The 144,179-nt window shown below is 41.3% G+C and overlaps 5 protein-coding genes and 2 non-coding genes across 10 annotated transcripts; 2 read left to right on the top strand and 5 right to left on the bottom strand.

Annotated features, from left to right (window-relative positions):
• The first annotated feature begins 29,335 nt into the window (after positions 1–29,335).
• On the top strand, positions 29,336–31,262 carry NANOS1 (nanos C2HC-type zinc finger 1). Its single transcript, XM_074960034.1, has one exon. The coding sequence runs from the start codon at positions 29,503–29,505 to the stop codon at positions 30,274–30,276; it is 774 nt and encodes a 257-aa protein (XP_074816135.1). The 5' UTR covers positions 29,336–29,502; the 3' UTR covers positions 30,277–31,262.
• A 5,553-nt stretch (positions 31,263–36,815) lies between these two features.
• On the bottom strand, positions 36,816–83,341 carry EIF3A (eukaryotic translation initiation factor 3 subunit A). 2 transcript variants are annotated; one of them, XM_074959254.1, is made up of 23 exons: positions 83,191–83,341; positions 71,702–71,892; positions 71,168–71,304; positions 69,351–69,514; positions 67,716–67,915; positions 66,140–66,348; positions 64,814–64,985; positions 63,251–63,355; positions 62,363–62,461; positions 61,440–61,556; positions 58,762–58,947; positions 55,089–55,436; positions 54,185–54,289; positions 53,671–53,784; positions 53,211–53,333; positions 51,014–51,167; positions 49,724–49,908; positions 47,795–47,883; positions 42,277–42,893; positions 42,055–42,246; positions 40,233–40,407; positions 39,651–39,811; positions 36,816–38,034 (listed from the first exon to the last, which is right to left on the bottom strand). In XM_074959254.1, exons 1-23 carry the CDS (start codon positions 83,237–83,239, stop codon positions 37,793–37,795), a joined length of 4,134 nt encoding a protein of 1,377 aa, XP_074815355.1. In that variant the 5' UTR covers positions 83,240–83,341; the 3' UTR covers positions 36,816–37,792. The 2 variants fall into 2 exon arrangements, with proteins under 2 accessions (XP_074815355.1, XP_074815354.1); XM_074959253.1 differs by having other exon boundaries at positions 42,055–42,893.
• Positions 58,510–58,641, bottom strand: LOC141991780 (small nucleolar RNA SNORA19). Its single transcript, XR_012640467.1, has one exon. It is a non-coding gene; the product is annotated as a small nucleolar RNA SNORA19 (small nucleolar RNA).
• Positions 61,780–61,910, bottom strand: LOC141991781 (small nucleolar RNA SNORA19). Its single transcript, XR_012640468.1, has one exon. It is a non-coding gene; the product is annotated as a small nucleolar RNA SNORA19 (small nucleolar RNA).
• DENND10 (DENN domain containing 10) lies at positions 82,727–103,977 on the top strand. 3 transcript variants are annotated; one of them, XM_074959255.1, is made up of 11 exons: positions 82,727–82,850; positions 85,501–85,531; positions 87,032–87,078; positions 91,547–91,743; positions 94,367–94,446; positions 95,650–95,798; positions 96,044–96,155; positions 96,549–96,649; positions 99,584–99,691; positions 100,852–100,946; positions 101,707–103,977. In XM_074959255.1, exons 1-11 carry the CDS (start codon positions 82,742–82,744, stop codon positions 101,881–101,883), a joined length of 1,206 nt encoding a protein of 401 aa, XP_074815356.1. In that variant the 5' UTR covers positions 82,727–82,741; the 3' UTR covers positions 101,884–103,977. The 3 variants fall into 3 exon arrangements, with proteins under 3 accessions (XP_074815356.1, XP_074815357.1, XP_074815358.1); XM_074959256.1 differs by lacking the exons at positions 82,727–82,850; positions 85,501–85,531; positions 87,032–87,078 and adding an exon at positions 88,902–89,031; XM_074959257.1 differs by lacking the exons at positions 82,727–82,850; positions 85,501–85,531; positions 87,032–87,078 and adding an exon at positions 88,906–89,031 and having other exon boundaries at positions 91,527–91,743.
• A 6,802-nt stretch (positions 103,978–110,779) lies between these two features.
• On the bottom strand, positions 110,780–132,744 carry SFXN4 (sideroflexin 4). Its single transcript, XM_074959252.1, has 14 exons — positions 132,410–132,744; positions 131,378–131,443; positions 125,147–125,221; positions 123,091–123,117; positions 122,946–123,000; positions 121,459–121,484; positions 120,097–120,150; positions 119,949–120,014; positions 119,762–119,842; positions 118,556–118,646; positions 116,883–116,998; positions 116,052–116,137; positions 114,185–114,302; positions 110,780–111,212 (listed from the first exon to the last, which is right to left on the bottom strand). The coding sequence occupies exons 1-14, from the start codon at positions 132,446–132,448 to the stop codon at positions 111,135–111,137; spliced, it is 978 nt and encodes a 325-aa protein (XP_074815353.1). The 5' UTR covers positions 132,449–132,744; the 3' UTR covers positions 110,780–111,134.
• Positions 132,745–135,388: 2,644 nt separating this feature from the next.
• On the bottom strand, positions 135,389–143,902 carry PRDX3 (peroxiredoxin 3). The gene is made up of 7 exons (XM_074960033.1): positions 143,800–143,902; positions 143,382–143,523; positions 142,227–142,368; positions 141,191–141,326; positions 138,827–138,930; positions 137,412–137,577; positions 135,389–136,003 (listed from the first exon to the last, which is right to left on the bottom strand). Exons 1-7 carry the CDS (start codon positions 143,833–143,835, stop codon positions 135,950–135,952), a joined length of 780 nt encoding a protein of 259 aa, XP_074816134.1. The 5' UTR covers positions 143,836–143,902; the 3' UTR covers positions 135,389–135,949.
• Between the last annotated feature and the right edge of the window lie 277 nt (positions 143,903–144,179).

The following is a 144,179-nucleotide window of genomic DNA, read 5'->3' as shown; positions in this document are numbered from 1 at the left end:
ACGCAGCAGCTCAGAGGAGAATGCTCCCCTGGAGACCTGTTATCAGCACAGGTGAAAACCTGCTGTAATAACTCATTCAAATTTAGAGGGGAATCTTACAGTCACAGTGAGTTTTTTTTCCAACTGAAATAACATTTTCTGACATTGCAGGCTATGCAATTGCTGGGGGATATAGTGGGGGAGTCAGGTACCTTCACATACACTCAAATTGCTGATGTAATTGTAGGCATTCAGAAATCATTCCAAGATTAGAAGGTAAGCTCACTTAAGGAAATAAAGATTCAAGATAATCTCTTTCCATACACCCAGCACAAATATCTTTATGTTGCGCTGCATTCCTATTTTTTAACTCAAAGCCATTTTCTGCCCCCGCTAAGAGATTGTTCCTTATTTTGTAGTTCATGAAGGGATCTGAATGGTTCCAATTCTGACAGCGTCTTCCCCATTGATGTAAAAACTCCTCGGAAAACGGTATTGGCTTTGACTAAAAAAAAAAGTACTTTATGGATGAACTGGTTGAAAAAGGAAAGATTCACTAAAAAATGAATGGTTTCAGAGTAACAGCCGTGTTAGTCTGTATTCGCAAAAAGAAAAGGAGTACTTGTGGCACCTTAGAGACTAACCAATTTATTTGAGCATAAGCTTTCGTGAGCTACAGCTCACTTCATCGGAAAGCTTATGCTCAAATAAATTGGTTAGTCTCTAAGGTGCCACAAGTACTCCTTTTTTTAAAAAAAAAAATGAATGCATACCCAGAACAAGAGGAGAAATAAAGTTACCCTTGTAACACAGAGTAAAGCCCTAAGAAACACATTAATCTATTTCAGTAAACAAAATGTGCAGGTCTGACTGTTTCCCTGTACATATATTTTTTCCCCCATAGGGATATGAAGTTGTGGTGTTTTTTCACATGGCACATTATTCCATTTAAGTGCTTGGGCATATTTATTAATAGGGGAAAAAATGAGTGAACAACGAGCTACTCCAGGGTGGCTGAAAGCTTGCGCAATATCAGTGAATCAGAGGAACAAAATCAATTTAGCAAAATGTTCATTTTTAAGAAGGGTTCTTTTCACACTTGAGCTGTCTTTCCCCTGCACCCCAAACTTAATTACAACCCTGCACCTCAGGCATTGAATGATCTATCTGATCTATTCTTCTCCACCACTTACTGATCAACTCCATGTATATTGACATATATCAAACAAACAGAACCTCCAAGACACACCGCCAGATATTAGCATCGGGTAGGCAGAGTGTGACTAAATACTGTTTAGGTGATGTGTCTGATAACCACTAACAGTCTGATCCAAAGCCCGCTGAAGTGAACAGAAAGACTCATATTGACTTCAATGGAACTGGACTGATTTTAAATGAATTGGGCCTAATTCTGCCCTCAGAGACATGGATACAACTCCAAGTTAACGAGTGCTGCAGCTATGTACCTGAGAACACAGTTAGACCCATTATGCCCTGGGGCCGATTCTCCACTGCTTTACAGCTTGTGTCGTTATTTACACTTGGGCAAATGGAGTGGGTGAAGAGAACAGTACTACCAAATCAGACTGCTAGAATCATACATCCTCCTTGCACCTACTTTATGCAGGTGTAAATGATGATCGTTGATTGTTATTTGTGTCGGGGCCGGTCTGTCAGGGATCAGGCCCCACTGTGCTCGGTGCTATACACACACCTAATGGGAAGATGCTCCCTGTTCCCCAGAGGCAAATGACCACACAAGATTCAAGGCACTGAAAAACTGGGCGCAATATAGTCTACCACTATGGGTCTTGAAAAGTGAGTCAGAAAAATGCAAAAGAAAGAAACAGTGATGCTCTAATGCAAGGAATGACAGATGGAGATTAAAACATGGGTATTGCTTACCTGCTATTGAACAAACACAATGGAGAACATTTCCCAAGGGCTATTTCACCCTCATCTCACCATTACACTTCTAACCCTGTTGAGAGCATCTGAACCCCAGCCCCAGCAAGTACCATGTGCCTGCATTAAAGATGCCTAGAGTTATTCATTTCACATTTCCAGAGGGGTTTGTTATCCATGAGCTGATAATGGTTGCTTATTTATCCATCTCAGTTCTCTGGTGGACTTGCTTGCCCAAGCTCTCCAAGCTTTCAGCCTGATCCTGCATCATTGCAGTGCATGGGAGCTTTGCCATCGACTTCAACAAGTGCAGGATCAGGCTTTGCTGTACAAAAGACATAAGGCATATGTCCTATCAAAACATCTCTCTCTAGCACCAGATTTTGGCTGCTTACACGAGAACAGTTTCTGTATTCATCCCAATGAGATTATCTGATTTCAGACAGCTCCCAATGAAAGCTGAGTTTTTCTAAGCCAACATTCCACTTTCCAGTGAACAAACACAACTCTTGAAAATTGGATTGGCATTTAAATTGGATTGTGTGATTATTTTATGCAGGAGGCCTGTGAACTAGAAGACCAATGCAATGAGTTACAAACAGTTATCTGATGGGATTTCAAATAATTTTTTCTTTAAAGAGGTAGGACAGTCTTGTGATTAAGGCACAAGACAGGGAATCCAATCTGGGCTGTATTCTTGACTCTGCCACAGTCTTACTACCTGATCATTGGCAAATCACTGACTCATGACTCTGTGCTCAGTTTCCCCATTTGTAAAATGGAGATAATACTCTTCTGCCTCACGTGGGTACGATGAGGTGTTCAGATAGTACGGAGGTGAATATCATACCGATGCCTATAAAACAAATAAATACCCTAGACTGGGGAGACCTGCTGCTCTAGATTTCAATGCCTGGGAGCAACAGTTGGGATTTAGAGTTATGGTGGGAAATATATTACAGCACATCATACTGTAAATAGGAATTAGCTGATGAGTTTATTTCAATACCCTCCACCATTCCGACAAACAGCACTTGTTTGCCTGACGCAACTGGAGAGGAACAAGCCGTCTCTACGACAAATACAGCAGCTGTATTAGGGAAACGTGTAGGGCTGGTTTGTGACATGGATTTCCTCCCCATGCAGGGCCATAAGAGACAGTAAGCCCTGCACAGGCTAGCTGGGCTTTAGCCCTAGGTGAAGAGGAGCAAAAGGTGCTTCATGATCACTACTCCATGTGGAACAGGTGGGTGGGATAGGGAATGGGGGCAGCCTTGGCTCCACACAGCCCCAGGCATGCTGGCCAGCACAGCTGAGTTAGCCCAGAGCAGCAAACCACCATCCTTTGGGAGCATTGGGCAGCATGGGGGGCATTGTATACCAGAGGGGGTCTCTGAGGCATGGTTAGGCTCCTTCCTTGCTCAGAGCTGTGCCTACCAGCACTGTCCCGCCCTATCTAGTTTGTGAAGTAAGTCTATCACCTGAAAAAGTGCCATGTCACCCAGCACTGACTACTAGTCTTACGAGCGTTTCATGTTGACCTGAGTATTTCCCTAAAGGACAGCCTGACGGTGAGTGAATTGGACAGGCACAGCCTGTATTACACCTTCACATTCGCTAGCAGTGTCGTGTCAGCAGGGAAACTGAGAAATACCAAAAAGAAAGGGAGTACTTGTGGCACCTTAGAAACTAACAAATTTATTTGAGCATAAGCTTTCGTGAGCTACAGCTCCCTTCATCAGATGCATGCAGTGGAAAATACAGTGGGGAGATTTATGTCATATACAGCGGGGAGATTTATATCATATCATCTAAATCTCCCCACTGTATTTTCCACTGCATGCATCCGATGAAGTGAGCTGTAGCTCACGAAAGCTTATGCTCAAATAAATGTGTTAGTCTCTAAGGTGCCACAAGTCCTCCTTTTCTTTTTGCGAATACAGACTAATGCGGCTGCTACTCTGAAACCTGAGAAATACCAGGGGTTCCAAAAGGGTGAACTGACCTCCTCAGAGAGATTTTTCGACAGACACTTTCAAACTCCAGCTCCTTATTTTCTTGTATACCCAGGGGCTTCACCCTGTGAATTGTGTGTACATGCCAGTGCACTGAAAGTATCTGAGCTATTTCCACTGCGTTTGGCCAGAGATTAAGTGGTGAGGTCCAATTTGTTTGGTGTGGGAGGGGTTTGTTTGTTCGTAATGCATTTTAACCTTACATTTGGTAGAAACAATTGATCCAGCATGGTTTTGTATTACATCAGTAGGGAATTGAACCTGCTGAGCCCTGACACTCAACAGACAATTACTTAAGCAAGTGCTTAACTTTAAGTCTCTCAGTAGTCCATTGCCTTCAATGGCTTCAACGTGTGCCTAGGGGCTTTGCCAGATCAAGCCAAAACATGCAGTATGTTGTAGGATCAAACTCCATAGTGAGTGCTTTCCAAGCTAAGGATCTGAACCAAAGCCCACGTGGGAAGTCTGAGGGAGTCTTTCCGTTAATTTCAGTGGACTTTGGATCAGGCTCTAACAGCTCTATGGCCCATGGAATTTACCAAAATGGCCTGCAATAGCCACCAAAGAGAGGCCAATCCAGTACTCCTTGCACAAGACCATCTCTCCCTAAAGTCAGTGGTCAGCCACTCCATACCCCTTTGGGCAAGAAAATCAAAGGAATCACCTAATTCTTTCATCAGACACCAAAATGTCTCCAGTTACTGAATTTTAGCCCCTCTGGTCTTCAGCAGATGCTCTTGGATTCCTCCCCAGTCTGCTGATTACTGTCTGCAGGCTATTGTGTTTTTTTTATAATCACCCATCTTAATGCCAATTTTCCCCAGACTGTTCCAATCTCTCGCTCTCCTCCCCTCCTTCTAGCCTTTCCTTAAAACAGAGACCTTAGTACTAAGAAAGATCACACATTTAGACCTAAATCCATTGCCTTGCCTGTCATTTTCAATAACGTACATCAGCACTTTTGCTGTGTCCTTTTAAAACATATCTGGGTTTCATTAAGAATTTGTTAAAGCACAGTCCATTCTCTGCTTCTATTCAGTCCTCCAATGCGGTTTATAATCCTAATCTTGAGATGTCTCAGTCTTCTCTGCACAACAGACTTGGACATCACCCTACAAATGAAATTAGAGCTTCAGCGTAGATCCAAGAAAAGGAAGGATGGCCCAGTGTGTAGGGTGCTTCCCTCAAACTCAGGAGAGCTGGGTTGAAGTCCCTGCTCTGCCACAGACTTCCTGTGGGACCTTGGGCAAGTCATTTAGGGTTTGTCTACATGAACACTTCGTTCACAGCAAGCTGAGGTGTAAGTCCACCCGCACTAGCCTGCTATACACTAAGGATACATCTATACTGCACACACAAAAAGGCGACAGCGAGTTCCGAGCTCAGGTCAACCGACTTGGGTTCGAGCTACGTATATACTGCTAAATATAGCAGTGTAGGCATTTGGGCTTGGGCTGGAGCCCGGGCTCTGAGGCCCATCCTTCTCACTGGGTTTCAGAGTCTCTGTTTGAGACTGAGTCCAAACGTCTACACTGACATTTTAACCCCATAGCGTGAGCCCTGCAAACCCTACTCAGTTGACCCAGGCTCTGAGACTTGCTGCTGCATGTATTTTTGTGTTTTTTTTCCAGTGTAGACATACCCTAAGTTCTGTGTGGACCCTGCTGCCATGCACTAAAGTTTCCCTAACATGCTTCATCTACTCCTGTTTCAAAGCAGGGTAGATCAAAGCATACTACAGAACTTCACTTAGGGTATGCTGCAGTGTAATCCCAGGCTCAACCTCAAGCCTAACCCTCCCCCCTTTCCATCTACACACAAATCATACTAATCCATGGCTTGGTCCCAGGACCATGCAGGAAGGTTGGAGCCTGAGTCAAGCCACGACACAGGGTTCAAGCCCTATTGCTCTGCGGTGTAGATGCAGCTCCAGTTGACTTAGGTCCTGGAAGGCTGCCAAAAGTATCCCACAATCCCATAGGCCAAATAGTTCTCTCTATTCCCAAGAATCTCCAATGGACTTCAATGAAAACAATATTGAACCCCCTCAGCATACAGCAGCCTCTCAGTGAGTCCACGTTAACCCTGCCATTGTCTTCTGCAAACACACCATCAGTGTGCCTTCTGTGCTTGCAATGGCGACTGACCCGAACAAGCCTTTTGCAAAGCCCGCTGCTTCACGGTCATGGGAGCCCAGCCAGATTTTGGTGAATCTCTTGTGTGAGGCCAGCAAAACTGTGGACTTCAGAAAGAGTACTAGGCATGACCATGCATCCCAGCAAAGAAACTGACAACACTCCCAATTTACCAGACCGGTAACCAGTGCAGGATGTGGATTAAGTTGCTCAAGACCTAGTACCGGAAAAACTGGGAACCAGAAAACAGACTTCCGGCAAGTCACCCACATTGTGCCCATTTTATGAGGCGTTTTACGGGATGTTGGGCGCTGTGCCCAGCACGGAGCCAACGGAGGTGCATGATGACCTGGACAGCCAGGATGGTGCCCTGTTGGCTTCAGAATCCAGCATGGGCACTGATGGGAGCCAGCAGCGAGGGAGGACCATGAAATCACTAGGTTGCTGCAACTGTTTTCAGAGCAGGCTTTGGAACAGGGGCAGCAGCAGCACGTTCTGGGTCCACACTCAGAGAAGCTGTTTGATGCCCCGCTGGAAGAACAGCCCCCTGCAGAGCCTGCAGCAGACACAGAAGCCGCCCCTGAGCCCAGTAAGTTTATGGATCCATTATAAACTTTGATAATACTGTAATGGCGGTGATTTCCACTCTACAAACCAATGCAAAAGTGGTGGGACGCTCCAGCTAGCAGTATGTATCTGCTGATGGTGGATTGTATCCTAGCGCCTTGGTGTCCCTCCTTCCCACCCACCATATGTCGTTCAAAATGGGGACTGGCAAATACAAACAGTAAATAAGCTCTTTAAAGTGAATTTTTACTGGAAAGATGCAGATTTTTGCTAGAGCCATTCCTGTTTCTTAGAAATAACAACCTTCCATTGCCATTCCTTTAAGTTTGCTGTTCTACAACCACTCCACGGTCTGTCAACAACCTGGAAACAGTGAACTCGAGGGGTGGGGTGGGGAGAGAAATGTGTTCCATTTACAAATCTAGTCCATTTCGGCAGTCCATAGGTGACAAGATCATTTGTCCCAAGTATGATGGGTATTTTGAGTTTTTAATCCAGAAACGTGCCGGCTGTTAAGTTTTGCGTGATTGCATGCAGCCAGGACAAGGTAAGCCATGTAGAAGCTAATGCAGCATCCTGTTGATTCCCTCATAAATTCTGACCCAATCCCAGCTGCTGATAACTGTAAACTTTTTCTGAAACAGGAACTCCAGATAGGTAGTCACATTTTGGGGAAGGACGTATTTTCCAGGTCCACCTCGTTAGCTCACCAGCCCCCCTCAACTCATAGATGTGCTACTCAGTCACTAAACATTTTAATAATTGGGCTGTATATCCTGCAGGTTGCCCACCATCAGTCCGAAACAACATCTCCCTTTGCCAGTTGGATGCCACAAGAACAGTTATGCTGTGCAAAAGGTGAAAGGCCTGAAATGATAGAAAAAGCTTTGATAAAAGGCTACTGATTGCTTTTTTTTTTTTTGCCCCCCCCCAAAGTATTTCTGAAAATTTTTAGAAAACTAAAAAAGGAGCCTTGAATTTATAATTTACAACTGTCTCTGCACTTATTTCAGTGCAATTAACCAGGCTGTGTCCAGGGAACTTCTGTGGACTGAAGCCTCCCTGTCACAATATACTGAAGTTCAGTTTTGTAAAACAACTTTTTAAGTCCTTGACGTTCCACAATAATAATTTTTGTGCTCCTGCACTGAGCTGTGTAAGACAATAACCTTGTGTGTCACATCCTGTTCCTGGCCCCTCGACCACTACTGGATGCTGTACCTCCACAACTTGTCCATAGTAGTACAAGCCTGGGCCAATGGACCTTCATGGACTGTGTCAAGAGGAAGTGTTTCCATGATGAACCTTGTGGTTGAAGTTCTGGATAGGGACACCAAGTGAGTCCAGTACCCAAAACAGAGGGACTTGTGGCTGGAGCAAAGGCATGCCAACAGGCAAGAGGAAAGGCAAGCCTGGCTGCACAGTTTGAGGACAGGGTTTCAGTGCGGGAGCAGGTCCTGGCTTTGCAGTTCCTGAACAGGACGGAGCTCAGCAGAGAGAATTGAGTGGCTCATCTCAACCAGGGCTGCAAAAGTACTGGCTCCTGCTGCCTCTCCCCCATCACAGCCTGTGTCTCCTGCAATGTACCCTCAGTCCAGAAACAGTTTCTGGGTGGCCCATGCAATCGGGGCCCAGGAGGGGCTAGGCAGGACACCAGAGTCTCATGCACTCCTCCATCTTGACCCTCCCCCCCCCTCCTTCCCTGTGGTTGCCTCCATCCTCCTCCATTGGCACCATGTGCCCAGAAAACAGGGAAAGGGAGCTAGGGGACATGCAACGGTAGGGACTCTGTCGTGTACTGGGTTTCACGGTTTACACTTGTTCCTGCGTTTTTGTTTTGGAAAGGTTCTGTTGTAAGTGGTGTTTTGGTGTGGTAATGGCAGCAGGCCTGTCTGGCAACGGGTGAGTATTGTGCTGTTTATAAATAAAGCTTTGTATGTCAAAGATCAGTGCCATCACTGCATCTCATCATACAATCTGTATTTGAAATAATAAAGGCAAATGCATCATCAGGAACAACTAGAAATTAGTAAGCAAACACTATTCCTCTATGCAGTTAGGTACAGCAGTCCACACTTCAGTCACTTCCTTATCTGAATCCACACTGTTAAACATCCCTACCCCAAGTTTCATAATTCAGCATGTCATTCACACGTAAACTGCATGGCAATCAAGCCCCCTATCCCCAAACACATTCATAAAAGGTATTATTCCCCCCTCTTCCATGGGGCTGTGCAAGTCCACATTGTGAGAGCACAACGCATCTCTGACTTTTGTTGTCCAGGTGCATCCATCTCCAGCAGTAGTAGGATGGCTGAGCGTACCAATTCAGGGCCCCTGGAGTGTCATAGGTCTATTCAGGGGGAAAATGGCTCACCTCTGGCTTCACAAAGACTGTGAAGAGCACAGCAAGTCACAGTCACGCAGACAGCACTGATGACACTGGCATCCAAATGATTCTGAAATCCTGCTGATGTTTACAAAAATCGGCCAAATGCACATTCAGCCACCATCCTACAGCTGCTCAGAGGGTAATTAAATAATCTTTTGCAAGGGCTGCTGAGATCAGGATATAGTTTCATAAGCCAAGGCAAAAGGGGATAGGTGGGGTCCCCCAGAATAATAGTGGGGACAGTAACCCCATTTATGACTGTCAGTTGGTGGGAATAGTCTCCCAGCACCTCCATGAATGTAGACTCCTGCTCGGTGGAAAACCCTGGCAACGTGAACTTTCCCAATGCAACCGACATTGACATTCATAAATCTACCTCTGTGACCCACAAGGGCCTGCATAACAATGGAGTAGCACCCTTTGTGGTTTATGTACTCAGGTTCCTTGAGGAGAGCAAACCTGGGCATGAGTCCCATGAGACCTATGGCTCCGGTGCAGTTTGGAAACCCCATTCTCTCACAGCTAACATTTACCTTGTGAATATCTGTTATGCCTGCCACCTTAGGGGTAAGCTACATGCCTGATTGGTGGTAGAGGTTTCTGAGGCACTTTACCCATGGTCAACTTCACTACACCAAACTGGTTGGCAACAGACCTATAGCACTTCGGGGTAGACAGCTTCTAGGCAGCTACAGCAACCTGCTTGTGGGCCAGCAGGGGTGCCCTCATGCATGTGTCTTTACACTGGAGGATCAGGGCAAGCTGCTCACAAAGCTCCAGGAATGTACCTTTCTTCATTCAAAGGTTCTGGACCCACTGCTGAACATTCCAGGTTTGTAGGATGATGTGATCCCACCTATCTATGCTTGTGGCCCTGTGGCCGAAGCCTTGGTCTATGTAGGGTGCATTACATCTTCTAACTCAAGTCAGCGGGGCCTGATGCTTTTCACCCCAAGGTGCTGAAGGAATCTCAGAGCCACTGGCAATAATATTTGCCATCTGATAGATGATAGGAGAAGTCCCAGAAGACTGGAGATGGGATAATGTAGTGGCCATTTTTAAAAAGGAGAAGAAGGTGGAGCTGGGGAACTATAGACCAGTCAGCCTGGGAAGCTTCTAGAGCAGTGTATGAAACATTCAATTTGTGAATACCTGGAGGATACAGGGGTAATCACTAGCAGCGAGCATGGATTTACCAAGAACAAATCATGCCAAACCAGCTTCATTTTCTTCTTTGACAGGGTAACTGGTTTGGTGGATAGGGGGAAATGCAGTCGACATAGTATACCTGGACTTTAGCAAGGCTTTTGACATAGTCCCACATGATATTTGACAAGTAAGATGGAGAAACGCAGGCTCAGCAGAACTACTGTTCGGTGGATACATAAGTGGTTAAACAACCGCAAACAAAGAGTAACTATTAATGGAATGATGTCACAGTGGAAGGTGGTGTTGAGTGGGAGTCCACGGGGATCGGTTCTGGGTCCAGTGTTATTTAGCATCTTTATTAGTGACCTGTAGAAATAGAGAGCATACTGATTAAGTTTGCAGATGACACAAAGAGGGGTGATGGGGGGTTGCAAACACTTTGGATAGAGCCAAAATTCAAAGTGATCTTAATAAATTGGAGAAGTGGCCTATAGACAACAAAATGAAATTCAACGAAAACCAAAAGCACAAATACAGAATGGGGATAGCTGTTTGGCATCAACACTGCTCAGAAGGACTGGAGAGTTGTGGTGGATCACAACCTTAACATGAGTCAGTGTGATGCTGTTGCAACCGAAAACTATATTTGGGGTTTTTTGTGTGTGTACATTAAATAGGCATAGCATTCAAGTCACGGGAGGTAATGGACTGCTCTATTCAGCACTGGTTAGGCATCAGCTGAAGTACTAGCTCCAATTTTGGCCACCCATGTATAGAAAAGATGTAGAGAAACTGGAAAGGATCGAGGTGAGTGACAAAGATGATCAAAGGGATAGAATGCAAGCCATATGAACAAAGGCTGCAGGAACTGGGTATGTTTAGTTGGAAAAAAAGAGGAGATTAAGCGGGGAGGGGGGACATAACAGTCTTCAAATACTAGTAAGGCTGCCATAAAGATGGAGAAAAATTTGTTCTCTCTTGCCACAGAGGGCAAGACGAGAGGCAATGGGTTCAAACTACAGCATAGATTTAGATTATATCTCAGGAAAAAACTTCCTAACTGAAAGAACAGCAGGACAACTGAATGGACTGTCAAGATCATGGAAGCTCCTTCCCTGGAGGTTTTCAGTAGGAGGTTGGATAGCCATCTATCTTGCTTTAGACACAATAAATCCTGCGTCTTGGCAGATGGCTTAGACTAGATGACTCTTGTGGTCTCTTCTAACCCCATAGTTCTAGCATTCTAGGATTTCAGGTTGAACAAAACATTTTATTTGACCACACGAGGTTTTTGGTTATCTTTTCATTTTGCTGAACCTGCTCCCCTTCCCCCCTCCCCCAAATATTGGGTTCTAGTTGATCCAAAACAGTTTAATATATTTTTCATAATTGCCAGCAAAACAAAAACAAACAGTCAGTTATTCACACAAGCTCAACAACACATTAGAAAAGATGCACTAGTTTAAAGGGACCAATTTAAGATCTATTTAGCTCAACCCATGCAACTTTATTAACACTGTCAAGCAGTGCAGTTTAAAAAAAAAAAAAGTTTTCAATTCTCTGTCCTCCCTGCTAACACACCCACTTTGAAGCTGGAAAATAATTTTATTGACTATCACTTCTACCATCTCGAATTTAGCAAATTTTATCCTTCTGTTTTTCCCATAGGGTAAAAGCCAACCTGGATTTTCTTATTTTACTTTCTTGTTTTCATAAGAAGCTTCAAGATGGTGCCAGTCCTGGGATTAGGTTTGTTAGCTAGCTTGTGCTTTCTTTGCAGGCTGTCTCCACAGTAAGAGAACAAAAAAACTTATTGTCATGCATTAAAATTGAGCTTTCAGTTGTACAGGAGTTGTTGGGAGTGAGCGGTTTCTGGGTATTTTAATGACAGATGTGCATTTAAAACAGGATATGTAGACCAACAATGATATTCAATAGATGGATTATAGATATAATCCATCTCATCCATCATTTTAATCCAGATGTGTGTGTGAGTAATAGATACACAAATTTTACATTTACTGTATATAGCACCTTCCTTCTGAGCTCTGCTGACAGCATAATGAATTCAGCCTCACAACCCTCCCTGTGAGAAAGGTACTGTATTATTATGCCCATTTTACAGATGTGGAATCTGAATCAGATTTCTCATCCATTACTGCCTTTGTATAGTCATTTGCCCCTGTACAAAGGGTATATCGAGCACTGTCTCAAGTCCAAATGGGTGGCGATTTCCCATTTAACAGTGTCACTCCTACTTTGAGAAGGTGATTGACCACACAAGGTGCAAGGCAGTGGAGAATCAAACCTAGAGGCTAATCTTTTCAAGAGTGCCCTCTGATATCAAGTGGATCCCCACATGGGGTCACAATTTGCTACACCATGTGGGGACCCCAAAAAATGATGCATCTGAACAAAAATTAGTGCACACATGAAAATTGTGGCTGAAGTGACTTGCCTAAACAAATTGAAGAAGTTTGTCACACAGCTGCAAAGGATGCCAAGTTTCCCCAACTCCTACTTCTGGGTCTCTTCCCATTTCTAAATGTAGGTCAATTTTTGAGCATGGTTTGCAGCATCCCTGGGGTATCTGTAGTGCTTTCCATAGAACTTTATTTATAAACTTCTTTATAAGAAGATAAAAATGTGCCTGCACTGATATGAGTTTGAGCATCCTAGCAAGCAGGATATATCCAGGGAAAATCTTTACACTTGCATGCTGCTTTGCATAGGCATCCAAATTAGAAAGATAAATGCATATGTAACCAATACAGTAGGACAGTTCAAACCCAGGGGCCAGACAGTGCAAGGTACTATTCACTAAGAATAGCACCTTTCACAAATCAGTAATCCTGTTCAAGTCAATGGGACTACTTGTGGAGTAAAGTGCTACTCAGCTTGAGCAAGGGTATAACAATCTGGCCCTACATGAATGAACATGTTTCACTTACAAGACTGAGTTTCAGGTAGCTTTTAATACAATTCCAAAGATTTCAGTAGCATTTGACACAATATGTACTATTTACAGGCAACAGTCTCCCAAACGACTTATTGGACAGGAGTTGAATTTTTAACCAAGTATGTCTTACCAAACAACCACACAGGGAGTTACATTTTGTGTGTGTGATTCCAGGAGGAGAATGAACAAACTGAAGTGGGACCATAGGGCAGGGTTTCAGAAAACATGTGGTTGTGTGCTCTAATAAAAAATTAAATCAAAAAGACAAAAAACATCCCCACGCACAAAACGTCGGATTGATCACATGGCCAAAAGATGAAACTCATGCAGATCTCTTGTACAATAAAATATTAACAGCAGTGTTTCTGTAGCACTCCCAAAACAGTAAGAAAATTCCAGCCAAGTTACACCCAAAGACTTCCTAACCGCAAGACACTGAGTTCCATTCACTGGGCTAGATTTAAAGAGAGTTAATGAAATTCTTATTTGTTTCGTTCCACAGAAACTAACCCTCAGATATTATTGTATTTCCAATTATAAAATCATGCTGTAAAGCATGCTGAATAATCTCACATCTTCAAATTCCTGTGCTATGATGGTTTGTGACATTTCCCAGGCCTTCAGCAGCAATGCAAACAGCTAGTTTAATCTACTGTCTGAAACAGCAGTAGTGAAAAGCAGGTAACTATTAAAATCACCATAACCAGTTGTGAGACATCCTTGTTCCATAATGGATTTTCAGCTTCCCTTTCATTATCAGCTGAATGAAATCTGTCATCACAGCCATTCTTTGCCATCCTCAGCATTTCCCCAAGATTCATCTGCATCTAGATGATGTTTAAGCCTTAGCATTCAGACACAGTGTAAGTATCTGAATGATATTATATTATTCTGCATTGATGAACTCATAAAAGTTTACATTAAACCCATATTCTCCTCTCAACTGCAATGTATTAACTGGTGACAACACAAAATTCCTGCTCAAAACTCAATTTCCATTTTTCAGGAAATTCTGAAATTCCTTTCATCCCATACTAGAAGAAAGTCAAAATTCCCACAAAATAAAATATTTGGTTTTGAAATATTGAGGCAAGCTTACTGAAGTGCTTCATTTCAGTAAGGTCAAACCCTGTTGGTTTGACTTTATTGTTTGAATGCTTTTAATATACATACATTGAAACGAAGTTGAAGTGAAGGGCTTTAACCTTTTCAAAACAAAACATTGATAATGTTTGTCAAACGTTTCAATGAAATAGTTATGTTCCCAGGAAATGTTTTCAATTTCACATTATGCATTTGATTATTTTTCAAGGGACACTGAGCTTAAATATCACATATATTAAAATTTCTTTACCTATGGTACCAATACCACCACAGATCATTAGAAAAGGGAAATTTTTAAAAACTTACTATTTACTCACTTCTTTTTTGTTTACTTCTTACATTCTTCTGATCTTGGGCAAATGAAAATCAGTTACTTCAGCTTTATTTTTACTGATCACCAGTTTCACTTTCAAGCTCTTCGTGCTGTAACATTTGGGCTTCAGGAGCTGTTCGTTTAAAAACCAAACTGTGTTTGAGGTTTTTGTTTTTTGTTTTTTAAAAAGGGGGTGTGTGGCATATTTCTATTCGTCTTATAAAAGCTATAAACTTTTATTTACAAAATGTAATGTTGGGGCCAAATTTAAGTGGACTCGCCAGACACTTTAATGTGTGTAAGTAACCATCTTTGCTTTCCACAAACATTTCTGTAAACCAAAAATTTGCCAATACAGATTCTCCACAGAAAGTGAAATTCTGCAATGCATGGGCCACGTGAATTTTATCCAAAGCAACTAAAAGGAGGCCATTAAACACTAGCAAAATTAAGTCAGTGTCTGTTCATAAGTACACCTCTACACAGATATAACATGGTCCTCGGGAGCCAAAAACAAAAAAACAAAACAAAACACCTTACCCTGTTATAGGTGAAACTGCATTATATCGATCTTGCTTTGGCCTCAAACATTTCCATTATTAATAGTCTTCCCACCCCCTGACTGACCCCTCAGAACCCCCAATCCATCCAACCCCCCCCCACTCCCTATCCCCTGACTGCCCCGACCCCATCCACACCCCTGCCCCCTGACAGGCCCCCCAGGACTCCCACGCCCTATCCAACGCCCCCGTTCCCCGACTGCCCTGCCCTCAGAACCTCCAAACCATCCAACCCCCCGTCCCCTGACCACCCCCACCCCCCAAGAGACCCTCTGCCCCTTATCCAACCCCTCGGCCCCGGCCCAGCACCCTTAACATGCTGCTCAGAGCAGTGTGTCGGAGCCAGACACGCTGATCCACCGGAGCACGCAGCGCTGCCCCCGAGAGCGCTGCTTTACCACGTTCCATCCGAATTTGTGTTATATTGGGTCGCGTTATATCAGGATAGAGGTGTATATTCATGAAAGCGTCTTTGCCACATTCACCCACATAAGAACAGTATGCATGAAAGCGAATAGCCACTGCCAGCACATGCCTGAGAGCGTGAGTCAGAAGAGCCTATTGTGAAAGACCTCAAGCTTGTCACATAAGACTTTGGGTACATCTGCACTGGAATCAGAGGTGTAATTGCAGCTAGGGTAGGATACCCATACCAGCTTTATGCTAGCTAGCACAGCCTCAAATAGCAATGAAGATGCAGTGGCATGGAGTTGAACGAGGACTAGCAACGTGAATGCATACCAAGGGTCCTGGGTGGGCTTGTGCAGCCTGCACCGAAGCCCATGCTGCTGCGTCTTTGTGGCTATATGTAGCTATGCTAGCTAGGTTAGTGCTAGTGCATGTACACCCACCTGAGCAGCAATCACACCTCTGATGGCTATGTAGTCACACCATTTGAGAAAACAGCCTGTAAATGCTGATACAAAGCTCTGTGGCTGATTTTCTGCTTCATTATAAGTTTTCAACTGATTCTTCCTCTCGCATGGATCATAACTCAGCACAAAGCCTATGTCCCCCTTTATCTTCCCTCTCTAATGCCCCTGTTGTCAATTTCTTCAGAACAATGAAAATCCCGTTCTGACACCTCAGGAGGAGCATAGACTTCCTTCCCCTATTACCAGGCCGTGGGTGTTTAGTGGTGCTAATCCTTCTGTAGCATCTGGCAATTATTGCTCTGGTTAGGTCCAGTTCTCCCTTTGCACGTGTAACAAGACAAAGAGAGTGAAGTGTTTTGGCAGGATGGCCATAATTTGCCTTGTCTTGTCTTAATTACATCGATGGCCTGATAAAAAGCATAAGGTGACATGTGGGCTCCACTGAAGTCAATGGCAAAACTCCCATGGACTTCAGTAGAGCCAGCATTTCACCCAGCTTGCTTTTTCTAAGTGTTGGTGCTCCACAGGATCCTTTGGCAGGTGGTAAATCAAATGTTATGTTTGTACACTTTTTTTTTATTATCTGCATTTGCTGTGCGGGTAGCACATGACGTCAAACTTCCTGCCTCTGAAGAAAAAACGGTCTAATATTGTATACAAACAATGCTTCCATATTTCTCACCTGTACATTCTTGCTGGCTTCATACAGCACCAGTCTTATCTTCGCATCCTTAAAGCAACCGTTACTTGTTCCTATAGCAGTGGGATCCATTTCCCCATCCTTGTTCACTACATAGCATTGCTATCTTAAGCCAATTATGCACGAAGTCGAGCCACAATCTTAACATTTTTATTTCAGTATTCACCCAAAGGACATCGGTCCATTCCTTTTTTCTCTAGCACTTAATGCATCTTTTGGGTCTTGTTCCCCGCCCCCCCCCCCATGAATTCCAGGGGAGCTTCTATAATCCAACATTCTGGAACACAGTCATCCACATCTGTACTTTTGCTATGCTGCTGCTTGAACTGTATAAAATATCTGTCCTTCTATCTTTCTAGCAACCCATTAGTTACAGTGAAATCAGGAATGCCTAACTTACAAGCTAAGCTCTCAATTTTCTCCATCAGTTGCCTGCCAGTGAGATCTTGCCCTACTATGTTAGTTTATCCAGGCAGAAAGTTGGCATCTTCCACATCCCCTCCCCTTCAAACATACCTTCCCCCTTCCTCCCCATTCATTCCATCAAGAGTTCTGGAGATTTGGCTCTAATTTGTTCCAATCTCTTTGGAACTTGTTTGGGCAGAATCTGGTTTCAGACCTGGTCTATGCATTTGTAAAGCAACAGGCACATCTGTGACCCTATATATTAGAGTCTGCTCCCCCTGCATGTGCATATACACACTGAATCAGTGTCAAGAGGCAGTCCAGAATCTCAAAATCTATCATGCATGTTTGAGAGCAGAGTTTGCCCGTTTTTTTTAAACATCCCATCTACTTTCTCAGCCACACAACATTTTGCATGTTCTTATTACCACAATACTGACAGTTTCTAGAAATAAGGAGATTCTACTATAAAAACATTCCAAGAAATCACAATCTAGGTTGTACTAACTACGTTTAACCAAAAATGCTGGTTAATGGCTGAAAGGTGCAATCATGCATGTAATCTTAACAGTCACTTCTTAACAATATAATTGCTACTGAGAACAAAATTTGAAATACAGTTTTGGTATTTAATTAGTGGTTTGTGTCTTTAGGAGGTAATTTTCAAAAGCACCTGAGAGATTTAGGAGCACAATTATTATTGAAAAAAAATCAAAGGGACTTGTGCTTCAAATTCCTTAGGCACTTTTGAAAATCTCCCCATAAATCAAAATGCATTTAACCTTAGTAGAAAAATATATAATTAGAGAGACTGGGATATATCGGTCTTTCAAATGAGGCAAAACTGAAGCTCTGAGAAGCTGTGGTCATTAAGATCCAGTCTCACTTTTCACAAGAGTGGGAGATGCCAGACCTGGTCCGCTGGTCTCTTTTTGCTAAAGGGCCTATTAGGGCATGTCTATACAGCAAAGAAAAAACCCCATCTGGACCATACCAGCTGATTTGGGCTTGCAGGGCTCAGGCTGCAGGCTAGTTTCATTGCTGCGTAGACTTCAGGCTCGGGCTGGAGCCCAAGCCCTGGGACCTTCCCACCTTGCAGAGTCCTAGAGCCTGGGCTCCAGCCTGAGCCCAGACATCTACACAGCAATGATACAGCCCCACAGCCCAAGCCCTGTGAGCCTGAGTTGGCTGGCAGAGGCCAACTTCAGGTGCCTAGTTCCTGTGTAGACATACCCTTAGATGTCCCAGATAGAATATGTTTACTGTGAACTCTCAGGGTTGCAGTGTTCAATCATTAATAAAGGCTTCCTTTATCCAAAATGTTAATCTTTGAAGTTTAATGGGCGTTTAAAACAAACACCAGGAGAAACAAAGAAAATAAATGCAAATCATAGTCTGGTTAAAAATTCCTTCCCCTCGCAGTTGCATAACTTGAACTCTCTTGACCTCTGTGATGTATTCATTTCACTAACTTTTCCATCAGGCTTCCACAACAGACAAGATCTGAATTTGTAATGTAAAACAAACAAAGCAACCCTATATGACTTTCTTTTTACAGTCTAAGGAAGCAAAAAGAGAGGCACAAATTTATTTCCTTTGCAGGTTACCTTTATCTGGGATTTCCAGTGTGTTTGAGGGGTTGGTTTTTTGTTTTGTTTTTTTAATTTCAATGTTTTCCACTCTTAATAATATGTTTACCTTTAGCTAGTGATTTAACAAAGCTATGTGGGAATTTTCTTAGGATTTTAAGGAAGTTGTCAAGAGAAACTATCAATATAAATTGTAAGTTAGATTGCTTCTCTACAGGACAGCTCGGTTAATTAACATATATTGGTCATCTGCTAGCTAGATTTGCACCAAAAATTCTTCAAAGCTAAATATGCAGACTTCCTGAAGTCTTTTAACCTGGCCGGTTCTTCTTAGGGACTCTGCAGGAGTACCCTCTTCACTTAAGCAGCCATGCAGTTCTCAGAAGAATTACAGGAGTCCTTACAGTCATTACAAATATGCATTAGTATTCAATGAGGTTCAGAAACTAACAGTGATAAATCCAAACATATGTATCAGACCTTCCCACAAATTCTCCAGGGCACTAATTTTCAGAGAGGACAGATGAATAAAAAGGAACGTGGCGTTTCTAGGCTAAACTTTGTTTGAAATATTCCTTTCAAACAAGATAGCCAAAGACTTCAAAAACTGAACCCCCTCTCTTTGTTTCTAACTCCCTTAACAAAAAAAGCACATCAGGCCTGATTTGCCATTTCCTTGAACTTTGTATCATCATTAAGGCCCCTATTCAACAAAGCATAAGCATATGCTTAAGTCCCTTTAAAGTAAATAGATGAAATCCTGGCCCCCATTGGAATCAATGGGAATTTTTCCATTTACTTCAATGGAGCCAAGATTTCACCCAGTGTCACAAGTCAACATTGTTTCCCTCTAGGCCTGAGAAACTCTGCAGACTTCTGAAACCAAACAGCTTTATGAATCTGCCAAACTTCTCCCCAATTCAGCAAAGCACTTAAGAGCGTGCTTAGAATGATTTGCTGAATTGGGGTCCTCCCTTCTTATCCCAGAGTTAACAGCAGAAGTGAAGCACCCATTACATGCTGATAAATCATACTGACATTCCTAGTTCAGAAGTGTGAAACTTCCAAAATACGGCGACCTCTCCTCAAAATTCCAAAAGGCACTAACATTGCTAAAATTTAACAAGCAAAGCTTCCTAGGCCTCCCTAGGAAGCTAACAGAATGTTGAGAATCATTAAGAAAGGGATAGATAATAAGACAAAATATATTGCCTCTATATAAATCCATGGTACACCCACATCTTGAATACTGCGTGCAGATGTGGTCGCCTCATCTCAAAAAAAAAAAAAATTAGAATTGGAAAAGGTTCAGAAAAGGGCAACAAAAAATGATTAGGGGTATGGAACAGCTGGCTTCTGAATGAGGAGAGATTAATGAGACTGGGACTGTTCAGCTTGGAAAAGGGATGATTGGGGGGGGGATATGACAGAGGTCTATAAAATTATGACTGGTTTGGATAAAATAAATAAGGAAGTGTTATTTATTCCTTCTCATAACACAAGAACTAGAGGGTCACCAAAAGAAATTAATAGGCAGCAGGTTTAAAAACAAACAAAAGGAAGTGCTATTTCACACAACGCACAATCAATCTATGGAACTCCTTGCCAGAGGATGTTGTGAAGGCCAAGACTAGAACAGGGTTAAAAAAAGAATGAGATAAGTTCATGGAGGATTGGTCCATCAACGGCTATTAGTTGGGATGGGCAGGGAAGGTGTCCCTAGCCTCCCTTTGCCAGAAGCTGGGAATAGGCAACAGGAGATGGATCACTTAATGATTCCCTGTTCTGTTCATTCCCTCTGGGGTATCTGGTATTGGCCACTGTCGGAAGATAGGATACTAGGCTAGATGGACCTTTGGTCTGATCCAGTATGGCCGTTCTTATGTTGCAAAATTCAGTCTGACAGCTGATCATCATAATCATTCAGCCCTGATAAACTGTGAAGATAAAATCCTGGTCTCACTGAAGTCAATGGCAAAACTCCCACTTGAATGAGAGCCAGGATTTCACCTGGATATTTTTATATTCTCATGAGCCACATCATGTCAGTTGGCATAGTTACATGGTCTTCTGTGAAGTTATACTGACCCACACCAGCTGAGGATCTGGCCCTTGTATCTCCACACTGGCCTAGCCAATTCACCCAAAATATCCCTTCTGGACCCCAACTTGCATACCAATTTGCAGGATAAAAGGACTGTCCCTAAGTGTTAGAGGGGTAACAACTTGCGTCTTTAGAATGGAAAGGTTGTTGTATGCTTACAGCCCAGATAAATATAAATACCTTTTGCAAACCAGAGCTATATATAAAAAATAAAATGAAAAAACCTTGCTATATCATTCAGTTATATCATACAGAAATAGGTCATTGTAGTACTATATGGTTTTATGCCTCTGATTTTAAACTTGCAAAATGTACAATTGTATTATGCTGTTTCTCATTAATGGGACATCTACAAAGGAGTGTTTTTTTAAATTTCAAACTGAACTCATTCTCTTTAAAAGTAAAATCATATTCTACATTTAAGAACTGACATACTTATAGAATTTGTCGTGTTTTGCTCCTCTGACACATTTGCAAAATGCTCAAGCACAAATTGCTCTAAAATAAGAGATCCTTTTCAGTTTCCATAAAAACTGTTTGATTTTCATTAAATCAGGATATATGAATTTCTTTGCCTTCATATTCCCCACCCCCAAGCTATCAATGTGAGTTATAATAACCTCAGGAAAATATACTTCTGATGATAAACATTAGCTTGCTTGGTTGCATTTATGTTGTGCTGTAGCTCAGGTGGATAAATCTGAAATTGTTAGTTTTAATAACCTAGGTTTTCTTCTTTATATTAAATATATATGAAGGCAGGAAAAAATGTATAGTGTGTGTGTGTGTGTGTGTGTTATAGGGGGACCTGGTAATAGCCCCTACATTTAGTCTGGCTAATATTTTCCATTATAAAATATTCTTGTGACCCTTTATTTGACTAATGCTACCATCTCCATTGTTTGCAGAAGGCCTTTGACTTTTGGCAGGGAGAAAGCCCCAGGTGCAGAGAAGTGCCTTTTCTTTGTCCCAGGAAATTCCATTCCAGTTTAGCTGAGCAATAAACTTGTTTTTTTTGGGGGGGGGGGTCACAATTTCCCTCTGTTGTGTTGCCCAGAATATTTAGCATCATGGCAAAATAATAAGTGGAGGTGAACATTCTAATCTAAGGTCATACCCATGCCATCATTAAAATAGCGACAGCAGAAGCACACACTGTACTGGGAAGCCCCGACGTAGACAGGCTCTCCAGAAGTTCAGAGAAAGCCAGCCCAAGCTCCTCCATCAATGCCCACTATGGGGGCACCAAGTGGGGAAGGTTGCTCCCCCAGCCTCCTGAAAGAAAGAAAGATAGATAGATAGATAGATTCCTCCTGGGCCCACCATGTAGCCTCAGAAACCCAATTCCTGCCATCCCCATGGTGATAGCCTTCTGCTGCCAGCTAATGCTATTACTCCCATAGGTCAGGCTGGACTGCACTGCTAGAGGCTCAGGTTCGAATCCTGTGGATGATGTGAACAACCTAAATTCTGGCATTTACTCACTGTCAAGTGCTTGACTTAGCAACCTAAACAACAATTCATACACAGATGCAATTTTCAAGTTGAAGGTGTCACTTTTCCAAACAATTACCTATATTCAGAAGCATCATTTTTATCTGATCTTTTTTTCTGTTTTGCTGTGTTTGCAGGGTGTAGAGCAAAGGTGCTCAGATTGTGCTCTGCAGAGAGCTGGCTGGTCAGATGGCACTGTGTGCTGCTCCATGTTTCCAGCTGCTAAATAAAATTAAAAGGCAGCTAAAAATACATTTAATTTCTGACTGCTGTCGCTTGTGCACATTAGCGATTGCTGCAGGTGCCACAGAGTTGTTAAGCAGTTGCAAGAGGGAGTGTGGGTGGATTCAAATGATTGAGTGAGACAGGTATGGTCCACACTACAAAATTTAGATTGAGAATCCCTGGTGTTGATAGCTCAGCGTCTGACATCTTCCATCATCTTCCTTGCCTATAAAGAAATTACAGTGTTGCTCAACAGTGTGTCAGAAAAAGCCTAAGAGTATTGTCAATACCTCTGTTCCAACAGACTGATTTTATGGGAAAATGACTCAAGGCATTTTAAAATTTAACATGCCAGTCCCCTGGGGCAGGGGCTGTCTTTTTGTTCTGAGTTTGTACTGCACCTAGCACAATGGGATTCTGGTCTATAACTGGAGCTCGCAGGCACTACCATAAGACAATCAATTAAAAAAAAATCCACAAAGAAATTTTGGTCAAGAATGACAATTGTTTTTGCAGTTAGCTTTTAAACATTAATTTTCTCTTTCTCTACAGAGAAAGCAAAAATTAAATAGGGTCTATACTTTACCCAAATATTTAACAGGAGAACTGGAGCACTTGAAAACATTCCAATCATTGAGTCCTTGCTTTCGTTACTCTTCTATTTATGTCTTTTATAATAAATCTAACCTACCTATTTTTGTCCCACCAGCTGTTTCCAATCTCTTAACCAGAAGGGTAACACTGTACTATAAACTTTATTTCAAAACAATACATGATCTGTTAAACCAAAGGCTTGGACAAGGTCATCAGCAATCCTATCAACACAAAGTATCTTTCTTATGCGGGCACCTAATGTATTTTTCATTGCTGACAGAATCAAACAGCTCCTTGATCCTTAGGGCGTGGGGAGAGGGGTGGAATCATCAAAAAGCGTCAGTGAAGCTAATAGTTTAAAAGATCCTTTCAAGAGATCTCCAGTCTTTTGGGCGTGCTTGTCAGCATCTCCCACGTTAAATAAAAAGCAGCTTCATCGTCCATGGAGGTTTCAAAGAAAAGCTTGAACATAATTCAAAGTTGCCAGGACTGCAAGCTTCATAAGATACACCATACATCACCATGCACGGACACTAAATCCTCCCAAGCCAAAAAGGAGCAAACAATCCCTTGGAGTAAGATCTCTCTCCCAACTCAATCTCCCAACTTGACCACTCTCCTGTATGGTGCTCCCAATGTATGTATCTCTCTCCTTCAGTCATTCCAATTAAAAGAATGAGATCATTTTTGCTTTTGGATAGAAAGATTTCACTGACCAGTTATGCAGGTGTGCAGCATGCCAATGGCAGGGATACTGCAGCCTGTGCCTTTGCAGGGTGGAAAGAGCTCATGGACAGCCAACGGTGCAACAGGGAGTCTTCTCTCACTGCATGCTGGGAAACACTGGTCCAAGAGGATTCTCCCCCAGGCAGAGCAAAGAGTGACTTGGTGCTTGGATATGTCCAGGGGATCTAAAAAACAGTTGAGCCACCCCGTAGTGGGGTATTTAGCAGGTTCTGGTTATTACTACAGGCCAGGCACAGTTAATGTACTTGCCTACTATGTTACTGCATCACATGGTAAAAGATCACCATTCAAATCCCAGCCATGCCAGATGAGAGTATGCCAGGATGGGGCTTAAAGGTGAAAGGACGTATTTATGTGCATATGCTCCCAAACCCAGCAATGGCTTCTCTGCACACCTTCCTGTGCAGATTACTCATGCTCCTAGCAGAAATAATCCACTCTCTGTGCATGGAGCCAGAACATGAGATCTCACTTCTTTTAGGGGATGATTAAACCACCTTTCTCGGCACTGGGTAGAATTTGGCCCATTGTGTAACATTCACAATGACAAGGACCATTTCCTCTGCATTCTCCAGTGTTTCTATACACTCAGCCACCATAAATCGTGTGAGGCTGAAACAAGGCACCCAAAAAAAATGCTCTTCCTCCTATTGTCTTTCCAGAACTGTTAAAGGGGCATTTTGGGGTGGATTCAGATATAGGCTTCAACTTAAATTTAAAGGGGTGAGTGTGTGAATGAGGGTTCATTTTAAAAATGGAGTTTTGAAGGACCCTTTGTCCTTAGTGTCTATTAACATTGCTTGATAAAAATGAAAATCTGGCACTTTGGTTTCATGTTATTTCAAGCTGTCGCGCCTCATCCAGCAGCTACTCTTCATAGCATTTTTTGTTTACAGCATGAAAATGGCCAATAAAACCGTTCGTTCCACTGACGCACTAATCCTGCCAACGTCAATAGAGAGGTTTCCTACATTTAGGGTGACCAGACATCCAGATATTATCGGTTCCATCCCAATATTAGGGGCTTTGTCTTATATAGGCAACTATACCCCACCCCGAAAAAAAAAAAGTCTCAATGTTTCACATTTGCTATCTGGTCATCCTACCAACTTGCAAAGTAATATGGCACCCAACAAGCCAACCCAAGGTCTATAGGAAGAGTGAATTCTAACGGTTCTGAAGTTATATCTCCATGAAAATAGCACACTCAGTGAAGGGGTCTCATTCCACATATGAAACATGATAGGTTATTAAAAGAAAACATGGACAGGCAAGGCAATAGAATAGTGCTTTCAACATGCCTCATGCACAGTAGCTGCGTTGCATTGTCATCACACATTAGCTCTACCAGAGTTGTCAGTGGACATGATGTCAATGCTACTGCGGGGCTAACAATAGACCTATCCTTTTACAATATTTTCATGGCGTAGATATTTTTCACACTATTCCCGACAATAGAATGGAAAAACTGACAGAACAAACCAATATGTCTTTTCCCTCTCTGACTTCTGTGATACTTAGCCATAAGTATCACAGCACAAATGTTAGGAGATTATTCACTTTCAGACCCAAGGCCATCAATGCCTAGACAAAAAGAGGGTGAGCAGTGTCAGCTGCATAAGGACCGGATTTTCAAGAGTGCAAGTACTGTGGAGAGGAACTCATTGGTTACTTTTGGACTCTTCAAGCGTTCAGACCCTCTGAACAAAATCAGGCCATTCGCTTGTGTTCAGCGAGGCAGCATCTGTGTAGCAACACTGGTTGGCTATCCCCTTAAGGGTCCTCCTGCTTCACAAAAAGTTTTCCAGAAAGTTCACAAAGTTTTCCAGTGTCAAACCCCACATTGAGGCCAACGGTGCAGCACCTGTCTGTGTGTGATTATACCAACACTTAAGCATGAGCGTCATTATTAGAGCTACTCAAAAATGGGCTAAAGTTTTCATTGAGAAATTTCAATTTATTCCAACTATTTCTAGTAACTATAGTCCTGTGAATACTCCTTTATAGTCAATACATGCACGTCTGTCTCTTAGGTACTTATGTGGCCCCCCCCCATCGCTGTAGTATTGGAGTGCCTCTTTTAAAAATCTTTTAACATTTATTGTCACAACACCCCTGTTGTCTCCATTTTATAGACAGAGAGCTGAGGGACAGCAAGGCTAAGGAAGGGACTTAGGTATTGCAATGTTTAGAATCATGTCTAACTTTTAACACGTAGAAAAAAAAACCTCATAGGAACAACACTGTGATTCACAAAGCCTGAGTTAGGGGCCTAGGCTCCCTAGAGAGAGGCACTTTAGAATGTGAGCCTCAAAAGCTAGCCCATTAGGTGGCGAGCTGCCTAAGCCAGGCAAGGGGAGACGCCGAGGAGAGCGGAGTGCTGTAAGCCCTGCCCCTCTCACAAAGGTAGTTATCGAAGTCCAAGCTGCAGGGAGGCGCCAAGCTCTGCCAGCGATTCATAAATGGGAACCCCTCTCCTGGAGTCTTAGGCACCCCAGGTGTTTCTTGTGAGAATGACTTAGGCACCTGCCTCCCCCCACACAAAGCAGCTGGAGGAGAAGATGGTGCCACCTGCCTTATAACTTTTAGCCCAATGGTTAAAGTATCCCATTTAAATCCTCTCCCCCACTAAGACAGCAGCGAGAATTGAACCTAGGTCTCCCACCTCCCTGGAGAGTGCTCTCACCACCTGGGTAAAAGTTACATTCTGGCTGGTGTCAACATGTCTGGCTCTGAGCAGGCCTACTGGACTGGGCCTGCACATGAGTTAGGCAGGCAAACGCTTATCTTCCCTAAGTTCATGGATCACTCTGGGGCCTAGGTGGGAGACAGAACTGCACGTGTCCAGAGACAGAGGAAACTTCCACCTTGAAAGCTTAGGTGCTGAGTTTAGGTACCTAAAGCATTCACTGGGAGGTTGTTTTTTTTTGTTGCATCACCGTGAAGCCTAAAACCGGAATGACTCGCTTGCCAAACATCACACAGGAAGTCTGCATCAAAGCAGGGAATGGAAGACAGTCCTCCAAGTGCAAGGCTAGTACTGCTCTAACCTCTGAGCCAGCCTTCCTCACCAAGGCTCCTTTACACTACCAGAGTGGCACAGAGCAGCCTTAGCATAAAGGAGAATCAGACACTTGAGTTATTGATATTTAATTTAGTTAATCCCAAGTATTTAAATAGCAAACAAATTCCATTCTAATCCTTATTTAATTACCAGGGAAACATCTGTCAGCTAGGAACCAAGGTGTTGGAGGCAGCTGAGAAGAGAGATTTACCACTAAAAAGAAAACAGAACCTGCTTTGCTAAACCCAGCAGTTCTTACTATGAGCTTGAAATTAACAATATTTTTAGTTGCAGCTGCATTTCTGACCCCTCTTGCATCCATTACTTGTGTGACCCTAGCGGTATGAGAAGTTAACTTCTGTGGGCCAGATTCACCACCACCCCCCCTGCCCAGCACTATTAGAACACTCCCTATATAAGGGCCTGATCCAAAGTCTGTTATATTATTAATTCAGTATTTATTTGTCTTGTAACAGCACCAGTCAAGGACCAGGACCCCCTCATACTAGACACTTTACAGACACAGAACAAAAAAGTCTTTAAGATCTTACTTACCACCATCACTGGGGGGAAAAAACCTATTGATCTCAAGTGGTTCTATGCCAGACCCTAACTCCTGGCTCTCTTAGGCTTTTTTAATAGCACCCCTACACCAACCTGATGCAGCTGGAGATTGTAAAGTAGATGCTCTGAATCTGCATATACCTTTTTTCCAGACCAGGCAGTCCCACACACTTTCAGAGCTGCACTGATTTTAGGTTCCTTAATGCACAGAAAATCACAGCTGTTTTCTGCAGATCCCATAATCTCTTCCCCCTGCAGACTTTCTTCTGCTTCAGCATATTCTGCCAGGGTCCAGGCTGGCACAAATTAAGCTCAAAGTACATAGATAGATAGATAAAAGTCCTAGGCTGCTTACAAAGAACTTTATTGTTCTATATTTTAACCAACTGTTATTTTTAACATGAGCTTTTTTCTTTGTTACGCTAATATTAAGAAAGGTTGGAAACTAACTAGAGCTCAGTGTTGCAAGCGATGTCTCTTCTGCAAGATGGCTATCAGCAGCAGGCAGCCAGCAAAAGGCCATTTGTAATTAAACACTTTATTTTCAAAACCATTCCAGTTTCTTCATGGCCAGATGGGCTCCTGACCATTCTGAATTTGCAGAAAGCTATACTGCATAATCTGGGAGGATGAGTTTCTCAGTTCTACAAACTTCTTGTTGCCTTTGCCTGTCTTCCTTATAGTTTATATAACACAGACACAGGCTCTAGCACTGTTTATAGGTTTTGTTTAAAAAATAGGAATGTACCTTTCAGCTGCTCAGAGACAGTGGGCCCAAGAAAGGGGGGGACAAAACCAGTGATCTTGAATTAAAACCAGTGTGATACTGTTGAGTTCAGGGGAATTGATCCTAGTTTGCACAAGTGTAAGTGAAGTCAGATGCTAGCTAGCTTAGGGTTTTATACTGCCACCCATCACCATAGTATCTGACTGTCTTCCATGTAAAATCAGTAGCCATAGTGGAGCCCAGCAGGTTTCATGGAGTCTCTGGCACTTCTCCTTTTCTGGGGTAATATCTCCGTTTGTGACAGAATCAGACCCTGTATTTTTCTACACTTGGAAAGCTCAGTTCGCCCTGCCAAGTACTCAGTGGGGGCTGATGTTGTGTTGCTGCTCGTATCAGTCTATGGGCTAGGACAATTCTGTTTGGGGGTCCTTGCGAGATGGCTTTTTGGGATGCTTTTTGTTTTGTTTTGTTTGGGAAGGTTTGTATATAGTGATACTTAGCATTTCACTACAAGGCTTTTTTATATCTGAAAACCAGCAAGCACTTTGCAAATGTTCATTATGGCCCAGCTCCTGCGAAGGTTTCTGTGCAAGAGGAGCCCTTAGAACCCCACTGAGATCAAGGGGCTCAGCATGGGTGCAAGAGTCCCCCCACGGGCAGCACAGTTCTGCAGGATCAGGGCCTCATTAAGCCTCACAACACCCCTTTGAGATGGATGCAGTGATACCGGCCTATCTTACATGTAATGCAGGGGAAGTGAACGACAGAAAAACACCCCAGCCACCGCTATGTAGGAAGAGCCATGCCTAGTGCAGCGTCCTGGCTCCGAGCTCCAGGCAGCCGCAACTTGCCATGGGGATGCTGATTTGTGCACAACATAAGGCTCTGCTGCCAGTGGCGGAGAAGGGTTGGGCTGGGTTGGGCCCCTCTCTGGCTACCCCATGTGACGCTGTGTGTGTGCACGCATTCTCCAAGACACGGTAGCGGGGGGCGGGAGGCCTCTCACCTGCTCCGAATCAAAGGCGAGGGGCGGCCCCGCCCGTGCACACACAGCCGCAGGAGAGGGAACGCCGCTCAGCGCATCAGCCAATCGGCGGCCAGAGCGGTGGAGCCGGGCGGGCTGCTTTGGCCGGTGGCCAATTGCCGCGGCCCCTGGGCTGAGCCTCCTCCTCTCTCCCCTCCCCCGAATGTAGCTAGAGCCGCCGCGGCCAGCGAGCGAAGCGGCCGCCACGCAGAGCTGCGTTGGGTGCGGGCAGGTCCGGAGCGAGTCGCGGCTGCAGCGCGCAGGAGGCGGCGGCTGGGACTCGGGTTCCCCCCCTGCGGCGTGAAGCCTGCGATGGAGACGTTCCCCCCCGGCAAGCTGGAGCAGCACCAGCCCGTGGAGTTTTTGCAGGGCGCCCGCTACGGCGCCAAGAGCCACCCCGCGTACGGGAACGCGTTCAACTCCTGGAACGACTATCTGGGGCTGGCCACGCTGATCACCAAGGCCGTGGACGGGGAGAAGGGCTTCGGGACCGAGCCCCGCTCCGTGGTGGTGGCCGCCGCCGTGCAGCCGGCTCTGGAGGAGGAGGACGAGGAGGAGGAAGAGGACGACGACGAGGAGGAGGACGACGCGGGCCCCCCCTATTTCGAGGGCGCCTTGCACTTGCACGACTTGGACCTGTGCAGCCACCACCACGGCGAGCGCTTCCTGGAGGAGCGGTTCGCCGACTTCAGCCCCTTCTCCGGCCGCGCCAGCCCCGCCGCGCTGGTGTTCAACTGCTCCCCGGCTCACCTGCCGCGGGACCGCTCCCCGCACGCGTGGGGCGGCGGCGGGCGGCTCCCGGCGCCCCAGAAGCCCGGCTCCCGGCTGCTCAAGCCGGAGCTGCAGGTCTGCGTCTTCTGCCGGAATAACAAAGAAGCCGTCGCCCTCTACACCACTCACATCCTCAAGGGACCCGACGGCCGGGTCTTGTGCCCGGTGCTGCGGAGATACACGTGCCCCCTCTGCGGGGCCAGTGGGGACAATGCCCACACCATCAAGTACTGCCCCCTCTCCAAAATGCAGGCCAGTGCAGCCAAGCAGCAGCTCAGAAACGCCCGGACCGCCCTGGGCAAGAAACTCCGCTAGGGGGCTGCAGCCTCCTGGCCTCGGGACTGTTCGGTTTGCTGGCGATGGATTTGTTGGGTTGGTGGCTTTTTTTTGGTTTGTTTGTTTTTGTTTTCCCCCTTTCGACTGAGGCCGCTTCAGTAGAAAGTGACCCGACAGCAGTTTTCTGTGTGGCCCACAAAAAAAGACCCTTTCCTTTTTTTTTTTTAAAAGTGTCTTAAAGCGGATTGCATTTTGTTCTCTTTAACACATTAATATATTCAACGTGGGGGACTAGAATGTAAAAAGCTCCTTGGCTTATGTACTATAATGATAGTTTCTAGTTTGTATACTCAGCATCCAGGGAAGCTGGGCTCTGAAGTTAATTCTATATCATTAATTATAAATATGCAGTTTAGATGCACTGTATTTGTTTATTGTATAATATATATATCTCTAATTTTTAAAAGGGGGGTAAGATGAAATTGAATGGTAGAGAGCTCCCATGGGGGCGTTTATGTTGGTTTATTGGAGAGGAGGCATTTTTAAAAAAATTTTTACAGAATCTCTGAAGAAAAGGCCTCTGTACTGCTAAGCAAATGAATTTCTGTTTTTGCAGTATCCTAGCCAAACGAAGCATTGATGTTTTTAAATTTTATGTTTTAAGAATGAGCTCGACCGGGTAGGGAGGGGAATTCTGCTGTATTTGGCTGCTCGTGGTTGTGTTTGCACTGTCCTCTAACAAAACAACGTTGTCTGTAAGTAGGTAGTACGAATTGTTAGTTACTAATGTTTGTGGGGATTTTGAGATCAGGAATGATCATATGACACTTTTCCGTGTTGGGGGAGCTCCCCTTTGTGTTCACAAGTTCTTTTGTATTAATCTAGGGTTCTTGTTTTTCTTTTCCCCTTCCCTTAGTCTAGAAATTAACTTTTTATTCCTCTAAATTTCCTTTCCCTCCCTCCCACCCCCCAGCCAAAAATAAACACTGTCGAGATTGTAAAGCCCCATACTGGCCACAGGTGGCAATGGTGCTGTTTAAATTTGAATTTTTGTTTTCTAGAGTGAAGTAAAGGCGTCACAAATTTGACTTAAGCCTGTTCTCTCTTCTCTTCTCTTCTCTCCTCTCCCCCCCCCCCCCATATGTGCTGTTTGACCTACTATAAGGTGGTAATGTAGAGGAAGCGGCAAGGTATCTTAATGACAACCATGTTTTTGCTACCCTGTAGCTATTTATAGATTATCACTCAACACCCTTGGGTTTGTTGGACCATTTTATAGTAGCCACAATGCATTGCATCCCTGTCTAATGCATAATTAGTGGGAAGAACTTCTTGTTGCCTTCCTTTGACTTGTAGTGTGGATTCTAATAGCTACCATGCTCTTCTACTGCGAAGAACAGAAAGCGTGGATGTAGGAAAGAGCCCTAGTTTGGTTGTTTTTTAATGCAAAAGCTGCTTGAGGGCTCTTGCAAGAAATCATTTATAAACAAATGAGAATACGCCCCCTGCTGCTTTCTCTGTGCAAGACTTCTTTGAAACTACCTCAGGACTGTGCTGAGGTACTGTTTACAATGGGGGTCATAGCTAGAAAATAGTTGTTCTCTACTACAGAACAAGGCCAAACTATATTTTGACTCATGTACTGTAGTCTTAGATTGGGCAATGTGATCCAAAAGGTTAAAGTTAAAATCTGCTCGGGATGGGAGTTTAATCTCAGTAGAGCAAATTTAGATTCTACCAAGCAAAGCATTTTCCCTTTCACTACTTACAAGCTAAAACTAGGGGAAAGACTTACTAATGTTCCATGCAGTGAATCCCTCTCTTCTTTTAGTAATATACTTTGCACACTTCATTTCTCTTACATAGGTAGAGAGTTGATGAAGCTCTAGAGTATTGCAGAGCATAACTGCATGTATGTGGCTTATACTGAGGCTAATTTTCCACTTGCAGCTGGATGGCATATAAGATTTTAAGGCTGCATGCCATCTTGTATGACAGAATGCTATCAGGACAGTTATGTAAAAATATTTACATTCTGAAATACTCAGTACATATGAACAACTTTCTAAAATTCTTAAAAGCTAGGAAGCTCTAAAAGTGATCAAGCTACTACTTGTTTCTACTAGTAGTGTAGTCTAATTCTTCACTTAACTCCAAAGCTAGTGTTGGGTTTGTTTTTATTAAAGGGAGGCTCTCATTAAGTATAAAGGTAAAATCAATACAACTTATTTAATGATATGCTGTTTATACTTTTCTCACTCTGGATATCCATTCATATACTGTTTTGGCTCATAGATACATCCCTATTTACCTATCTCAAAGCTGTACTTACAGACCCTCCAAACTGTTTGTTTGCTGTGGGATTTCACAGATCTTTGTAAGAGCACCTCCCCTGTAGAACTTACACTGGCCTATGAGAATTTGCATTCATATGTAGGTGAGAATTTAATAAACTGAGTTGTAATGCGAAAACTTTGCTTACAATAGCAGATATGACCAGGGCCTGTACCTTCTATGGGGCTACACACTAGTCTAAATTGATAGACCAGTTCAGGGTACAAACTTGTCCATGGCAATTTTACTGGAATATCAGGATTACCTACTCTTCAATGTCCATTTAAATTTGGGTATTACTTAGCATGCATTTCATGTAGAAATTATGAGAAGTCTAGATACACTACATCCAATGCTAGAATCTAAGCTACAGTCATTATCCTATAGGAAGAATGAATTCTCATATCTGAGAACTGGGTGTCTCCTTACTACCTATGTGCCCAGTGAATGTAACTTATCAGTATTTCCTTCAATGTTTTATCCATCAAGGTTAGGGCAGGTTACCCACTACACTGGTGTAAACATTAAAGGGAGCAAAAAGACCATATGAAAAGTGTTCTTGGTTTTACCCATCCCACATATAGGGAATGTAGGGCAATACTGTCAAACGTATAGGCAGAGGTGCCTACAGGGTGCTAGCATGACATAGTGTGGTATCTAGAACAAGCTGCTTTATGCCAACAATTGTTAGCATGACTGGAATCTTTCAAGGAATTAAAATAAGCTCCCTCTTAGTGGAGCCATTGCTTTGCAAATTCCTCCTCCCTGAAGAGAAAAATCAGGTGACTGTGAACTAACCACTTCTACAGGTACATGCCAGTTCTTGACACTTTACTCATCCTGCAGCACACACAAGCCTGGTAGTTGAAGGGGCCAGAATTGCTTGAAGAACCCACCACATGTAGAAACAACAGGAGTACTTGTGGCACCTTAGAGACTAACAAATGCATGTACTAGCTTGCCATAGTAATTAGAGAGCTGCCAGGTAAAATTAAACTATACTTTAATAAATTGACCCAGAAGAGTTAAGCTCCAACAAACCAACACCAGAAAGAGATGTTAGGGTCAACAGTTTAAGATTAGGATATTTCCTCTTATGAGCATGAATATTACTTTTTATAAAAAGGTCTGTTTCATGTAAAATAACTTCCTTTGAAACTAATTTTATTTTAAAAAAAAGTGTGGTTTAAACTTAAGACTAAACTTCTAAAATCTAACTTGTCTTTTCAAAAAGGTATTTTTTTCACCTTGGCCACTCATAGTATTTCCATGCTCCAAGCACCATCCTCAGGTCACTAATGAGGCTGGGAAACTTTTTTTTTTTAAAAAACAAATTATCCAGTGAAAAAGCTTATTCCACTAGATTAAGTCTAGATACACTACAGCCAATGCTAGAATCTAAGATAGTCTTTATTCTATATGAGAATTCATTCTTCCTGTCTGAGAACTGGGTGTCTCCTTACTGTTCTTACTATCTTCATGCCCAGTGAATGATGTTGTAACTTATCAGTTTCCCTCAGCAAGTGGCTTTATTTAGATTTATTAAATTACCTATAAATACCTGAATAAATGGTAACCTAAACCCTAGGAATCACAGGAGGGTTAAGCAAAGAGCTAGTCTTAAGAATTGCTTCCTTTATCTTATAGAAGTAGTGTGGGGGGGCGGGGGGGTACAGAAGCAATTTTGGCGCACAAATGGAAATGCCTTTAAAATGACAATCTTAAGATGGCTCATGTCACAGAGGGATTTATACAAGATGACTAGTAAGCTAGCCTGACAGCTGTATCACAGTAACATTTTACAGGGATGCTTGTACAGCCAAGCATCTGTGAAGCGTATTGCAACAGCAGGATGATGTAGTCCTGTAGTAGCCGTGCATTACTGAAGTGTAAGATTCAAATTAAGCTTAAATTTTAGCTTTTGTTTTAAAAAGTTCACATAATTTAGCCCTATCTTTTTAAATGCACTGGTAAATCTTGTCTAGAGGTAGGGGAATGTTTTACATTATCTGCAACCCAAGCATTCCACTACTACAAAAGTAGCCTACTTTCCAATTTAAGTGAAAAGCGGAGTAAACAAAGTGAGAGCATTCTCCCTGCTGGCTAGATGTTCCACCACAGCCTCAGAAGATATGTGTACCCAGTACTTCACTATCAAGCAATCCATAAATGTTCCTCTAAGACATGCCTTCTTCGGTGATATATATTAAACCTATGTAACTTGCAAATCCAAGATGACTCACAGTACACAGGGAATTAATAGACACACAGCTAGCAGTGCATGTATTGATACTTATAGGCAACAGAAGTGTGGGAAATCAGATTTAAAAAAAAAATTCTGATAACATCTCACCTCACTCTCCTCTCACACAAATTAAGATGGAGGAATTTAAGAGTGACCTGCAACTGTAGAACAAATTTTATACACCCCTAAAAATGAGCAAGCTGAACCTACGTTCTGTAGCAGTTCAACTGATAATTTACAAAAATGAGGGTTAATTATGAAAGTGAATCAGTACAGTAGCTTTTAATTTGCATTAAACAACTGGATGGTCACAGTTAGGTTTTTTTAAATGTCCAATTATGTAATAATGCATAGTCACATCATCAGAAGCTGTTGGGGAGGTTTCAGCAATTGGAGCTGGTCATTTGTAGCTTTTTGCACCTGGAGAGGTATGGCAGATACATCAGAGGATATTTCTACTAAAATGATCAGTAAACTTTAACATTTACAGTTGCCACCTTTAAGTTTCAGAGTTAACAGGCCACTGAGATGAGTGGCATCAGTTCACATCTGTGACTCCTTTAGGTTGTGCACAGACCTGAAGACATTGTGTCTGTGAGTACTTGATGTTCTCAAAGTTGTGTCAAGGACGCAAATTTTTTTTAAATGTAAACTTCAGATTCTGGAATTGAGTTCTGCTGCAAGGGAAGGATTCCATGGTGGCAGAATCTTAGAAAAGAGTGTCATGACTATACATATCATGTACCCCAAACAAGTATAGTTTTACTCAGAAAAAGGGAAAAATAATTGATTTGTATAGTCCTTTTTCAGACTAGGAGTGCACTTCAGGGACAACTGCAAGTATCAAGAGACTGTCCAATGAGTACTTGTGGGTAGTATACTATGTTATCACTGAGACTTGGGTCCTATTGTCTAGTTCAGAGGTGGGTAAACTGCGGGCCACATGCAGCCCCTGGCCCCTCCCCTGCTGTTCCCCCTCCCCCACAGCACAATGCTCTGGGCAGCAGGGCTGTGAGCTCCTGGGGCAGCGCAGCTGCAGAGCCCGGCCTGACCCGGTGTTCGACTGCCTATCCTGGTGCAGCCGTGCCGCCAGCCACCGGTGCTCCAGGCAGTGTGGTAAGGAGGCAGGGGAGTTTGGTGGGTGGTCAGGGCAGTCAGAGGGTGGGGAACAGGGGGGTTGAATGGGGGCAGGAGTCCCAGGGGGGCTATCAGGAACGAGAGGAGGGGTTGCATGGGGGTTTTGGGGATGGTCAGGGGACAGGGAGAAAGGGTGGTTGGATGGGGCAGGGATCCTTGGGGGGGGGGGGGTCAGAATGGAGTTGGGGGGGGTCTGGGGGCAGTCAGGGAGAAGGGGTGGTTGGATGGGGCAGGAGTACCAGGGGGACGTCAGGGGACGAGAAGTAGGGGCGGTTCAGATAGGGGGCAGGGGCCAGGCCATGCCTGGCTGTTTGGGGAGGCACAGCCTCCCCTAACCAGCCCTCCATATAATTTCGGAAACACGATGCGTCCGAGGCCAAAAAGTTTGCCCGCCCCAGTCTAGTTCCATCTCTCACAGAATAAGAGGATACAGAGGTAGTCCAGAGTATGGCTTTGCTAAGCAGCATACAATGTTGCTTTAAAGCGATTGCTATGGCCAAGCAAGGAGCAGAGCTGATGGACTCCAAAGACACTCCCATCCAACCCTCAAAGGAAGATGGCTGTGGAGGTGAAGGTTTTTCATGGAGGATGCAGGAGAAGGGACAAGAGAAGGAGCATAATAACTTAAGTTCATGTTTGCCATAAATGAATCATCACATTTCCCAGTCAGAAAACCATACAAGAGGCAAGTTACTTTCTCTTTCATTTGGGACAGAAAAGGGTAGATATGGAGGAAGGGAATAAGTTAAGCAGCTTGCCTTTTTCATATAAAAATACATCAGTAATGTTAATTAAAAAGTCAATACACAATAGAAGCTAATTCTATAAGTTTATTTTTCATTGAAGAGAAACACAGCAGCAAGTTCTGTGTTGGGTTCAATAAGACCAGATAGTTAATGATTAACATTGTTACTGCACCCCAAAATTGAAGTCAGTCAACACAGCCATTACTACAAAGCACTTGTTGAAAAGGAAAGCATTTACCCTGAAGACAAAGTTGGGGAAAAAAATCTGAATTCCTCCAAAACCACACATTTTAAATCTGACAATATTTATAAATGCTTGAAAGGCATGAATTATCCAGTAATGGAAAAAGCAGTTATGCTATTGGCAAAACAAAATACTCAGCAGTATGTTGACCATAACGCTTGAGTTTTAAAAGTCTAATGATGTTTTGTTTCACACTGCAGCAATATTCCTTATTAGAATGACTGCAAAATGGTTTCATATGCATTCAAGTAAAATCATAGAAAATATCCCAGTGTAGCTAATGTTCAGAATGTTTATTGTAATTTAAATTTAAACTACTTACTGAATTCAGATGATGCTAAAATACCTCACAAAAACCTCTTGCCCTCAAAAATACCTCAGTAGGGGAGGGTTTTTTTATAGTTCATCTTGGCCAATTATGGAAATTAATCCAGCTCCATCTTTTCAATAATGTGACCATTTTATGTGAGATTTTTCAACTGCATGTTCTGTGATAAATCATACCCCATTCCAAATTAAGAATTTTTTAAAAAGGTCAGTTTTAGTTTGAGATATAAGTGTTGCTCAAGATAGCTATAAAGTTCACATTTCTATTTTAGCAACAAGTGATCTGTGAAATATGCAACATTTGTAATTTCAGAAACCGGCATTCAATTTCCAACCTTCTGCTGCTAGTTTTGTGCATGATCAATCTATATATGAGTAAGTAATACAGGCTCATGCTTTCATGTTCTCAAAACATTTGTCAAAGAATACCAATTCCGAATGTTTATAAGCACAAATATAATAATCTGTGGATTTGATCAAATCAACTCTAAAACACCTGTTAAACTGTGTTTAGGTTTTGACTTAACGTCGTACAGTGGTCCATCCATCTTCATCTGTTTCATTTTTAGTGCGACGAAGAGATTCTCGTTCTTTTTCAGTTCTCCAGGACCCCTTCTCGCTCTCTGCATCTCTCTCCCTATCTTTTGAAATAGGAGGAGCAGCAGCAGCAGGAACAGGAGTAGGAGCTGGAGCAGCTCGCCGGGTAGTTTCATGTTCTTCCCCACGTTCTTCTTTTCTCTCATCACCACGCCGCCATGAACTCGCTAAAAATGTGCAAGATCATTAGAAACCACTTTTTTTGTATTACTGCAGTCCCTTACAAAACTTTAAATCAACAAGCCCAGCTATAATAGTATAATTCAGTGGTTCTCAAACTTTGCCATATTGGAACCACTGCTCCCATGTAGCAATACAGCAAAATGGTGGTGACACCCAGGGTCAGAGCCCATGGTTTAATTTTACAGTATTGTAATGAAAGCTTGTCAAGTGACCTATTTTTTCAGTTGCTCAGAACTAGCCTTAATCTGGCTAGAGCTCTGTTTAATGTACATAATAAACTCACTGTTTATGTAGCTAAAAAACAACAAAATAAAAAATTATTAGGCCATAAGTACCAAATCTTGAGACAACTTAAAGTATCTGGCTAGAAAACAGTTGGGTTTCATAACAAAATGAATCCTAAAAACTGAAACCCCCCAAATTTTATGTAAATAGGGAGAAGGTTTTAGGTATGCCTGGTCTTAAAAAAAAAATGCTGCAAATTCTATCTGCTTGTAGGCAAAGTTAAAATTAGCAGAAGTTTCACTGGGTTAACACCACCTCATCCTGCACATAAGAGTGCTCTGGAATGCTAAACTGTATAGGAAACTACTTATTTCACAGTAAAGATAAGAAGTTGAAGAAAATAATCAGTTTTGCAATAATGCGGAAGCTAAATGGAAGACACTTTCAAATACCAAGCTTAACAGTATAAAAAAGAATCTCAGAGCTGAAAACCAGTTCCCCCTCCATTCACTTGTCAGGAGGTCTTGCATTGCATTTTCTGCTCCATTTTATCAATGAGGACCAGATTCAGGGCAGCATCCCTATTCTGGATTGAAACAAAGGGGACATAAGCACATACACTATGGCTGTAATGACGACATGTACTCACGTGGTGAGTCAGTTGTGGATTCAAATCCCGCCTCTGAATCCACATCTCCAACTCTCTCTTTGGCTCAATTAATATTTAAGTATTTCTACAAAACGGAATTGCTTCACTAGGACAGATTAAGAGCAACTCATGCCACAACAGCTTGTAATCCAGTGATTAGGATGCTCACATGGGTGAAGACATGACTTCAAATCTCTGCTCCTGAATGGGGATTTAAACCTGGGTCTCCAGCATCCCAGGCAAATACCCTAACCACTGGGCTAAAGAGTGTAAAGGGGGATGGACAGACAGTGTGTGGCCCTGAAAACTTTTCCCTAGCCAACACGATCGGGTCAAATTCATGAATAGCTTCAGGTCAGCCAATGGTGCCTGTTTTGGTGAATAAACTATTTGCCCCAAACATTTCACCCAGCACTCCAAGTGACAATCTTAATAGTCTCATTCTTTCATTTCTGATCTATATCTCAAATGCCAAGAATCTACTGGAATAATTTTTTTTTTTTTTTTAAATAAGATTCAGGGCTAGATTCACATTTACACCAAGGCTCCTTTCCTTTCTACCACACTGACAGGGGGGACTGACAGTAAAAGGGACCTTAACTGGGTATATATGTAATTTACTCCACTTCAAGGCCCTTTTACACTGGCCAGAGCGATGTAAAGGGGCCACAGTGTAAATGATCCCCGGTGATAAATATTTCAACTGATAAGGGGAAACAAACATACTTTCTTCACGGTCTGTTCGGATCGGAAGTCCTCTTCTATCTCTATCATCACCACGCCGATCTCTCATGTCACGACCACCTCTGTCCCATTCATCTCGACGACTTGAATCTCTCCAGCTGGAAGCTTCCTCAGCTGGTCCTCTTCTCCAGGCAGCCTCATCCCTTTTGCCATTTAAAAATAAGACTAAGCCTTTATCTGGCTTCTGCTGCAGTGAACCCAGCAGTGTTAAAAAGGGCAAGTTATTTAAAACAGACAGTTTCAATGTGACGATGTACCAGGCACACAGGGCACCATTTATGAGAAAAATTTATTGGCGTGTTTAAAGTTAAGATCTTTCATTTTAGTGAAACCTAAGATCAATGCTCAATCTTGACTAAGAAAAGGAATGCAATAATATTTAAAAGTGAGCAGTAAAACATTTTGTGGCTGCTTCTGGGGACAATTAGGGTTTTCTTCACAATATGAAAAATCATTATAATTTGTTTATTGCTTTAAAGATGTGACTAATTTCATGAAAGAGGAAAAAAGCTGATGGCTTTTACAAAACTCCTATCAATATTGTTACCAACAGAAAAATCAAACCTTGGACGTCTGAAGCGATCATCCCGATCAAGGTCACGTTCTTTGTCAATCTCACGATCCTTTTCGTTCTCATCACAATCTTTATCTCTATCCAACTCACGGTCTTCTGAAGGTCTGGAGTCTCGCGGGGGTCCCCAGCTGTCTTCACGAGCTTTCTCTCGTTCTCTCCATCCGCCTGTTAGTAACAAACGGAATCAAATTATTTTCTGACTAAACTCGTAGTAGTCAAGAGAGAAGGGTTTACTTGCCTTTACAGTAACTGTGATTCTGCTTCAAGTTTTTGTCCATTTGGCTCCCACCTCGAGTGGGATCCACAAAGACTTGAAGAACCACCTATGTTTAATGTAAGTCAGGTGCCTCATTCACGTGAAGAAACCCATACTCCCCATAGTAGTTCAGCAAAGGGCTGAACAAAATCTGTATTTTTTAGGGCATGTCTTCACTGGCAGCACTTTAATGTGGCTGTGGAAAAAAACACCTCTATGAGGGGAATAGCTCCCAGCGCTGGTGCACTGTCTATACTGGCACTTTACATCACTGAAACTTGCAGCGCTCGGGGGGGGGGGGGGGTTCACACCCCTGAGCGAGAAAGTTGCAGTGCTGTAAAGTGCCAGTGTAGACAAGCCCCTCGTCAATTCACACACTTTATGGAATGCCAAACATCTCAGAGGGCTCATTGATATGTCAAAATAAACACTAAATAACAGGGCATTACTATAACCTCAAACAGCCAAGGCTTCCTCAGCCCTGTCTACAAGGAAAAAAGATTTTAAACACGCTGAACTTCAGAAATCATCATTAATTTGGGGATCATTTAGCCTACTTTTAAAATTTGAATTACTATTTCAAATAAGATCAATTTGCCCAATGCCTCTGGCGATACCACTCAGTGATCTATGATTCTCAGTTGCATGTATTCGTAGTACTCCTCTATTACACATTGTTCATCCTGTCTTTCTTCTGGGGGGAGAAAGGAAAAGCTTTTGGAGGGTGGCACTGGGGTTTATTCACTTATGATCATGTTCGAATTGGATTTCAAAATTATTACATTACTTGTTTAAATGTTTCCATTTAACATCTGTGCTTTTTCTTAATTACAACTTTTAAAAAGTGACCAGAAGATAATAAAAGTATTGGCAATACAGTCAACAGTTCAGACCTAGCTAAGCACTACAGGAAATCAGAAAACAACTGTTATAGCCATTATCAGTTAAGACTTCAAATAACTGACTGGAAATATTTCTTGCATGCTATAAATAAAAAGATGCACAAAACCACAGAGGTACTGAAGTCCAACTTCTCGGCAGATTAATTCCAAATTCTCTTTAAAAGAGGCTGATCTCTGCGACAGTTTAAAAAGGAAAGGGAGCCAAAGCTGCATTAGCCCAGTAAAAAGCTGATTCTGCCCCATGAGGCCATTAAGTTTTTAGTTCACAAGACAAGTGAATTCCCAGCATTAATATTTGACCTTTAAATATTTGTTACAGAAGCAATAAATATTCATTTATTTTTTAAAAAAATCAAAAAAATGAAAATGATCATTTAAAATGAGAGGAGCATACAAATTAGCCAGATTGATCCAGCCATTTGCAACAGAAAATTAATAGACTCATACTAATTCCTCGTTTGAACTAGAGCATACCTTTCAGAAACACACCTAATCTTGATTTAAAAACAACACACATAACTGGATCCAGTTATTTCTGCTATCTCAAGTATCTGATACTAAATATACATCTTACTAAACTCAGCAAATTTCATTTTTGGAAGAGGGATAGAATTATGAAAAAATCCATATAGTTTAATTACAAAATTATGTTACCTGGTTTACCAAATGGTCTCCAAGGACCAGGTCTTGAATCATCCCCACGCCTGGGCCCTCTGTCATCATCCCCACCACGCCATGGACCCCTGTCATCATCACGTCTTGAGAGTCGATCCTCATCTGCACTACGCCAGGGGCCTCTGTCCTCATCTCGTCTGGAAATTCTGTCGTCATCCAGGCCCCGCCTAGGTCCCCTGTCGTCATCCAGGCCCCGCCTAGGTCCCCTGTCGTCATCTGCAATGCGCCAACTCCCCCTGTCGTCATCCAGGCCCCGCCTGGGTCCCCTGTCCTCATCCAGCCCGCGCCTGGGCCCCCTGTTGTCATCTGCAGTGCGCCAACTTCCCCTGTCCTCATCCAGCCCGCGCCTGGGCCCCCTGTCCTCATCCAGCCCGCGCCTGGGCCCCCTGTCCTCATCCAGCCCGCGCCTGGGCCCCCTGTCCTCATCTGCAGTGCGCCAACTCCCCCTGTCCTCATCCAGCCCGCGCCTGGGCCCCCTGTCCTCATCCAGCCCGCGCCTGGGCCCCCTGTCCGCATCTGCAGTGCGCCAACTCCCTCTGTCCTGATCCACACCCTGCCTGGGTTCCCTGTCCTCCTCCTGCCTGGGTTCCCCGTCCTCGTCCACACCCCGTCTGGGTTCCCCGTTCATGCCCCGCCTGGGTTCCCCGTCCTCGTCCCGCCTAGGTTCCCCGTCCTTGTCCACATCCCGCTTGGGGGCTCTGTCTTCATTTGCTTCCCGGGAAGAAGGCTCTTTCTCTTCAGCACCACCACGTCTAAGTAGATCATCTCCTCTTCGGAAAGGTCTTTCATCATCACGCCCTTCTCCACGGCGCCATTCCCTATTCAACCACATGACAAGAGTGAAAAGTGAAGAAAGGTTTATGTATTAGAGCAGTGGGTCCACCTGTGGCCTTTGAAGATGCACGTTACGAAGAAAGCATGCAACTGATTGCAAGTTGAAAATACGTTCCCCAACCAGTCCCCTTGCTATTTCTAACGGGAAGTGTCTGAATCAGCCTCATCACTGTCATAAGGAGGTAGGAGGTATCACTTCCCCTGTTGCCCCAGGAAATGCTCTGAGTAGCTTCCAGGCTTCAGCTGCTCCCCTGCTGAACTGCAAACGGAATAAGTCTGGCTGCTTCACTGCCTCTTCCCTGCTGATTTGTGGGAATCCAAGAAGAGCAGGAAAGGAATCTGAGGGGCTCTGCCAGAGTCTAAGACAAACATCCCAAATCTGTGGGGCACACCCCCCTAGGGGAGTGCCAAAGAATGTTGGGGGGGGGAGGGGCAGCTCCCTTACCCCATGCCGCATCCCCCGCCCCAATCCCAGAGCCGTGGCCCCGCTCCAGGCCCCAGCTCTGGGGTGGGGGCACGAGGTAAAAAGTTTGGGGACCACTAGTTTAAGGGAATGACTGTTAAAGGATGGCTCCCATCTCTTCCTCCCTGCCTCACAGTGCAGTCCAGAAGTTGGTAACCAACAATCAGGTACAGGTCCATCGCAGCAGCCTTTGGATGCTTTAACTGTCAACAGTCCCGTAGGAATCATAATCCAACTCGGAATGGTCAGAGGACAATGCGCTCCTGCCTCTCATCCTCCTCACCCTCTGTGCTAGGTGGCTGCAAGTAGGGAGGTACAGGATATTGACAGACAGACTATGCCCTCTGGGGACTCCCCCATTCTGAAGTGAGGCAAAGGGAGTACAGCAATGGCAGAATCTGCCCCATAATACTGATTGTGGATCCCTGATCTTTTCAAATATGTTTCGTCCACAAAAGCTGAGAAGTTTGGATACCGCCTGGATACGAGTGTGAGCTTTCTACCTCATCATTACTCAAGACATATTGTTTATTTTAATGCTTCACCAAGTGCTCTATATACATTTGGCCTGTGTACTACACCTCTTCATTCACAACAGCACTGACTACAGAAAGGATGGCATCTATTTTACATATTTACACAAGTCACAAGCCATGGTTCTGTCAAGAGGTGAAGGTTTCCTCCCCATTTTAGGAAATTAATTACCATAAAACATCTTCACTATTTGTGGGGAATGTGGGACAGTTTATTATGAAGATGGAGGGTGGTGTCTCCTTTTTTAGGAATTACGAATCAAGGTGTTAACCTGGATTTGAATTTCTCATGAATTTGAAAAGAAATGAAACAGTAGAAATGTACATTATTGGACCGCTTAGAGGTAAACTACAAAGATTTAGTTAAAAAAAATTAATGTAGGATTCCAACAAGAAGGGAAGAGTATGTAGCTGTTAATTTGACACAACCCGTACCTCAACAATCTTGACAAATCTGAGCTACAGCTTCCTGTTTCTTCTTCCAGAATGAGGGAGAGTATAATTACCTTTAACTCACAATGAGACAGCAATTCTATTCTAGACTCCTATGTGCACTCAAATTGGAGAATTCTCTTTCAAGCTAAAGTTTTTCCTACTCAGTCTCTGGTGAAAGTCTATGATTCTATGAAAGGTGACTGTTTAGGAACACAAACAAAATTAGCTGTATGGGTGCTCTAAGAAGTGTTTAAATTGACAGAAGTTGTGACATCTATAACCACAGCAAAATAAAGTCTACAACTCAGATTCCTCAAGATCTTAAGAAGGTAATTGTAAAATACTGTGCCAGTTACTTCTGCTAATCTTTGTACCTTCATGATTGTGAAATAATTTTTCAGATGGAAAGAAAAGTCAGGTGATAGGTACTGATTAGGGGAAACTGGGAGCTCATTCAACTCTGAATGTGGCTCTCTACTAAAATTCCCTTTAGAAATTAAATATGTTTATTGAAGTTAGAAAATGAACTGTAATCTCAGTCAAACATACTACCATAGAGGGAATGACATGCACACTTGTGTGAGACTAATATGCAGAATGTTCTATAGGGGGATAATTTTTTGCAACAAAAACGAATGATCAGAAAAGATTATTATTCAGTTCAATACAGAATGGCAGTAGCCACTCCACACTCAAGACTGCAACCCAATTTCCATGATAAGGTTTATGCGGCTTAAAGTATGATGCCTTTGCAATTCAGGTAGAATTTTTCTACCAAGTTCATGCTAATCAAAAGGGGGGAGATCTGGTATTAGGATCTCTTAACTCTTCCCCAATCCTGGTGGATGATAATAGTTTGAGAATTCTTATGCTCACTCATAACTCAAAAAGTACATAAGATACACTCAAAAAAGTACATAAGATACACTCATAACTCAAAAAGTACATAAGATAAGGTCTTTTTTTGCATTATCAGAAGCATGTGAAACAAACTATTTGTGGCTCCTCCGGGGAGCAATATGAGTCATGCAAAAACAATGGATCACCATCACTGATGTTTTTTAAGAACAAGTTAGACAAACATCTATCAAGGATGGTCTAGATATACTTATTCCTGCTTTGGCACAGGGGGAATACACTAGAGGACCTATTGAGGTCCTGTCCAGACCTACATTTCTATGGTATTATTTCAGCTATCACCCCCTCTGATGAATTCCAGGGTCTTCCTCTGGTCCCCCTCAGGAATTAGACGTGCTTGTTGTGAACAATCTCTATGGATTTTTCCCTAAAATGGGTGATGTGGAAACAGACACTCCTATTGAGGATGCATTCTAGTGCAACTGCCATCCTTCTAAGACCAATCTACGTTTTTGATGGACAGGTAATATTTTATATAACGTTTTTAGGGGTGATAAGTTCCTCACTTTGACACACACTGCACAGCCTCTATTCAGGAATAAACTTATTTTCCTTGGCTGTTTTTGGCACATTGCAGATATTATCTGGAAGATTACTAATTTTGTTGCCCGGATTCTAAGAGATTTATGCTTTCTTTTGTTTCTTATGTTCACCATCTTCCTTGTACTGGTGAAGGTTGCCTCTCCATTGACTAGACCACAGGTTCTCAACCTGGGATTTGCAAACACATCCAGCATGTGTTAGGACTACCCTCTCTTTCTTTATGGCTAGGGAGGGGGAATCTGCAATTTTTTCCTGTTGTAACACAGGGTCATGGTCCAGAAAAAGTTGAGGACAACTGGAACAAATTGACAGCTAAGATGACCACCCTGAAGTCCTGGGTAATCAGTGGGAGGCCTGCCTGCACTCTACAAGTAGTTCCACGATTACGGACTCTCATATGGCTCTCGGCATTTGAGTGATTAACGACATGGCGTCAAGTGAAAAGTCTACGTTTGCAAGACAGTCTCTGAATTTCTTTACCTTTACTAGTGTCCATGGGATGATTCCAACATGACACCATTTGTGCAAGGAGCTGTAGGCATAAACTAAATGTGTGTTCCTGCTGCTGCTATGTGTTCTGCCCTCTATATCACTGCCTCTGCCACTTAATTCACAAATAGATTTCTGAACATTTTATTCAGTTGCAGTCAAATCTACATTACCATTACCACACTAGAGTCCAATATAAATTAACACACTCCTTGTACACCCAGACTACCACTAAAACCAATGAGACTTTTGGGTGTACAAAGAATACAGGACCCCTACCCTTCATTTCAAGCTATGTCAAAAAGTATTATGGCTAGATTTGATTTTAGTTACTCTCTTGGGACAAATTAAAAGAACTGATCAAGAGAATGTTCACTACCCTTGCATATTGGCCTGTACTGATTTTGATTCCTCTCTCAACATTTTAACTGCATGGAAGGGAAAGAGAAAAGTTCTAACAGATGCATAGAGCTCCCGAAGACCTATATTTCTCCTTCTATGCAGTCAGTCATTCTCAAAATCCTAAAATATTCAGACCCAGGATAAGCATTTTAGCCAGGGGTTCTCAAACTGGGTGGTCGGGACCCCTCAGGGGGTCGCAAGGTTATTACACAGGGGGTCGTGAGCTGTCAGTCTCCACCCCAAACCCCGCTTTGCCTCCAGCACTTATAATGGTGTTAAAATATAAAAAGTTTGTTTTTAATTTATAAGGGGGGGGGGTCGCACTCAGAGGCTTCCTATGTGAAAGGAGTCACCAGTACAAAAGTTTGAGAACTACTGATTTTAGCAAAAGAACAGCCTCCAAATACTGAGTCCTTAAACTCTCCCTTTTCAGTTCGTTTCCCTTCTCAATTCATGACATTTCTTTAGATCTTAGTTTCAGCTTGCAGCATACATTTTCAGCTTCTGTAAATTATCCTCGAGTCTGAATTTCTTGCAAGGCTTTGGGAATTTGTGTTACACAGTTCTTTGGTATCTTTCTCAATTCCTTAATGGAAAATTCCTAATATGATAGGTCATCACAAAGCCTATAACTAGTCACTCTCTTTCCCTCATTTTGAACTCTGCACCAAATCATTTAAGTAGGGATTACGGTTGATTAGGCTGCAGATTTAGCAAAGGAAAAACCATGTAAGCAGCTGCTGGTTTATGAGATGTTTGGTGGCATCAGCTGGATTTAATGTAAAGGTTTAAATAAACCAGGAAGTTTAATTGTATTCAATGTTCTAGATAAAAGGATGCGTGGATAAAAGTATGATAGAGTCTGGATGGGTGTTTATCTTACCACAAGTCCCCTCTTCCCCATTTGCATTTTTAAATAGCTATACTCCTTCTGTCTTACTTTGGAATACTTACAAAGGAGTTTAAAAAAATCCTTGAGGATAACTTTCAAAGATACAAATGCTGGACATAATAGAGGCAAAGGCTACTCAAACTGACAACAGGGAGAGTGCCCACAAATTGTGGATCCAACAACCAAGATGCTTGATTTCCCTCTACTTACCTCTCTGGTGGTGCTCGTCTCCATTCTGATTCTGGTTCAGCGGTTCGTCTCCAGGTGCTGTCAGAATCTCTATCACCCCAACGAGATTCCTATATTCACCACAGGTAAACAATAGCATCAGCTTTGGGAGCACAAAAATACAGAACTTCTAATATTTGCAATCCATTCACTTAACACCATGCTCTGGCACCAATTAATCTGATGTTCTCTACAATGTAACACTTGAATAACTGTAAATTGGCTGAGCTAAGGAACAGACCTATCAGATAATACAAGTAATATTTCTTTAAAGTTTAAATTCTATATTAATACAACAAAAAGTTTACTAGAGTTAATTAAGTATATGAGCAATGTTGCAGTGTGACTTTAAGCAGCAGCCAGGTTTTATAGCTAAGAAATATATTAGTACTCAATCTACAAAGACATGTTAAAGGAATGTACTACCATAAACAGCAGCAGACATCCAATCACTTCAATCCAACTTCTTAAAAAGTGTTCTTCATTTATTACATGATATGATCCACTATAACCAAGTAAAACCTTATACAATAATGACAAGTTTCAGAGTAGCAGCCGTGTTAGTCTGTATCCGCAAAAAGAAAAGGAGGACTTGTGGCACCTTAGAGACTAACAAATTTGAGCATAAGCTTTCGTGAGCTACAGCTTGAATAAAGACTGGGAGTGGATGGGTCATTACACAAAGTAAAAACTATTTCCTCATGTTTATTCCCCCCGCCCCCGTTCCTCAGACATTCTTGTCAGCTGCTGGAAATGGCCCACCTTGATCATCACTACAAAAGGTCCCCCCCGACCCCCATGCTGGTAATAGCTCACCTTACCTGATCACTCTTGTTACAGTGTGTATGGTAACACCCATTGTTTCATGTTCTCTGTGTATATAAAATCTCCCCACTGCATGCATCCGATGAAGTGAGCTGTAGCTCACGAAAGCTTACCCTCAAATACATTTGTTAGTCTCTAAGGTGCCACAAGTCCTCCTTTTCTTTTTGCTTATACAATAAGTGTTTTCAGGTACTCTGGATACAGAGTACCTTTACACATTTATGTGTCTGTGAAGTCTATCTAGATGTCTACATATCAAGCACAAGCTCAAGATGGATAAAACAGAGCTCCTAATCCTCCCACCTCACCTCCTTTTTCAGTCACTGTGATCACCACCACCATCCTGCCTGTCACTCAGACCTGTAACATGTGTGTCATCTTTGACTTGGATCTCTCTCCAGGTTCCTACATTCAGGCTACGTCTAAATCTTGCAAAGTCTTTCTTATCCATCCACACAGCTAAAACTCTCATCCAACCTCATCTCATATCTCAAATACAACTTCCTTTTCTCTGGCCTTGACAAATGCAGTTGTGCCCCATTCATATCACAGATGCAAAGATCATTCTCCTAGCCCTAGTGCATTATTTCAGTCCTATTTTATATTATATTTTCAAAATAACAACATCTGATTTTTTAAAGATATTTTTTAGTCTTTCACTCTTCTAATCTGATATAGCGAGTAGGTTTATTTTTATGTTTAGACTGGAGTTTCCCTTTAATAGCTATTCTGATTCACAACTTTAGCAAAAGCCATTACAATTTTGTTCCTCATTGGTCCCTCCCAATTCATCTGCGCTTACCACAATTAAATCTATTCTCTATCCGTTTAAACATATTGGTTCAATTTGATGACAACGAATTTTCTGTGGCCAATGAATAAAATCATCAATAGCTGACACCCAAATATTAACTTCTGAACTAGATAAACAACTAAGCACATAGAATTTAACGAAACTTTTCCTTATGGGTTGTACACCTCTACACGGCTTTCATTAGCACACCTAAACTGCATTTTCAAACTCCTGACCAAATATAGAGAGGAAGAAAAACCAGCCCATTACAAAAAACAAACAAATCAGAATACCCTTCTTGAAAGCGAGTCATCAAGACCCCTCCTCTCCTCTTCTCTGCGTCGCTCCCTCTCTTCAATTTCCAGCTCTCTTTGACGTTTTTTCCTCTCTACTTCTTCTAGTTTTCTGACACGCTCCTGGTATTCCCGCTGTTCCTGCTCACGTTTTTCACGCTCAATACGTTCCTTCTCTTCGAGCTCTGCAACAAGAATTTGTATTCTTTTGAAATAAATAAACTAAACTACCAATATAGCAAATCCTCTCAGAGCAGTTTATAACCGGAAGAAAAAAGAGAAAGGGTACACAGTAGTCCTCCTCACACCCACAAACATCTAAGTAACCATTGTAGTATTTGTGAACAGCGGCATTCTTCTTTTGAAAGTAATTAACGTCTAAGTGACAGAAAAAACAAAAAATAATTGATCAACTTGATATCTGGCACAACAGCTGTTGGATATTTAATAAAGAAACCATGCAGATACCTATATATCTCTGCACAGATCCAATTTATTAACACTAAAGGTGTGAAATACTAGTTAACACAGTAACAACCTTGATGTACTTCAAGTATGGGCAAGAAGCTCTTCAAGTATGCGTCAAAAAAAGCAACTAATTATTTCATAAACCAGATACAAAAATCCTGAATGAAGATAAGATTTTAAGATGTTTTATAAAGGATACAGACCTGACACTTCAGGGCTTCAGCCATCCACTAACAGGGGGTTGGGAAAATATTTGCCTTATGGAAAGTTATTTGTCCAATCTAAGGATTTCCAAGCACCATCTTCTGAAGTCTCAGGTACTGGCCACCACAGACAGAAGATACTGGACTACAGAGAAAACTGCAATGATCCGATATGGTAATTCTCGTGTTCTCAGCATGGCAACAATGTTCCCTCTGTTTTTAATCCTCATGTACAAAAAGAAAGACCGCGAGAACTCTAATCTGAAACCTTTGAGTAGAGACTCTCCAACTCCTATTCTTACTCTATCCTCTACCTCAATCATTATTGCCTCTTCATTTTCTCTCTTCAGCCCACACACCTCTGCCCCAAGTGTGTTGTGTGTACACAGAGAGAGACTGCCAGCAGGCTGGGTGGCTGCACAAGCATGAATCTCACAAGATGGACTGTCTGGTTGCAATGAATATAGAACTTTCCTCCGAATGGAAAGGAACAGAAAAACTTCCTACTATCTGATGGAACACAGTGACCTATACTTGACTCAAAGATTTTGGGATGGTTCAAGAAGGAATGAAATACAATATCAATCTGTTTACTCAGTGCATGTCCCTTAATTTTTACCTTTAAGCATTTTTTCTTCTTGCAATCTCTGCTCTTCCTCCTCCTTTTCTCTGTAATAAGAAATACGCCTCTCCTCTTTGCGTTGTCTCTTGCGTTCCTCCAAACGATTATGTCTTTCTTCTGCTAACCTTTCTTCGAACTGTTTGAGTTTTTCCTGAAAAATAGCAAGAGTACAAGTAAAACCTTCAGCACTCAATCCAACAACTGGAGAGTTATTTAGGTCACTGAACAAAGATGCGAAGAACCACAAAATAGTAATGTCAACAAATTTTCCAGTAGTCATCTTCCCATCCACTGGCCATTTTATGGGGTGATGGTTAAACTTTCCTCCTACCAACCCCCTTCTGGGAAGTTAAGAATAAAGGGATGCAATGTCTACCTCTGTGAAATGGAATCAGCATCCACAATGCTAGTGCTTTGTTTCCTCAGAAACCCCAGTAAGATAAACGGATGCCCAATCTCTCAGAAATCACATGTAGTGCCACAAAGAGTCGGACATAGCTACCAGAAAGCTGTTAAAACAGGGGTGGGCAAACTTTTTTGCCCCAAGGGCCACATCTGGGTGGGGAAATTTTATGCAGGGCCGGGGCAGGGGGTTGGAGTGCGGTAGGAAGTACGGGGTGTGCGAGGGGGTGCAGTGTGCAGAAACGGACTCGGAGCAAGGGATTGGGGCAGAGGAGGGGTGCAGACTGTGGGAGGGAGCTCACGGCGGGGGTTGAGGTGCAGGAGGGGTGCGATGGGGGCTCAGAACAGGGAGTTGGGGTGCACAGGAGTGCAGCAGGGGGCTCAGGGCAGGGAGTTGGGGTGCAGGAGGGGTGCGAGGTGCAGGCAGAGAGTTGGGGGGCTGGGGTGCAGGAGGGGTTTGGGCTCCGGCCCGGCACCATTTACCTAAAGTGGCTCCAGGGTGGCAGCAGCACGCACTGGGGCCAGGGCAGGCCAGAACCACATCCCTGCGCGGCTCCTGCGGGAGGGGAGGGGCCACTCCCAGGGCTTCACATGCTGCCCTTGCCATGCCTCCAGGTACACCTCTTCCCCCTCCCCCAAGGACGTGGTGCCGGCCACTTCTGAGAGTGGCACGGAGCCTGCGGCACTACGGGGGGCAATCCCGTGGGCTGCATCCGGCCCGCGGGCCATAGTTTGCCCACCCCTGTGCTAAAACCTCTTCCCTCTTTAATAGTTATAACAACAAGATAATTTAAATTCCTACTTTTGCGGAATATTGAGTTTAACAGTTTCTCATATCCCTAAAAATCTCAGGAAAAAACTCTGTAGCGGTAACCTCTAAAGACAATACATTTTTGACACAATTTTCCCTTCTAAATTCCATATTTATGGGAGGAAAACTGCTAAATCTCTAATACACCACAGAGAAATTCAGTGAAGTTTTCAAAGTGCTAGAACAGGAAACTCAGTCACACAATTTCTATTGTATCTCTTCTCCCCTTTCATTTATCTAATTTAGGTATTACCTGTTCAGGTCACGAACCTAGTCTCACATCTAAAATACCAGAGATACCTCTGTAACATATAAGTGATCTGCTGAATCAACTAACAAGACAGAACTGAACCACAAGAATTTTGTTAATTTAAGTCTGTTCTTTAGATTAGAAACATTTTCAAGATTACTCTAACCAGATGAGCAACTCCAAATTGTGGTCCAGAAGAGCTGACTGGTCACGTGCTGCTGGCTTGCCCTCATTTCCAGACACTAATCTACATTAAAATGCAGCTAAAATACATCGAATGTTTTAATAATACTTTTCCATGTAAGCAACTGTGGTAGATGCCACAGCAATTTTAAAATGACAGTGCCTGGGAAGCGACAGGATCTGCCAGATCATCTTGTGGACATCTCCACCCCATGCACACTTCATTAATGTAACTCTCAATGAAAGAACGATGGCTCTCTTTCGAATTACAAAATTGTTTTGTGGCTCAATGTCACATTGTGGCCATCACCATTTGTCTTTTAAAGGGTCAACTATATAAATTTGAATTCTTCTAGATTGTCAGAAAGGTTTATTCCCCTAGAGTTTCAGAAAAATAGCAGGGCAACATCTTTGTAATTTAAACAGACATTATCTTGTCTAGCTCCATTTGTTAATTCATTTGTATTTTTCAAGTGGAACACTGAACTCACAAATTAAGTCCTGTACGTTATAGAAATGCTTTTCCAACAAGAACACATGATGTTTACCTGATAAACTGACTGTCGTGCTGCCATGAGCCTAGATACAAATAAGTCTTTATCTTCCAACATCCTTGACATCCTGTTCTTATGCTCCAACGCTTTTTCGCGTTCCAGCTGCATTGTGGTGATCTACAAATATGCAAAAGTAAAAATATTAAAAATTTTAGACATTACGTATTTGTCTTTATAACACACAACAAATCCCCTGAGGTTGTTTAACCCTCAGAACCCATAACCAGAGGCAGCTTATCAGACAGCTGCCTCTTTCTCTATCTGGACTGACAAAAGACACTGCTATCCATGAGTGTGAAGAAAATAATGAGAAACTGAAAGAATCCCCTATGAACTAAATCACATCTCCCCTTCTTGGACTGAGCTGGACAAGGGAAAGCATACATATGGCACAGACCTAGTTTTTATATCGAGCACCAAATGATGCTGCTATATGAAATCAAAATATGCTTACCCTTTCTTCTTCTTGCTGTTCCCACAGGTCCATGTCTCGGATTCTTTGTTCCTCATAAGCAGTCTTTATCAGAGGAATTTCTTCCAAGCGCTTTGCTCTTTCAAAATAGTCAATCTAAATATAGAAAACCAAACATATTATACCTATTACTGTATAAAATAAAGACCAAATCTGGTATGCTAAAAAAATATTTCTACTTCACCCAATATATTTGCTACCTCAGCATTCCCAGCATATTCATCCTTGAAACATGCAAAGTTGCACCAGTTTAATCCAAGGTGTGATTTTAAACCAATTTAGTTAAATTGGTGCAGATTTGTGTGTAGAGACTCAAATCAATTAAAACCTGGCTTATATGAATTCAGCTTGCTACCGTATCTCTACAGCAGCAAGGTAAACTGATATTGTTTTAGAATCAATATAAAAGTACATCCACACAGGGGTTCACAATAGTTTAACTAAACCTGTGTAAATTTCTATAGAGCCACGCCCATACTCTTATTGCTTTATATACCTTCTTTTCCTGATTCTTCAGACGTTCTTGGAGTTCCTTCTTTTCTTTCTCCAGCTGTTCAACCTGTTTAGCCATGATGAAGTCAGGGTCCAATTCTTCAAGATCCTACAATCAGATTAAAGTTAATAAACAGCACAGAAAGCAAATAGTTGTTTCCTGGCATGAATGCAGTTTCCTATGTTTACTTTAACTTTTTTGCAATTTCTGATTTAAACTTTCAAACTAGTTGACTTTCTGAACATTTTTAGGCTCCTGTTAATGTCTGTTGTGTAACCTGCATTCTACTCTGAAGACATCTCATGGATTTTTATCTGAATTCTAACTAAGATATAGTCCAGTTGTCACTGGTACAATTTGGATGTCTACTTCATGTTTTATTACTAGGTAGGTATCTAGATCAGTGGTCGCCAAATTTTTTTGGATCGCGCACCCCCAGGGCCAGCTCTAGGGAAGCAAAAAAAAAAAAAAAAAAAGAGCTGCCACCAGCGTGCCCCTGAAGACAGAGCGGGGAGAGCCAAGCTGCCGCCCGTGTGCCGCCGAAGAATCAAAGGTCCAGGAGCGCTGCTGCCACCGTGCTGGCGGTGCTCCTTCGGCGGCACTCCTCCTGCCGCGCACCCCCAGGGATGGTCTGGTGCACGCACCCCACGTTGGAGACCACTGATCGAGATGATAGAAATCTTCAGTCCCCTCTCAAATGGCTGGACTTTTTTCCTACATGTAAATAGCTCCTATCCCAATGATTGAACAAATCAAATATTTAAATTGCCCAAACTGGTAGTCTCATAGTTTTAGGAATGTCTTACTGACATAAAAACAAAACAAGTGGAGAATATGAAATTTAGGCAGCTGAGTAACAGTACAGGAATCTAGAATAAATTCAATATTCCAGCAATAAGTTGCTTACCTCAATATCAATATCTTTGAATGCCTTGGCTCCCAGTTCAGTCTTCTTAATCTGCTCCAAACGTTCACGAACAGTTTTTTTTTTGATTTGCTCATGTTCTTGCAGAATACGCTCCTTCTCTCTCTCTTTTGCCTCCTGGCGCAGTCTCTCTTCTTCAGCTTTACGAACTTTTTGAAGTTCAGCTTCACGCTGTTCCAACTCTTCTTTCTCACGCTGAATGTTTAGACTTTCAAGACGCTCCTTTCTCTCCTCTATTGTTTGACGACGAGCAAGGATACGCTGATGCTCTTTCCTTGAATTTTTTAAGTAAGCAGTGACAGCCAACTGATGTTGTTCTTCCTTCTCTTGCTGAATGCAAATAAAGAACAGGACAGCAAATTGATTGGCATCCCTTTAAAATTTCCAAGTCATGGGAAAGTGAAACATTATAAAACAGACAACTCAAAATCATCTTATTTCCTACATTTGGGAACTGCATGAAAAACTTTACTGAAACTGAAAGCATGGTTCCCAATCGTATAAACACATACAAGTAGTAGTCTCAAAGCGATTACTCACATGCACAAAAGCTAAACATGTTAAGCATTCCATAGTATCAGATCAACACTTTATGAAGTGTGTCCTAGGTGTGAAATTTTTGAACTTCCTTAAAAATATTTTACATACGCTTGTAACAACAACAGTTATGATTCTACAACTGAGAGATGAAAAAAGAACACTCTTTTCAGTTTGTTTTTATGTACTAAATAGCACTTTATATATAGCCAGTTTCACTTGTACAATCATTTAATCGTTTTTCCATATTTCTATGGATCTTCTATACAGCAACAGGGGAGAGAAAGTTATAAGATCACAAAAATTGACAGGATGACTCAGAAGCAAGCACAGTATCTGAGACTATTTTAAATTCATTTATAAAAAATAACTAGGGTTCACATTGATTGTGTCCTTTTAAGTATCTTCTGCCACTTTTTCTTTACTCACCATCCGTTCCCCATCACACCTTAGCTAATCAGCCACTGCAAAGCTTTACAAAGAGATCAAAGAGAAGCAGCACGTACATTTATTTGAAAACAAGGAGGAGTCCGGTAGCACCTTAAGGACTAACAGATTTCTCTGAAGGCACTTATATGTGCTGCTAAAGGGGGAGAAGGCAACAGGAGTAAGTGGAAGAAAGTGGGAAGGGAGGAAAGGCTTAAGGAGAATTTTAAAAATGTCACCCATATGCACAGCAGTGAATTTGACACAGTTACAGAGTGTGTTGATATAGTAGCGAAGTTCTGGAGGTAACATTAAAAAAAAAAGTCTACTTGGTTTACAGCTTCCCAAGTTTGCAACTGTAACCACAAAGGGGGCTTGATTTTAAAATCAGAACTCTGCGTTTCTCAATTTCTGCAGGTACAATAGCAGGCATTTACATGTCTAGTTAGCTAACTGCACCCGCAAGTCAAGCAAAAGTCTAAACTGTGGGCCAGATTAGGCCCGTCCATAATAACTGGTCCACAGCCTGTTGTCCAACATCATAACAAAACTATATTACTTGGAAAACATTATTTAAAGGATTATAAAGAAATGGTTTAAGTACAACATTTCAGGATTTGTTCAGCCAACTGGGTAACTTGCATTACACAATATGCACTCATAAGACTGTTGAGCATATACCCTGGAATACTGTGTTATTGCTTACATTATACTTATATAGATGGAAATTCTTGATAAATCATGGTTGAAATATTAAGACTACTCTACAAAAGGGAGTAATACTGTAACTTGTACACATTGTTAAAGGACTTCTGTCCCTATGGAGAAAACATTTATTATTTGATAAAGATTGGCAACCTTTTGAGACTGCTAAAAATAAAAGTACACATTAAACACTATTATAATTGAAAAGTTATTTTAAACTTCCACTACATAAACATGGGTCTAGCTAGTGGGTCATAATACTTGGGTCTCTTTAAAAATACTGACTGTGTAATGTGCCTATATCTGGGTCAAACACGGTGAATAATTATATATAAAAATATACATAAGCATGGCCTCAAAGTATTGTGTACAACCATAATATCTACTAGACACTGTTATATGTTGATCAAGTTGTCTCTAACAAAGAACAGCACTCCAACATGGAATCCCCTTCACTGAAGGTTTTTAAGAACAGGCTGGACAAATACCTTTCGGGGCTAGTCTAGGTATACTTGGTCCTGCCTCAGTTCAGAGGGCTGGACTATATGACCTCTTGAGGTCCCTTCCATCCCTATATTTTTATGATTTTAAATATCCACTCTCAAAATGCATCTGCAAAACAAAAAAAAGTTTTCCCTTTTTGTTCCTTTATGATAGGTAAAGATTAACTCAAAGATCTCGCTCCATCAAAAAAAAGTATTTGAGAGATCAGGCTCTGAAACACCACTTTTTCCTGGAGAACCTGAAGAGTGACATCACAGATGGAGGTTGAAATCCAACATGCAACTATCAGCCCCAACTGAGGGGGAGTTGGTTCCAAAGCAGGGAAACTTTTATGTCAGGTTTCTAGCTTCAGCTATGAGGTGACATTCCAGGTCCTTTACACTGACAAAGTCCTCCAGGAAGAGGAGATAAATCAGATCCTATATCTTTAATTATATGCCAAAAAAAAAGTAAAAGAATGTTAAGGTTGTAAAATCAAGCACTCAGAAGCAAGTATATGCCACAGAATAAAGGCTGCCCAGACAATCTTAATTCTACCCTCTCATATGTATACATGGTGATACAGTCTTTAATTACATGGCCACATACTAACTGGTTGGATGCATCATGGAATTTTTGGCTTCCCTCAGAAGCATCAATAACTTACTACTGCCAAATGAAGACATTACCAAACGGACCAATAACATAATTCAATCTGACAAACTATCTATTCCTTAAATTCTAAAATTTAAGAAATATAAAGTTGACAAAATATCACTTTATTAGCTTATATTTTTACTTAATTCAAAAGTATACAAATACAGCTCATCATTACAACTTGAGGGTATTAAAAACAACAATAGGCACAATGCTCTAGAACAGTAATAATATCAATAAAAAAGAGAAAGATGGAGCAAAGTATTACTGTAAAAAAAAAAAAAATGCAACGACCAAGCTTTGGGCCACTCAAACCCTAGAGGTGCCCATTAATTTATTTAACTATCTATAGACAGTCAAATGGTTTTCCTGTGCCACAGAAAAGTAAATCAAACAAACTATTAATATTTACAAAGACACCAACAGCTTCAAAACAAGTGTATCTGACTAATCCAAAAAAGCTAGTGGAATTAGAAGGGTGGGGTTCATGTAACTGAGAGGACAAAAGGATGCTAAGACACATTTAGCCATCTGCCACTAATAATCATTTTACTACTACATTAAATTTGTACACACTGACCTTCCTGATCAGTTGTTTTGTCTGAAGGGGACTGGCAACAGTAACTACATATAGTCATGCTGCTAATTAACCTTCACCTGTTTGTTTAGCACATCAGAAATAACACTGCTCAGCAATGCAATGAGAGCAGGTCAATGAAATGTGCATTTGACTAGGCAAGAAAAAGTTGAACAGAAGAAATTCAAGAGACAGACAATTCCCTTCACGGAACGTTGAGATTTTTTTTTTTTCTCCCAACAAAAATTTCAAAAACTTAAAAATACTTACCACTATGTTTGGTGGTTTAATCACTTCAAGAGCCTTAGCGAGAGCAGAGGACATAGCAGTCAGCTGATTTCTAATTTGCTCAGAAGGCATACTTTGCAGCTGAGGGCCAAGCGGTGCATCTTCCCGAGTTGAATAATTTAAATCTGATCCGAAGCTCAGCGTTCGAGAAGTATGATCAAGGCGAACCTTTACAAAATACATTGAAAAAAGATTCAGAAGATCAGAATTAGGGCACCACTGAATACTTAAAATGAGACATCAATTTGAAATATAGTCAGTTTCAAAAAGTGAGTTAAAAGTAGTGACCAGTATCTGAAGCCAGCTTCCTCATTGTGGTTTTAAAAAAATCTTTTTTTTTCTTTTTTAATTATTACATTTAAATAAAAGAAAAGGAGAACTTGTGGCACCTTAGAGACTAACCAATTTATTTGAACATAAGCTTTCGTGAGCTACAGCTCACTTCATCGGATGCATACTGTGGAAACTGCACAAGACATTATATACACAGAGACCATGATACAATACCTCCTCCCATCCCACTCTCCTGCTGGTAATAGCTTATCCAAAGTGACCACTCTCTTTACAATGTGTATGATAATCAAGGTGGGCCATTTCCAGCACAAATCCAGGTTCTCACACCCCCCCACCCCCATACACACACAAACTCACTCTCCTGCTGGTAATAGCTCATCCAAACTGACCACTCTCCTTACAATGTGTATGATAATCAAATGGCCCACCTTGATCATCATACACATTGTAAGGAGAGTGGTCAGTTTGGATGAGCTATTACCAGCAGGAGAGCGAGTTTGTGTGTGTGTGTGGGGGGGGAGGGTGAGAAAACCTGGATTTGTGCTGGAAATGGCCCAACTTGATTATCATACACATTGTAAGGAGAGTGATCACTTTAGATAAGCTATTACCAGCGGGAGAGTGGGATGGGAGGAGGTATTGTTTCATGGTCTCTGTGTATATAATGTCTTCTGCAGTTTCCACAGTATGCATCCGATGAAGTGAGCTGTAGCTCACAAAAGCTTATGCTCAAATAAATTGGTTAGTCTCTAAGGTGCCACAAGTACTCCTTTTCTTTTTGCGAATACAGACTAACACGGCTGTTACTCTGAAACCTACATTTAAATAATGTCTCTCTCTTCATTGTTGTGCCAGTGACCCATAGCTGGGCAAATGACAATACACAGGAAACCGTAAAATTGACTACACACAAAGTACTATCAAATATACAAAAACTGAAAAAATAATTATTTCTTTCAGCTATAGTAACTTAGGTGGTACTCGTAACAGGTAAATACAATTCTACTGCCATAAATAGCCACACAAAGATGCACCAATTTAACTGGTCATGTGATTTTAAACTTATTGAGTTACTGTGGTGCAAATGCATGTGATCCTTCTTAAACAGGTTTAAATTTGGCTTAGATTTACAGATGCAAGGTGAAACAATGCAATCAATTTTAAAACAGAAGTTTGTCCACAAAGGCGTTTGCACAAGTTTAACTAAATTTGTTTTAAATCAAGTTAAAAAATGGTGCAACTTCAGCATGCAGACAAGCTCTAAGCGTAAGTTACTTTTTAAAAAAACAACTGCCCTAGACATTAGAAATGATGTTTGAAGAATTAAGGAACAAAACTGTTGCTACATCTGGCCTATATTCAACAGAACAAAATGGCTTGTAAAAAAGCTCACCCCCGTAAAAAAGGGACTCTACAAAGTCTGAATAAAGATAAGTACAGAAGCATGGCTATAAGCCAGAGTCATTCAATGATTCAATATAAGGAACACTGCATGAGGTGAAAACCAACTACATGAATAGTTCTTGCTACTGCCCCTTCATTACAGACAGATAACTTGCCCTACTTCACTGCACTTAAACTTGTCAGTAGACACCTAGAGTGAAAGCCTGATCCCAATGTAGCCACTAGAAGCTTTGCCAGTGACTTCAATGAGGCCTTCAATTGCAAGTGTTTTATTTTAGGTACTAACTAGACTCAATGTCTTCCCTAAATCAAATGAACAGATGTGAAGTGCTCTGAAATAAGAACAGGTTTGTTTCTTCATGATCATATGCAAAAATATGGTAGTGCAGGCTACAGCTCAGGTTAATGTTTATTAATAAGTATATACTTGACTTCCACTGCCAATACATCTGTTATCTACAGCAGAAGTTAAAATGTCTCAAGCTATTTGCTGCTTTATATCATACCTACAGGTGGACAAAGTGTGTACCAAGTATAGCTTTTTGGAAGTGGTCCTAAGTGATTACTTTGGAGCGTTACCAAAGTTTTCAATACTTTTTGTTAAGACTTTTGGTGAAGGACTTTCTGTATTAGACAACCTGTTTTTGCTGATCCCTTGGACAGCCACTTAAACAAGTTTCGCTGAAATTTATTTATTGTATTTACATACTGAATTCCTCTTCACTACTGCAAGTGGGCTACACAATTTAAGAACATAAAAACAGCAACAAATTAACATATCAAAAAGAGATCACATCCTCAATTTGCTCCTTCCCTGTTCATCAGCATCAACTCTCTATTATCTGCGTTGAGTGTCAACCTGCTACTTTTTACCTGACCCCTGAGCTTGGCCAGATATCAGGAAGCTATAAATACACACACACACACACACACTTTTACAGTAGTCTTTTTATGGCACTTACTTGCAAGTCACAATGTCTGGCTGCATCGACAATAGCACGCTCTAATTGGAAAGCATCAACAAAAGGAACCAAGGTAGTTAAACGAGAAAAGTCGATGGTCTGATAAATCTGCGCCACCTGCACAATATATGAATATTCAGTTTTCGTCCCATTAAAAATCAGGTTAACAGAAGCTAAAACTATCGCACATGCTGTAAAGTTAGCCTGATTAATTGACAGTTGGGCAACAGGTTAACGAAGATGTGTTTAATTATTATTCATATTTTACCAACACTTCAACATTTTCTTCCAACATTTTATTTAATCTTAATCTAGGATCAGTGACTTTCCTGACTACGTTCTTTGTCTGAAGGAGACTGGCAGCAGTAACTATATACAGCAACGCTGCTAATTAACCTTCAGCTGTTGTCTGGCACATCAGAAATAACACTGCTCACCACTGAAATGGGTTCAGGTCAATGAAATGTGCATTTGACAAAATAAGCTTTTTTCAAATTAACTACAAGGAAACAAAGGATTGAACAGATATAAGGCAAGACTGAAAACCTAAACAAAGGAACAAATAAGTCTAGATAAAATCCTACACCAGTGTATACAGCTATTATTTAAAATAGTTAGCAGCTAGAGTTGTGTTTAACAAAGCAGTATAAGACAGGAAGGATGGGTTATATGGATGGGGAAAAAAAGACTGTCTCAAAGTCATAGTAAGAGCATTACATTCAATGGCAAATTTTTACTTAGGCCATGAAATAAAATGTTACGTTTTGGGCTTCAGAATCTTCCAAAACATTCTCAAACTCAGTCATCTCTGTGCACATTCAATTACTTTATATATATAAATTACTTTATAAATAATAATAAATAATTACTTATATATATATATATATATATATATATATATATAATTATATATAAAATCATACCTGCTGCAGAAGACGAAGGATGGTGTTGTTTTGCAGATGTGGGACATACAGCTGCAATTCAGGTTCCTTTTCAACTTGATCTCTCACCCAGTTTAGAACCTGTCACAATGACCAGAAAGTTACAATATCTATTTCATCTGAGAGCCCCAAAATACTCTTCAAATTTCACGTTAAACTCACTCTCCAAAATAACGCCACTTTAGAATTCATGAAGCAAAGCATTGCCTAATTATAAATTTATTACTGATGCAAATCTTTTGATAAACACACTACTGTTTTTTTACACAATGGAGATCTAGATTTTGTTGGAATGTGACTGACAGCACTGGCCATATTAACCACATTGTGAATTTACCTTCACTGTTTAGTACATTAAATATTCCTGTTCTTACAGGCACAAAGGCAATATAATGTGCTTCACCATTTGTGGAATTTAGAAAAATTCAGTGGACCAAATTTACAGTGCTTACTTTACTCTCACTGTGGCTTAAAAGTACATGCAGATGGCTTTTGCAGTTTTTCCCTATCCCATACAACCATTTCAGTAGCTTTCCAGAAGAGGGTGAGACTAAGACTGTGTCAACCACCACTCCAATATCACCTTCACCAGTCTAGAGAACAAGAATTTCAAGGTTGCTCCCAAAACTATCTCCTTGTATGAGCACTTTAAGTGGTGCCAACGGATATGGCAGGTCGAAAATGCTTTTGAAAACAATGTTATATGCTATTTATATAGCAACGTACACAGCAGTGTATAATGTAAACACAACAATAATGAAAATGGGCCAAATGAAGTCCCTGACCCAAAAAACTGACAATCCAACCTCACTAACTGCTAATATCATCTGCCCAGACTCATGTGTCTCTATATACTCCTACAGGACTTACCTTGGTTACACGATCACATAGCTTTAGTGGGTGGAAATCTACTTCAAGCCAATTGTAAAGTTCCTTTACCTCCGGAACAACATGCTGCACTACATTAAACCTCACCTAGAGTCAACATAATGGAAGAAAAAAATACTTGCTTAAGATAACAATAATTACACTCTACAACTTTGTAACTAAGAAATTAAACAAAGCCAATGAAATGCTTAATTCATTATGCTTTAATTAAAACCATTTTGATTAATCAAAAATATGATAATTTATTTAAATTAGAGCACAGAATTTATGGAATGTCGTTTTCAGTTGCAAATGTCAGAACAGAGAAAAACAAAAAAATCTAGTCTATGAAAAGTATTTTGATTGGGTTAGAGTGCACGGCATGTTAGGCACTTCCCAGACACAAATGAAAACAGTCCCTGCATGAGTATATTCATGAGTGGATCTGAACTACAGATGCACATATTACAGCCCATTGGTAAATTCCCAAAGTTCTAAAATTAAAAGTGGCAAAAAAAACTGCTAGACACAAACAAAAATGCTTAAATTGCGAGAGGTAATAAGAAGTAATACTTTTTAATGCATGTAACTGATTTCAAGGAAAGCTATTTTTTTCATGAAGACTTGGAAGGTATCACCAGAAGACAATTTATATCTCACTAACCTTCTCTCAAATCAAACAAGGGCAAGTTTTCCTAATTGCCTAGGTCAGGGATGGGCAAAATTTTTGGCCTGAGGACCACATCTGGGTATGGAAATTGTATGGCGGGCCATGAATGCTCATAAAATTGGGGGTTGGGGAGAGGGTGCGGGCTCTGGGGTGATGCTGCGAGCTGCGGGGGAGGCACCTGGGGCGGGAGCAGCATGCAGAGCCCCCTGGATGCCCCTACGCGTAAGAGCAGGAGGCAGGCATGCTGCTGCTCCCTGGCGGGAGCACTCAAACACTGGATTAAAACGTCAAGAGGGCCGGATGCGGCCCCCGAGCCGTAGTTTGCCCACCCCTGGCCTAGGTCCTTGTAAACCTTCATTCAGCTTAATGTACTAATCTTACCTTGATACACATTGAAAATATAATATTAAAACATCTAATCTAATTAAATTATCCTCCAATTTCAATATGGTAAATCAAAAGGAAAAAAAATGAAAGTTCCTGGTCTCCACCCCCTCCAAAGCCATTGCAGGATCATTCACAGCAGGCTTCTGGTTTGCTTTTGTCACAAAATGGATAATATTTATCACTATATTGGAACATTACTTTTCACTGGATACAAAGACACAGAGTTAGGATTTTAGTCTATCCAAGTTGTTTTTCAAATGGAGAAAGAAATACAGACCAAGGAGAGGGACTACTTTAGCCTGACTTTCTAGCACATCAGAAGAAAGTGTATTACTGCACAGTTAAATTATAAACATCTTCACAGTTGATCATGTTGAATTCTTTTACTTTAATGGACTTTTTAAATTTACTGGAATATTTTGAATTGCAGCACCATATCTAACTATAACAGCTTTTGAGTGAAACTACAGATTAAATATAAAACCTTTCACTCAAACACAATTATTTACCATGTCATTAATAAGACTGATACGTGTAGGTGGGGCCTGGAGGCCCAGCAGCGTGGCCAGACGTCGCTGCTTTTCAACGATGATACCATCCATATCTAGAAGACGAGCAATATCAGTTCGCTCAGGAGTTATAGGAATTGACAGAGTAGCCAAAAGGACTCGGGTTGACATCCTGTTGTTAAAGTACAATCACAAAAGATGAATTATAAAATAGAAATCTTTGTGTGTGTGTTTTGTTGGGTTTTTTTGCACACATTTCAGTTGTAAAACAGAAGCATCCAATCAGTGTAAAAGCTAAGGGGTGAATGATTTATTCTTTCAATAACTACGCCATATCAAAATGCAAGCAACACCAGAAAACAAGATATCTTAGTATTTCAGTGTTCAGATTAATTCTGAGTGCTTCTTAATTTCTAGAGGGGATAACTTAGTTGATATCAGCCCTTTATTACTCAGTTTCCTTTAAAAAAAAATCCTCTTCTCCAAATAAAATAAAATAGAATAAAAAAAATTAAAGAATATCCAGTAAAGGGCTGGTAGCCAGAGCCATCTTAGTCCTGCTTCCAGACAATCACAAAACCCCCAAGCTATGGAATAGCTACTGACAGCTCCATAAGATTGATTAATTTGATGCGATAATTTAAAAAAAATTCAAAATAAGTCTAACTTGAATATGTTACTGTAGACGGTGATATTAAATAAAATTTGAAATATGTGCTAAATTCCCAGATAAGTACATTTAAGTGGAACGTAAACATCTTCCTTAAATTGTACCTTCCCACCATTTTTGAATTGACAAGGGTTTATAGGTGAACGTTGCAGGTTTACAAACTCCAGAGATCAGCCATGGATAGCTAACTGCTGCTCACTGAATGCACCAGCATGCCTCAAAAGCCTTTTCAAGGTCACACTCAGCACCAAGGTGAATGGATTCTATTGTATGCCTTAATAATGTACATTTACATAGTATCTTTCATTCAAAACTTTACTAACAATAATTAAGTCACGTGAAGTAAGTATTTCACCATTTCACAAACGGAGGCAAGACAGAGGTTTGGTGACTTGCTCAGGGTCTCAGTCTGTGGCTAATATGGTAATAACACACAGGAGGTCCCAATGCTCACCTTCATTACAAGATTTGTTGAATGTCCTTCTTGCCCTTATTATTGGGACATTCTTTACTTATCCCTTTAAGCAAAGCTGTTCAGTATCTGATGCCACCCTCTCAAATACACATTCCATCTGCTTCTTATTACAGGCTAAATTGAATTAATTTGTACATAAGTGATTAAAACCAGAAGCTAAGTGAAAAGCATCTCTCCCCACCTCTGCATCTCCTCTTGTGTGAGATTCTTTCGCATTTCTCTTGACAGGTGGTACAGTCGGTGAAGTGTGGATGCATGGAAAAGAGCATTTCCTGATTTCCAGAAGACAGTGGAAACTTTGTGATAGTAATTTGCCATCAGCTGGGGTTTGGGTGGTTTCTTAGACAAGGAGAATAGCCCATGAATATCCTCCACTGCTTTGAAAGCTTCCTAAAATAATGAACAAAAGAATTACTTTCAGTATATTACTTGCAAGAAAATTAGAAAACTAAAAGCTAAAGCTTTTAGAAGCATGTTTAATATACAAAGCTTTATCATTTGAATATATATCTTTAGCTGTAATTTTCAACTTGATCAGTTACCCAGAAATAAATACATTCCTTTCTAACAAAGAAATGATTTACATATATTGCAAATACTTTAAAGCTATTTGCCAGAGCTGGGCAGCAAAGGGAATTCTGTTTCATGGAAAATTTTGGTTTCATTCCAATTTGGCACAAAGCGAGAAGATTTCCAAATTCTCTATAAAAGGGAATAAACACCAGATCTGGAGCAGTCTGCCTGGTGGGCTGCTTTGGAGCCACAGACTCTGGAAGCCCAAGGCTACAAAAGATCAGCGAGCCTGGACTCCCAGCGAGGCTCTCAGCTCTCTCTGTCAGCCCACCAGGTAGGATACAAAGGAGCCAGGTGGATGAGCTGAGAAGAAATCAAGCACACAAGGCTGTCAGAAGTCTGCCTGGTTTCCATCAGAACTTCATCAAAATTGAAAGATCTTGGCAAAACATTTTGATTTTGACAAACTGGCAAATTCCAATGATAAAATGTCTCAGAATTTTTTTAACGAGCTCTATTTGCCCTTCTCTCCATCTCCCATCTAATCAATAGTGACCAGAACGGCCTTAGATTTATTATATTAGAAGCATGACAAATCTACACCTGATAAAGGAACATAATGGAAATCATATTTTTCAGATTAATGTAAAACAAATTAACAGAACTTGCATTAATAACTGTAATTTTGACTTTGGTATTTCTCTAAAGGAAAAAGACTGAGCAGAAATAACAAAATAAATTAGTATCTAAATCATGGATGGTCGCATTCCACAATTTTGCGACCTTGAAAATAGTTAGAGAATGGGGACCCCCATCACAGATTTACGTCCCTGCTGACTGCCTCCAGAAAACCTGATCTCCCTCTTGAGAAAGCAAATTTTCAGAGATGAGGAGGGTCAACTAACTGATTTCCTCACCCATTCACCTATACTCCAAGCAGTCTCTGGCAACTACATCAACGCCCATAAAAATTCATTTTCCATTGCAAGTAGTGGCTTATCTTGAAGTCCTGCTTCTAGACAGCACCAGGTTCATCAGATGTTTGATATTTAATACACATACAACTATAAATTCAACACATTAAAATTTCACTCTATACCTTTGCATCCCTGTATGTATTTTAGATCTTGGAGTACACACCATGAAATTCAAAATCTGATGCCGGTTTGGGACGGAGGGTCTATGGATCTTGGTGCAGTAAAGTATTGTGGGTCCTGTTAATAAGTACAAAGTTTAACACATACCTGCCACAATTCCATGCTAATAGCACTGTCCAGCTGTACAAGCCTCGTCTCCAAGTGCATAGACTGGCTCTCAGGATTACTGAGGTTAATTGCTGTACTTTGGTTATGGTGGCGTTGGATCTGCCCTAAATGCATCCTCAGGTTATCGCAGAGTTTACGGAACTCAGCCTTACGAGTGTACTGCAAGCAGAACTTAAAAGCTGTGAAATTGAATGATGTTCATGTTAGAAATATTAACTATTAAATGTTAACTATTAAATAACTACAAAATTAGCTATAGCTTCAAACTGCATGATATGAAAATCAAGTTGCCTAAAGATTCTTGATTTGGAAAAGTCCACTGAAAGCCTCTCAAGAGACAAACCAGAGACTATGCTGGATAATACTATCTTGCGTGTTTTTGCAGAATTACTCAATTACAAACCTGACAAGATCACTTTATTAGACTGTTTTTAAAATGTTTAACAGGAAACACGGTTTCTTGCTTTTATGTTGTACCAGCCTTTCACAAAGTGTCCAAATTAATTCTGAATAAAACTGTCTGGGTGGTAGACTCTAAAAGTTTTTGGTTCTGTGAAAAGCAGAAAGAGATTCTCATCAAGCCCTTACTGCTGAAATTCAGATTATTCCACTGTGGCAAGTTACTTCAACATTCACAAAAAGGAGGTAAATTCTAGTTTACTTCACCCTCTTTTTAATTCTCTTTTTAAAATAAGAGTGCCTGCATTGGGACACTTCTACTCTAACTTACTACAGATGAAATATCCCTTTCTCCCCCAGTGATAGACAGGAAAGCGATTCTGGATGAGAAAAATCACCATGGCAGGGAATACTGCATTCATGACAGGAAGACCCCTCAAAGGAACCCACCCACAATATGCACAACTTTGGGACACAGAAAAAAAAAATCTAGTAACTTGGAGTTGTTTCTTTCAACAGAAGATACAAATATCCATGTTGTTATGAAAATGGAGGAAGATAAATCTAGATTATTTCTTCCACAATCCCACTCAAAAAAACCCAGGAGATTCTTTATATGCCCACTTCTCTTCTTTCAAAACTCAGATATTAAGGCCACCTTGACTTTCTCATCTTTCCTTCTCCTCAGCACAGCCCAAAACAGTTCATCCAGGTATTTCTGCATGAAGTCCAATAATTTGTGATTGAAAGAACAACTATTTCAGCTAGTCAGCTATTCCACCTAAAATTGGTTATGTCATATCTACTTGGGGGGGGTGGGGGGGACGACAACATTTGCCAAAATGGATAACAAGAGGGAAATGTGCCTCCTACTTGTGATTGAGAAAATAGGTTAGAGATTAATACAGGTACAACACTCCTAAACACTCTTAGTAGAGGAAACTCCTGGAAAAAATAAAACTGCCCTTGGAAGATCTGTTATAAGAAACTACTTGCATCAAGTAAGGTATTAACTACAGATCCAGCCATCCTGGAGTCAAGGGGCCTCAGGAATTTCTAAAATATTGCGTGAACACACAGAAGCCTGAGAGATTAATGTGTTTTCCACCAATAGCTTTATTCAAGCAAAAGTAACCTGTAATTTTTCAGCTGAGGGTGTGCACACACAGATATTCCTAAATCACACTGTAATTTACAGTTCATGCTTGATTTTACCTTGCTGTGCAATATCATGGTAGAGGCGTTCCACCCTAGAATTGTTTCGAAGAAGGTCCAAACACTGTCTGTATGACTCCCATAGAAATTTAACCCAGGGAGTTAAAAGCAGCCGATCTGTGCGATCTTGAGTGTCTTCCCCACTTACAGCACTTAAGAGAACACTATAATTGAGAAAGTGACAGTTAGTCCCCACAATTCCCACCCTCATCACTCACCAACCTCTTTCTTATTAGGACCCTACGAAACAGCCCAGTCAAACTTGAACGGCTAAGGTTTACTGTATATTTTTACACATTCCCAAGACTTTGGCTGTTATGAAGAATTTAAAAAGAAGTCACATGCTTGTCAGTGAAATTCAAAACTTGTTCCAGCTCAAGCTGCATCCTAATTAGATGGCTGATGGTACTGGGTGGCAGCCCTGAAAGGCCCAGGTTTCCTTGCTTCTGGTATTCCTCACAACACCAGAAAAAAAGACTGTTTTAGGAACACCTCATCTACAAAGTCTTTCCCTCTTCCACCAAGAGAGCAGTAGACTCCTCTACCAGATTCAGACATCTGGAATTTTGTGATCTGCTCTCCTACCCGCCCAGACTTCCTCCCCAACTCCCCTGAGGGACCAGCAACTGATTCAGATGCTTTCTTGTATTTATTGACATGTGACAAAGCAGATCTGAAAACAGTTTAAGGTCATAGTCACTGATTTCTATAACCTTCACAACAGACCGCGAGCCTTAAAGCGATATGCCTAAGCAATATGAAAGGATACATTTTCTAAAAGTCCAGAAGATATGCAGATAGTGACAGCTTCCATGTGTACTTGCTCAACATCCTACTTATTTAAAATGTCTGTTTTTCTACTTCTAACTAAATCCACCCTTTTCTTAAAGTCTGCAAGATATCAAGTTGTCTACAAATACAAAGTAAATTTACACTTTCAGGAATATCCCAACAAATTTTAAATTTGTGAATTTACATGCCTATGCACTCGACCAATAATTATTGATTTGCCCAGACCTGACCAACTACATATTCCATGGTACTAAACAGGATGATGCTTGACTAAATAATCATTTTTGTTAAGGTTACGTTTGTCACAGGCTGTTAAAATCATTTCTTCCCCACCACCCAGCCAACAGACAAATCCCTTCAATCACCAGGTAGTTTGTTTTCCTAAAGATGGTTTTAATTGATACTTCAAACACAAACACACCCCAGAAACATTCCTTCTTAAAATGGTGATTTTTGGAGAACTGCCTAACTAGATTTAAAATGATGTCAAGGAGATAAGATTTGACACCATGGTCAAGCATTTTAATGTTTAGATGGCTTGAACTGGGTTCCAACAACTCCCAGACACTCACACAACCATTTATATTATTAAATACATAATCTGCCTTAATAAAGTCACATCATAAAAAAATCTGGATATTAATTGAGCAAAATTTACCACATTTACTCTACAAGTCAGATATGTCATTTATACAATAAAGACACTTTTTCTAATACTGATGGTTTAATTTTAAGATAAATAAGATAAACCTCTTATCTCAAAAAACCTAATCACAAATCCAAAACCAGGACCTGTAAGTTAAATAGAAAATCTATTTTTAAAATGTACAACTGGTAAGAGCTACATTAAGTCTTATCTAAAAAGACAGCAGAAGCATAGCCTTCAGCAGTAGTAGAAAGTATTTATATTATGATAGCACCCAGAGGCTCCATAGGGGATTAAGATACCCTTGTGCTAGGTGCTGTAAAAACACCAAAGAGACAAACCATTACAAGGGCTTACAATTGAAAAAAAGACCTCCTACCTCTCTGGAGTTTGAATATTATCCAAGTCTTCTATGTCTAGCACCATCTGCTGGGACTCTTCTTTGGCAGCTTCAGTTTTTTCTTCAGCTAGTTTCAAATAGGCTCGAACAACATCCTCCAAGGATTTGATGTTCACCTAGATCAAGAGCAGAACATCTGAAGTGGCTTTCTCCGCACAGTGGGAAACAAATATTGTAAGCATATATTCTAATTAGGGTGGTAATATCTAAAGTAGGCTTATATAGAATAAGACCATAAATCTAAGATCAAGTTATTATTTATTACTTGGATTAAATTTATAATAGTGCCTAGATATACCGATCAGACCTGGAAACCTATTATATTGGATGCTCTGCAATCTAGACTCCAACTCTGCAAGCCGTTCGGCAGACCTCAGCGACTTGCAGGACTGGGGCCCTGGATACAAAACAATTCTATGTTTTAGAAGTAATATATAAGTTTTAAATATACAACTCTAACGTACATCATGCTGCAGGTCGTAAAAAAAAAAATGAACATTTCCCAATTCCTACCTGCTGGCAAATGTTCTTGTACTGATACAATCCTTCTTTTGCCAGGTGGCTCTTGCGGAGGTCCACGCAGAGCTCCAGATACTTCAGCATAATTGGCTCGTGGATTTTTTGCCATGTTCGATGTTTTTTGCTTTTCATAACATCATAAAGAACATCGAGGGCAGGTTGTTTCTTGCCAACCTCAAGAAATTCTGAAAATAAACTCTTCATTAGACCAATTACATATGCAAACCAAAAGTTCTTCCACTTAAGATACACATTCTATACTTCACACTGTAATTTAGAATTAATAATTGTAACAAAGTAAACCAGTGGTCACATTTTATTGGCTGATCTTATTTTACTGACCAGAGTGAAAATATCAGTTGATGTAATCATGTCTACACTACAACACAGGCCTGGGCTCAGACTCAGGTTCAAACCCAAACCTGCCTTTTGTCCACACACAAATCTGCCTGACTCGGGCCAGTACGCCTTCAGGACCCAGGCCCTAAAGCCCAGCAGTGGGGTGGGGTCAGTGCCGAAGTCCTACTGGGACTCAAGTCCAAACTATCATTTTGCAGTGTGGACACAAGTCAGGACAGGACCAGGTTCTCAGCATTGTGTCCTGAGAGTCTGCCCATGCTATCCCACAATCCTATGGCCCAGTGATTCCTGGCCTTTCTATCCCAAGTCTCGCAAAGTGACCACAGGAAATTGACGCAACCCTCCTGATTCAAGTATATTCTGTGTTTAATCCTTCCATTTTATTCTGACTGCTGAACTGAAAACAGATTGAACTACCTTCTGTGTTAGCTGTGGCCAGCAACAGGAAGTCCTTTGCCAAGCATGCTGGCACACCTGGTCACAGGACCATAGTCAGATTCTGGTACATCTTTGGTGTGAGGTGAACAAGACAGTTGACTCCAGTAAGAATAGTAGAAATGACCACATGTACCAAGAAATAACAGAAAAGCTGGCAGTGCTGGGGATTCAATGGATAGGTGATCAATGCAGAGAGCAGATCCAGACAGACTATCAGAAAGCCAGGGATGAGAACAGCACCTCTGGGAACTCATCCTGCCTCTTTTGTGAGGACTTTGACCAGGTGCTGGGAACTGCGCCAAGCACTGAGCCAACCAATCAGCCAGGATGGTGACCTTCTGACCCCCTGAATCTACTACAGCAGTGTTACTCAAAGTGGTGGTCCGCGGACCGTTGCCGGTCTGCGCACACATTGGAAAAAAAAATGCCGGTCCCCCACATCAGATAGCTTGAGAAGCACTGTATTACAGCACCAGAAGGAGGGCAGCAGCCACCGGATCACTATTACAAAGTGACTCAGGTGCTCATGCCAGTCCCTGTGGACACTTTGCCTCCAGAGCAGCTACAGCACATCTGGGGCCATGCTCACAGGAGCTGTTTGATGACTTCCCAGAGGAGCAGCCTGCCACAGAACCAGCAGCAGAAACAGAAAAGGCAGAAGCAGCCTGAGGCCTGGTAAGTTTCTGTATCCATGTCTGTTATTAATATACAAATGAGAGATTTCTGGTTTATGACTAAGGTTAAGATTTTGTCACAGGTATTTTTAGCAAAAGACACAGACAGGTCACAGGCAACAAACAAAAATTCATGGGAGCCTGTGACTTTTACTAAATATCCTAAGGGGAGGGAGGGGAACTAACAATGGGAGCCCAGCCAGTGGGAGCCCTGTTCATTTCCCTATGAATTTTGATCCAATCCCGGGTGCTGCAAACTTTTCCCATAGTATAAACACCAGAAGGGTAGTCACATTTCAGAGCAGGGTGATTTTTCTAGGCCCTCTTCTGCAGGTCACCAGCCCCTTCCACTCATAGATGTGTTGCTCACTCACTGCAAATTGAAAACCTCCTTAGCATAAATGGCTGGCTTGCCACCAGTAGTCTGGAACAGAATATACCTTTAATATTCAGAAATTTCCAGAATACTGAGTGCTTGAAAGGATTGTGAAACTATAGGCAGTAAACCACAGCAAGTTTACTTCCATGGTTTATACCCCTGCCCCCCAACCCCAAGCTGAAGTGGTCAGCAATTTTTAAAGATATATCATTTGTAAATTTCACCTTTCTGTTGTGCGTGAAGGTTTTACATATACTAGCTCTTAGTGTTCACAGAGCATCTGGGAACTAAAATTTAAGCTCTCCAAATACTCTGAAGGAGTTTTACAAAGTATCATTTTTTTGTCCTGGAGATTCCAAAGCCACTTCTGCGATGATATAGACTTCTGTAATACTGAAACAACCCTGTTTCATTTCTGTTTTCAAGCTGATATTTTCTACTTCTGCATGCCAGACACAGACCAGCAGGAACCTGGGGTGTCACACTGCCCAAATGCAGTCAAAGAGGATGTTTGTCTGAGATGACCTCTTGGCAGACATCCTGGACAGGGGCAACCACCAGTACAAGAGGGAGAAGAATTCACGACAGAGTGAAAGGCAAAGAGATGCAAAGAATGCGAGGAGATACTTGCAGTGCAGTTCTTTGAGCAGGAATGTCACTTGAGAGAAAGACCTATTTGAGAGGCTGCTTGCTAACAGCGAAGAGAGTGCATGCTCCTGGCTTCACCCGCACCTGCTAAGCCAGCACCATGTCCTAAGTCCCCTTCATGCCACCATATCCTGCAAACCAGGAACTCTTTGGACAATTCTACGGTTCTGTGGCCCATGCAATCAGCACTGAACGCTAGCTAGACTGGGAAAACGTACCCAGTGCAGTCCTCCACCCCATGCAGCTCCAAGTGCACACAACATGCCCTAGAAGGGCAAAGAATGGGGAGGTAGGGGACACTCATAAGTCGGAGAGTTTCAATTTATTTATTTTTTTGCACTGGTTTCATGGTTTTGCACTGTTCACTCTTTGTGTATGCACTTGATTTTATTTAATTTCCCTTTTGGTCATTTCATGGCAGCTGGCCTACCCATAAGGCTTTTAATATTGTTAACAGGATTGTATTGCAGAATGACAAATAAAGCCTTTGTATTCAATAACGAAGTTTATTACTATCACTACAGATGAACTGCATAAAATATATATTTAAAAGAATAAAGATAAAAAACATGAGGAGGCATAACTGGGAAGTCGTATACAACAAAACATCTCAATACATCTTTTCAAATCCATAAGTAAAAACCACACTTCATCTTATCCATAAGTAAAAATGCATAAAAACCACCATCCCCACTACCACACTGTAAGCAATTATCTCGTCCTCAATTAAAAATTCATAACAATCACTATCCCTCCCGCAGTGATAGTACTTAGTTTATTGTTGATATTGCTATTCAGATGCATTCAGAAGCATATTATTCTCCTTCATCCATTGGTCCATGCAAGTTCATAATGTGAGTGCACAAAGCATCCCTGATTTCTGTTGCACGAGTGAATCCTGCACCAGTTGTGACAGGTGCTCTTTCTGGTGGAGTGTATTGGTCCAGCAATCCATCACTATCATACATCCACTTCAGATTAAATGGCTTGCCTGTGGCTTCACAACCTTTGTGAAGAGCACAGCAAGCCACAATAATGCAGAGGATTCCAAACGATTCTGTAAACAGCACCAAATGCACATTCAACCACCATTCTACACCTACTGAGCATGTAATTAAACCTTCTTTTGCCAGCGTCTCTGTGATCAGAGTACTCTTTCATAACTCCAGGCAAAAGAGAACACACACGAGTCTCCTAGAACAACAGTGAGGAGAGTTACTGCATTATGACAATGTCATCTGGTAGGTTCCAGTCTGCCCATGAAGGTAAACTCCCAATCGGCAGAAAACCCTATTATCATGCACTTTTCCATGGATCAGTCTCTGTGGTCGAAAAGAGCCTGAACAAGAATGGAGTAATACGCTTCTGCAGTTTACGTACTCTTGTGCTCCTTGAGGAGGGTAAACTATGGGAACATTAGTCCCATCAATGGTCCTGGGGCAGTTTGAAAACACTATTCTCTCAAAACCAGCAATTATTTCAGGGACATTGTTTATGCCCACTACCTTTGGATAATTCACATGCAATACTGCCTCAGATACTTCTGCTACTATAGTCAACTTGCCAAACCAAACTGATTAGCAACAGACCTGCAGCATCAGGAGTAGCTAACTTCCAGATGGTTATAGCAAACCACTTCTACCAGCATGGCCTCCCTCATGTGTGTGTCTTGATACTGGAGGGTCAGTGCAAACTGTTCACAACGCTCTGGAAATGTTACTTTCTTCATGCACAACTTCTGGACAAACTGCTGGTCATCCCAGGTCCGTAAGATAAGATCCCACCAGTTTCTGCTTATGGCCCTGCTCCAGAGGCGCCAGTCCTGAGAGGGAGTATCAGCAGCTATACCAAGAGCCACAAGCAAACATCAGCCAGTTGGACTCTGCCATGTCTGTACTGTTCTCCTCCTCTAGATGTGCTTCGGTAGGACAGAAAACACTGCCCAAATGTCCACCAGTATCTCATGGATGCTCTGCCTGTTTCCCAAAGTGAAAGTGCAAGCAGTACAAGTTCTTTAAATGATACCTCCAGACTGGCTCCAGACGCTGGTACAGACCCAAAGACAGCTCAGCTGGATGTGTTGATGGGCAGAGGCAACTTCCGGTAAAGTGCTGCTGGATGGAGAGTGAAGTTTTCCCACAGTGCACTATGAACCAAGAGCTACAGCTGGGGAGGGTACTAGGAAGCCTGGGATAGGCTGGTTTGACTCAGGTTTGTGCAGTACGGTGTGGACACATGAGTGCTGGTGTGAGACCCAAGACCAGAAATTCTAAACCCATGATTACTAATAAGCGTGGAAAGTTAAGCATGGGCTTTGAAACACCTAGTCTGTGAATTTGAGTCCCACAGACACAGGCTTACACTGCAGTGTAGACATACCCTATGGCTCTGTCCTTCAGTGACATCAGAGTTCCATACAGGCACAAAGCAAAGGTCTACCTCTGTGGCTATAAATGCAGGATCAGGGTCTATGTAAGTATTATTAATAATATACAGGGAAATATATACACCCAGGTTTAAGGATCATGCCATCAAGGGGGACTGCTAACCCCTTACCAGCCCTCAAGTGCAGAGATGGAGTGGTTGCAGTTATTAAAAGGACCTCACATTGTAAAGTGGAGCATGAAATGCACCAAGCCATTCAGGAGCAAACTACTTTGGAGCAGCACACAAAACTCCCAAGATACACACACGCACTAACAAAAGGCATTTTTAAACTGTGCAACAGCAATAAAAAAAATTGGAAAAGGGAGGCAAAAGAGATGAGAGGATGAAGAGGACAGAAAAAATGATGACAGAAAAGAGGAGGAAGAAATACAGATCAGTTAAAAGGTAGAGGGAAACAAGTGTGTAAAGGGGTCAGTATTTTCCTAAATCCTTAAAAACTGGTGGTATCCCCCACAATAAGTGAGGAAAGAGGCAATGGAGGAGGGGATCAGAGAAACAAAGAAATGACAAAGTGGTAACGCAAAAGAAAATCCAAGCTGCCAGAGCAGCACATCACCTGCTGTATCAGTCTAACAGTCAGAGTTACCTTCAAAAAGCATCTAGTTGTCAGAAAGTGGTGAAAGATGGGAAAGTTACATGTGTATTCAGTATTTATCTTTTAAGAGATCAGAACTTTAAAAATGGAAATAAAGTTATAATACGGCTAATGGTTTCCACAATATAAATCAAGAACAAAAGGGGCATTTCAGTTCTGGAACCACTCTACTAAATGCTAGGAGGCTAGCTTATGTGAGCAGTCATTTCGCGCAAGAGGAACTGACTGCTCCCGCTGTAGGTAAAACAGTATATAAATTACAGTGTTACAAAATCTGGATATCCCATGACATTCAGCATAATTTTAAATTCACCATGATGTTTTTAAATAAAACTACAGACAGTTTACAATTTAGGTTGTTCTTATTGCTGAACACAGCACATGGGTCAATTACTGCTCAACTGGAGGTTTTTAACCTATGAGAATAAACATGACAGACTAGTTCAGTCCTGCAGTGAGAATGCTAGTCTGTCCAGTCATGATTCTCAGTGCTGACTACAGCACACAATTAAAAATTAAAAGCCCAAAATCATAGGCATTAAGCTCACGCAGGACAAGTTCTTACAGTAGATCAGGTAATTAATGGTAATTTAACAAAAGCAAGAGCACCCAAAGAGTTCCTGAAGGGCCAAATTGCAGTACAGCCCTTCTACGTCACTATAGCTGAGATGCGGAAGATTAATCATTCTAAATGTAGCCAAATTTAAATTATTCATCCTTCAATGGCTATGCAAAACACCCTACTTTGTGTTATTGTTTTCTGTCCCATCGTCCTTGAATCCTATTTTTTTCTTTTCAACTATATCACCTATCAGCTGTCCAATACAAAGGCTGAACTATTTCCTCTCATAGGATATGACCCAGCTGGTAGACTGGAACAAATGATCCAGTTTCTATGAGAGTCTGGGAGTTGGTTGAGGCTCGATCCTGACAAGACAGAGATAATGTTAGAAAACTAGCAAAAGACTCAAGAACTAACAGCAACATTTTTTTTAGGTACATCAGAAAGAGGAAGCCTGCCACACAAATTAGTGGAGCCACTGGACGATCAAGGTGCTAAAGGAGCACTTAAGGAAGGTAAGATAATTGCGGAGAAGCTAAATGAATTCTTTGCATCAATCTTCACTGCACAGGATGTGAAGAAGATTCCCATACCTAAGCCATCCCTTTTAGATTACAAATCTGAGGAACTGTACCAGATTGAGGTGTCAGAGGAGGTTTTAGAACAAGCTGATAAATTAAACAGTAATAAGTCACTAGTATTCACCCAAGCGTCCTGAAGGAACTCAAATATGTTGCAGAACTACTAAGTACATAGCCATATCAGCTTCTGTACCAGATGACTGGAGGATAGCTAATGTGATACCAATGTTTAAAAAAGCCTCCAGAGGCAATCCTGGCACTCATAGACCAGTAAGCCTAACTTCAATACCAGGCAAACTGGTTGAAAAGTAGTAAAGATCAGAATTATCAGACATAAATGAACCTGATTTGTTGTGGAACTGTCAACACAGATTTTGTAAAGGAGCATCAAGTCTCAACAATCTATAAGAATTCTTTCAGAGTGTCAACACACACATGGATAAGGATAATCCAGTGGATATAGTATACTTGGACTTTCAGAAAGCCTTTGACAAAGTCCCTCACCAAAGGCTCTTAAGCAAAGTATACAATCATAGGGTAAGAGGGAAGGGCCTCTCACGGATCAGTAACTGATTAAAAGATAGGAAACAAAGGGTAGGAATAAATGGTCAGTTTTCACAATGGAGAGAGGTAAACAGCAGCGTCCCCCAGAGATCTATACTGGGACCAGTGCTGTTCAACATATTCATAAATGATCTGGAAAAAGAGGTAAACATTGAGGTGGCAAAATCTGTAGATGAATCAAAATTACTCAAGATAGTAAAGTTCAAAGCTGACCGCAAAGAGTTACAGAGGCATCTCAGAAAATTTGGTGACTGGGCAACAAAATGGCAGATGGAATTCAATGTTGACAAAGGCAAAGTAATGCACATTGGAAAACATAATCCCAACTATGCATATAAAATGACAGGGTCTAAATTAGCTTTTACCACTCAAGAAAGGGATCTTGGAGTCACTGTGGATAGTTCTTCGAAAACATCCACTCAATGTGCAGCAGCAGTCAAAAAAGCTAAAAGAATGTTAGGAACATTTGAAAGGGATAGATAATAAGACCAAAAATATCATAATGCCACTATATAAATCCATCCCACATTCACACCTTAAATTCTGCAGTTTGGTCACCCAATCCCAAAAAAGATATATTAAAAGTGGAAAAGGTATAGAGACAGACAACAAAAACGATTAAGGGTATGGAACAGCTTGCATATGAGAAGGAATTAAAGACGGATTTTTTTTAGCTTGGAAAAGACATGACTAAGGGGGGATATGATAGAGGTCTATAAAATTATGAATGGTGTGGAAAAAATGAGTGTTATTTACTCTTTTACATAAAACAAGAACCAGGGGTCACGCAATGAAATTAATAGGCAGCAAGTTTAAAACAAACATAAGGAAGTATTTCTTCACACACCGCCCAGTCAACCTGTGGAACTCATTGCCAGGGATGTTGTGAAGGCCAAAAGTATAATTGGGTTAAAAAAAAGAATTAGGAAAATTTATGGGGGATAGGTCCATCAATGGCTATTAAGCAAGATGAGCAGATCCGATAAATGTTGATGCAACCCCATGCTCTGAGTGCCAGAAGGTTGGAGTGCACAATAGAGGATGGATCACTTGATGACTTCCTGCTGTTCATTCCCTCTGAAGCATCTGGCATTGGCCATTATCAGAACAGAAGATACTGGGCTTGGTTTGGCCCTGTTTGGCCATCCTTATGTTCTTAAAATCTGGGTAACACCCTTGCCTGAGGGAGCATGTCCACTATTTGCAATACAAGTTCTCACTAGAAACCATATTAAATTCTCTACCATTTCTCAATTCTCAGGTTTTATTATTAAATATTTGTATTACCATAGTCACTAGAAAGAAAAGGAGTACTTGTGGCACCTTAGAGCCTAACACATTTATTAGAGCACAAGCTTTCGTGAGCTACAGCTCACTTCATCGGCTTATGCTCTAATAAATGTGTTAGGCTCTAAGGTGCCACAAGTACTCCTTTTCTTTTTATGGATACAGACTAACATGGCTGCTACTCTGAAACCTGTCATTATGCATAGTCACTAGGGCTCCCAGACATGGACCAGGAGTCCATTGTGCTAGGCACTGTATAAACAGAACAAAAAGACAATCCCTGCCAAAAAGAATTTACAGTCTAAATGTACGACAAAAGGTGGACAGACAAGGGAGTACAAGGATAGTATTAGCGTGATTGGTGGTAGTCTTGACACACCAGTGGCAAGTTTTTTGTCGGCACTATGGCAGAGGAGAGTTTTAAGTAGAGAGCTGAAGGAGGAAAATGGGATAGCTTTGAGGATGTGTACAGAAAGCTGTTCCAAAGCATAAGGGGCAGCATGGGAGAAAGTACAAAGGTGACCGTTGACTATAACATGTGGGTGATGGAGCCTGGCATAATCAGAAGTGGGAGTTGTCATTTTGCTAGTGAATACAATAGGTAGGACCGGCATAGGTTGTGAAGAGCCTTGAAAAAGAAGACAAGCAGCTTACGTTTGATAAAGGGGTGCCATATTTGTTAAGACGAGAGAAGGATGATGCCATAACTGAGATGTGATATGATGAGAGCCTGAATGAGAGTTTTAGTTGTGTGGGTGGATAGGAAAACTGTATCAGTGGCAGTGGCCAACTGCGATTTTTACCCCATCTGTGATTAGACAGAAAAAATATCCTTTTTTGACATAGAGCTTGCTACAATTATCTATGCCTTTGTTTACGATAAGATTACTGGAACATGCTTTACATATGGCTATATGTACAGCCCATTCACAAACTGAAGCAAATGCGAAATACAACCACCCACTTTTCAATATATCACATACAAAATACAAACACCAGATCTTCCTTTCCCCCATATCCCAGAGTTATGAAGATCATTTTGGGGGATTATTTCACCATGGCAGTCCTATAAGTGTTGATTTAAATCTTCATGTTAAGTATTATTTAATTTGTGTAAAATACCATAAAAATCAAAATAATGAAATTGTGAAGTTTAATTAATATTTGTGAAGTGCTTTCAAAATCATGGCAGATGCCTATGCACTTTGCGATTAGATGAATAACTAAAGACTGACCTGCATCGTGAGGGCAGGAAATACAGAACCTGGTTAGTTTGTCTGTCATTCAGACAGATGTAATTTAAAGATTACTATAGTCATTGTTTTGGAGGGCAGATTCTTTTTGGACAGGATTTTCAAAGGACCCTAAGAGTTAGGTGCCCTACTCCCTTAGGCACCTCTGACAATTCCAGCCTTCATTATTAAGGTGACAGAGAAACCTGCACTCAGGACCATCTTCAAAACACAACTCCCACCTCCTAAGGTGCCATGTCAAACCCCATGTACCATCCAATATAACTTTGTGCTACCTTTAGGTCCAGATCTGCACTTTACTGTTTTGAAGCTGCCAACACCTAGCAGGATCAGAGCCTTAGGCAGACACCATCTCTTCTAGATGGTTTTTGCTGGCTATTTAAAACAGGTTACACTGAATATAAAAAGTGTTAAATCTGTACATTCAATTTGGTAGGAGTCTGTTGATAACCACAGCCAGTCAGGCTTTGTTCCTGGAAGCTGGTATAGGGTACTTCAGCAGCAGTCCTTAGTGATATTAGCCTTAAAACCGGGTGTGCATATGTCCCAGCATACTACTGTTTATACAGTGAGTTTCATAACTGATATTTTTGCTGTCTATAAAATAAGATCAGTTAACTAGAAGTGGATTGTTAAATATGGGGCCTGTAAAGAACAATATGGGGAAAGTCGTTGACCACATATACATATCTCATATTCCAGCAGGACCGATTCAGCCAAACGTACTGAGAAAAAAGCAGAGTTCTACACCGTGTATTGTGCAGAGGTCTCTCATACAAGACCTTTAATAAACAAAGTTCTGTTCACTCTGCATCAATACCATGGCAGTTGCCCAGTGACTACTGTGTGTAAATGAACAGTGTCATACACAACAGTTTGTCAACTGGCTAGGCAGGTCTGTGCGATGCCCAATACTTTCCTCATTTTACTGTAACACTGTTTGTCTCATCCATCTGGCAGCGCTTTGTCACACCTTAATTTGTGCATGTTTAGAGTCAGGGGCTGTCCTTTTACTGAGTGTCTCCAGAGTCTGATTATGGATTCATGTGCCAAGATGCTGCTACAGTACAAACAGAGAAATTGAATGGCGTGTGTCCTTGACCTGCCTTCCCCCTGGCGCCACGCACTGTGCTATACAATAGCTGACGGCTTCCCTTCCCTTCGCTTCATCAGAGGCAGTGGCTGTTGCGGCAGTACTGGGAGGTGCAGTCTAGGAAATGCTGCCGTGTGAGAGGCGGCGTTTACATGAGATCGGCTGAGGGCCAGCAGCGTATTCGGTGCGGCACAGAACCGGGGCAGTTGCCGTCCCCAGGCGCCTCGGCTCGGAATCGGACACAGGCAGCGCAGGGCAGCCGTGAGGGTTTATTGTCGCACGTATCGCGCCCGCGCCACATGGCCGAGCAGGGCCCCGCTGAGGCGGCGACTCCCCCCACACGGGGGAGGAGCCCGGCGGCGCCGTCTGCTGCTGCTCGGGGGGGCGGGCGAGAGGCCCAACACGAGGGAAATGCTGAACGTGCCCCCCGCCCCCGGCCCCTGCCTTGGCCTCCCAGGTTGCTGATCCCTGCGCCGGGGCCAGGCCTAGGCCGAGGCCGGGGCCGGGACCGGGGCTTTCGCCACCCAGCTACAATGGGCCGCGGAGGGGACACGTTCCGGGCAGGGGAGCGGGGCAGGCCCTGAGCCCCGCCCGCACTCACCGTTCGCCCGCTTCAGGGCATTCTCGGGCCGCTGGAAATACACCGGCATGATGGCGGCAGGGGCAGCAGCTTCTCCTCACAGGGCGGCGGCGGCGGACGGCTCCGTACGCCCAGCCAGGCAGCCTGCTGGGCCGGAAAGGGAGAGCACCACGTGACCCACCCGCACCGACGTGTCCAGAAGCGGAAACCCCTCCTCCTGCCGTGCAGCTCCCAGGGACGGGGGGGGGGGGGTACACTCCGGCACGGAGCAACTGTCCCGCCTAGAATTCCCCCCTAGCGGAGGGGGTAGAGCGCTGTGGTAGGACCCTTGCTAGGGTTACAGGTTCGAATCTGCTGTCCCCCAGGTAGTAAGGTGATGGTTGTTTGTAGGGTGGATGCGCGTAGGGAGAGGCCTTGCTACCTGATAGAAAGCGTGTGCTGCGAGAGGCTATAATGTATAAAAGCTGTATACGTGACCTTGCATAAAGATAGGTGCCCAGGTGAAGAACTCCTTCTTGCCCAATGCTTCACTTTACAACCATGATTTTCCTACTTCACATTATACAGAGCACCTTTATAATAAACCCTATGCCGGGTTACACCTTCCTTAACGGGGTGCATTTATTCAAGCGATGACACAGGGTGTGCTTTTAAATGCTGGCGTGTGTAGTGTCTTCAGAAGCATCAAGATACAGTACTGCCTTTGTAAGCTGGAGGAAGTGGTTTTGAAAGTTATTATGGCAGTTAAAATTGTATTCAGTTTTGCACATAAAGGAATCCAAGTTCTTTGCTTTATGTGAAAAACAGTTTGCCACAACTTTTTAGCAGGTAACCTCTGCAGAAAACTTGCATTGTCTGAGGACTTCAAGAAAAGCAGCTGATTAGTTTCTGAATTCTAATCAATTAAAAATGGCCAAAACAAAGTTCATCCTGAGTGTCATGATTTTCCAGGCTCCTCTAGCGTAAAAACTACAATCTGTAGAAAGTAACCAAAAAAAATAATTATCTAGTGAGAGTTTGGTGGGTTCTCCAAAGTTACGTAATTGTTTTGTTAAGTAAAAATGGGGGGGACGGGACTAGGGATTTACATCATAATTGTTGGTTTACATCACAGCTAGCAGACTGAGTCCATGGTTTAGTTGTTTTTAGGAGAGGGAGATCGTGATTTATGTCCTGGCTGAGCACAGCTGCTGAATTGGCTGAACAATTTTAGGATTACTGGGATGCTCTCTGGACTAGTGGTAGTTGTTGGCTTGTAGAGCTCCGTGAAGCTGTTTAGCAGGTTCATGATTGCGGCTCTTGAACCGGTTAAACAGTTTAATGGAAAACAGCATATTTGACGACGCAGCAGCTGTCACAGCAGGAGTCTTATTCTTTGTGAAGTTGTTTCACCCAGCTCTGGAGCTCCCTGTCTTCATGAAAGCAACAGCCACTAAAGCTGAAGAGCCTGTTCTTCATCAGGACAGTGGGGTGGGAGGAAGTTTTGTTTCATGGTCTCTGTGTGTATATAATGTCTTCTGCAGTTTCCACGATATGCTATGCATCCGATGAAGTGAGCTGTAGCTCACGAAAGCTCATGCTCAAATAAACTGGTTAGTCTCTAAGGTGCCACAAGTACTCCTTTTCTTTTTTCTTTTTACGAATACAGAATAACACGGCTGTTACTCTGAAACCTTCATCAGACTGTTCAGCCAGTTCAGGAATCAGTTTGCTGATCACTTTAGATCTCAGTGCTGTGTGAAACTAGCCATTGGGAGGTTGGAAAGCCTTTCTTAAACTCAAAAAAAAAAAAAATTCTGGGAAATGAATACAGAAAAACAAATTTTGTGTGAGTTAAGGTTGCTCTATACATAACATACTAACACAAAAGCAAGGAAAACACATGACATGACAAATTTTACTCTTGAGCCCAGACTTGCACACCTCACCAGATGAAAGCCTTCCAGCACTGGCTTCCCTGAACATGAGCACATTTTCCAGAACTATATAGAACATAGAGTAGGGGGAAGGCTCAGGTCTGAAGTCTGGCTATTTATGGTGGTGAGACGACAATTTATTCTTGTTTTGCTATATTTTTAATGGAATTTTTCCTTTTTTAACGGAAGAATAAAGTTTTCTTTCGATTGTTGATTTCTTTTTATGTTTTCTCATTGTTTCAATATTGTACAGCCACAAAAACATATATAAAGTCTCAAAACAATTAAAGTGCAACATACATAACAATATATTTTAATATGGTGGTTTAATAACAGGATGAGAGCCGGGAAGCAACCAGCAGTCTCTCAAATAGTTATTTTACCAGAAATAAATGATTGTTTCTGTTAATTGCAGGAAGAGCAGGAGGAATCGAAACAAAGGCTAGGTGTGGAATGGAGGACTTCTGATAAGCACTGTAGTTGTTCTAGAAATATTTTCTCTCTCTTTCTCCACCTCTTACCCCCACTCTCAAAAAAGGAGAGATAGAACATAGGAATTGTCATACTGGATCAGACCTGCGGTCCATCTAGTCCAGTATCCGGTCTCTCAGAGTGGCCAATATTAGGTGAGTCAGAGGAAGGTGTAATAACCACAGAGTAGACAGATGTGGGATAGGCCTCTCCCTGATCTCCCATAGTTAGAGATTGACCTAAACCCTGAAGCAGAGTTTAATATTCCTTCCAATTTTCTTATAATTAATTATAACTCCATATATTCTTTTATCCATATCCAAACCTGGTTTGAATTTTCGTAACTTCTTGTCCTCAACAACTTCCTGTGGGGGTGAGTTTCACAGTCTAATTACACATTGTGTGAAAAACTGTTTAATCGATTTTGAATTTCCCAACTTTTAATTTCACTGAACATCCCCTTGTTCCTGAAGTATGAGACAGGGAGAACAGTGATTCCAAATCTACTTCCTTTGTCAGTTAATTATTTTATATACTTTTGTCATGCTCCCTCTTATGCATGTCCTTTCTCAGGTAAAAAATCTCAATCTTTTTAATCTCTATATGAGAGTTTTACTATGCCCTTTATATCTTTTTTTGAGATGTGGTGCTCAGTATTCCAGGGGGAGGCCACACCACTGATTTGTATAAAGGCATTATAACATTCTTTGTATTATTCCCATTCCTTATGCATTCTAACTTACTAGCTTTTTTTTACTGCAGCTGCACATTTAGCAGAAGTCTTTACTGTGCTGTCTACAGTGATGCCCAGGGTCCCTTTCTTGAGCTGATAGAGTTCATTTAGAACCCTGTAAGGTGAGAGTAGTTTAATATTTTTCCTTCAATGTGCATTACTTGGCATTAATCAACACTGAGTTTAATTTGCCATTGTGTTCCCTGTTCACTTTCCTTCTTTAAGTTTCTCTGAAGTTCCTCACAGTCCTCTGTGGTCCTGACTAACCTGAATAACAGCTTGCATCCGATGAAGTGAGCTGTAGCTCACGAAAGCTTATGCTCAAATAAATTGGTTAGTCTCCAAGGTGCCACAAGTACTCCTTTTCTTTTTGCGAATACAGACTAACACGGCTGCTACTCTGAAACCTGAATAACTTTGTGGTTTCTACAAATTTTGCTACTTCAGTACTCACCCCCCTTTCTAGATCATTAATAAATATATTAAACAAGACCTCGTATGAAACCTTGAGGCTCCTGATGAACACTGACCACTCTTTGTTTTCTGTCTCCTAGCCAGTTTTTGATCTATGACAATACTTTGCCTCTCACCCCATGACTGCTGGCTTCTTTAGTAGCCTCTCGTCAAGGACCTGGTTAAAGGCCTTTTGGAAGTCTAAATAAATTATGTCAACTGATTCTCCTTTATCCACTACTTTATTGACATGTTCAAAGAATAGCGAGACACAATTTTCCATTTCTAGAACTGTACACAATCCAGTGAAGAGGTACTCAAAAGAGAAGAAAACAGGTAGGCCTCAATCCTACATTTATGTGTTTGCTTAACTTTACATAAGACTTTGCAAGATCTGTATTTTGTATGTGTTTGTATAGTGCCAAACATTCCTGGGCCCAAATTCTGTTTGGAACCTCTGGACATAACCGTAATAAAAACAATTGATAATAAAATAAGACTTCTAAGCAATACAACTGTATTTTGTATAACAGCTTGCATGTAAACTATACCCATCAATGATTTACAGAGTTAAGTAACTCAGAGTTAAATACAGTAATACAAATAGTTACAAAGTTAAAATAGAAAATTAAGAGCAGAGGAAGAGAAAAATTCAGAGTGATGGACAAAAGTAAAAAAGAGTTTTCATCTCCTATTTGAAAATAGATTGGAAAGGTAGTGATATGGAGAAAGCTGTTTTACATGGTTGCAAAGGAGAAAGCTTTAAGGGATAGACAAAAAGCTAAATAAGCAGAAAGAGATGCCTTCAGACTATGGCCTGATCCTGCGAACAGGTACATATTTAAGAGGAGACACTGACACTCTTCAGGAGGCATATAGGAATAATACATATCAACAATAGAGATCCACTTGGATAATTATCATCAATGATATACATTTAAGAATGGGAAATGCTCTCCCCTCAACCCCCCCCCCGAAGAGTAATTTATTAAAGCAACCAACCCTAAGTAAACATCAAAATACATTGACAATTCACCAGTAAACATGGAGTTCAAGTGTGCACATTGGTGCAGCCTGAGGGTGTGAAATAGAGCTGGACAAAACTTTTCGATTATCCAGTAAATTAGTTGAAAAATGCAGTTTTGAACAACATTAGGAATTTTTTTTAAGAAAAGTAAAACCGGTTCATTTTGACATTTTTGAAATAAACCAGTCTGATATTTTGTTTTTAAATGAACCATTTCATTGAGCAATGTCGCTTCAGATCAACATTTTGTTTCAACATTTTGCTTCAAGCCTTAAGGTTTTGTTTTGAAATATTGCTTCAGAAGGACATTTGAAAAGTTTCATTCAACCTGAATGAAACGTTTTCAGTTCTGCGTTTTGGCAACTGAAATGAAGTGAGCTGTAGCTCACGAAAGCTCATGCTCAAATAAACTGGTTAGTCTCTAAGGTGCCACAAGTACTCCTTTTCTTTTTACGAATACAGACTAACACGGCTGTTACTCTGAAACCTGAAAAAAAAATCTGTTTCACTTAGAAACTAACCGATTTTATTTATTTATTCAGATTGTTCACTTCAGCCCCCAAACCGAGAAATCAATTATTTACTGAGCCACAGTGGGGAAATCACACAGAGGAGAGACCCGGAGGTGTAGGCAGAAGGGGGGGAGCCACCCAAAGCATCCAGAGGGTGGGGAGGTCACCCAGAGGGGCCCCGGGAGGGTGCAGCGCTAGGGGCAAGTGGGGAGGCCGAACGGAGGAGTCCCAAGGCAGCGACCCGAGAGGTGGGGAGACCAGGCCACGCAGAGTGGCCCCGGGGGGCGGGTTGGGGGAGAGGTCAGGCCCACCGGAGGGGCCCCGGGAGGCCAGGCCAGGCCAGGCCAGGCCCGGCTTGCTGGAGGGGCCCCGGTCAGCGCACACGCTTTCAGACGGCCCCAGCCAAGCGAGCAGCGGAAAAGCCCAGTCCTGGCTCGGGCAGCCGCTGCGCCGCGACCCATTGATCCTCGCGGCGTCTGCTCGCTGGAGCCAACGAACGAGGTCGAGTCTGCGCCCTGCGTGGGGCCCGGGAGGCGGGGAAGCAGCAGGGCCGGGCCTAGAGCCGAAGGCGGTGCCAGGACTGCGGGCGGGGCCGGTCTGAGGCGGGGCAGGGCCTGGGCGCTCAGGCGGCAGCCGCTGCAGGGGATCCAGGAAGAGGGGGTGAGGGCCGGGCACGGAAGCGAGCAGAGCCGGGCAGCAGGAAGATGGCAGAGCCGGAGATTCAGCTGCTGCTAGGCGTGGGGCTGATTGGTAAGGATACCCCTGGGCCCTTTGCCCCTGGTGCATCCACCCCAGGGTAGCTCTCTGTGCTGGGGAGGGGCAGACGCCCCGCGCCCAGCCCCAGGCTCCAGCTCCTTGACAGGACCCTCTGCCCCTGGAGTTGAGGGTGGGGCTCTTGTGGTGGTGTGGGGGCAGAGGTGCTGGAACTAGGGGTGCCGCTGCACCCCCTGGCTCGAAGCGTTTACAGTTGGGTTAAATGGCTCTCAGCGCCCCTGGGTAGGGGGGCAGCACCCATCAAACAGTTCTCACTCTTTGTGGCACCACCCTAACCTTTCTCCTTCACATGTGGGGCCTGGGGCAGTAACCTACCGGAGGGAGGGGGGACTTTTTCTCTTTTGTCCACCTTACATACCTTTGGCAGGGCTTTTCTGAAACAGTTCTGTATGAAGTTCTCATACGTAAATTAGGGAAATGTGGTCTAGATGCAATTACTATAAGATGGGTGCTCAACGGGTTGAAAGACTGTACTCAAAGAGTAATTATCAGTGGCTTGCTGTTAAATTGGGAGACAGTATTTAGTGGGGCCCCGCAGGCATCAGTCCTGGGTCCAGTACTATTCAATGTTTTCATTAATGACTTGGATAATGGAGTGGAGAGTATGTTTATAAAAGTTGCAGACGTCACCAAGCTGGGAGGGGTTGCAAGCACTTTGGAGGGCAGGTTTTAAATTCAAAATGACTTTGAAAAATCAGAGGATTGGTGTGAATTCAACAAGATGAAATTCAATGAAGACAACTGCAAAATAGTTAACCTGAAGGAAAAATCAAATGCACAGCCGCAAAATGGGGAATAACTGGTGATAATACTGCTGAAAAGACTCTGGGGGTTATAGTGGACCACAAAATGAAACAAGTCATCAATGTGACACAGCTGCAAAAAAGGCTAATATGTTTCAGGGGTGTATTAACAGGAGTATTGTATATTAGACACAGGAGGTAAATGTCCTGCTCTACTTGACACTGGTGAAGCCACACCTGGAGTACTGCATCCAATTCTAGGCAATACAATTTAGGAAGGATGTGGACAAATTGGAAAGAGTTCAGAGGAGAGCAACACAAATGATGAAAGGTTTAGAAAATCTGAATTATGAGGAAAGGCTGGAAAAACTAGGCATGAAAAACTAGTCTTGAGAAAAGAAGACTGAGACGCAACCTGATAAGTCTTCCAATATGTTAGGGCTGTTATAAAGTACGGTGATCAATTGTTCTGCATATCCACTGAAGGTATGACAAGAAGTAATGGTCTTAACCTGGGAGGGAGTTTTAGGTTAGATATTAAGAAAGCCTTTCTAATTATAAGAGTAGTTAAGCTCTGGAATAGGCTCCCAAGGGAGGTTGTAGAGTTCCCATCATTGGAAACTTTTAAAAACAAGTTGGACAAACCATTTGTCATGTATAGTCTAGGTTTTCTTGGTCCTGCCACAGTGCACGGGGCTGGACTTGATACTTCTTGAAGTCCCTTCCTGCCATACATTTCTGTAATTCTATAATGGAGGTGTGAACCCCAAAACTGCCCAGCAACAGGTAGCCCTCTGCCCATCCATGAAAATGCGGCTAACAACATATCTCTGCCTCTCAGTATAAAATACGTTTGGAGATGGATAGCATCATAAGTTTCCCAAGTGTTGCTTGTTTTTGTTATTTATGCCAGTTTATTTTAAAGCATGTATTGATGAAATGATTCCTGCATGCAGAAGAGCCAGAACCTGCCCTCTGATACAAGCCATTGGAAATATGTGGAGGTATCTGAAGGCAACGTTTGGCATATGGTTGGTACATTTGTGGTGGTTCATTTGGGAATGAAGTCTATAAATGCTCATACAGATAACGTACCCATTCTATAGCATATAGATGCCATATAAATATAAGATGCCATTATTTTAGTTATTACTTATTGAAATACAAAGTGAAAGTATTGTTAATTGAGAGAGTTTATCCATTTAGAACTAATTGATAATTTCATAGTCCAAACAAGTCTGTTAGTTTAACAATAAACAGTTAATGATGCTTTACCACTTCAAAGCATTGTGACAGTTTGAATGATGGAGATTTTAAATGATGCAATTTAGGGTTCTATAAACACTGATGTGCATGCTTATTTTTGAGCAGTTAAATAATTCCATTGGAGTCAATGGGACTACTTACATGCTTAAAGTTAAGTAAGTGTGCAAGAGTTTGCATAACTGGGGACAGCACATTTGAAAACTACAATTCTTATTTTTCCACATACTCACAAGCCTCACCTGGCTGAGACTTTGCATGCGAAGAGCAGACTTTTCCAACAAAATGTTATAAATACCTGAAAATAAAAGTTAATAACAGAAGCTCTAACAGAGAACTTTAACAGTCGAGGCATGAGTGGATACTGATCTAGTTAGTGTAAAATGGGATGTTAAGATGATTCCAGTAAACAGATCTGATTAACCAATCAATTTACTTCCTTGCTGCTGTTTGGCATTCTCACAGTGAACATCTTTCCACCATAGAAAAAGACACCAATGGAGATACTCTGTGGGTATGGTGTTATCCTTCCACCACAGCTGAAATGAGGGATCTGTTGCTGAGAAAATGCTGCCTTACAGATGAAAATAAACTGCTTCACACCTTTGTATTTGGCCAGTATAGAAGATCATGGTTCTATATCGCAACAGTGGAAGTTCAAGATTCTTCAGTCTTGAAAAAGGTGGGACTGAATCACTAATAAAGCGGTCTAAAGCAGTGTTTTGGGGCCTAGTTCTGCAAATCCTTGACTACTAGCTGGGGTACTCACTACTAGTAATAGGTTTCAGAGTAGCAGCCGTGTTAGTCTGTATTCGCAAAAAGAAAAAGAGTACTTGTTTATTTGAACATAAGCTTTCGTGAGCTACAGCTCACTTCATCAGATGCATTCAGTGGAAAATACAGTGGGGAGATTTATATACACAGAGAAAATGAAACAATGGGTGTTACCATACACACTGTAAAGAGACTGATCACTTAAGGTGAGCTATTACCAGCAGGAGAGCGGGGGCGGGGGGGAGCTTTTTGTAGTGATAATCAAGGTGGGCCATTTCCAGCAGTCGTCAAGAACGTCTGAGGAACAGTTCTAGTGGAAAGAATGGGGTTGTTCTCAGGAACAAGCACATGCTCAAGAGTAAGTGTTTACAGGATTGGACCCATATTTTGCAGTTTTTAAATTCCCTGAGTATGTTTTATGGCCTTCGTCAGTTGTGAACTTTTTAAAATTATTTTTTGCAGATTATTTTTGGGGTTGAAATACACTATAACCACTTGCTGGAAAATAAATACAAAGTTCACTGTTTTTCATACAAATTAAAAATATTTGAGAGGAGGAAAAGCTCAGGGCCACTTCCTGGCACAAGCTTTTAAGCATAAATTCGCATTGAAAACAATGCGGAATTTTGCCTAAAAATCACATGTATATTATGACGCTAAATCTTGGCAATAGAGGTTGAAAGAAGTCTGTAGAGTTCCTAGCACAATAGGGCTTGATTCTTGGTAGTCCTTTCGTACTGAAGTCATTGGGCAAAAATTGTGAGTAGCAGATTAATGTACTTTATATCAGTTTGGTATTCTGTGTGTATGCAAAACAAGTGTAATATGTACTCCCTCTTTGGCCTCTCTATGAGCAGCAAAAAAGCGGGTGTGGCTGGGTACAAAGAAAGGAGTATATATGCAGTCCTTGTGTAAGAGGATGCAACTTCCTTTGAAATCAATGGGATTGCATCAGTTTCCACTTATGGGTGAATTTGGCTCCTAAAGCATTAAGGATATCTTCTGTGGCATGATCATAATGTAATGTAATGTCATTAAAGTAATGACAAGGAAAACTTTATTATTATTCATGTTAATCCTAGATATGTTTAGTGATAGCTTCCCTGCGCTTGCAATTTGAAGTTAGACCCAAGAAATAACAAAAGAATAACGGACATGGGTCATTCCGGGGAGAAAAGTAGTAAAGAAATGGAGGAGGATAAAAGGTGAGAAGGGGAATTTCCATGTAATTATGAAAAGGAGAAAGTTGGGTGCATCATGGATTTTAATTTTGGGGGTGTTTTAATAGAATTTATGATGGAATAAATTTTGTTAGAATGGAAGATTAAAGGTGATAGACCTGGCAGATTTGGACTGATTATTTGGATCAGAAAAGAGTAGTTGTTTGGTGTATGAAAACAGGGAGGCTACTCCAGGCAATGTAGAGGAATGTAGTTGTATAGGAAGCTTTGGAAAGGAATAGGCTGATATTAGGTAAAAGATATAGGCAGGAAGGAACACTGTGCATATCCTTGCTTTATCTTACATTGTTTGTTTTTAAGCAGTTTTCATCACTGAAGGATAGACTTTGTAGAACTTCCCTTGATTTGTCTATTTTTTTGGCTGTAAATATCCCCTTTCCTATTACATCCCCCCCCCCCTTCTTTTCCCCTCAGAGTGTAAGAGATTAATTTTGCACACTTACAGAATGCCACTTACATCCAATTTTCTGACCATCTTATGCGATCTCTAATATGTCCAATGGAAAGGCTTTTGCACAGTTTGTTAGATATTACAAAAATGCAGACATAAATGCTTGGGACCCAAACTGTAAAATTAGTCTTTGAACAGCATTGTTATATCTCACTCATTATTTATAGCTATAATAGGTTTTTCATTGTTGAATTCTCTACATTTCTGCTCAAATATATGTCTATTTTAAAATGTACCTTAGCATTCAAAGTCTCTATTTTGGTACATGATTTATTGTGTTTTTCTGGAGGATTGAATTGTGTATGTATTCATCTCTGTTACTAATAATTGAAATATTGCAGATGCACTTTCATTTCTTCTATATTCTGACATTAAGGTCCCTTAATAAGTTGTTGTAAGACTAGTAGTATTGTGGCATTCCATATTAAGTAAAAAGCATTCCAGTGTGGTGATTCCTCCTATCCTTCTCCCACCCTTTCCACCCCCCACCATGGTTCTGTCCTTCTCCTCACTCCATTGTAATCTATCATATCTGCAGTATGAGGTTAATGGGGTGGGTTGAGGTAACTGTCTCATGTTTAGGGGTGGGTTTTTTATTTTTGTTGCATTTAATTCACCAAATATTGATAATGCCAACTCAGTGAAAGCGGGTCAAGTCAGAAGCCATTAGCTATGGTTTTTTTTTCCTGTGTATAAATGAGATTTGCAGCTGTCTTGCACACTCCTAGTACTGTAATATCTTGTCTGAGTGTTGCATTAAATTTAGTAATATAAGCATTACCTGAATTCAAATGGAAGTATATAAAACAACATGCATGTTTTTTGTGTGTTTTGGACAGGTGACTCACTTTTCTATTGTTCTGACTGCCAAAGATTTTAACCCGGAGAAATATGCAGCCTTCACTAGGATATTGTGTAGGTCTGTATAAAAGCTGTATTTAGTGCAAATGTTTAAATACTTAGGTCTTGCCAAACTGGGAGGCTGAACAATACATGTTGTCGAACAATGCATGTTTTATAACAATATGAATGTTTGCTGGGATTCTGTATTATGATTCGTTATTCCAACTATATAAATTCTAGGTCTGTGATTAAGTCGAACTGGCTATTCTGTGTCCATGTCATAAAATTAAGAACATAGTCAAATGTTCAACATATGTTACTATAAAAATAAAATTCTTCATTTTTCACAGCTTTTTTTTCAGTAACGTGTTTTAAAAATGTCATAAATACTGAAAGAGCCTCTGTGATCTTTCTGTTTCACTGTTGTGTAAACTATTTAGGTTGGCTGTGACTTGTTTCCTTTGTGTGTGTGTGTGTATATCTTATAAGGTGGAGGTTATTAAGGTTGACTTATAAACTGATAAGTCTTTCTAAATTATCTGAAAATTATAGTTGAATTTAAAAATAAATGTGACAGTGGCTTTGTAGGGAAACTAAAATGGAAGCTGGCACTTAGAAACATCTACAATGCTATTTTTGAAATCTGTTTTGAAGCTTTAGGTACGGTGTCCCTACATCTAAATGCCTTTCTCCTTTCCCAGGGGAAACTTACCAGTAGTTAAAGCTCAGAGGAAGAGAGATGATTAACACATGGATATTAAGAGGGAGGAGAGTTTCTTTTTTCTATGTACAAGGGACAGACTGAGAGTCTTTGCATTTGTCTCGGGTACAGCAGGTCTTCTGTCAGCTGTACCTTTTTTGCTAATGTTTCTTTGATAGTCATGAGGTAACTGATCATATGATTGGTATTTAAAAATCAAATGAAGAATATAAGGAGTTTTGCCTTTCACAAAACAAATCTTTTATAAATCCACAAATATTTTGTTTTTGTTTTTTTTAATTTGAGTTTTATACTGAAACTATAGCTCCCACTCACTTGTGAAACAGGAAATCGTAATAAGAACATGAGTTGATCATAGATCCAAAAAAACAGGCAAGCTTTTGTGCACATGCTGAATGGCTTTTTATTATTGTATTTAAAACTAACATCAATCGTGTCTTAAAATCAGAATTCTTCCAAATCAGTGTTTTGCTGATACCATGACCTTTTTCATATGCCTAGCTGTATTGTTCACACCATCATAGACAAAAACTAAATATTTTCACTTTTTTAATGCAGAATCTACCTGAAGCATGGGAGTCCAGTTAAAATGATGGAGAGTTACATTGCAGTTCTTACAAAGGGGATCTGCCAGAGTGAAGAAAATGGATCTTTCCTCAGCAAGGATTTTGATGCCCGAAAGGCTTACCTTGCAGGTTCAATCAAAGGTTAAAAATAAATCTATAGTCAACTGCTTACTTATATCTTATTTAAATATGAAACCCACAATGCCATTCTGCAGCCATATAAAATAGATTTATATATGAAGTTCCAAATTCTGTTCAGATAAGTAACTAATATGAACTGTTCATATATATTCTGAATATAGTGATATCTGGTGACTTGTCATCAAAGAAGTATTGCCAGAAGATACACTTGTGATACCATAATGTCTTTCTTTTCTGTCTCGTAGATATAGTATCTCAGTTTGGTATGGAAACAGTTATCCTATTCACTGCACTGATGTTAAAGAAAAGAATTGTTGTATATCACCCAAGAATAGAAGTCATCCAGGAGTTTACCAGGTATAGCACATACCCGTAAATAAAAATGCATTAGGCCCTGATTCTGGAAAGTATCTATATTCAGGAAAGCACTAAAGTAAATGCTTAAAGTTAAACATGTTCTTAGGTCCCATTGATTTCAGTGGAACCAAAGTATGTGTTTAAGTGCTTTCCTGAACTGGGGCCTTAAAAATAGAATGAATACCAATAAAAATAATGATTCTACTTACCACCAATGATATAAGGACCCTCAATTCTCTGTGTATGTCTGTATGTGTGCTCTCATGTACAAGACATTCTTAATGTCACAGAATTGATATTTCTCTCTAAAGCTTTAGAATATGAAGTGCTAAGCCACCAATGAATACAAGAAAAAAATATACTTAGTTTCAAATGCTAACTTCATTTCCTTAGGACTCTACCTGCTTTAGTGTGGCATCGACAGGACTGGTCAATTCTTCATTCGTATGTTCATCTAAATGATGATGAACTGGAAGCATTAAAGACCTGCACAGGTAGTGTTAAATTATCAGTCAAACTTTGTTCATAATGTTCATTTCATCTGTATTGGAGCAACATCCTTTAGCAATAATGTCATGAAAATCTGTTGCTATTTCCATTATAAATTCATTTTAAGGATTTTTAATTCTTTAAATCTGTCATAGAAGTTAGACTGTATATTTTTTTCTTTTAAAAAAAGCATGTGTTTTATGTTAAATTAAAGATCAGATAAATACTTTTATTGGTGGTTCCATCCAGATGGATTGTACTTCCTCCCTCCCACCAAAGCTACTGTAAATGATTTCCTTTACTTATTAAGAAGATAGAGCCAGTCATTAGAGAGTATTGGAATGTAATCCAGAACCAAATATCACAAATTGTGCGATAGTTATTACCAAATAATCTTTTGGTAATTTTTCTGGGGTCTCCTAGTGGAAATGGTCACACGAAAGGAAATGAAGACTTAATCTCTCATCTGCTAGAAGCTGCTTGGCTATTCGTAGTCTCCTATTGGGAAAAGAAAAAATAGCCCAACCATTGGGGAATGGTTAAAAAAATATGGGAGGTTGTGGTTACAGAAAAATTTAATACACCAATTATGTCATCCACCAAAATAGACAGAGGACAGATAGATATGTAGATAGATAGTTACCTTCTATTCAGTACTCAAATTAAATTCTTCAAAAAACTCAGCACACCTGTTCAATTTTTTTGAATAGTAGCATTTGATACACATATTTAATATATGTCTACATAGAGATTTCACTCAATTTAATAAAATCACTAGGAACGACATAGGTGTTGTAATGATGCTTACTCTGTAATATGGTAACATCCTGTTAAATAGACTAGATTCCTGTATAATGTCTCTTCAAACAAAAACTAATTGTTGTGATGATTATTTTATTTCTGATATTTACATGGCAGGTATTTGTAAACTTATTAACTTCCTAAAAAAATAGCTTAAAAAATAAAAAGTAGGTAGGGACGTGAGCTTGTTTCCTTTTGGTGTTGTTTTGGGTCAGATGGAATGAAGGAATTATGCAGTGTTACAGGAGGGGTTGATAACATGCCTTCAACCCGAATAAAATTATCTTCTAAGCATGTACATTGTTAATGATTAACTTTTCTTATTTTTTAACTACAAAAGAGTAACTCAAAGTAATAGTGGGTATTTCACTTAAATTAACAAGAAGCAGTTCACTTTAAAGGTTGAAATTCTATTCAGAACGTGCTCCACTCTGTCAGTTGGTGGCTGTTTATTATAGTCACAAATGGACTTCACAAGCTATAAGAGTCTGATTTGTGATTGAGTGTAAATGTTATATAATAGATCAAAAGACCTCAAGCTTCTACCTCCCCCCCCCCCCCCCCAAACTGGACACAACAGAGGGAATAAAGAATTTAGCAGTATTCTTAACACTGAATTTCCTCACGCTCGTCTCTTTCAGATAATCAGTTTTATAGTTAACAAGTATTTTTAATGTTTGTTTGACTATTTTACCACTAGTGTATACCTCAGCTCATCAAAATCAGTAACCACACTTCCACAGAGAACAGCTGCTGTAAGGGAAGGCATACTGAGATGAACTTCACTGGCATGTTGTAAATCAGAAAATGTTCTGCTGCCACTACCATCCTATTCCTGACCCAAAGAGCCACTAAGGGTACCTTAATGGAGTCTTAGTGCATAGACTAGTGGTCTCCAACACTTTTACGCACAAGATCACTTTCTGAATTTAAGTTCAACCCAGGATCTACCCCACCCCTTCCCCAAGGCCCCGCCCCTTCCCTGAAGCCGCATCCCGATCACTCCGTCCCCCACTCTCTCTGTCGCTCGCTCTCCCCCACTCTCACTCACTTCCACCAGACTGGGGCAGCAGGTTGGGGTTTGGGAGGGGGTACGGCTCTGGGCTGAGGGGTTCAGCGTGTCGGAGGGGGCTCTGGGCTGAGCCTGGAGTAGGGGGTTAGGGTGCAGGAGGGGGTGAGGGATGTGGCTCTGGGCTGGGGCAGAGTGCTTGGGTGCAGGAGGGGGTCCGGTTTGCTGGCTCTGGGAGGTGGGTCAGGGCTGGGGCAGGGGATTGGGGTGAAGAAGAAGGTTTGGGGTGCAGGAGGAGGTATGGGGTGGGGGCTCAGGGCTGGGGGTTGGAGTGCAGGCTCCCGCTGGGGGGTACTTACCTCAGGCAGCTCCTGGTTGGTGGTGCAGCGGGGCTAAGACAAGCTCCTTGCTAGCCCCGGCCCCAGTCTGGCACATTGGCACCTTCTCCCCATCACGAGCCAGGCCACCCGCCCACCCACCAGCCAGTAGTTCACCATGTGGCCATGTCACTCCCAGAAGGCGCTAACGTGCTTCTGCGGCCCCTGGGGGAGGGGCACGTGGCTCTGTGCACTGCCCCTCTCCGCAGCTCCCACTGGCCACAGCTCTCCGTTCCCAGCCAATGGGAGCTGTGGGGGCGGTGCTTGCAGGCAGGAGCAGTGTGTGGAGACACCTGCCCCCCCAACCGCGGCCACGGGGGCATGCTGGTCGCTTCTGGGAGCTGCATGGGGCTGCAGCAGGCAGGCAGGGAGCCTGTACCACTACGGCCGGAGATCGCAATCAACTGGGAGAGTCTCCAGGATCGACCAGTTGGTGACCACTGTTATAGACCTTCATGTATTTCACCTTTGGAAAGTGAACATACAGTCCATTTTTGGAATATTTTGAGTAGCAAGAAAGCTTTGATACTGAAAACATAATCTTCCTTACTACATATAGTGTTTTGTTCTTAATTTTAAACTCCATAAGTCAAAAAATACACTATGTGCCTAATCAAATGCCCAAAGAAGTCAATTAACTTCAATGGGTGCTAGATCAAGTCCTTAATTTTAAGAGATTTTAGTTTACACTACATCTCTTTTGTTTTTCAGTTTTTAATCAGAATTTGTCTTGGTAAATCTCTACCACCTAGGTTACATTGCTGGATTTATAGACTCCAAAGTGAGCAATAGACCGGATCTATATGATGTGTATGTGAATTTGGCAGACAGTGAAATTACCATTTCCCAGCAAGCGAAAGGTTGGTTGGCAGCATTTGTTTTTGTTTTGTTTTGGCGAAGGGTGGTGGTATTTGCTTTGTAACTCTGTGACCATAGAGCCAGATTCAACAAAATATTGGTCCTTTTTCTAGGCTTGTTGTGAGAGAGCAATTACTTTAGAGCTTTCGTAGTCCTTCTCAACTGGGAGCCTGGAAGACCTTTGGTGAATCTGGGCCATAATGTCATCACGTATAAATGCCTAAGTAATGGAATTAGAGAAGGGTGGTCTTGTGCATAATCATAGAGTCTTAATTAAAAATACGTGACTGAAACATTTCATATTTTCATAAAGTTACATTCTAAACCATGGGTGGGTTCTGGATCCAGCCCAGGACTAAGCCCTTATAAATGTCTCTTCCCATTTTCATATCCATTGAACTTTTGGTTTTTTATCTCCTCCTAATGATCAAGGGGAAATGCTGCTTGCAAAACTCTCAATGCATGGAGGATAAAACTTTTAGAGCAGTAGGAAATCTTAACTTGGTTTTATTAAAAATGCACAAATTAATTCCTCCATGGATGTCAAGTGACAGATACAGATCATGAGGAGAACTCATAATTTGGCTTGCCATCAATTTACCAGATGACAGTTTGTCACTTAAATGCATTTGCACATTTCACTACTAAAAATTCATGACAATCCTTTAAAATATTTATCAGCTCTTATTTTTAAAGTATAAAGAAAAAAGCCTAATCTTGGTTAACCTTGATTTATCTTTACTTTATGTTCTTTATATAAAAACTTCAGCATACTTTCTGGAAACTAGCAGTAAAGTTATCTGTAATGCCATTGTAGGATCTAAAATATTTTGTCTAATTGTACCTCTGCATATTAATTTTATCCCAGCAAAAGCAATAAAGAAGATGTGATGGGAATACATGAAAATATGATAAAGTTCAAAGTACATTTTTGTGAAAAGTTCTTATAGGTAGTCCTATTATTCTTCCTCCTACATAAATGTTTTCAGGAAGCTCCATTAAAGAGAGCATATGAGTAAAGGTGAGAGGTGCCATTGTTACAAATGCTAGTGACCTGCTACTACTATTTTTGGATGAAGGGTGCTATATGTGCAAAATATTATGTTCTAGATTGGTTAGATGATCAGAATGAATGCATGATATATTTTCTCTACTCTCCCAGAGGCAATGACAATGGGAAAATTGCACAAAGAAATTGGTCAACTCATTGTTCAGTCTGCAGAAGATCCAGATAAATCAGATAGCCAAGTCATTAAGGTTAGTCCCTTTTATGTTTAAAGTTCTCCTTTCATTAACATTTTACTAAACAAAAGAAAGAAATACCATAATGAAATGCCAGGCCCTGCTTCCCCCAAAGTCAGTTGATCTGTTGCAATCTCTAGTTTATAAATACCACTATACAATGAAATTCTTAAAATAGTTCTGCTATCATGACCTGGTTATAATGGTATGTAAATAAATTAACTAAAACATAGTGTATTGGCACTTCATGTTGTTGAAATAATTCCAGACACTCCTTTGACTATATTTAACTCGTATTAAAATAAAATGATTTTACAATGGTATACGATTTTATAATCAGTTATTTGCTTCACTTATACTATAACTTCTTGGGAAAATTCATAACTAACATTTTAAACCCTGAAATATACTTCTTCAGATTTAAGATTGGGCTTCAAAATGTTGTGTTTTTTCCCTTGTTCCCACACCAATAGAGTCTGTTAGCTGTTACACAATTGCATTGTGGTAATAATTTTGAAATAAAGGTGTTATGTGAAATGCTGAGAACGCCCAGCTACCCCTGAATTAAATGTTCAGCATCTCACATGATCAGATCTGAAGAAAGAATATTCCAAATTTCTTTTTTTTTTTTTCAAGTGGCAGATTGATGCGTTCTGACCAATTATTTCCTCTGTATACTATTTGTGTTAGTATCTTATACAGAGGTGTTAATAAAGTTAAATAATTTTCCTAGTACTGCATTCGTGCGTGCTTATTTATCTATTCTTATTTTAAGGATATTTCACTGAAGACAAAGGAAATTTTGACTAATCTGGCATCATTTACTGAAGTTTCTGATGATGGTGAGAAACCGACACTTAACTTTGAATCCCTAAAACAAAAGCGATATCCACCAGCTACAGAAAACTTTCTTTATCATCTAGCAGCTGCTGAACAAATGCTTAAGATATGACTTTGTTGATACACTTAAATGTTGTGGACCAATATGAAACTATTCCCTTTGCCATAAAACTATGACTATCTGCTACTTATATAAAAAATTAAAGGTAGCAAAGAAAATGTTACATTTTTAATGATGTAATGCAAAATATAGACATTTGACCTGGAACATGCGGCTACACATTAGGAAATATTTCTAGTCCTTTTACGTTTCTTTGACTCTGACTTTATACACACAAGGGCAGATACTCAAAAACACAACCTGAGTTGGGCACCTTACCTGTGTTTGTGCCTTTGAAATCTTCTTCCTTACTCCTGGTGTACTATAACTTCACAGAACTGGACATACTGGTATAAACACATTGAAATCCGATACACTGAAAGTAACACTGAAAACTGGAAAATGGTTAGAGCAGTAAAAATATACCTGTTTGTCTTATTGCATAGCCATAAAGAAACAGTTTTTCAGTAAGCAGCCTGAAACTAACTTTGCTTTGTAATCTTCTGGGAAGAACTTAAATTCTTTGTAAGGAAACCTACTTTCTGAGCCAAACATCCAATGTTTCTGCAGAAATGTCTATGAAACCAGTCAAAAGGTTCTGCAGTAGCGCTTTTGTTATATGAAAAATAGAACTTTTTTTCCTGGCCTTTGCACAGATGGGTGTAGCATGTGGTTTTACATAGAGATTTTATACTTAAAATAAAAAATTTAGTAATCCATATTTATACTATTAAAAATTGAATGTTTGGTATCTTGAAGCTGTAAGAACTCATAATTAACTATATACAAACCATATTAATTTGAGAAAGATTTTTGTTTATGTATTGTAAAGTAAGGAAGTCTATTTTAGAATATGGATAAGGAATTAGGTATCTATATATAAAATAGCTACTTATTGCAGTTAGTCCGAGAGAACTACTGCTACAATCCCCTATTTTCAGGGGTGTATAATCCTACTTCAGATATTTACACGAGACAGAAACTTTGCAGTTAGTTTAGACACAGAAGCATTTTTTAAATGAACGGCATATTGACTGTAAAAAGAAAAGTAGTGCTTGTGGCACCTTAGAGACTAACTGTGTTTTGCATATCAGTGCTCTCTGACTTTTTTCCATTTGCATAACCTAAGGGGTGTTTTTTAATGGTCCAGATAAGTTTAAAGATCATATAGAAAGAAACACAGTTAGGGCTTGAGCCTTAAGTCCATTGAAGTTAGTCTTTCCATTGAGTTCATTCAACATGCTTTGGATCAGGTCTTGAGCATCTCTAGAACTATAACTACAGGGTTAGAGTGAAAATTTATTTCCCTGGATTCTTCTAAAAAATGCAAGCTTTTATTAAAATAACATATAGTTGAAATAACATGCATGGTTTAGGATAACTCACAAAAAAGCAAAGTTCTCATTTGCCAACTAAATATTTGATATTTAATTATTTTCTTTTATGTTCAGTCTTGGAGACACTTTAGTTGCAAATTTCCTTATTGTTTGTCTCAGACCTTTTCCTTCTAATGTTTTTTGTATGAAAACAAATGAAACTTAATTTTGCACTTCAGGAATTATATATATTGCAAAGTTATGCCTATAAAACATGATCGATTTTTTTTTTTCCTGAACCCCTTGCCCTGTGTATTTCATGTAAATTGTGCTTGAGTAGTCATGGTCATCAAGTGACAGGCTTCAGCTCTTAAATTACAATAAAATAATAGAAATATTTAGTAACGTGGTAACTTAAAACATTTACAATATTTCAACCACAATGTCTAGTTTAAAAAGAATCGTGTTGTGTTTTTGTTTACATTGAATGTACAGCAAGGTGGTATAAGCAAACTCTTGTAGTAGGTGGGAGACAGAATTTCAATGGAAGGTGTGCAAAATTAGGTTTAAATTCCCTGCAGCCCCCAGGTGATGCACTTATCCTGTGAGGAGAAAATTGGGCCATTTGCACTTGTATGAAGTAGTGCATCACCTACACTACTACAACCTTTATTCCATATATAACAAAACAGAACCGATGTAGATCATAACCAGTTTGTTTTGCTAACTTTCAAAGGGACAGATGGTAATGTCCTTGTTGAAATTTAACTTATTCTTTCTATCTCCAGAAGTCAGTGAACTGTGTTTCTCTAGAGTAGTATTTTTCTTCCTAATGGTTTTTTGACATCTAGAGATTTCACAAGGGTTAAAAGGAGAGTTTGAGTATAACTGGTAAAATCAGCAATCCTTTGTTAACCAAGTGTGGTTCTGCGCTGAGAAGTGACAGTATGAGACTCCAGGTTAGTTCTGATTTCCATAATGGATATGTTCAGCCTACAAATAGCCGTTTTTGCAACTGTCTACATATTTTGCAACGCAATATGTAGGTCTGAAAGTCAAGCTGTATCCTTTTTTACTCCTTTATCATTCCTAACAGTAAGATTCTGCAGGTTAAATTCTGAGTTATGCCTTTTCTTCTCTATTGCCTTCTAGGATTGGGTAAAAGAGGAATGCATTTGGCCTTGCCATTGAAACTAAATGGTGATGTTGATAACCAACCCAGTAGAGAAATCAACTCCCGCTCCCAGTTGCATTGGCTTTGCAGTGTTACCAAAGGTTTAAAGTAGAAAAAAATGGATGTATATAGTTTGATCTGACTCAGATTTGCATTGGGAGCATATTGAGTTACATGGTACCTTTGTATAGCTACTGTTAGCACAGAACAGCACTTTAAAGCACGTACCATTACCCACCATTTCCATAGTCCAGGTCTATACGTAGATTTTGTACTGATGTAACTTTCAGTTAGGGATGTAATATATTTTTTAAACCAAAAAGTTATACTGGTATGTCTCCTAGTGTGGACACAATTATTCCAATATAAAAGTGTTTATATCACTGTAGCTTATTCCTGTATGGGAAAGGGAATACTGAAATAACTGCATCCATAAGAGGGCTGTACCACTTTAACTACACCAGTATAGTAAAAACGGTACAGCATCTGTGTATACGAGGCCTTAGTCTCTGTAGAGGTAAGGATTAACTTGAGATATGAGAGTTAATTACGTATACAAAAAACTGCATTAAAAACATTATTAAGGTTGCCAAGTCAAGCACTTCAAAGTTAGGAAATGTCAGAATTAAGGTTGCCTGTACAACATTAATTCAGCCCCCTTGTTTGTATGCATAATACTCTCTTTACAAGACATGCTGTTCTTTCCACAGGACCCTTGCCTCATTCAGTGCACAGAACTTAAGAAGCAGCTATTGGATATTTTATTTTTCTCCTCATTGTTCAACGTGTGGCCCCATGCTTTATTTACTGCACACTATTCAAACCCTGCTCTGAACAATTAATTTCCTAATGGGCTTTTCTGTGGTGCCAAACAATATAATATTTGAGTGCTTCACAACTATTTATTTCTTTTCACAACACCCATCTGAGGTGAGGGGGCATTATCCCAATTTTAAAGATGGGGAACTGAGGAACAGAAAAAGTAAGGTCAAAATATCCACTAATTTTGGGTGCCTAATTGGAGATGCCTGGTTTTTCGAGTACTTCACATTAAATAGCACTTTATAGGTTCAAAGTACGGTTCTCTTTGTCTTCAGCTGCAGGTGTGAGTGCTCAGCACTTCTGTGAATCAGAATCCAGGCTATCAAGTTGGACACCCAGAAAATGAGGAATGCACAATTAGTGAATATCTGAGAAAAGTTTGAGAGTAACTTGACTAGCATCACATAGGAACTCTGGCAGAGGCAGGGACAGAATCCAGCTCTCCAGGGCAGCATTCAGCTACCTTAACCATGAAACCATCCTTTTGTCTTCCTGTAATCCCCTGCCATCTTCTGCCTTAACCACTGCATACCTTCCAACCTGGTATCCTACAGACACAATCTCCTTCATTACACAACCCTGTTCCATCTCCAGAGCAGGTTCATCCTGTGCACTTAATGAAGCAGAGGGAAAATAGTTTGTGATTATGTAACATGAGTGTCTCATGATGCATATGCCCAAGGGGGCTGAATTCAGTTTGCACATGCAAACTTTATACTGGTATTTTCTAACTTTCAAGTGTTTGACTTTGCAACTTTAATGTTCTTTAAATGTTTGTGTGTATAATTTCATAGGCTTTTAAAAAAAGCAACCTAAAAAACCAATTTCCATCATCTAGCATCATATTGACATTCACATGGTTCATCAGCAGGGTTGGAACCTTTAGATTCATCACACAGACCTCTGCCATTTGAGCTAACAAAGTAAAGCATAGCAGTAGTAGGTTGTCATCCTGCATGCAGATCCGCATAAGAGGAGGAATGGGACACTTCTGCTAGTGCATTTCACAGATATTTGCTGACCGCAATCTGGATTCCAATCCAGGCTTTGGAGGGATGTGTGTCCCAGGGGACCCAGATTCTTCTATTTCTTCTCAAGTACAACCCCTTCTATCCCACCCCCTTCCCACCTGTACCAGTCCTTTTTTTTCCCTCTCCCACCCCAGCTCCTTCTTCCTGTCACATTCTCCTCATCTATCTAGTCCCAGTCTCCACTGCTTAGGCTTCTCATCACAGGTGCCTTGCCCAGTAAGTTCTAGCCTCAAGCCTCTGGATTCTCTGTCCCCCCTGTACTAGTTTCATTGCCCAGCCAGTCCCCCACCCCCACACCGTGGCCTCCAGTCAGACCTGCCCAGGGTGCCTGCTCCCCTTGACTCCCAATCTCCTCCCCAGCTGCTTCTCCAATCTCAATGTGTCTCTCCCCTGCCCCATGCCTTGTTCCAGACTCTTTATCCGGTCCTAGTTTTTCCACCTACACTTCAGCTCATCATCAGATCCGTCTCCCTCCTCATCACCTAACTGGTTCTCACTCTGTCTCCCTGCCTGCTCATCTGATTTCAATCTCCTCCCTTCACCAACTGGCTCCCAGTTTCCCCCACCACATTTATTCATAGATTAATTGGCTTTGAATCCCAGCCTGTTGCAATCCCTCTCCTCCGAGTCCTAGACTTCTTGCCAAGTTTGTTACAGTTACTCCTGCTCCCAGTTACTTTGCCTACCAATCCCAGTCTCCCCCACAGAACTCCTGGTATCAGTTTACCTCTTCCCCCTACCAACCTCCAGTTCCACAGTCCCCACCCCCCACAAAAGCAGGTCTGTCTCTTGACCCCTCTACACATGAATCAGGCAGCTTTCTTCCCCCCATACTGTCTGGGTCCAGCAGAGGGCCATCGAGAACACAGTAGAGACAGCATCCCTGGTCTCAGTTCAGGTGTTGAGACCCAACATATGTCATAGCAGCCTAGAGCTGCATTTGTTGGTTAAGTCCTGCTCAGCCCCAACCTGGAGAATGCCCAGGATGGACAGAATCTTCAGGGAATTTTTGCTGCTAAAATGTAAAGTCTATAGTGAGCATGTACAAATGCAATTTTTCAAAGACATAAGTTGGCCAAATTTGGGGAGATTTTCACAGAGATGGCAAAAGGATACATCCTTGACACAATTGGCATCCCCTGCCAAATTTCTAGTCCTTGCTCCCAAGCATGGGGGCATTAGAGCTTTTCAAAGAAAAGGGTGCCAGAATTTTTAATACTGCATATCAATGAATTTTTCCCTCGTTCTTGGCAATGGCTTAGTCGTTTTGGCCAAAATTTTCCAAGTCTGATGCAACACCTGGTATGGAAGATTTTAGCCTGAATGGTTAAAGTTTGGCAGTTATAAGCAACTGAAAACAGGGTTTGCAGTGTATTGGGCACCTTAAATAATACGAGGTTCTTCCAGCTCTGCTTATATTATGAGAGTAACTTTCCACACATGGAGCTGCAAGTATCATTTAGCTTAAATTACTACAGACTGTAACATATTCACATGTAATGCCAGAGGATTTTAGCGTGTTTAGCATCGGCATGAGTAACTAAATTGATGTGTTGTCTTCATCTTTCTGTGAGTATGTTTCCAGAGGGGTCCTACAGGGATTGAGTCTTGGCCCTTTGCTATTTAACATTTTGATCAATGATCTGGAAGAAAACATAAAATCATCACTGATAAAGTTTCCCGATCACACAAAAATTAGGGAAGTGGTGAATGATGAAGAGGACGGGTCACGGATTCACAACAATCTGGATCACTTGGAAAACTGGGCTCAAGCAAACTGTGCTTTAATACAGCTAAATGTAAATGTATATATCTAGGAACAAAGAATGAAGATCATACTTACAGCATGGGGAACTCAGTGATTCTGAAAAAGATTTGAGGGTGTGATGGATAATCAGTTGAAAATGAGCTTCCAGTGTGACACTGCAGCCAAAAGAGCTAGTGCAATCCTGGGGATGCGTAAACAGGGGAATCTCAAACAGGAGTAGAGAGGTTATTTTACCTCTGCATTTGGCATTGGTGCTTGCAATGCTGTGTCCAGTTTTGGTGCCCACAATTTAGGAAGGATATTCATAAATTGGAAAGGCTTCAGGGAAGAGCCATGAGAATTATTAGAAAACATGCCTTGTACAGATTAGTTTAACAAAAAAGTTAAGGGAGTGACTTGATTACATCTGCATGGGGAACAGGCTCTTCATTCTAACATAAAAAGGTATAAAACTGTGCAGTGGTTGGAAATTGAAGCTAGACAAATTCAGACTGGAAATACGGTGTAGATTTTTAAAGGTGAGAATAGTTAACCATTGGAACAATTTACCGAGGCTCATGGTGGATGCTCCATCCCTGCCAATTTTTAAGTTTGGATGTTCTTCTAAAAGATAGGCTCTAGAAATTATTTGGGGGGATGTTCTGTGGCCTGTGTTGTCCTGGAGGTCAGTCTAGATGATCACAGTGATCCCATGGGGCCTTGGAATTAATTTGTTTGTTTAGACCTGGTCCATTATAGTACTTCTGCGTTGCTTTCTTAATTGTTCACACTAGCCTTTACTGTGGCTAATATTAAACATTGTAAAAAAAAAAAAAAAAAAAAAGTATATTCTGTTGATAGTAATGAGGGTTAACATATGTGTATTAAGAGCATTGGTAAATCCCTTCTAAATTCACCTTTAGTATGTTGCTGGTACAGGAGTAATGATGAAACAATAGGACAATGTAACTGTAGGATTTATTATGACTTTACTGTAGCAATTAGAACTGTTTCCCTCCCTTTGAAAATGATGGGGCCAGGATACTTTTATTAAAAAAATTTTTATATAGCCAAAAATACTATTAATGAGTGAGCTGATCTAAATGAGCTACTCACAATCCTTTAATAGTCACATCACTGAACTCTCTCCATAATCCATGTAGTACAGCTTTTGCTGCCATTACTGTGTGAGAAGGGCTTTGTTTTTCTTCCTACTACTAGTTGGGGTTTTTACAGTATATTCCTTTGGAGAGCTATATAATACCACCGACAGAATACACAGATATCCTCTGTAGGAGTAGCAAAAGCTCTACTGTCACTCTAAACATAATCAGGCAAGAGGAAAAATAAAATTGATTATGGCATGCAGTAGCACTAAGTGGCAGTCAGGGTGCTGTGTATCATATGATTAAGCAGCCATTCCTGTAGCCTCCTAGTTCACAGTTTTGCTAACATGCCACAAATTCTCAAAAATAGCTATTTTCCTACCAGCTTCTTTTGTGCCTTCCTCTGCTCTGGCCTCTGCTTTCCCCTAAGGAAGAATTGTAAGGACTGCATGGAAGCTACAAAGTGAGAGAAAATGAGAACCTTCAGATTTACAATAGCAGGGGTCTGCCTTATGCCATCTTCTCTCTGAGGCCATGGCAAAGATAGGGCTGAAAGTACTAATTTGGGAGTGGTATTTTGTTTAGAGATTATTTCTGTAAAATCAATTATGAAATAATTGATAAGATGTAGGCATTATCACCTGCAGTCCCACACCTTGCAGAGCTGCTTCAGTAATGGAGTTGGAGCCCCCTGCTAACCATGATTCTGCTGTGTTCTATTCACCATATAGCTTCATAACCAGGTACCATAACAGCTGGATACTCTGCCAGTTATTTGGTGGCCTGCTATAACTACTCGCCTTCTGCCCCATGAAAGACCTATTTGTTTCTCTTCAGCTCTCTGAGTTAAGTGGAGGGACAGTGAATAAGGAATAATAAACAGGTTAGGGATTAATCCAGAATACCTTCCCCAAGCTTGTTTCGCCTCACAGAAACTCCTCCACAGACTTAGAGGAGCTGCTTACATTGTCACCCTTTTCTCCCTAGTGTAGATACACATGCTGAAGTTGCTTGAAGCAATAATAATGCAGGAAACGTACCTTCATTCTCTTCTCTGGGGCGGTTTTCACATGCAAGCTAATTTGGATGAATACAGTCACTCTGTAGAAATAAGGATTTATTTCTAACCCCTCTCACTATAGGATCAGAAAACCACAGCTGCTGTCTTCTTCGGGTCTGACCCAAAGCCCACTGAAGTCAAGGGAAAAGACTCCCTTTGATTTCAGTGGCCTTTGAATCAGGCCTCAAAACTTTCACCTGAAGAGTGAATTTCAGGGGAAGTCCATGAGGTTGGTTCTGTAGTTTGTTTCTGGACACCTTCTTCCTGAACATCTTCCCAATTAAGTTGAAGCAAAGTTGTGTCAGGGTTGTACTGTTTTAAAATAATTTCATTACCCAGTAAACCCAACTTGACTTCCACATGTCACTTATTTTTTATCCCTTGATCAAATCTATTGACTTCTACTTTTGGGGTGCAGTGAGGAATCTTGTTCTTACCCTACATTATGGGCTCAAAGTCACCTCCCCAGATGAAAATATTAATACTACATTGCTACCTCAGTCACTAAGTGTGAAGCAGCATTAAAAGCTTTGTAAGAAGGGAAAACACCTCCCTTCCCCAACTGAAGTTTATCCTTTTACCAGTCATCTTCCCTGTGTTGTATTTCAAAAGAGGGAACAATGGAAAAATAAAGCCTTTTAAGTAATATGCAGTTATAGGTTTTAATAAGTAGGGAATCAACCACATTGCTGTAGGAGAAAGTACAGAATGCTGGATGTTTCTGATGGGTACAGTTATTCAATATTTTCTCTTTCTGGAGTTAATCACATATAAAGTATAGGCATTATTAAGCTATTTTCACACACAGGATTCTATGGGGGATCTTGCAGATGGTTTAGATTAGTCTGTCCGTTTAAAAATGTACTGTTCTAAGCCCAGTCTGAAGGCCTTTCCCATGACTTCAATATTCAAAAATACACTAGACAGATTGATTTAGGTTTGAAGCCTTGTATGGACGTACAAATTCAGTTTGATCAAAAGAGACACTTATAAGTTAAAACCATTTTCTAAACTCCCCTGTTGTAAAAAAGCACAGTTTCTTCTGTGGATGTCAGAATCTCTTTTTCAAGGTCATCTCGTTTTATCTGAAATATAAACAAGAGGATTAGACTTATGTCATTAGTGTTACTTTGGGTCCTAACACATACAAGTCAAAGCTCTATCTACAGCAAACTTTACATAACTTAAAACATGTAATAAAGTGTAACTAAAAACAAGACTGAATGAGGTGTGGTTTTTGGCTGCTATTTTGTTTAGTTATCTTCCCCACATTTAAAGAAATGCGTTATCTAGACCACAGTATAGTCTCCAACTTTGAGTATCAGGCAGTTGCCATTTGATATACTTTGGGTGGCTCTTATACTATAACTGGTAACTTCCCGTATGTGGTGAGCAAATCATAAAGAGGAAAAAGGAACAAGCCACTTGTACTTTCATCACATGACTTCAGAAATTCCATCAACTCTAGTCTACCTTTGTCACTGTAAAAGATGTAACAAGGTACACTAGACCTTTAACATTAGTAAGGGACTCCTCCTGGATCTATATCATCCCATGTTAGAGTTTTCTGGAAGAGTTCCTCAAACAGAGTTGCTGAGGGAGAGAAAATGATTGTGGAAGAAATCCCAGACTCCTCGCTTTGTTCAGGGTGTAAGACTGGAGTTCCATGGTAGTCGATTGGCACTCCCTCTCAGGGACTGCTGGGCATCTAGTTTCCAAGGTTCCTGGGAGGAGAGTGAGGTATTGATTTAAACATCTCCCTTTGTTTGGAATAGGGGAAACAAGAAGGGTTTCTACAGGTATGTTAGCAACAAGAAGGTGGTCCCTTACTGAATGGGGGAGGCAATCTAGTGATAGAGGATGTGGAAAAAGCTAATCTACTCAATGTTTTTTTCGCCTCTGTCTTCACAAACAAGTTCAGCTCCCAGACTACTGCACTGGGCAGCGCAGTATGGGAAGGAGGTGACCAGCCCTCTGTGGAGAAAGAAGTGGTTCAGGACTATTTAGAAAAGCTCGACGAGCACAAGTTCATGGGGCCAGATGCACTGCATCCGAGGGTGCTAAAGGAGTTGGCGGATGTGATTGCAAAGCCATTGGCCATTATCTTTGAAAACTCCTGGAGATCGGGCGAGGTCCCAGATGACTGGAAAAAGGCTAATGTAGTGCCCATCTTTAAAAAAGGGAAGGAGGAGGATCCTGGGAACTACAGGCCAGTCAGCCTCACCTCAGTCCCTGGAAAAATCATGGAGCAGGTCCTCAAGGAATCAATCTTGAAGCACTTAGAGGAGAGGAAAGTGATCAGGAACAGTCAGCATGGATTCATGAAGGGCAAGTCATGCCTGACTAATCTAATTGCCTTCTATGATGAGATATCTGGCTCTGTGGATGAGGGGAAAGCAGTGGACGTGTTATTCCTTGACTTTAGCAAAGCTTTTGACACGGTCTCCCACAGTATTCTTGCCAGCAAGTTAAAGAAGTATGGGCTGGATGAATGGACTATAAGGTGGATAGAAAGCTGGCTAGATCATCGGGCTCAATGGGTAGTGATCAATGGCTCCATGTCTAGTTGGCAGCTGGTATAAAGCGGAGTGCCCCAAGGGTCGGTCCTGGGGCCGGTTTTGTTCAATATCTTCATTAATGATCTGGAGGATGGTGTGGATTGCACTCTTAGCAAGTTTGCAGATAACACTAAACTGGGAGGAGTGGTAGATACACTGGAGGGTAGGGATAGGATACAGAGGGACCTAGACAAATTAGAGGAATGGCCAAAAGAAATCTGATGAGGTTCAGCAAGGACAAGTGCAGTGTCCTGCACTTAGGAAGGAAGAATCCCATGCACTGCTACAGACTAGAGACTGAGTGGCTAGGCAGCAGTTCTGCCGAAAAGGACCTAGGGGTTACAGTGGACGAGAAGCTGGATATGAGTCAACAGTGTGCCCTTGTTGCTAAGAAGGCTAATGGCATTTTGGGCTGTATAAGTAGGAGCATTGCCAGCAGATCGAGGGACATGATTATTCCCCTCTATTCGGCACTGGTGAGGCCCCATCTGGAGCACTGTGTCCAGTTTTGGGCCCCACACTACAAGAAGGATGTGGAAAAATTGGAAAGAGTCCTGTGGAGGGCAACAAAAATGATTAGGGGGCTGGAACACATGACTTATGAGGAGAGGCTGAGGGAACTGGGATTATTTAGTCTGCAGAAAAGAATAATGAAGTGGGATTTGATAGCTGCTTTCAACTACCTGAAAGGGGGTTCCAAAGAGGATGGATCTAGACTGTTCTCAGTGGTACAGATGATAGGAGGAGTAAAGGTCTCAAGTTGCAGTGGGGGAGGTTTAGGTTGGATATTAGGAAAACCTTTTTTACTAGGAGGGTGGTGAAGCACTGGAATGGGTTACCTAGGGAGGTGGTGCAATCTCCTTCCTTCGAGATTTTGAAGGTCAGGCTTGACAAAACCCTGGCTGGGATGATTTAGTTGGGGATTAGGTCCTGCTTTGAGCAGGGGGTTGGACTAGATGACCTCCTGAGGTCCCTTCCAACCCTGATATTCTATGAAACTCAGGGAGTTATAAGGAAGAGAACTGAACCTAAACTCTGGTTTGCTTGTTTGATATACTGGCTTTCAGTTTGAGGAAAAAAGGACTGTCATGATAAGTAAAGCCTCTGAAAAGGACCCTTGCCAACTCCAGGACTGGAAAAACCAAAACTCCCCTGCTAGGGTTTTTTTTCATCACAGAGAACTCCAGGAGTGCAGCTTCATTGTTTGCTTCAGCTTATCATGGTGCATTGAGAAGACTAATTTGAATGAGGTACATATGGTAACTACTCTCAACACAAATTCATTGTACACTGAGTCTGGGCCCCATGGAATCTGACAAGCAGCATCACAATTTAAAACCACTGATCACTTTTAGTACTGTAGTAATTTTAATCCTGCTGATTATTGCTCTCATCTTAAAGTGTTGTCAGTAGACACATGGCAGATGTTCCACATAGCAATCAGTCCTAAAAAGTTATCTAGAGAACACGAAGAACACGGTTTGGATAAATTGACATACCTCTCCCAACTGCGGGAAGACACTGAATGAAACTGGTAATAACGCACCCAATGCTGAAACAGTCATAAGCAGTCTCAGTGGAGTCAAAGTGTGTGGATTGCTGAGTAAAAAGTTTGTGCTGTCAAAAGAGTTGGGAAGATAAATTATTGTTCAAGGCAGACCTGACATGCTTAACTGTCAAATCAGAATCGCTAGTGAAACAAAGGACGTTAAATACTATTTTACAGGAGAAAATTAAAGCTATCGTGCTGTAGTAGGTGAAATAATTTTACATTCCTTGCTTGTGTTTTCTTTATTATATAACTTAGGTTCTTGCTATTCCCTTGCTCCCTACCATGTGCATGGTCTTCTTTACTCTTATTTTGGGCCCAGATCCTACATTATTGTCCACATATGGATGACAATACAGGACTGGGACATAAGCAACAACACGTAAAGGGAAAACAGAAGGTACCAATATGCGTTTGAAATGCCTCAGTCCTTTAATTCAGATTTTTTTTCTTGGATCATTTTGTCTGTTGCTGTTCTATTTAGCCAGTTCTTGGAAGCATGATACTTTCACATTGTACACAGTTATTAAACAGCAGGATGTTTTTATTAATTATGTTACATTAGTGCCTAGGAACCCCACCCAAGGATTCTTCTGGTATAACTTCTCAGTTCACTTAAATTCCTTCCTCGGCATGGTCTATACTGCAAGCCTACATTGTAGCAATAGAAGTAAAACTCAAGCAGAAAAATAGAAGCAAGCAATGAAGTCAGAATAGTCAATAAGGATTCTGATGCCCTCTCCGCTGTGACTGAAAGCACCTCGCTATTCACACCCTGTTGTAATAATCTTTGTACAAAATGTGTCTTGTGAGGTATCATTTGAAAACTAACAAGTTACTGGTCATTAATTCATGGTGAAACATAAATAGCAACATTATATGTAAAGTTATGAAATCTCCCTGTATAATGTTTTTAGAACATGGTCAAAACCACACAGCCCTGCCCAGGCAAAAGTATCTTGGACGAAGAAATGTGTGTTTACCTCAATTTACATATAAGTAGTAAACAGGGTCCTTGAGACAGCAGAGAGAGGAGATGGCAGCAGACAAACCAAATTTGCATTTCGGCAAACACAGGTGAGAAGAAAGAGCATGGAGCCTCCTTCACCACCAGACTCCATGTTGCCTTCTTTACTTTTTGAAAAAATTTTGCTTTGAGGGGCAACCCTCAGAAGAATCTACTTCACAGGTTAACTGGACTATAAAAGAAAGAGGCAGAAATCCCCAAGGGATCTCTCCTCTTCACCTAAGAAGACAAAGGAACCATTCCTTGGACTTTCTTTTTTTTTTTTTTTTTTTTTTTGCGGCGGGGAGAAGAAAAGAGATCCTGACCTGATAATTTGGTCGGCCATATTGCTGGGAACATGTGATAATCTAAACCAATCTAGTATTGTGTTTAAACTGAACTGTTTGGTGACTCCAGTTAAAGCAGCAAACTGTTGAATACTGGCCCTTTACAGAGGCAATGGACCTTTAATATCTGAACTGTACAGGAGAGGGCTGGACAGTGCAGAACACATGTTTTGGGGGAAATCGGGGACTGGGAGTTTGTTGGGGTCACGCAGCAAATAGTAACCAAGGCTGGTGGAAGCCAGACTGTGAGTGGTGTGTTGCTGACAGGCTTCTGGGGTCAGAACTGTTAGACCAGCACTACAGCTGTACACAGACTCAGGGTGTGACCTATAGCCTGGTTGTGAGCGTCCCAGGTTGGGAGCTGCAGCAGCAAAGCATTGTGAGGCGCCCAAGGTTGCAGGGCAGGTGGTGACACAGCCCCCCAGAACTTGATAGCCACACACCCCAGTAGTAGAACCTCTTACCGTTGCAAGAAGTATAGAAGAGACTCCGGAATAATTACTGCTGTCCCAAAAAAGGCTGCTCTTGATAAAGCTGTTTCTTGTACTGCCTAAGAAAAATGTGATTCAAGTTAGAGCTACCTGACGCTCCCACACTGCACTCATGCAGCTTTGCTTTTAGTCTTGGTAACTTATTATTTGTATTACCATACGTAGTCATGGACCAGGACCCCGTTTCCTTAAGTGCTATACCACGCTAGGATTTCGTGCAGTTAAGTGAAGGGTCGAAATTTTTGGTAGGGTTTCTCTCTAAAAGGGAAACTAAACTCTTTCAAGTGGCGAGTATACCAGTTGTGGATTCTGTGTTATCTCAAAAAGGGAAGGTTCCCACTGATGCATTATCTGACATGGAAGTTATTTTAAACTAGTTCAGCCTTGCAAAAGTAGCCTTTTAAAGGTACTGAGCTGCACCTGCTCTCATAGATTCAAAGTGACCCATCTCCCCCGGCATCCCCAACCCACATGCAGCCTTCCCTCTTCTGTCAGGGTGGTTTGCACCACGAGGGTTAGAAGGAAGGGGAAAGTGCCTGGTCTTGTGCCACTGAGGCTGGCTATTGCACTGGATTCCTTGGGATCAAGGGGGCGTCTATCCCCTGTCAACCTGCACAAAGCCAGGGCCCAGCCTGGCTTAAAGGCATTTGTCCAAGTCCACAGAGCAAATCGGTGGATAAGCTTGGAATAAAACACAGAAGTTCCTGGCTCCAATACAGTTAATTCGCTCTATTCTCAATACTAAGGCCAGCTGTTTGTTGGGAGTGAAAACAAGCCAGCATGAACCTATCTTGGTTTGCCTACCTTCAACCCAGCTTTTTGTGACACTCCAACGACCTTGCCATTCTTGTCCATAACTTCGATCCCATTCTCACACTCAGTTCCTCGGACAATCATCACATTAAATGCAGTCAGGCAGGCTGTAAAAGTAAAAAGGTTTTGTGTTTGCTTGTTTGTTTTTTAAAGTTGTTTTGCCCCAACTGGATTTTACCAATTCAATATTAGGACATTTATAATTAATGCACATTTTAAAATTCCAGTGATATTCTGGGATGAATTCCGCAAGTCGTACTTGATAGGAATTGAACTGAGGTATCCCAAGTCTCAGTCCACTGCCCTCTGCACTAAGCTGCACACTGCTCAGTGATATGATCAACAGAACTCAATTATGTTCTTTGCTCCCCAGCCGCACACCTCAAATAATGTGCCTCAGTGCTTTAATTCAGAGCAATCCCATTCACCTGGTACACAACAAGAATATTTCATTTCCCTTCTGGACTTAGCAGTCCATTGTCTTAAAATATCCAGTGTAGTGTCAGCCACTGAAAAAAGTTTTGTGATCCTAAGCTAATGACACAAGGGGATACAGAATATGAGGAGCTGAGAGTCCAATGGGTTTCCTGCCTCAGCTGTCATAATAAAATTCTTACCAAAAATAAGCTCTCAACTCTGAAGGTGACTGAAGAACTGTGAAGAGCAGCATGGGCCAAACATAACCGGGGAGTGCTGGGGAGCTAGCCCTTTTTGAAATGTTAGGTTTATCTTTTCATTAACTTTTTGAAGAGCTGTTCCATAAAGTTGTCAGCACAATTTGTTTCAAACACTAAGACCACTAGTCACCACTTGCCTTCAACATTCCTATCATTAAGTACGTTTTCAGATGAGGAGACACAGGTCTAAGTGACCAGTCCAAGGGGAGGAGAGTCAGTGTCAGAACTTGAAACAGAACTCGGGAGATCTGGACTCCCAGTAATTTCATTTCTGTTCCATCAAAAGTGGGCTTCTAAGCAGATCCAAAGAACATGCCGGGAAGCCCCAGGCCCTGTTGTCATCCTGTCTGTTATATGGAATGCATTTATTATACCTTATAAATTTCAGTTAAAAAAGGTTGCCACTTCCTTTTAATGGCGGTGGGAAATAATATGCCAGTAATGAACGCAACTTTCAGCCATTAAATTACACGCCAAGTTCATCCTGGGTGAAACTTCACTGACCTCAATGGAGTTACGCCAGTGACAAATTTAGCCTGACAGCCTTACAAAGTTGACAAGAACCTGCTGTAATGAGTCTCACTCTTTCCACAACAGTGGCTGCAGAGATAATGTCTTCACTGACAAAGAAGTCGCACACCGGAGAAAAACTGTGGCACATAACATGCACAGGAATTTATTTCCTCAAGAGAAATGGTTGCATGTCCTGTATATGGAAGTAAGGAGAATGCCCTAGGATTTTATGACAGTTCATAGCACTGACCTTTAAACAGAGAATGCAAAATAGCTAGATATAAACTTTCATTAACTTTCATGCAGAAAATAAAGTACCTAGTGAAGGCAGCAGGTGAAGACTAAGGGCTACATCCTGGTTTGGTTCTATATAAAGATATAGAAGTTCTAAAGGCAGATTGACAGCCGCACATGGGCTGTAACAGATACAAGAACAAATCCACAGCTATTTGTTTTCAATTTACTTTTACTCACCAAGAAGTGGAATGGGTAAAATTTTTCTGAAGAACGTTTGCATAGAAGGATTATTCACTCTATTTTGTGTCATGACAAAGTGAGGAAATGCCTAAGAAATTTGGAAGAAACACATATTCTGTTAATAATTAAACCAATAATGAAATTTGGGCCACAGATTGGAAAAAGAAAACCTGTGGCTTTGTATTTTAAATGCTTTTGATAAAACTAGGCTGTTAAAAAAAGAATCGGGTTTACCAATTTGAAGGAGAACAAATTTTCTCTAATAACTGGGTTTTTTTGTGATTACACGTTTTACAGAAAAAAGGGGAAATGAAACCTTTATCAAAGAAAAATGGCAATTAATAATTATATTCTGGACGGTAGTCTCTACTACTCAGTATCAGCACATGGGATATAAAAATGTCAACTGTGAAATTAACAGATACTAAAAAGAGCTTATGAATGGGAATAAAAATATATGAACAGTCTGTCTAGATATTTATGAAGCACCCAGACACTATGTTATCTAGGTGTGGAAAATGAACTAAAAACCATTTAAGTTTTCTTAGCAATACATATCACCACACTCACGAAGTTTTGCCAATTATAGTGTAATTCAATAAATCTTAGATATACTTGTTGTGTGCTTGAATTTAGTGGTGATTGAACAGCCCTGGAGTCTGAAATCCTCATAAATCAAAAACCTTGAATCCGATAACAGACTGAGGCCAAAACTCCCAAACTGAATATTCCCAAAGTTCATAGCGTCAAATCCAAAACTCTACCATGGCTTCGGGCATTTAAATTCAGTCAGTTATAACGGTAGGTATAAGCTAAAAACTTGGATCTAGAACCTAACTAGTAATATTTCATGATGACCTGCTAAATTAGTTTATGTTTTGTAGAACCAGTGTTCATTCTGTGGTTTCCTAACAGAGATAGAGAATGATAAAAACAAAATTTAATACTGGCAGGAAAAAAGCTACTAAATTCTAACCTCAGAGGAAGATGAGTAAATAGCAAAGGTAAAGGCTTGCATTCCTGATCAAGAGCAACAGAGGTTGCAATCTTCTATACCCAACAGGACTGGGAGGAAATTAGCTAGGGTGACTTTGGGCTCTGGAAGAACTGACTTGGAGGGTACTAGGCCTTGTGACAATCCCATTATCAGTCCCCCACGCCAGAGCATCAGAAAGTAATTATTGAGATCATGCAAATACGTACTCCTATACATGCTGCATAAGAGATGGCACCTGTGCTCAGAAGGAGTTGCTTTTCTGGCAGCTTTTGTGGCAATGCTGTTTCCTAAAAGTCAGAACACACACACTATGTAAATTCAGTTTCATCAGCTCATGTTCAAAGTGGTATCATGCAACTAAAAAATAATAATAATTTAAAAAAACCCACATACTTCAGTTTTAGCTGTAGCATTTCCATTTGCTATGGTGAATCCAGCAGCGTATGCATGAAACAGGAACTGCAGAAAAGGAGAATGTAAACAACAGTGTATTTTTGGATCTTGGGTAACAGACTTATAACTGTAGAATGAAAATGGTTACCTGCCAAATAAATGCTTGCTTTGCTCCTCTTTGTGGTAGTAAACTAGCAAAAACCTAAGAGGAAAGCACCAAGGGAAAGTTAGTCTCAATGAAACCAGGGCCCTATGGACAGAAGTGGCTGATTTAAGTATGAAGGAGACTAATCTATTATTTATTATTATTTACAATAGCACCAAAGGCCTCAGGCAAGACAGGGGCTTATTAGGGGAGCTGTTGTGCAAAGACACCAGTAGTTTCTTGCTGTGGACACCTCATTCGCCCTTAGTGGCCCAACAAGCCATATATCCCTTCCATATATCCAAGCATATTTACTTTCCCATTTAATAGAAAAGTAAAATAGTCATTCAAACAGTGGGTATGAGACTAGCTAGGTGACACATTCTCACACCAGGAATAACAGACACCTTCACAGCTGTGGGATACAAAGAGAAACAAATGGAGTCAGATCATAAAATATTAGATACAAGGAAGAACAAGAGTCAGATACTCAGTCTTCGTTGGAGGGTACAGATGCTAAGCCTAATTTGATCCCAGGCCTGATCCTTAAGGATTTACTTTCCAGCTGCTACATTTTGAGATTTATGGACCACATTCAGCTATGGCATAAGTTGTGCAACTGTAACCCACAGGGGTCAATGTGCATTACTTGTCCCTGATCCACAGGCTACGGGTCTGTCACAGCTCTCAGCTACAGAGCTTGACTCTTTGGCTCAAGCTCTCAGGAGTCATGCTTTTAGTTCTGGAGATCCCTAGTTCAATCCATGATGTTGACCAAGATGTAGCAGTTATCAAATGAATGGAGTTCAAATCCACGGAGAGGGATGTGCAACACACACTTCATTTAATACACAACTCTTGTCAATGAGGAGTGGTACTAGTTTATGCCAAGGTTTAATCTAGCCCTATCTATTAAAGCTCCCCAAATTGTGACATATACACCAAGTACATAATCTTTGGGGGCATTATTACAAGAATTATTTTCTGCCCATGTGTATTTTCACTGGCACCCTGCAATTTATTTGCAAGTAGATAATATTCTGGTTCCAAACAGCAGAGTGTGAGGCTTTCTGTGTCTCTCTCTAAATTCAATTCTGGGTAAACATAGGAAAGTCAGGCCTTGTTCTAACTGGCTCATGAATTTCGACAGAAGACATGTGAATGATTGACTTTCATGTGTGAACAATGTTCTTGAATGTTTGGAAAGCAAAGTGACCAGTGGTTTGGGGTGTCTTGATTTTTGGGTATCCAACTCGACATCTCGCACTCAGAAATTGAGATGCCTAAAATGACTCATCACTTCTGAAAATTTAGATAATTATAAATACACATATAGATCCACTGCAATCTTCCATTATTACTCACCAATGGGGTGACTAAGGGCAGGAAAGCTAAAAGAAGAAACAAAATTTTTTAGTAAATCAACTTGTGGGGCTGGGTAGTTGGCTTGGGGATGAGGGGAGAGGAAACAAATATGACTAGTCCAAAAGAAAACACTGGGGTTTGACCTTTGTCTCTCATTCCCTAACCAGAAGGTTGAAGCATCTCCAAGATACTGCTCTCACAAAATGCAACAGCCCATAGCAACAGTGCTAATGGGAAGCTACATAACTCTATAGAAAGAAAAGGAGTACTTGTGGCACCTTAGAGACTAACAAATGTTTTTGAGTGTAAGCTTTCGTGAGCTACAGCTCACTTCATCGGATGCATGCAGTGGAAAATACAGTGGGGAGATTTATATACGCAGAGAACATGAAACAATGGGTGTTACCATACACACTGTAAGGAGAGTGATCAGGTAAGGTGAGCTATTACCAGCAGGAGAGCTGGGGGGAAAAACCTTTTGTAGTGATAATCAAGGTGGGCCATTTCCAGCAGTTGACAAGAAAGTCTGAGGGGCGGGGGGGAAACATGGGGAAATAGTTTTACTTTGTGTAATGACCCATCCGCTCCCAGTCTCTATTCAAGCCTAAGTTAATTGTATCCAGTTTGCAAATTAATTCCAATTCAGCAGTCTCTTAGGTCCCGTCCCCCCCCCGCCCCCCGGCTCTCCTGCTGGTAATAGCTCACCTTACCTGATCACTCTCGTTACAGTGTGTATGGTAACACCCATTGTTTCATGTTCTCTGTGTATATAAATCCCCCCACTGTATTTTCCACTGAATGCATCCGATGAAGTGAGCTGTAGCTCACGAAAGCTTATGCTCAAATAAATTTGTTAGTCTCTAAGGTGCCTCAAGTCCTCCTTTTCTTTTTGCGGATACAGACTAACACGGCTGCTATTCTGATAACTCTATAGGGAATTCATTTCACCCCTCCCAAAAGACAACTGTGGTGACAAGATTTGCATAAGAAAAGTGAGAGGTTACATTAGGTAATGAATAAATAGCCTTCGTGAAAGTATATCTGTGTCTCATCCAAACTCTGTGCAATCCTGGCTTAATATTTCATGACCCCAACCAGATTCTACCCACAGGACGGACTCCAGCCAGCCTGGAGCAAAGCTGGTTGTGTCAGACCATAGCTATGTGGATTAAGGGAAAACCCAGTGCACCATAATATACATTAAGAGATTTGGGTACTGTTCATATGGTGCCAAAAACTAGTGACTGGTCAGTATATTTCCCCCTAGGGAGTCAGTGTGCAGACACTGCTCAGAGCAGATGAACTATGTGAAAGGTGTATACAAATCAATTTTCTTTAAAGGACTACAGGAATAGTCTTCAACTGAGATAAATATAACCAACATGAATAACAGTGGCCTCATTTTTCTGTAACTAGAAGGGCCCCCAAGCGTTTGTCATTGGAAACCTGTCAAAAATGTGCAGTAAGCTTCTATTACAGCAACTGACCTGGTGGTCTAAACACAAGGGGAATTATCTCGCCAGTACCAGGGTGCACAGAGGACTTAAAGAAAAAGAAAAGAAAGTTAGGACATCTCTCTCAGCCTAAATGAAAAATATGAGAAGTAAATTCCAACATCTTTTATAAACTCACCAGACTCAGCTTCCAGGCTTGTTTTACCTAGCATGATTTGAAAATAAGATTAGCAATGGCACTTCAGAAGAGGTTTAATGGCTAAAATCTTATTTCTAACTTTGTTTATTCTATATAATCTTTCTGTAACGATAACTGACATTTATACATAGCATGTCATACACACACCCATTTGATTATATTCTCCTTAAAATTCCCCCAGGGATTCTACTGAATACAATATTTTATTTTTTTTCTGTCCTGACATGTTGTGTATTGTTGTCTAGCAGCATTAGAACATACAAAACCATCAGGTTGGAAAGTGAGTAAAAATACAGCCGAAATAGCAATGGAATTTTAGGATAGAATACCACCAGCTCTTAATTTGGCTTAAAGTCTAAACACACCAGCCCTTCCAAAAAAGGGCCAGGAAAATCTTAATAATGACAAGGGGTCATGACTTAATTTTACATCTCATCCCAAAGGCAGCACCTCTAGTGACATAGCGCTATCTAACACCGGGCTGGGACATGTGATTCAGTGATGAACCAAAGAATTCCACCTGATGAATCCCCAGTTCAGTACTACTTCCTGCAGAAAGATTCTCTGCAGAGGTTTTCCATCCAAGTATTGACCAAGCCTGCCACTGCTTCGTTTATGAGAACTGATGGACAGACCAAGCTGGAATAGTTGCAGTTCATCTGCAGCCCACGTGACAATGAAGCATCGATGATTTAAAATAAGTGTAATAAAGATTTTGCATAGTTCACATCAGACAAGAATGTACAGACTCTATGGCTGAGCTGTGGGAGAAAGCAGAAGTATTAGGTTATCAAGAGGATTGATTCCTATGATTCTCTGGCACTTTTTAAGAGAACAATATTATGCACAAATGAATGATACTTTCTTGGATGATGGAACTGGAGTCCAAAATTAAGGTCAGCAGCTACCCTAGGAATTCTTCTACCAGCTTATAAGAGACAGAAAATCTGGGTGGTAACGCAGATTTGTTGAAGCTTTTTTTAATTTTTTTTGGGCCCCGTATGTATCTCAGGCTCTCTCAGTACCTGCCTTTTCTAATACAGTCATGACAGCTGTTTCATTCATGAAGTATGTAGCCTCTATTTTCCATAAGCAATACTATAAAGTACTCAAATAGACACACACTCAGGTATAACTCTTAAACACATCATTTGGGTCCAGCAAATAGTCTGTCCAAATTAATTACAGTAGAACCTCAGAGTTATGAACACCTTGGGAACAGAGGTTGTTCATAACTCTGAAGTGTTTGTGACTGTGAACAAAACGTTATGGTTGTTCTTTCAAAAGTTTAGAACTGAACCTTGACTTAATACAGCTTTGAAACTTTACTATGCAGAAGGAAAATGGTGCATTTAACTATCTTAATTTAAATGAAAAAAGCACAGAAACAGTTTCTTTACGTTGTCAAATCTTTTTTTTTTAACTCATTTTTTTTTAGTAGTTTACATTTAACACTGTACTGTACTGTATTTGCTGCTTTTTTTCTTGGCGTGGGGTAGTGGGGGGGAAGGGCGGTGTCTCTGTGGCTGCCTGATTGTGTACTTCTGGTTCCAAATGAGGTGTGTGGTTGCCCAGTCAGTTTGTAACTCTAAGATTCTACTGTAAGAGCAACTAGTTGCTGAAATCTGTGTGGTTGGGTATAGGTCATACAGTCATGCATGTAAAAATGCCAACAGATGCTGAGAACTTAAAAACTGGGTGCAACAGATTGCAATTCCTGGCGATGATCGAACCTGGTGATGTTCTGAACAAAAAGAGCTCTCAGCCATGCTTGTAGCTGTTTCCATCGCTTCACACCAACTCCGGCATTTTAGGCTTCAGAGTGACACACAAAGTGACATTCCTAAAATCTTATTATATATAAACTGCTCCTAAGAAGTCATTTTAGAAGTCCAGCAAGAAGGACCCTCGTTCATCACTCAGGCAAAACCCCCAAGCTCCAAGAGCTAAATAAGGCTGCTAAAAGAAAAGTCAAATACTTCAAATGGGATACATACAAACATATACAGTTTATTAGAGGATATGTGTTAGATACCTTTTTGTCCCGTAAAGGCTCTTGAAGAGTCTGAGCACCGGTTTGTAAAAGTAATCTGGATTTTTCTATTTCTTCCTAAAAAAACAAAACCAGAAATAAAGATCAGTCATTCTTTTCCAATACCTTCCTCCCATCCCCACTCCTCCATCCAAAACTTCTGTTGTAACAGCCCTTCTGTGCTGGCCTGGTGCTTGTAAATACAAAATTAGACCATCGTGCTCATATGCTTTTACACATACATGCTGATCAGAACTACACCAGTTCAGTGGCCTCAAGATTATGCGCACACACGTTATTTATGTCAACCCCTCTGTCTATAGCATTATCAGGTCCAGTGCGTTATTTTAGGTGGCAAACCTGCGAACGCTTATGCGTGTGCCGAACTTTAAGCATGTGAACAGTCCCACTGAAGTCAATGGAACTACTTGGTTAAAATTATGCACGTGCATGTTTGCTGGCTTGAGTAACTTGCACACCAGAGATATCGTTTTGTTTTCCTCACAAGCAGCTGAATGTCTAATTTTAAATGAAAACACAACATAGGTCGGCCAGCCAAGTAAATACGAGTCACTACATCATCAGATCCTCCAGCATCTTAACTTTAATAAGTTTAAAATGAAGTTTTGGACCTTACAGCTTTCCATTACAATTGAACTTTTAACGTAAGAGCAACATAAGAACGACCTTACTAGGTCAGACCAATGGTCCAACTAGCCCAGTACCCTGTCTTTCAACAGTGGCCAATGTCAAGTCTTCAGAGGGAATGAACAGAACAGGACAATCATCGCACGATCCATCCCGTCGTCCGCTCCCAGCTTCAGAAGCTAAAGACACTCAGAGCACAATGTTGCATCCTTGACCATCCTGGCTAATAACCATTGATGGACCTATTCTCCATGAACTCAAGTTCTTTTTTGAACCCTGTTATAGTTTTGGCCTTCACAACATCCCCTGGCAATGAATTCCACACGTTGACTGTGCGTTGTGTGAAGAAGTACTTCCTTTTGTTTGTTTTAAACCTGCTGCCTATTAATTTCATTTGGTGACCCCTAGTTCTTGTGTTATGTGAAGGAGTAAATAACAATTGCTTATTCACTTTCTCCACACCAATCAAGATTTTATAGACCTCTATCATATCCCCTCTTAATCATCTCTTTTCCAAGCTGAAAAGTCTCAGTTCTTTTAATCTGTCCTCATACGGAAGCTATTCCATTCCCCTAATCAATTTGATTGTCCTTCACTGTACCTTTTCCAATTCTATTCTATCTTTTTTGAGATGGGGTGACCAGATTTGCATGCAGTATTCAAGATGTGGGCGTACCATGGATTTATATAGAGGCGTTATGATATTTTCTGTCTTATTATCTATCCCTTTCCTAATGGTTCCAAACATTATTAGCTTTTTTGACTGCCACTGCACATTGAGCCAATGTTTTCAGAGAACTATCCACAACGATTCCAAGATCTCTTTCTTGAGTGGTAACAGCTAATTTAGATCCCATTGTTTTGTATGTACAGTTGTGATTATGTTTTCTAACGTGCATTACTTTGCATTTACCAACATTTAATTTCATCTGCCATTTTGTTGCCCAGTCGTTCAGTTTTGTGAGATCCCTTTGTAGCTCTTTGCAGTCTGCTTGGGACTTAACTATCTTGAGTAGTTTTGTATCATCTGCAAATTTTGCCACCTCACTGTTTACCCCTTTTCCCAGATCATTTATGAAAATGTTGAACAGCACTGGTTCCCGTACTGATCTGTGGGGGACACCACTATTTACCTCTCTCCATTCAGAAAACTGACCATTTTTGCTACCCTTTGTTTCCTATCTTTTAACCAGTTACTGATCCACGCGAGAACCTTTACTTCTTACCCCATGACTGCTTACTTTGCTAAAGAGCCTTTAGTGAGGGATCTTGTCAAAGGCTTTCTGAAAGTCTAAGTACACTATCCAATGAATCACCCTTGTCCACATGTTTGCTGATTTCCTCAAAGAATTCTAATAGATTGGTGAGGCATGATTTCCCTTTACAAAAGCCATGTTGACTCTTCCCCAACAAATCGTATTCTTCTATGTATCTGATAATTCTGTTCTTTACTATAGTTTCAAGCAATTTTCCTGGTCCTAAAGTTAGGCTTATTGGCCTGTGTTTGCCAGGATCACCTCTGGAGGCTTTTTTAAAAATTGGCATCACATTAGCTATCCTCCAGTCATCTGGTACAGAAGCTGATTTAAATGATAGATTATATACTGCAGTTAATAGTTCTGCAATTTCATATTTGGAGTTCTTTCAGAATTCTTGGGTGAATACCATTTGGTTCTGCAGACTTATTATTGTTTAATTTATCCATTTGTTCCAAAACCTCCTCTAATGGAAACCTGAATCTGGGACAGTTCCTCAGATTTGTCACCTAAAAAGAATGGCTCAGGTTTGGGAACTTTCCTTTCACCCTCTGCAGTGAAGACTGATGCAAAGAATTAACTTAGTTTCTCTGCATTGGCCTTATCTTCCTCCAATGCTCTTTTAGCACCTTGATCATCCGCTGGCCCCACTGATTGTTTAGCAGGCTTCCTCCTTCTGATGTACTAAAATTTTTTGCTGTTAGTTTTTGAGTATTTGGCTAGTTGCTCTTCAAATTATTTTTTGGACTTTCTAATTATACTTTTACACTTGACTTGCCAGAGTTTATGCTCCCTTCTATTTTCCTCAGTAGGGTTTAACTTCGAATTTTGAAAGGATGCCTTTTTGCCTCTAACCACTTTATAAAAAATACACATATACTTACAAGGAAAAGGGACCGTATACATATTGGACTCTAATTTTGGAGGCTCGACATTCCAAGGATCTTCTAGGAGAGAACTACTAGGTGACCTTACTTTTCATCATGAACACATCTCCCTTTACATCATGAACATATCATCTCCCTTTGCAACACTCTGCCTTACTTCATACTTCAGCTGTAACCCTGTAGGTCTTGAGAAAAATGTATATATAAACAATTTTTGGTCACAGTCAAGATAATTCACAGATTTTTTTTAATCTGGTTTGCACTTAAAAATATGAATTAAAGATTTCAAAAACATATACAGAAAGAAAAGGAGTACCTGTGGCACCTTAGAGACTAACAAATTTATTTGAGCATAAGCTTTCGTGAGCTACAGCTCACTTCATCGATACATTCAGTGGAAAATACAGTGAGGAGATTTATATACATAAAGAACATGAAACAACAAAAAAACTTCAAAAACAGACTCCAACGAGAGACTGCTGACTTGGAATTAATTTGCAAACTGGGTACAATTAACTTAGGCTTGAATAGAGACTGGAAGTGGATGGGTCATTACACAACGTAAAACTATTTCCCCATGTTTATCCCCCACCCCCACCGTTCCTCAGACGTTCTTGTCAACTGCTGGAAATGGCCCACCTTGATTATCACTACAAAAGGTTCCCCCCCACCCCCATCCCTACCACCGCTCTCCTGCTAGTAATAGCTCACCTTACCTGATCACTCTCGTTACAGTGTGTACGGTAACAGCCACTGTTTCATGTTCTCTACGTATATAAATCTCCCCACTGTATTTTCCACTGAATGCATCCGATGAAGTGAGCTGTAGCTCACGAAAGCTTATGCTCAAATAAATTGGTTAGTCTCTAAGGTGCCACACGTCCTCCTTTTCTTTTTGCGAATACAGACTAACACGGCTGCTACTCTGAAACCTGTCATATACAGAAAGGGTTGCAATATTTTCTTTCCATCACTTTGGACAAAAATGACTAGATAGTAGAAGATATGCCAGCTGTATGTATTGTCTCTATACATGATAAGCTTCTAATGAAGCAGAATCAATAGACCAGAGGGGAAAAAATTCTGCCACAAAAGTTTGTGTGACAGTTTCTATATAATTAATGAAATACCTTTATACCTGAATATTTATACCTTAAAATCTGATAATCGAGTCTAACATCAAAAAATAATCTTATTTACCGAGGTGAAATATATTATGTATAAATCACAAGTTGTTCTAGAGCAAAGACATTTCCAACCAGCCACACCTTCAGAATATTTACCCCCATAAGTAGCCACACTCATTTCACTGGGGCTTACCTCATTAATAAAACACTTACACACATGAATAATCCTTATCGGACCTGGTTTCCAGTGGTGAAAGGCCATGAGGGGAAAGCAGTGGACGTGTTGTTCCTTGACTTTAGCAAAGCTTTTGACATGGTCTCCCACAGTATTCTTGCCAGCAAGTTAAAGAAGCATGAGCTGGATGAATGGACTATAAGGTGGATAGAAAGTTGGCTAGATCGTCGGGCTCAACGGGTAGTGATCAATGGCTCCATGTCTAGTTGACAGCGGTATCAAGCGGAGTGCCCCAAGGGTCGGTCCTGGGGCCGGTTTTGTTCAATATCTTCATCAATGATCTGGAGGATGGTGTGGATTGCACCCTCAGAAAGTTTGCAGATGACACTAAACTGGGAGGAGTGGTAGATATGGAGGAGGGTAGGGATAGGATACAGAGGGACCTAGACAAATTAGAGGATTGGGCCAAAAGAAATCTGATGATGTTCAACAAGGACAAGTGCAGAGTCCTGCACTTAGGACTGAAGAATCCCATGCACCGCTACAGACTAGGGACCGAATGGCTAGGCAGCAGTTCTGCAGAAAAGGACCTAGGGGGTTACAGTGGACGAGACGCTGGATATGAGTCAACAGTGTGCCGTTGTTGCCAAGAAGGCCAATGGCATTTTGGGATATATAAGTAGGGGCATTGCCAGCAGATGGAGAGACGTGATCGTTCCCCTCTATTCGACATTGGTGAGGCCTCATCTGGAGTACTGTGTCCAGTTTTGGGCCCCACACTACAAGAAAGATGTGGAAAAATTGGAAAACGTCCAGCGGAGAGCAACAAAAATGATTAGGGGACTGGAACACATGACTTATGAGGAGAGGCTGAGGGAACCGGGATTGTTTAGACTGTAGAAGAGAAGAATGAGGGAGGATTTGATAGCTGCTTTTAACTACCTGAAAGGAGGTTCCAAAGAGGATGGATCTAGACTGTTTTCAGTGGTAGCAGACGACAGAACGAGGAGTAATGGTCTCAAGTTGCAGTGGGGGAGGTTTAGGTTGGATATTAGGAAAAACTTTTTCACTAGGAGAGTGGTAAAACACTGGAATGCGTTACCTAGGGAGGTGGCGGAATCTCCTTCCTTTGAAGTTTTTAAGGTCAGGCTTGACAAAGCCCTGGCTGGGATGATTTAGTTGGGGATCGGTCCTGCTTTGAGCAGGGGGTTGGACTAGATGACCTCCTTAGGTCCCTTCCAACCCTGATATTCTATGAACTTCAATGGAAGTATGGCAATTTGCACCAGCTGAGAATCTACCCTCAACGTGGATCTACCCCCCTGCCCTTTTATGGCATAAAGGGGCCCTAAAAACCAGCTGGGTAAGAATTCCCCCATTGCAGACAGTGTGTAGGACTGCCATAGGGGGGTCCTCTGAGGACCTCTTCACAAGCCTGTCTGTGGCAGGGCTGCAGCAGGCAGCACTTCAGAGATTCCAGGCAGTGGAACAGCTCAAAGGGCAGCCGGGGGAGATTGCCCTAATATAGACAGGCCCGTAGTGGAAACAAATTGCAGAGATGCACAGAAGTTTACACTGCACCGTCTTGTACTGTACCTGGCATGGGGCAGGGCTATTATTCCTTCACTTTTGTGGCCCCTAAATTCAATCATAAATTTCACTGAAACGTGAACTGCCATATTATACTGCCAAAGTCTAAGCAGATTCTAACAGATAATACTAAAGGCAGAATTTGTAGGTAGGTGCATCACAATGTATTTTTAATTGGACTTTTTCAGGTTATATGGCTGCCATGCAAGACCCTGAACGTCAGTGCAGCTGCAACACTGAGGAAGGGATAGAAGGATGCTGGACAGCAAGGAAAATCCTAGTTTCCTACAATTACTGTTATGGGATATTTAATATCTAACGTGGACACCCCAACTGTAAGGGCTTATCACAGTAACCCTTATGAAATGCATTTTATCTATGTAAGGAAGGGATGAGTCAACACTGTTGGGATTTGCTCCTGCGGATCCTTTGAGTCTTGTGCAGAACAGCCTGCGCTTACACTTCTCACTTCACATCACCCACACGTTCAAGTCATGTGCAAAGCTACAACTGTGAAACTGTAATTTTGTAAAAAGAGGTAAAGTACTTACATTAGATTTCAGTAAGGTGGTAGGGTCTAAAATATCTGCCCAGTGAAGAAATCTTTGGAAAAAAGACTAATAAAAATATACATTAAGGAAACTGTACAAATATTTTGCAGTTCAGCTTAATTAACTCTTTTTTGTAGCTGGCAGAAATAAACCAAGAATCTCTGTCTACTTCTTTGTTTTTTCAACTCTTTTTTATTTCCACGAGCAATAGCAACCCCCTATTTTTTGTTATAATCTGGTAGCCAGAATGACAGTCTCAAGCTAAGAGCCACCTTTCTTCTTTGCTATGGTGAGAAAAACTTTTATCTGCGAGAAAACTAAGGTTGCCTTTGAGCTCATAAAACTTGCAACAAAGCAAATCTGCTTGCTAAGACCCTGGGGAGGAATGCACTTGGCAATGGTTACGTTCCTTCCCACCTCGTTTGGGGAGCAGTAGGTATGGCATCTCTAGCAGTCCAACTGTGTGCTTTGGAGTGACATCACGGGTTAGGGGCGCTGTATAAACCAAAAAGGAGACAAAAGCCACCAAGGCACCTCATAATCTGAAGCTAGGGTGACCAGATAGCAAGTGTGAAAAACCGGGACACTTTTTAATGGGGTACCAGGGGTACATACATAAGACAAAGCCCCTCATATGGGGAGGGCTGGTCACCCTAAAGCACACAGCTGTAAAACTGGCTGGTTGCACAGGCAGATCCGGGCAGGATGTGCACCCAGCCTTCCCCCGCATGTCGGGGCGGCCCCTTCCCCGGTCCTAGGGCGAATGCCTGCGACCTTCAGCGGTGGAGGGAGGCGAGCGGGGTAATTGCAGGGGCAAGAAAGTCTCCTTCCCGCAGGGCCACAGTGCGCATGGCTGACCCCGCACTCCCCCCGGCAGGCTCTGGCGTGACCCGATGCGATCAATCTCCTGCTCCCGGCCGCCCCGCCAGAAATGCCTCTTCGCTGGGCTGCCCCCCTGCTTCTCCCCCCGCCCCGTGCCCGCTCCTGCGACCTGAGCCCCCGCTGCCCGGGCAGGGCTCTCCCGCTCCCTACTTTGCCCTCCGTGCTCCAGAATTGCAAGTTCACATCCATGAGGCTGAGCAGCCGCTGTGCCGCGCCGGAAAAGGTCCTGCCACGGGGAGGCTCCGGCTGCTGCACACTCCCGGCAGCCGCTTTCCTTTCCCCGTTGCTGGCGAGCGCAGGCCGCTTCGATCTGGTCCTGCTGCGGGGCGCTGGCAGGAGCTCGGGCTCCTGAGCTGCCTTTCCCCGCACTAGCTGGATGCGCCTGGACCCCTGGACAGAAATGGCCAGCGCAGCTGAAACGAGGGACAGCCGCCTCGGCTAGTAGCTGCACGGCCCGAGACAGCCCCTTCCTCTAAGCCCAGCCCCTAGGTTAATTCCTCCGTGCGCTACACCTGCTTAGGGATACCCCCCAATTTACACAGACAGGGTGGGATTTTCTAAAGGACCAGGGGGAGGTGGGCACCTCATCCCTTCTGAATTACAAAGGAATTTGGATGCTTAATTCTCCTACACCCATTTGGAAAAAAAAAACACCCTGATTCTTGCACTATTTAAGAAAAAAATCATTGCCCCTTTTACAGGAGGCAAAAATAATAGAACACTCCCAAACCATAACCAACTGCCCTCCCCAATGCTTAAGAAATGGCCCTTGTACTGACCCCTGGGTATCCCAGTTCTTGATTAGGGAACATAGTGTTGGCTATATCTTATTTATGATTTGTACATCCTACCTTCCAGGGTTTATTTTTAAATGGACAAAGTTGAAAAACTTACAGCAAAACAAGAACACCAGATTCAAGTCTGCTTGGTTTTATTTATACTGAACTCATTTGCATTGTTCATGTCTCCTGCCTTTTAGTTCAACTAGTGAGTTAAGATTTAAATTTTAGATTAAACTAATACATTATAAGGGTCCTTTTGTGCTGTGAACTTCCCTGTTATGTGAGGGGCTGCCAGCACTCTTCATGCCAGCAATTTTAATCCTCTAGCTTCTGCTATGGATTAAAGGTTCACCACCTTGGCCCAGGAACTGCTGAAATTACTTTTCAGTTTCTTCACTAATGTGGTGGTCTAATATTAATTGATTTTGGGGGACAGCAGAACATTGCAGGGAGAATAATGGACTAATTTAAAGAAAATCCCTTCCATGCGGGACATTTGTTTATAACTAAAAAAAAAAAAAAAAAAAAAATTACGGCTCCTGTCATGGTATCTGTTCACACAGCTCTTAAGACCACTAGAAACAAGTGTCCACTATCCTACAGCAGACAGTATTTCTGGAAAAAAAAAAAAAAAAAAATCTAAGGGCTTGTCTACACTACCCACCGGATCGGGTAGTATAGTATGGATGCGATAAATCGACCGCTGAGCGCTCTCCTGTCCACTCCAGTACTCCACCAGAAAGAGAAGCGCAAGCGGAGTAGACAGGAGAGCATCAGCTGTCGACTAATCGCAGTAAAGACACCGTGATAAGTAGATCTAAGGATGTTGACTTCAGCTATGCTATTCCTGTAGCTGAAGTTGCGTATCTTAGATCGACCCCGTGTTGTAGTGTAGACAAGCCCGAAGCAGTGACAGCCAAATTGATGGTCATAAAAAAGCAGGGGAGAGAACAGATATAGTATATGTAAAATTTATAGTATAAATCAAGAACTTATTTAATAATCAAGATTATTTAGTATTTGCATTACAGTAAGTGCCCTAAAGACCCAACACTATCAGGGCCCATTGCAGTAGGTATTGTAGAAACACATAGTAAGAAAGTCCTTGCCACAAAGGGTTTACAATTGAACTAGATAAGACATAATTACTTCCAACTTACCTAGCAGTGAGACCCAGCTGTGACTCACCATATGCCTGTTCAGTTCTAGCAACTGAAAATACACCCAAAGTAGAGATTTCTTCCTATCTAGAAAATTTTGATATTTAAACAAAGGGCACCGATTTGAAGTCAATGGGATTGCACACAATGCACAGAGGAAGCATGTGCAAGTCTTTGCAGGACTAGGGTCTTAAATTTTCACAAATATCTGGTTAATACTACACGTATGAAAAACTAAACTAATATGAGGTTTGACGGGGTCAAAAAGATTCCTGGTAGGTATATAGAGCTAAGAGCTCAGTCATTGACTATCACTCTCTTTGGGTCAATGTGCCTAAATGAACACTCCACATGCTCTTGCATGATACAAGAGAAGCCTTTTTCACTGGTCACTCTAGCATTTTGACAAATTAGTCAAAGTTTAGAGCAATATTCTCTTAGACTAGTTAGCAAAGAACTAACTAGTCCAGCTATCCACTGCTCCAACTTGGGCTCTTATAGGCTTCCACCTTCATTCTTCCACATTATTTCTTCTCTACCCCTGCTGGTGGATAGATTCATTTTGTTTATCCAGGATTTTAAGGAGTTTTCACTTATCCAGTCCTTCAGCAGCTATTCCTTTGCTCCCTTTGCCACACATATGGTCCAGTTTCTTCTGCATTTATCTGTAGCCACTAGCAGCTTATAAATGGTAGCAGGTGGGGCTGTGGGAGATAAAACTTAATGTAACAACACACCCAATCTCCGGTAAGCAGAGGAGCAAGAACATCCAACCTAGATGGTAGTTAGAACAACACTGTAGACAGTCTGCTTTAAGATTAATTTATTAATCATTTCATAGTTTAAGAAAAAAATATATGCTCAAAATCATTTCAGGAGGAAGCCATATTAGATCTTAAACAGACTTACTGAATCTTCCAACATAATTACACATCAAGCACTACAATATTTGGAAATCTGCATTTAGTGCAACAGACAATTTAAGTGTATGACCAACTATTTAAAAAGGCAAAACAGAAATTATTAAGTGCCAGTAAATGTACCACGATTAGAGTTAAGTTCACATCTCCAACAGTTCCTAAACGGAACGCAGTTACTCTTCATTTAATGTTATATATTCCAATACATTTTAGCTGAACGATTGTAGACATTTGTTACTGCTACCTCCAAATCATGTTTGCATGTGGAAACAGTTTGGAAAAAAAAAAAAACAACATAATTTGCACAAGGAATTCTTCCATCCCTGCCTAAAGAGCTACTGGCAAATTAAAGGGAACCACGTTCTAGATATTTCTCTGTATCATCCACTCTACAGCTCAGTATTTCCAGCTCTCAGAAACAAGAGTCTATCGTCCAATTTTTATGTGTGCACAGAAAGCCTGGCACCATTTCTATTCCAAGACTGCTTAAAAGGAAGGAGGAAAGGTTAGTACTCCTGCCCCCCCAAAGTCACAGGCACATATACATGGGGGAGATAAAGAAGAGAATGGCTGAATACAGAGATATATGGGACGGCAGTACACACTCTCTGGGGAAAAAAACCGCTCCAAGAATATGATTTAAAACTTGCTGATTATGTAACTATTTAATGTTTCAGCATTTAACAATTTTTCTTAAACACCAAAAAAATAAATTAAAAAAATTGCATTTAAATGCAATCATGACTGCTTCCTTAGGAAATCCAGCATATGGTTTCTAAGTAACGATAATAAGGACTCTTTCATTGCCACCTAGCTGTATCTGATGATCTATTTATGCACTTTCTCAAAGTACTCCTTAGAAGCTTCTGGACTTGGCTTGATCTGTAAACAAAGAGAGACAGTTTTATACAAGTTGGTATATACACAAAGTGTATGAGATAAAAATTATGGCTTTATATTTAAGATTCCATTTAAGAATACGGTTTATGCTTTAATAAACCACACAGTTATTTCTGAATGTCCACTCACTCATGAGAAGCAACGTACAAAGGTATTTTAACAGAAGTGCAGGCTTCTCAGCTGCAAAAAGAAAACTGAAAAATATTTAACTGCAAGACATTAAAAAATTTAAACTAGGACTATCAATCACAGTTTTAATCGCACTATTAAATTTAAATTGGTATTCTATAATTGTTTATTATAAATATTTTTGATATTTTTCTACATTTTCAAATACATTGATTTCAATTACAACATAGAGCACAAAGTGAACAGTGCTCACTTTGTTATTTTTGATTACAAATACTTGCACCGTAGAAAAGAAACAAGAGAAAGTAATAGTATTTTTCAATTCACCACATACAAGTACTGTAGTGCAATCTCTTTATCGTGAAAGTGCAACTTTCAAATGTAGGTATTTTCCCCACATAACTGCACTCAAAAACAAAACAATGTAGGCTCTACAGTTTTACAAGTCCACTCAGTCCTACTTCTTGTTCAGCCAATCGCTAAGACAAACAAGTTTTTTTACATTTACAGTAGAGAATGCTGCCCGCTTCTTATTTACAAAGTCACTTGAAAGTGAGAACAGGCATTCATATTGGCACTGTTGTAGCTGGCATTGCAAGGTATTTACATGCCAGATATGCTAAACATTTGCATAGCCTTTCATGCTTCAACTTGTAGATTGCACTTTTTTACAGTGCAAATATCTGTAATAAAAAAAATATAAAGTGAGCACTGTATACTTTCTATTCTGTGTTGTAATTGAAATCAACATATTTGAAAATGTAGAAAAACATCCAAAATATTTATAATAAATTTAAATTAGTATTCTACTATTGTTTGACAGTTCGATTAAAAGTCTGATTAATCGCAACTTTTTTTTTATCTTGCAATGAATTGCGATTTTTTAAAATCATTTGACAGCCCTAATTTAAATTTATACAAAACACAAGGCAAATCCAGGCAGACTGTCATGACAGTTAACAAGGGAAGCAAGCGAAGACTGCATGTACTCATACGTATTGGGTGGAAGGAGGGATTTTGTGCTCTCAGAAGAATACAAAATGTGAATGTTTTCTACACATGTAACTTCTAGTATTGCGTATGCACATTAACTGATTCAGACTGAGGGCATCAATTCATACAATCAAAACTTAAAAGACTTTTAAATTAACAAGTTCTTTCATACTATAGTGCCCAGTCTTCAGACTTTCCATGCAATAAGGTGGAACATTTTCCAGGATTGGGTCCATATTTTGGATGGTGATACTTAACCAACACATACCGTAGGGGACTCTGGAGTCCAGTTTGCTGGGCAAACCTCTCCATGAGTTTCCACATACTGGAATGCCTTTACCAAGCGAAGGGTCTCTTCCACACTGCGGCCAACAGGGAGATCATTGATACTCAGATGCTTGATGACTCCAGTAGGATCAATGATGAAGAGACCTCTGTATATGAACAAAGATGTTTTGAACCTTTGCAATATGAATTCTGTATCTTGCTTCTTGTGCATGCTGAAATCTATCTCACAGAGTTATTCTAAATCACTTATACCATAGTGTATGGAATAGTGATATGTAACATTTGTACAGTACTTGCTAATTTGTACTTTGCACAATAAGATAGCTAAGAAGTAGTAACGACAATAGTCGGAACTAAAGATGCTGATTACAAAAGTGTAATCAGAGCATTAATCCCACCCATGCTTTCCAGGTCCTGAAACCACTTCTCCCTATTATTTTGAAAAAAGAAAAGGAGTACTTGTGCGAATACAGACTAACACGGCTGCTACTCTGAAACCTATTATTTTGAGGCACTCCAAAATCCCTTTAAGGTGCTACTTTGAGTTTTGTCTGCATATAGAATACAGGATTGAGTCTAAGCCTTCGTTACAAGGATATCTGTTTATGCATTTAAAAGAACGTCTCAATCTCACCCTTTAACTACTAAAGTGGTGGAATTAATTAGATTTGGCAACAAATACTCAAGTTCCTTCCTAGCAAATAATTTAGACAAAAAGTTGAGCACATTTTTTTTTTTAAAACAAAAGGGTTATGAAGCAGAGTTAAAAAGAGAGCTCTGGGATCACTATTGTTCTCTATTACTTTATAGCAATAAGAAATAGAACTCATGCGCCCGCAAATACACAGGTCAGAAAGGGTCCTCAGTCCACAGAGCAGGGAAGTACAAAGCAGTGCCAAGTAGCGTGCACTCTTCCTTGCAATCATGTGGCAAATCCCGCTGTGCCAAACGTGTGCAGCTAGGAATCCATGGGCATTCAAGAAGGGGGAGATTGGAGCATCTGTGCTGCTTGACCTCCTCAAAATTGCATGGCGCTCTGCATAGATATTAGTACTATCAATTAGATAGATAGTACTAATAGAATCTTAGAGAGATAGGGAAGAGAACAAGCATTGGGTTAGGAGAGTCAGAACAGAACATTCTTTCCCCACGAGTGTTCCTGGATAGATAAGTTTCAGAGGCTTCACACCCTGACCTATCTCTCCATAAGGCCATATACCCTTCCCCCACCTTCTATAACACTCTGCAGAAACTGCAAAACAAGCCAGCGTTCTTGTGTTTCACCCTCGCACAGATTTTTGAGGGGAAAGGGAGTACAATATGGCCCATGCAGTTTTAAACTTGGCACTGTCATAACTAGGGAACAGTAGAGGTTACCAGAGAACAAGGTCCTACCTTAGTGCTAGACCAGATCCTTCTAACAGCACACCATAATCTCGGGAGATTTGTTTCGTCAGGTCTGACAGAAGTGGGATATTCATATGGCCCAAGCCACCACTCTAGTAGAAATAAATAATAGAAGGGTAAGTTTGAGCGTAATAAGAGTGAAGACTGAATATCTATTTAGTTTTTTATTTTCTTTGCATCACTGCCCTACTAGGAGTTCCCTTCCGGAGTCACAGCACTGATAAAACTTTCATTCTTGAGCCTTTATTAAACTAGGCTCTTAACATGGTATAATTAGTTCACTTGCTTTGAGTGAATTTAATTGCTGGTTTTAAAAACACCACCTCCAAGAGCACGAAGCCCTTCTACACTAATGATTTTCAGACTGCTGACACAGGAGGTATGAGACCACCCATAACAGCAATGAGAAGATTTTGGGGGAAATTATTTCCCCTTATGCACTAGGTGATCACTTTAATTAAATAAAAGAGCATCTATTCCACATGATCTACTAAGAGAGATGTCACTTTTATTATAAAAATTGAATATCCATGTACAAGTACAGATGTTTGCATTTTTCTCATGTTAGTAACGTTTATTTTGGAACACAGTCAGAATACGTCAAAGATATTCCGTTTTCTGTATGTAAATAGATTCAGTATTTAAAGCACATATTTTCCTATATTTGGGCAGTCGAGTGAGAGTGTGTACTGAATTGTGCAACATTTTGACCACCACAGGATAACCTATCCTTGAAACAAGACTGATAAATCTGTTAGCTTTTCTATTCCTGGCACTGTCAATGAACCCATGTACAACCTTGGGCAATCACATAGACCCTGATTCTGCACATACCTATCCACGACAGAACAACTCATACTTGTGCATAAAACCTTACTCACATAAGTGTTAAAGAAATCAAGGCCTTTGTTTCTCTGAACCTCAGTTTCTCTCAAAGGCACCATGGGAACAATACTTTCCCACCTTTATAGAGTGTTTTGAGACCTATGGATGAAACAGGTGCCAAGTACTATTGCACACATAAAGTTATAAATCAAAGCCAATATTCACATTTTGGAGTTTTGATCCAACTTTAATACGAATAAAAACTGATTTGCCCAAGGCAAAGCTTTGTCCAAGTATATTAGGCATGACAGACTTTAACAAAATTAGCTTTCTCCTCTGTCTGCATATTACTCACACACACACACAAACCCACAGAAGAAGGCAACATCAGCTGGTGGTCCTTCACATGAATCTGCAATTATACAAACTGGTCCTGACCCACCTACACTTTTGCTAGGAAGTATGAACACAATGAAGCATTTCCACATAACCAAATTAGCAATAACTGATGACATCAGATATGAGCTTTTTTTGAACTGCCCCATTAGGTTTTCTAGTTTGGTTACTGGCAGAAGACCAACAACATTTTGGCATTACTTAATGTAAAGAGGCCTGACAGTAAGAACAAGTCCTCCCTAGCACTTCCTCCTTCTCTCAAGGAGTTATTACACAAGAAGTTTTAAGCTTTTCTGTGTGTCTTAAACAAGGCTGTTAGGATTTTCGGTAGCTTTCAGCTAGTGCTATAAATCCCCTAACAACCTTTTATTCTTTGTTTCAATTTAATCAGAAAGAAGTTGTCAAAGTTAGCTACTGATTAACTACTTACTAGTTACATGTACACCGCAGATATATGTAGTAACTACTAAATTTTATGTAGAAGATCACAAGTAATAATTACCTTTATTTAAGGTATCTCATAAATAGAATATGCATTATATGTTTTACTCAGAAGTTAACATTTAAATCACACTGTGTAAGCTTCAAGAGTACTGAGACATACTAGACAGAAAAGCAAAGTTTCTGGTTGTGTTATTACTTCAAACTCAGAAGTTAGCTATTAGCTAAATATGGCAAAGAAGTTTTTAAACTATTATCTATCGCCACATTTTTTATTTTAAAAGAACTGGATGAGGAAGACAGTGCTTCAAAATTTAATACTTAAAATTAGATTTCATATTAAATATACTCACATAGAAAAGCTGTCAAATGCTACAATCAGGTAATTCCTTCTTCTTGTTTGCTTTTTTTTTAGGCCTCTCCTAAAATAAACTACTGTAAATAATGTATGCAAGTGGAATATTTAGGAAATGCCTCTGTATGAACTTGTGTTCAATTAGAGAAAGATTATTCAAAAATGAGAGTGGAAATTTATGCTTGATAGTAAGGGTTTGCAGAGTTGAATCCTAGCTGAAATGCTCTTTTGAAGGCAATCAGTGTCTTTGCATGAGCAAACATAGTATTTTACACAGCTTCTTAATTGCACTCCCCAAAGTGCTGTTAGTGAGAAAACAGCCTCCTGACTCCTACCTTTCGTGGTGTATTTATCCAGGCCAGATGACAAAAGTGAGAATCCACAGATACAGCAACGACCTCACAGTTCACATCATGAAATTCATTAGCTTTGTCACTGAAAGCCACAATTTCTGTCGGGCATACAAAAGTGCTGGGTGGGAAGAAGGACAGTAAATAAAAGAAAGTAAGTAAGTTGTAATTATTCCAGATCTAAGCCTCACAAAGAATTTTTAAAATAACGAGGAAACATTGGTTTCCAGGCACAAAACACACTGCTGTATTACTTATATAGCATGTTTTACAGTTCTGTTTCATCACTGATTCAAGTTTTCAAGTAGCTGAATCAGTTTCAACAAGTCTCAGAAAAACAGCAATTGCAATGCAGTTAAATAGTACGCTGATTTTTTGTGTCTACATTTTCAACAAGCAAGATGTTTTCATGAGTTCTCATCCAGCTAGCTCTTAGTGAACAGATTTTGCAGAAAAGTTCTACATTAGCGGAACCTAGGTGGAGGGATTGAAAATGGAATCCTCTCCCAGCTACACCACCAGCAGAGCCACTCCACAGCTACTATTGTGGGCTCAGGACTTCATGTGAGTTGCAACCCACAACTCCCATTCTGGACAGCTTTTGTTTACTGGTGCTGCTTAATCACAGATCTACCAGCTTTGCCATAGCCCACCCCTAAGTAAACCCCTTCATGGTGACAGAGCTCCAAGGCACACAGGCAGAGGAGTTCTCTGCAACCAGGATCCCCTTATGCAGTGGAGCCGATTCTTTTCTGAAGCCCTGGAGGCCTCCAGAGGCAACAGGGTTTGTTCCCAGCTTTACACTCAAATGAGCCAGCAGAACTATTGTTGCAGTATGAAACTATCTCCTCCCCAACTTTTATCATTCACACTCTAGAAACAGACATGCTTTCTGCTTGACAAGGATACCCAGGAGAAGGTCAAATGAAATGTTGGTAGAGATAGAAACCCACAACATGCTGTTTCTGTCTGATTGAGCAGAAGTCTAGATATTATTTTTTTTAAAAAATGTTACACTCACAAATCCAAAGGGTAGAAGAAAAGTACCAGATATTTTCCCTTAAAGTCATCTAGGCTCAACTCTTTGAACTCTCCATTGACAACAGCTGTTCCTTTAAAATATGGGGCATGTTGGGTAACGGCAGGAACAAACCTTGAAGAACCTAGAAAGAATCATACTGTACGTCAGTGGTTCTCAACCATACTCAGAGGAGTCTTCCTGAGGGTACATCAACTCATCTAGACATTTGCCTAGTTTTACAACAGGCTACATAAAAAGCACTAGCAAAGTCAGTACAAACTAAAATTTTAGACAATGATTTGTTTATACTACTCTGTATACTATACGCTGAAATGTAAGTACAATATTTATATTCCAATTGATTTATTTTATAATTACATGGTAAACATGAGAAAGTAAGCAATTTTTCAGTAATAGTGTGCTGTGACACTTGTATTTTTATGTCTGATTTTGCAAGATTTAAGTGAGGTGAAACTTGGGGGCACACAAGACAAATCAACTCTTGAAAGGGGTACATCAGGCTCAAGATCCACCATGTTGTAGTTGGAATATATTTATTTGTGCTCATCATATTATGTTAGGATTTTGTTTGCCTTTTTATGATATAGCAAGGGGGGAGGGGGGGAGTTTACATGTTTGAAAAGCAAAGATACTCCATGTGCAAACGTGACATTTTAGAAGAGTATGCTTTCCAACTCAATCCTGTAAAGAGAAAAACTTTAGGGCATGGCTACACTTGCAGATGTCACTTTACCTGCATATTATCCAGACAAAGATCAACATTTGAGGACTGTGAAATTGCAGCTCTGCAGGAGACGTTACCATCCCAAGAGCATACAGTCCAACCTGCCCTGCTCATACTCTCCAACACGAGGTCACCTTCTTAGACCATCAGTTCAGCATCCAAACATCAGATTAGGATGAAGAGCTATTTTATCAGTGAAGAAGTTAGAAAGAGACGGAAACCGGAGGGCAATGGATTTTGCAGGCGTGTGATTGATCCACAAGCCCCACGGATCTGCTCCGAGCTACACTGTAACCCCTGCGGCTGGTTTCAGTCCCACCCACGTGGGCGCCCCGGCAGAAGCGCCCGCTTGCCCGCCATGCGGCTGACGCTTCTCGACAAGGTGGCGGTGAGGAGCGGCTCTGACTTACTGGTGCTGAAATGGAGCCGGGGAAGGGGCAGCTCTGCCCGAGCCGTGCATTCCCTCCCGGCGGCGGCGGCGGCAGCAGGTGCAGGGGGCCGCAGGGCAGCCGCACAGGCCCCCCGGGAGAAGGGAGTTGTTGCTCGGGCTACCTGGAAGGAGAGAGGGCAGAGGTTCAGCATGTGCAGGAGCGGGTGGCTCAGGGGGCCGGCCGAGAGCGTGCACGGGGTGGGGGGAGCTCCGTGCCCCCAGGATTGTGTGTGTGTGGAGGGGGTCACCCACCCATCCCGGAGCCCTGCAAGGAAAGGGGCTCAGTGCACCAGAAACTGGCCTCCCGGCCCCAGAGCGCCCTGCAGCCAGGCGGCCCCCACGTGCCCCGGAGAGCGGGGGCCGCTGGCCTGGGGCGGGAGCGGAGCCCGCGCACTCACCGAGGGCCTCAGCAACCTTCGCAGTGCAGCAGCCATCTTCGGGGCGGCGGAGTGACAGGCGGGCCCGGCCGGGGGCGCTGCCAAGCCGGCAGCGGGGCGGGGCCGCCGCGCAGGGGGCGGGACCGGCCTGGCTGGCGCTGCGGGGCGGGCTGGCAGAGCCAGGCTTTCCCGTATAGACTCAGGGCGCCCAGGGCGGCAGGTTTCTCAGAGAGCGTCGGGGAGAGATGCCAGAGCGAGCCCTGAGCCAGAGCTTAGCGGGTGGCCCCTTGGCTCCCTGCAGTACCCTTGGGGAGCCACCCCCCCGCCCTGCACCCAGGAACCACCCGCCCCACACCCTGACATACACCAAGCCTGGGAGCCACCCACCCTGCACCCTGAGC

This window comes from Natator depressus, chromosome 7 (genome assembly GCF_965152275.1).
Source record: "Natator depressus isolate rNatDep1 chromosome 7, rNatDep2.hap1, whole genome shotgun sequence".
Classification (NCBI taxonomy): Eukaryota; Metazoa; Chordata; order Testudines; family Cheloniidae; genus Natator; species Natator depressus.
The sequence above is the reverse complement of the archived record's forward strand: the minus strand, read 5'-3'. Positions and strand labels throughout refer to the sequence as shown.

Excerpts from the sequence above, each read along its gene's own strand:
- NANOS1 (XM_074960034.1), top strand. The coding sequence starts at position 29,503 with ATGGAGACGTTCCCCCCCGGCAAGCTGGAGCAGCACCAGCCCGTGGAG.
- DENND10 (XM_074959255.1), top strand. The coding sequence starts at position 82,742 with ATGAGATCGGCTGAGGGCCAGCAGCGTATTCGGTGCGGCACAGAACCG. Across the intron at positions 96,156-96,548 it reads GTCATCCAGGAGTTTACCAG|GACTCTACCTGCTTTAGTGT; the intron begins GTATAGCACATA and ends TCATTTCCTTAG. Across the intron at positions 100,947-101,706 it reads CAGATAGCCAAGTCATTAAG|GATATTTCACTGAAGACAAA; the intron begins GTTAGTCCCTTT and ends TCTTATTTTAAG.
- PRDX3 (XM_074960033.1), bottom strand. The coding sequence starts at position 143,835 with ATGGCTGCTGCACTGCGAAGGTTGCTGAGGCCCTCG. Across the intron at positions 142,369-143,381 it reads CCGGCTCCATTTCAGCACCA|GTTCTTCAAGGTTTGTTCCT; the intron begins GTAAGTCAGAGC and ends GATTCTTTCTAG. Across the intron at positions 137,578-138,826 it reads GGATCTGGTCTAGCACTAAG|AGGTCTCTTCATCATTGATC; the intron begins GTAGGACCTTGT and ends GTTCATATACAG.
- SFXN4 (XM_074959252.1), bottom strand. The coding sequence starts at position 132,448 with ATGGATGTGAACTTGCAATTCTGGAGCACGGAGGGCAAA. Across the intron at positions 121,485-122,945 it reads CCTTGTGTTTAGACCACCAG|CTTTCCTGCCCTTAGTCACC; the intron begins GTCAGTTGCTGT and ends TTCTTCTTTTAG. Across the intron at positions 119,843-119,948 it reads ATGCTACAGCTAAAACTGAA|GAAACAGCATTGCCACAAAA; the intron begins GTATGTGGGTTT and ends TCTGACTTTTAG.
- EIF3A (XM_074959253.1), bottom strand. The coding sequence starts at position 83,239 with ATGCCGGTGTATTTCCAGCGGCCCGAGAATGCCCTGAAGCGGGCGAAC. Across the intron at positions 58,948-61,439 it reads CCAGACATTGTGACTTGCAA|GTTCGCCTTGATCATACTTC; the intron begins GTAAGTGCCATA and ends TATTTTGTAAAG. Across the intron at positions 40,408-42,054 it reads GAGACCATTTGGTAAACCAG|GCGGATGGAGAGAACGAGAG; the intron begins GTAACATAATTT and ends TGTTACTAACAG.